Below are 126,879 nucleotides of genomic sequence, written 5' to 3' on the forward strand. Positions count from 1 at the left end.
GGTCTGTGAAATACTTTGCTTGTACTTTTTTAAGTGATCAGAGAAAGCCTGACTGTCAGGAAAATCTGAGAAAAATAATGGAAAGTGTACTTGCTTTGGAAAAATGTACTCCACGTTGTCCTCCGTGACTTCCAGGATTAGTTCTGAACACTACTAATTCAGGATGAGGGTAGCAGATGAATTTCAAATTTCCGTGACACATCATCTGTGCTCCATGCTAGTGCACAAATCTGTTTACAGGGTGGGAAGCACAGGCCTACAATTGAAACATTAACAGCACTAGCCTAATAAAAGTAAATCTAAGTACTTAGGGTTACTGAAGGAAACTGAATCTCAGATTGACCTATGTTTGAACCATGACCAAGAAAAAAATTGTATTAATTATTTTTTTACTCTGTAACCTTTTTCTTTCTCCAGCATAAAAATTAAAGCCAGAAGATATATACCCCTTCCTTCTCAAAATTTATGATAGGAATTAAAAATCTGGCTTACTTTTAAGAGCCAGTGGATGCAGATTCCTACCATGTGACAGAGTTATGGTGTTTATTATTGTTGACCCTTATCCCCTATATAGGCCACAAACACAGTCAAGTTTTTAACTAGCACCTCCGTGTATGAATTTCACACAGGCTCGTTACTGACTGTAGTTTCTTCTGGGCTTCACTGACAAACAGACAGTGCCATCTGATGTCCTCAAAGAGCAATACACTGTTTCTAAAATCTGTTAAATCACATAAAGGCCAAAATCTCAAAATTACAACTTGACCACCACAGAACATTCCTTCACAAGCCTCTCTGGAAAAGAGCCTCTAAATAATTTGCCTCTGTTTTCATCAAAACAATCCTAACCTTGTGTATGAAATGATGGGCTCTGAACTAATCATTACTGCAGCACTGGCTTAGTATCTTACACGTGCTGTATATTAATTCTCTCACACACATGTAAACATACGTATGCGAATTTGCTAAAATTGTATTCATGCTGCATAAGGGCTTTACAATGATTTCTGACAAAGCAAAATCCAGCCCACTGCAGAACCATGAGCAGATGCTGTCAAAATCCATGTGACAAAAATATTTGAAAGAAGCTGAAAGAATAAAGCACCTTCTAGCTTCCAAGACTGTTCCACCAATGTAGACACGTGCATGTGAATATTAGTATCTTCATATGGATAAAATGCATTTGTTCATCTGGGGTGAAATGCATATATTTGCATAGCGCAGATGGCCCAGGGGATGCTGGCAGGAGTAGATGACACTTCTGCATGCGAGGCGGGTGCGGACGGTAGTGAAACACAGCCATCTACCGGCCTCTCGTTCGCTTTGTTTGAGCAGCCTTGTCTTCTCACCTCCAGAAATTCACTTTTGCAGCATGAAATCTTGGCCTGACACATTTCAGCAGGAGTTTTACTTACATTAATGGGTTATAAATGATTATGTTTGTTAGTGATTGGCATTTATTTTGGATATGCTTAAGCACAGAAGTGAGTGAGGACTACAGGACATTGATTTGTGAGTCACAGCCAAGGTAAGTTGCATTTGAATTTCAGCACAGGATTTGAGCCCATTGCAAGACTAGTCGATGTTTCCTGCTACGTTACGGGATGTTGGAATCTTACTGTAATGTATTCCATACTGAAACGCACATGGAAGACACTTTAAAATTTAGCTACAGAAAGCATTTGTCTTTATGCCTATACCAATAGCTGTGTAATTTGCACCAGGCAGTGCTCTTTCTAGTTCTTGCTTCAAAGTTTACTTTAAGGAGCTACAATAAATACATGTTGCTATAGTTAGGACAAAGCTATCTGGAGTCAGCTGTGTATACGTTACACATTTTTTTTTCCCCCACTGTGATTATTTGGATGTTTACTAGTTTATAGGGACCCAAAAACCGCAAGATTTCAACATAATTAAATAACAATCAAAGTTAGGTCCTCTCTATGTGTAGGGAACCAACTTTTCTTTCTCTGTGACCTCCTTGGTTCTGCCTGTTTAATAACTTAGTACAGTAATTGCTTATAATTTCTTAGGCACTTGGAAGGTTAGAAGATGGTGCTTTATGGCCTTTTTGAAATAGGAAAACGCTGCATCTCCCTACGTAAAGAACCAAATTCTAAGATCACGGCATGACTATTTTCTATCTTCTCTCAACTATATCATTTCTAACTGCAATCAGAAATCAGTCTAATTGGACACTTTATTAACAATTTTCAAAAGTACTTTTTAAAATATTTTCAACATGGCTACTTTTTACATCAGTAAAACCACCTCTCATCATCATATACTTAGCATCGTCAGTATCACACATAATGTATTTTTTCAGCGTTCCTGCAAAGACCCCAAATTTTATAAATGTTTCACTCACAAGAGATTATTCAAAACCACCTAGAATCAAAGCATATGTGTAAAGGCAGATCTAGCTGTTATTGCATCGGGTCAGCATGCAATTCTCTGATTCAGTCACAGTCCTTGTCACATCAGATGAATAATGTGGATTTTCTCTAGCTGAGGAGTCACCTCCGAAGTCACCACCTGAAGCACCTCTACACAATCAGCCCTCTGTGGAGACATTCAGTGACAGCCCTCTGGTTCAGACCTCAGGGCTGGGAAATCATTCCTCTGTGCATACCAGGGAATTTGCTGGTTTGGTGACATTCATCTTATGTCCACTGACATTCACTCTGGGACCTGAGAAACCCTTCCTGTCAAAACTGAGACACCTAGTCCCACAAAAAGCCTTATTTTTTAATAAACACATTTTTTATTTAAGGAAGGAGGAAAAGCTTTCTTATAAATTTCATAACCAGACTATCTGACATGCGGAAAAGGACCTCGGGGTGTTGGTTGACAGCCGGCTGAATATGAGCCAGCAGTGTGCCCAGGTGGCCAAGGTGGTCAGTAGCATCCTGGCTTGTATCCGAAATGGTATGGCCAGCAGGACTAGGGCAGTGATCGTCCCCCTGTACTCTGCACTGGTGAGGCCCCACCTTGAGTACTGTGTCCAGTTTTGGGCCCCTCACCACAAAAAAGACATTAAGGTGCTGGAGCGGGTCCTGAGAAGGGCAACGAAGCTGATAAGGGATCTGGAGAACAAGTCTTATGAGGAATAGCTGAGGGAGCTGGCATTGTTTAGCCTGAAGAAAAGTTGGCTGAGGGGAGACCATACTGCTCTCTACAGCTACCTGAAAGGAGGGTGTAGAGAGGTGGGGGCGGTCTCTTCTCCCAAGTAACAGGCGATAGGACAAGAGGAAACAGCCTCAAGTTGTGCCAGGGGTGGTTTACACTGGATATTAGGAAAAAATTCTTCACAGAAAGTTACCAAGCACTGGAACAGGTTGCCCAGGGAAGTGGTTGAGTCACCATCCCTGGGGGTATTCAAAAGACGTATGGTGCTTAGGGACATGGTTTAGCGGTGGAGTTGGCAGTGTTAGGTAGATGGTTGGACTTGATGATCTTAAAGGTCTTTTCTAACCTAAATGATTCTATGATTTCGACACTACCGAAACCCTGAACGGGGTCTCAAGGTTTCAGGTTAACCCCCGACCCCACGCCTGGTGTTTCAGTCCGTGCCCTTGCCACCCCTGCAGCACCGCAGGGGTGCGGCGGCACCTGGCGCCGACCCCTGCCCGGCGTGGGCCAGAACCAAACCAGACGCCCCGCTCAGGCCCGTTCCGGCGCGCAGCCACCACAGCCCTTCAGCCGCCTTCAATGTTGAAAGGAGCGCGCCAGCCGGGCCTCCCGGAGCTCCCGCCATGTCTCCCAGCGAACCCGGGGTTCATACACTCCCCTTCCGCAGGCGCCCAGCAAGCTGTTCGGCCGCTGTCGCGGGGCGGGCCAGGGCGGGCCGCGGGGCGGGCGCGGGCCGGGGCCTCAGCTGGGGGCGTCGCCCAGGAGCCCGCCTGCCGCCACCATGAGCTGCGCCGCGCTGCTGGGGCTCCGGGGACCGCGGCTGCTGGGGGCCGCCGCCTGCCCGCCCCGCTGGAGCAGGCGGCTCAGTGCCGGCTGCGAGCCGCCGGCGGGTGCCGCGGTGCGCATCGGCTGCGCCTCGGGCTTCTGGGGGGACACGGCGGCCGCAGGTAGGCGGCGGCGACTGCCGGCGGGGAGGCTCGGCCGGGCGGCGGGAGTGGTCGCTGGGGCACCGAGGGCTGGCGAGGCCGCCGGGCGGGGGGGCGTCCGGGCGGCGGCTGCAGCGCCGCAAACAGCCCCGTTGCGTAAGCGGCCGGGCCGGGGCTGCTGCCGCCGCACGCCCGGGCGCGGCGGGGCGGGCCGCCCGCAAGGCCGTCAGCGAGGGCAGGGGCGGGACGGCCCGGCGGGCCTCAGCCCGGCACCGCGGGCGGGACAGGACGGGCCGGGGCGGGCGCGGACGGCGGGGTGCTAACGGCGGGTTCTCCCCTGCCCCGCCAGTGCCGCAGCTGCTGTACGGAGGGAAGCTGGATTTCCTCGTCTTCGATTATCTCTCCGAGATCACCATGTCGCTGCTGACGGCCGCCAAAGCCCGGTCTCCCGTGAGTAGCCGCTGCCCGGCCCCGGCGCGGCCGGTTTGGCTGAGGCGAGGGGGCCCGGCTGGGTGGGGTGCAGCCCCGCCGGGAGGCGGGTGGGCTCCGGTCCCTCCCCGGCTCTCGTCGGGCACAAATCACCCTCCCAGTCTGTTTTAAGACATGTCAGGTTATGGGGACACGTTTGCTTTTGTACACTTCTTACTTGCATGTATTTATTTATTTTGACATACTCAGTTTCATCTTATAAAAGCGTTCACATCCTTTTCTGTGTCCAGACATTTTGGGAGCTCGTTGTTCTTCCCTGTTTTTTCCTTTCCCTTAACCAAGAAAAGGGATTGGGTTGACTTGACTGTAACAAACAGCTTACAGCTTTTCATTTTTTCAGGTTTTAGGTTACACTCCAGATTTTGTTTCCGCTGCCATGGCTCCTTATATAAAAGATATTCACAGGAAAGGTATGCCGCTCTTTGTGTGAGTTTGCATCTTAGTTAAGTTCACTTATCTAAGTTTTGTATGGCTTTTGTTGCTATAAACATCTGGTTTTTACCCAAGCATTTTGCTGTCCTCTAGCAATAATATTTTAAACATCAGCAAAAATCACATTGTAATAGATGCAAAGTGCAGGTCTGGTGACATTTAGATTGGGTAACTTGAAATGTTTGCTATAATTACAAATATATACATAGATATCCATGTACATCTTACTGTAGCTTTAATTTGTGAATGGAAGCTTGCTTTACAGACCTTTATTGAAACGTGAGATATAGACGGTTTCAATGCAATCTACAAGTTTTTGAACATTCCCATATAGTTCTAGAGTATCACTTACTTTCTGATCACTTACTTTTTTTCCTGTTTACATTAGTACAGTGTCACAGTTTTCTGAGCTTGAGAGGAGAAGGGGAATTACTTCTAAGTACCCAATACCTTGTTAACACCGTCTGGAATTTATAGACATAGGTGCATGTTTCCGCTAAAATGCAGTTGTTTGGAGAGCGTGGATGCTTGAATGACTGGTGTCAAATACTATTTCTGTAGGAGTTGTTTTAATACTGTCTGCCTGCCTCTTCATGTATGTCTTTTTGGTCACTTTTCTCTTTCCATGCATAAAGGAAAGATAAGAAGTTTCTATAACAATTACTTTTCCATAAATGATTTTGCATTGGCTTATTCTGATCCTTTCACAGATTAAATGGGGTTCATATTTTAACGTGTTTTTAGTAGTTTACTTGATAGGATGTCTGACACCTTGCAAAGATGATACCTTGCTTGCATTTCAGCATGCTTTAAGTTTTTAAAATACAAGTGACTGTTGACACTGTTGAACTTAATTTGTCTTTTTGTTTAGGTGTCCGTGTCATCAGCAATGCTGGTGGAATTAATCCACTTGCTTGTGCAGCTGCCCTTCAGGAGGTGGCAAAGAAAGCAGATGTTGATTTGAAAATAGCTGTTGTTGCTGGGGATGACCTAATGAGTGAGGTATTTTATTTTGTCTTAAGGTTTAGTAACATTGTGGAAATTATTTTAGTCCTATATAGCATGAAGGTGGCATTTACTGTCATATAGGAACTTACTTTGTGTATCTTTATGCACTAGCCTGCTACTGTTAAAAGCACCAAAGAAGTGCTTCATTTTCTTCATTCTTTTTATGCATAAAAACAATTCTTGGCACATCTTTGTTTGGTGTGTGATGGGGGTGAATTTTATAAGACTGTGGATCCGCTGTTTATCTTTTTGAAGCAAACTGTGAATCTGATATAAGGTATGCTTGCTTGTCAGGACAAGCCAGGATGTGCTGTTACTTATTTTTTCTGTCTAAATTAAATAATCTTGAATGTTAAATCTCTTAAATTTAAACGTGGTGTAGTTACCATGTGTTCAAATGTTCATCCCTTCTATCTGTTTTTAGTAGTTTAAAGGCATTTCCTGTTGTTATTTTGTTTACAGGTAGCTGCTGTTCTGTTTTTAAGTGATTAGTTTATAGCCAGTAAGGTAATGTTAAGTGAGAGGATTGAAGTTTTAATGTTTCTGAAAAACCCTTGAAATCTGTAGATTAAATGTATGGCTCTTTTTGATTTAAAGGATGACAGTTTATGTATGAAGTCTGGTTGCACAAAAAGCATTGGCCATACCTGAAAAGATACTGTGAAAACAGTTCATACATTGATAGTGGTTAAAGGTGGATAGGTTTGCACAGTGGTTAAATCTCTGCCTGTAACTTGGAAAATTATTTATCTGAATAGGCTCTGTTATTCCTTGCATGTCATTGAATGTGGAAGATGGTCAAGTAAGATTCTTTATTTCCAAATTACATGCAGTGCTTTGACTTCCTTTCAAGAAACTTCTGCTCTACTGAAATTACTTTATCATCAGTGGTCCAGAATTTCATCACTGGTATGACAGTGAAATGGTCATTATTTGAGTTTGGCATGGATGTTTCTGATCTGAAAAGGATTATTTTCTATGCTAGTGTCGGTACGTAACTTGCAGGAGCGAAAAAGAGAAAGCTTTTATTGCCTACAGACAACTTTTGCTGTAGATACCAAACATCATAAGTAAAGCTAGGAAATGTTGTTTGTGGTTTGGAGGATTTCAGTCCTTAACATGGAATACCAAATTAATCAAAGTGGAAGGTTTTTTTCCACACTATAGATCCCCCCCCCCGTAACTAGCATTAGACATTGAGTCTATGCCCCTGGATCCACTGGTTTCCCAAGCTGCCTACTGCATGGTCAAAAACACCCGTCCTCCTACCTCTCTGGAAACACAATGTATTGTAAATATTACCCGGAGCTGCAGAATTAGCCTTGATTTCTGGCCACACCACAATTGCTGTTATGGCAGACACATTTCTGTTTGCAGGGTTTGATTTATTCAGTCCTACAGCAATTAAATACCGTTTAAAAGCCTAGAAATATACTAGTTCATTGTAGTGGATCATCTGTGAATGAACTAGCATTCTTCAAAGACTGACTTACTCTTCTGTGTGCTGGAAAACTATGGTTAAAAGTGTGTCTAGGGCTTTTAGCCATTCAACTGATTTGTATTGTTGCTAATTTTAATGATTATACTTTGCTTAGAGTTGCTATGAGGTGGATCTGTTGTCTGATACTAATAAAAGGCTTACACTAGATACTAGAAAATACTCAAAGTTTTGATGTTTTGTTTGTTTTCCAACAGAAAGAGAACCTGAAAGGAGCTGGTATCACTGATTTAGAGAGTGGCAAACAATTTCCAGAGAGCATTCATAGCATGAATGTGTATCTTGGGTGAGTTATTTTAATAAGTTGGTTTTGTTATGGAAAAATAACTTGAACACATTGACTACATGAGCTTGTTTTATTTTGCAAGTAGAACCACCCAGTATGTGAGGTTCACCTTTGCATTATTCAGGCAACCAGAAAAAAAAGTTTATAACTTGTAAATAAACTTTTAATTTAGAACCTTGCCAGTTGCAACTCCTTAGCATTACATCTTTTGTGAATCCTCAGGTTTTAGTTCAAGCCAAAATAGTTTTAGTTTAATTATAACAATTGCAAAAATCCTTTTTTATGTGCAGAATATCCCGTCACTGCATGGAGCAGTTGTTTAGGATGGTGTCACTAGAGAAGTGCAACTGAGGAATTAGGGTACTGGGACATGCTCTGAGTACTGTAGGAGGTTCTATTAGGCTGTGCTGAGTTATGTGTCAGGCTTTGTACCTTTGAAATTTTGGAAGCTGTGTTTCCAGTTCGAATCACTACTTTGAAAGATCTCCCTTGCCTCCTTTATGATCCTGAAGGCCTCCCATAAATCTCTAAATGCAGGTGTTCTAGCTCCCTGTTTGTGAACAGTTGCATTTTCATTGTCACCATCAGCCTCTTCAGATGAATCAATATCAGTCAGGTCTATCAAAGGGGAAGGACTGAGACGCGGGACAATGGTCAGATCTTCCCAAAAACCAGCATCTCTTCCAGTTGGTGATCCTGTTTTTGCTTTTCTGTCCTCCATGTTATATATATCATCCCATCCTGAATTTCTGTTCAATGTTCTTCTAAAGTCTGTGCACACAGTCCACCCTCTTTTACATTAAAGTTTATGGGAAAACTGCTTTTATCTCTTTTTTACCATTATCATTGCCCTTTCCAAAAATGCATCACTGGCAGATAGCAGAAAACGGCTGTACCTAACACAGCATGTATTTTTCTCTGTAAAATAAGAACCTTTTAATAGAAGAGTCTTTTTTTTTAATTCATCTTTGGTGTTTTCTGTTGTTGCTGGGTTTTCTGTTTGTTAAACTTTGACTTGCAACATCTGCAGATGTGAATAACTGTAAATGAGATCTACGAAATAACGTTTAAGCTTTGTAATTGTCAGACTGTTCATTCCATTTCTGGTGATTCATGATTTATTCATGAATTCAAAAAGCAATGCAAATCAAAACAGAGAGGACAAAAGCAGGCTAGTATGAGGATGAGGCATTTTAAAAATCTGTTATGTAGAATGGTTTAGGTTGGAAGGGACCTTAAAGACCCTCTAATTCCAACCCCTCTGCCACAGGCAGGGACACCTCCCACTACACTAAGTCGCTCAAAGCCCCATTCAGCCTGGTCTTGAACACTTCCAGGGATGGGGCATCCACGACTTCTCTGTGAAACCTGTTCCAGTGTCTCACCACCCTCATAGTGAAAAATGTCTTCCTGATACCTAATCTAAATCTACTGTCTTCTAGTTTGAAGCCATTACTCCTCATTCTATCACTACATGCTCTTGTACAAAGTACCTTTCCAGCTTTCTTTTATGCCCCTTTCAGATTACCTCTTGTCTCTGCTTCATTAGCAGATGCTATAACAGTGGACTCTTGCTCTTGGTTTTCTAATAAAAGCAGTATTTCTTTATGAGCCCCTTAATCTCAGTTGCGTTGAAATGTAAAACTATTGCCAGCCTCTTAAATTAGTCATTTCATAAGTTACATTTTTCTTTGACAGCATCAGCAGTGGGGGCTTATTTGTAAAGCAGATGATAAATTTATATATGCCTGTAAAACAAGTCAGCATCAGAGTGTGTTGGGTAAAATCTGTAAGTCCTGTAGATAGGTGACTTCTAATTCTCTAAATCTGATGATGTTTACAGTTTGATTCTTGACGCAAGTGTGTAAACTCCATCTGAAAAATTTGCATTGGGATATCAATCCTGAAGTGTTTCTTCTGTCCCTCCTGATTTGGGCCATTAGGAGTTCTGTGGAGCGAGTTCATGTGCGTTTTTAACAATAAGAGCCAAGTGGCTTTATTTGCTGCTTTTGAAAGGTAGTTACACAGTTTTTCTGGCAGTATCCTATATGGATGTATGCAGAACCCCCACTTGTGCTTTTTACCTGTGACTGTTACTTAACGCTACAACTAGAGGTGTAAATTGTTTCTGTATGCTGTATATTTGCTTATTGTTGTAGGTAGTATCATTTGGCTCATGTAGCATTGGGAAACAAAAATACATACTTACGTTTTATGTTTACATCACTAGGAAAACTTCTGTGTCTTCTAACTTATCTCTTGACAAAAAGAGGGCTAAGTCTATAGAAACTGTAGACAAACACTGCTCTTGGTTTTGTTCTTCAAGATTCGCGGTTTATGTGGTTTGTGTTTTCAAGCTGCCTGTTTCATGAAGACTAGAAGGATCCAGCACATAACGCATGTTTAGAAGCCAGGAGTCATGTGCTGTGGTCAAAGCTTGCTTACTAAAGTGTATAAACTCAAGCCGTTCATCTGGGTGAATACTTTCAAGCCTGACTAATTTTGACTGGGACAACTCTTAACTGATCAATCTGGAAAATCTGTTGGCTGAGTTTCTTTGGAAAGAATAACTGCACAATGCTGTTTTTCAATTTAGTTGATATTGCAAGTTCTAAAAACACTTAAGGAAACTGACCTGAAAGGTTTAAAATTGGAAGGCAAAATTACCAAGCTTTCTCTGTGAAGAATATTGGTCTTTATACACTCATCTACCAATGAAATGAGTAATGAATCTCTGAAAAACACTATTTTCTGTTACTGGTAGTAGAGGTGACACTCTGTGCACTATATTCAAGACACTTGTCTTGATGCTTGTAGAAACTGTTTCAATTATGTCATTTAGATATCTGAATTTGATAGGGTGTTCTGAGGATTGCTTTTAAAAATATTGTTGTACATACAAAATGACAAATTGGTTGTTAAAAATGATCTTATTGATTTCCTACAGGATTTTAAAGTGATTTCTATCCTTTGTGTGACAGGGAACTGATTATTTTTTTTTTAATGTAAAAAATGTTACTGTTGTTTTTTGTCATCTTTAGTGCAAGACCAATAAGCAGAGCTCTGGACCTTGGAGCCGATATTGTTGTGACAGGTAGATGCGTTGACAGTGGGATTGTATTAGGACCACTCATTCATTCTGTAAGTACAAGTTAATTCCCATGTGATAATGAACATATGTGAATGAATATTCAGCAGTCATTTTCAGACAATTTTTGTTCCTGATGAAAATATAGATGCCCAATTAAAAATAATGAGCACCTTAATTTTTTTTTTCCTTACATGCCTGGAAAGTTGCTAGCTTTCGTTTCTGCTAAACTTATAGCAGAGTTATTTATGAACATGTGTATCATGAAGTGGAAAGCACTTCGGTGAAGTTAAGGAAGTCTTAGCATGTTTCACCAGTATTTCACTCTTGCTGTCCACACCACTACCCCCCCGCCTTGAAAATTTGGTGTGCAAGGTTAAGAGGTATATTTTTCTTTACCACAAGGTGGCGATCGTAGAGCTCACTTTGGGTTTACGGGGGGACAGGCACATGAGGTGGTCTAAAACACTGGTCTTTTTCAATGGGTAAGCAGTTTTATTTTAAGTAGTTGAGTTTCAACGCAACATTTCTTAAATTCTTCGAATTTCAACAAACTATACAAGCACGATATGTGGTTTTCTGAAGTATTTTGAATAGTTTGTGCATTTTTGTGAATGACCACACAATGTGAAGTACAGAAGCTTTCTTTTGGTGCATATTTACAAAAAAATAAAATATGATGGTATATGTTAGTGTCTAGTTACAAATATCCTTTCTAAAACTTCATACTCTTCTGACTTCATGCATATCAAACATTGCTTGATTAATGACACTGAGAGGAGTGGTGCGGTTGACACACCTGAGGGACAGGATGCCATCCAGAGGGACCTCATGAGGTTCAACAAGGCCAGCTGTGGAGTCCTGCACCTGGGTTGGGGCAACTCCTGGTACCAGTACAGGCTGGGGAATGAAGGGATTGAGAGTAGCCCTGACGAGAAGGACTTGGAGGTACTGGTGCATGAAAAAGCTGGACCTGAGCTGACAGTGTGCACTTACAGCCCAGAAGGCCAACCATATCCTGGACTGCATGAAAAGAAGTGTGGCCAGCAGGTCAAGGGAGGTGATTCTGCCCCTCTGCTCTGCTGTGGTGAGACCCCACCTGCAGTACTGTGTCTGGCTCTGGAACCCTTGTCGCCAGAAAAACACAGACCTCTTGGAGCTGGTCCAGAGGAAGACCACAAAAATGATCAGAGGGCTGGAACACCTCTCCTATGAGGACAGGCTGAGAAGGTTGGGGTTATTTAGCTTGGAGAAAGAGAAGGCTCCGGGGAGATCTTATTGTGGCCCTGCAGTACTTAAAGGGGGCCTATAGAAGACAAACTTTAGCGGGGCCTGTTGTGATAGGACAAGCGGTAATGGTTTGAAACTAAAAGAGGCTAGATCTAGACTAGATATAAGGAAGAAATTCTTTACTGTGAGGGTTGTGAAACACTGGCACAGGTTGGCCAGGGAGGTGGTAGATGGCTCATCCACAGAAGCATTCCAGGTCAGGTTGGATGGGGCTCTGAGCAACCTGATCTAGTTGAAGATGTCCGTGATCATTGCAGAGTGGTTGGACTAGATGACCTTTAAAGGTCCCTTCCAACCCAAACTGTTCTATGATTCTAATCTAGAATTAAACTTTCCCATTTATAATTGTCATTATGACTCATTAGTTTATTTCTAGCTGTTTACATTCTTAAAATAGCTGTCAGTGTGTATTATCTATTCCAGAGAAGCCTCCTTATCTAATTTATTGAAAGGTTTTTAGGGAGAGTTCTAAATAAGAAACAATGAATAAATTGCTTGCACTGTGTTGAACTTGGGAAAAATAATTTCTAGTTAAACGGAAGACATACTTCCAGTTTTTAAGGATGACTGGTAGTACTCCAGGAACTGATGATTTTCAAAGTTGAAAAAACATAGTGGTTCGTTTACATGACATAAAATAGGTGTTAGACTTTTAAACCTCTGTGTTATGCAATTTTTGAATAAGACAAATATTGCACTTCCCTTTTTTTTTTAAAGAGGGTGTGACTTTGAGAATATGTATTTGTTTGGGTCTATTAATACGAAGAAAAAGGAAATGCAGCAGAGTTTTTTTTTTTTTTTTTTACTAATTAACTGTATAGCTGCTCAAGTCCATGTACAACACCTACCTGTTCTTTAGATTGCTGCAGTTAAGTAAAAATATATCCAATGCATTGTTACTCAAAGCAGTGAACATACTATATGCAGTTTTCTGTACTGTATGAAACTTTTATATATGTAACATGTTTGTGTTTTTCTTCTAGTTTGGCTGGAACAGGGATGAATTTGACTTGCTAGCTGCAGGAAGGTAAATGATATGAGAAGAAACTGGTAAATTTCTGCTATCCTGACATTATGATATGAAATATAATTTTGTGATTTTGCGTATTACTATTGAAGTAATTTATTTGAATATTTTTGTTAGCTTTTGAGTTTTTTTAAGGCACATTTAATATTCTCATTTGGAATTGAATTTATAGACAGTTCATTCTGTAATCAACTTAAAATAACAAAATGAGGAAGGGAGTGAAGGCTTTTATTTAGCAGCTTAACTTTCTCTTCTTGTCCATTTTGTGTCTATTTTGTCTCAAGAGATGAAAATTTTATGGCCCAGACCAGTGACTCCCAGCTTTTTCTGTTTGGCCGTCACTGTTGATAGTTGAGATGGTAGCAGGTCTTATTCTCAAAGATGCACAGAAGGAGATTCAATGAGAGGTCAGCATACTTGTATGGTTTTGCAGCAGCTCAGTGTCAATGTTCTCATTTGCAAACCTAGTTGTAAATCCTAAAGTTAGGAATCTGATGCAGAAAGCATGGGGTAAAACTCTGTCACCTAATTTAACATTATGTGTTGCCTGACTGTGCTGAAGTCCATAAAAGTGAGTGACTACTTGGGTAACCCAAGTACACCTAGTAGTAATATGCTTGTACCTTCTGTTGCTTGAGAACAAATGTTTAGAGGAACTCCAGCTCCACTGAACTGGGGATGATAAAGAGACAAAGATTTTTTTCCGTAATTCTCTTGAGTGTTAATGGACTACCACAATCAAGGATTTGAAAATCATAATACATGATCATAATACATTCTGTCCTTCACATAGGAAGTGAGATCCTATAGCTCTTGATTTTAAAAATGGGCTTTGCATATTTAGTTACACACAATGCAAACTGCTAAGTTACTGGATTTAGATCAGGACTTCTTGAAATGACCAATGAAACTCGTTTTTTGGTGTCAAATAATCTTTCGGGTGTTCACTTTTTTCAGGAAATTAATTTGATTCTTGATGTAAAGGTTACTCCTTTCAACTCTTTTTATATTAATCTTTCAGAATCCCTTGTTATGTTTAACGCGTAGTTTATAAATGTATTAGATGCCTATGGAGGAAAAATAACATCTTCTGTTATTTAGCTTTACTTCCATTGTACTATTATATTTTAAAGCTTGATTTGTGAAGCTTGATTTTTACAGAATATTTAGTTATTTGAATGACGTTTTCCCAGCCTTGCAGGTCATCTCATTGAATGTGGTGCTCAATGTACAGGTGGAATATTCACGGATTGGCATGCAGTACCAGACTGGTAGGTAATTGTGACATCAGCATATATGTTTGTTGTGGACCAAATATAAAGTTTCCTACTATATCTGTGTTGTGAAAACTACTTCTACTTTATTCTTTTGGGGGAGGCAGTATGGGCCTTTAGATATTTTCTCACCTTAATGTTATTCTTCTACAAGGTCTCTTCTCCCTGTTGCAGTTTTCCTTTCTGGTCAACTGGGGACTTTCTTCGTTAACTTAAGAAACAGATGATTTGAAAAAAATTTTAGCCCTTTGGTTGTTTTTTTTTTCCTATTAGATTATTTTTTCTGTTTTCTTTTTTTATCATCTGCTTTTGGGAAAGATTTGTTACTGGTTTTCATGTATGATTGTAATGGAGAAGACAGCATGCATATTTTGGATGCTGTTTCATCAGTCTTTACTTAGATCAGAGTTGCCTTCCCTTCAGTCACAAATGTTATATAATTTGCTTTGGGAGGGATGAATGTATGCCACAGTCCTCTCCTGCTGTATGACCGACCTCCACAAACGTGTTGAGCTCTTAGTCTTTTCAGAAAGTTACCTGTGTATCTTGTGTTCAGACCTACTGAATTAGACTTTCATGTAGGTAGGTCCTTCTGTCTGCTGAGGAAGGACTGATGTAGTCTGCTTTTGCCCAACTTGTTTTTAAGAGCAATTTAAAAGTAGTCAGGGAATACATTTTGCATAAGATGAGTGATTCTGGCTGCAGTTTATTCTTGTTTTCCTTAGGATGAGAGGGAGGATGTGCTGTGTCATGAGAAAGGCAGTGCTTCCTTTACGCGATGGAGGAAAGGGATGAAGAGTTGTGGGAGAGATATAGGAGAGAAGGGTGTCTTTATGCTGGGTGTTCCTGCTCCCAAGTTGACCCTGTGAAGGAGGCCAATGGGGGCAGTGTGTAGTCCAGGTGGATGAACCAGCAAGACCCTGTGCCCTGCAATCTGAGAGCCGTTCTCCTGAGTTAGTTCCTGAGGGCTGCCGTGCTTTTTTGTCCTCCTTGTAGTGACTGTTTCTGATTCAGAGCGTGATCCTGAAAGAGGTATTCTGTTTTTCTGAGTTCCTGAACGCTGATGGTTTACAGGTCAAGGCACATATGGCATTGAAAAAAAGAGTGACAGGCATTTCTTTTCACCTATTAGGCAGCTAGTATCCCTGAACAAACTGCACTCGCTCTTCACTGTTGTCTTCAATGGGAAATCAAATGAGGATTTATAGTAATGAGACACTCTGTTCATTTTGGAAATTTATAACTTCTAATCTTATTCCTATTCTCATGTATCTCCTGATGGTTTTATTATGCTGTATCATGAAACTTCTTAAAATCTCCTGTAACTGTGACTCCAAAGGACCTTGCTTTATAAAAGAATGAAAGAAAAAAACAGAATACTGCTTTTCTTATTAAAAAGTTTGGTAGTTCTTTAAGGATTTTTCTGTGCAAAATGTCAGTCTGGCTTAAAATAAAAAGGGAAGTTTGAGTGTATTAAGATAAGAGCTACTGGAGTGGGAGTAGCTTATTTTACAGACATTGGATATGCATAGCTAATAGTCGTGTATGTGTAAAAATCATGTAACTGTGTCTAAAATCGCAGTTGTCTTTTGGCTTAGAGCTAACTCATGCTGACTTGAATTGCTACTAAAGAATATAGAAGAGCAGCATGCAATACTGCTCTGTTACCTTGTCCCCATCGATCTGCATGCATACTTCTGAACCATGTGTGATTGTATTTGTGCTAATGTAACAGTAATTTATTTACCTTCAAGTTAAGTCTACCTTCAAGTTAATCATGGTGCCTTAAAACTAGTGGGTTTGTTTGCAAATTCAGAAAGACTTAGGGATTTAATTGATGAAATTCTTGAAACAAAAGCATGTTACATATCAGCCTGTATGATAAACTCCTAAAACTAGTCAAAACCAAAATAATGTGTGACCTTTAATTTTATATTTGGAGAGGCAGAGTAGAAGACTGACTAAACTTGACTTGTGGTCCAGCACATCCATTTAGGATACCTGAGGAAGGGAAGAGGGGAGGAGATTTCTTGGAGAGCTTTGCTGCCTTCCTGCCCCATCCCCTTCTCCTCCCGATATATAGTTGTTTACTGTATTTAGGCCCAAATGCGTGAAGAGGAAATATTACGGAAGCTTTTGGGCTGCAGAAAAATGCATTTTCCATTTGATAGCTTAGTAGTAACCTGTTGACTCCTTAAGTTAAAGAAACTTGATGGCATGGGGTTTTTGTTATTTAGACAGTCTGAATCCATTTTTGATGCATGCATATAATGCATTGCATAATAAAGCACAATAATAATATGATAATTCATAGTTTCTGTTATGACAAAAACATGCAATACTTGCTGCCACCAACATTACTTATATTGCCAGTAGGTGAACAGAGCTCAGAGTGAGCTTGCAGAAGTTATTTGACTATTAATGATTTCTCTCTTATTTAGGAAAAGCTATGTTTTTAGCAGTCTCTTGAAAGTAACTGTGTCTAAGTTGGATCTCAGTACATCATGGTGTCTTTGATAGATAATGTTAAATCCAAACCAGCCCAACAAAGTCAGTAAATGTGGAGACGAAGAAGCCAAGTCAAATCATAGAATCTCTGTGTTCGTCGTTAAAGTGCCATCACGTAGGAATTTCTCACTGCCATGTGTGTGCTCATACAGCCAAGACCACGTACCATTCAGCTCTGCAAACATTTACTGGACCTTTACGCTAGAGGTTAAGAAAACCTTTCACACCATTTATGCTGTTCTCTGGTGACTAAACGCTAGAGGGCAACCTCCCTTTTCCTCACATGGGATTGCAGAGGGTCAGTTTGGTTATGATTAGACTCAGGTAATTTTTTTACTGTGTTTGGTTTTTTTTTTTTTTTTTTTTTCTCTCCCCAAGAACAGTAGTCTACGTTGCTCTTCTGTCTTTTGTTGCTGAAAAAGGTGTGAGTGTACTGCTAAGAAGAACTGATGGGTATGAGTTTTTCTAACTTAGAAACTAATAAAAGGAAGAATTTATCAAATTCTAGGCTTATAAGTCTTACCTGTCTATGTGCGTAAGCAAAAATAGTAAGTAAGAACATTTTAAACTAAGTAAAGCCAGGCAAGTCAGAGCTCACATTCCATATCCTGTCTCTATGTATTGAGGCATTGGATTGGACCCACTTCATTCATCCAACATAGTTTTTTAGTTTTGTTTTGTGTTGTTTTTTTTTTTTTAAAATTCTTGAAAAGTTCAATGCAGACCACTTCTGGGAATTCAGTTCCACTGCAAAAGGGTCCTTTAAGTCTCAGGAATGTTCATTGGGGTATACTGTGGCCATTGAATGTTAGCTGTTAAAACCTACGCTATTCTTTCTTCTTCTTTGTTGCGTAAGTTTTTATTGTAAAACAAGTAAAATGCATGTTCCAACTCGTGACTCTCCAAGTTACTTTAGTTGATAGAAGCCAGACGTAGCTGATTTCTCTCTGCTGACCTAAGGCGCTGGGATTTCTTTAATTGTGCTGGGTTTCTTTCCTTAATGTATTTGACTTAAAGGCAGGAATCTTGAAGCTGTAAAGTTTTGTCCAGTTTTCATGAAAATGGGTAGGCAGGTAGAGGGGATAGATGCCGTGTACTTTTCCAGTGAGGGGAAGGCTGCTTGACTCGCCTCTTGTATGGATTCTCTGATGTTTGGCAGAGAAAATACAAGAAACCATTAGTTGACAGTTTATAGAAGACTAATGTGCATTCTTAAATGACTGATTTTTAAGTAAATATTATCAAAACAGGCACTTATTCCTTTTCTGTCATTTGTGTAGTAATATATGACAGCAGGTGGTCAGAAGAAGTGATAATACATCACTGCTCCCTGTTTAATGTCCAGTGCAGAGCACTGAATAGAGAATTCATGCAATGTATCAAAATGCACTGTGATGCCAGAACTACATTGGTAATCAACAGCTCTGTATTTAATTTCATTTAACCCCAGACATTGCTATCTCTTACTTTTTTTTTTTTAGTGTCAGTGGGTGATTAGTACATTGTTTTGTTTTGTTTTGAAATGCAGGAGAATAAACTAATGCTGATCAGTAGAGTAATCATTTTGAGGAGGTGATAGACACTGACATTTTGCCCTAAGCCAAGAGTGTGCAATGGTTGAGACTGCATAATCCTCTGGCCTGGGATGACCAAAAGGGTAAGTCAATAGTTGTAGTCTCTTAAGGGCTGGATCCAGATTGCTTAATTTGGCTCTTGAACAGAATCCAGCATGCGAGTCCCGGTCAGCAATGTGGAATGCCATTTTCTCTGTAGCACCATCTATTCCAGGCAGCTGAATACAGCTGATTGGCTTGAAATGGTCTAGGCATGAAAAATGTACATACAATGCGTACTCTGAAATGCCCTAGTCAAAGGAGATAAGTGATGCAATCAATAATTTTTGCCTAAATTAGAATTGCAGCAAAAGTTAGGAATCATGTTGGTACCTACCCGTAAAGAGATGTGTATACCTTACCCATAAGTTTGTGCTGATCTTGCCTGACTGTTAGCAGTTTTGAATTGGTTGTGAAAACGCTGATAGAAGTGGTAGCAGTTTCTACATTTTGCCTAATAGCGTTGCAGTTAAAATACAAGTCCAGGGAGTTGAGAAACTTGGCTTAGAGCTCTCCTTAGGGTGACATTCATTGGGTCACCTCCCAGGAAATTGCATTAGCTGCAAAGTTAAAAGTTCATGCCACAGTCTCTTTGGACCCTGGTTCACTTCTGTGTCACATGCATTGCTGTGGCGTTTTTGTTTTCTTTCTTGCAGCATCTTCCCCTGCAAGTAAATGTACTACACGGACTTTACCATCTTTGTTGCCAGTAATCTCAGCCTACACCAGTAGTGGTCAGAATGAGATACTTGAGAGTATGGCACCTCATGAGGAAAGAAATACCCATTTTTACCTCAGACAGTGTCTTTCTCCCTGAGCCAAACAGGACCCAGTACTGATCATGGATTTTACCTTTTTTTTTTTTTAAATGCAAATGGTGTAAGATACGTGGCAAAACAAGAAGGAAGGCTACCTTCATAGCTACACTGAGGTTGAAAAGTGCATTGTCCTAGAGTAGGCAGGAGATCTCTGCCTAGACAATTACCGTTGTCACCTGTGACCTGTAAACTGTAACATTTTTGAGAGCCAAAACTGAAGAAAAAATGAGTATTTACATGGAAAAAATTAATTCAGGGGTAAGTTGTCAGGCAGAGAACTGACAGGAGACTCAATTTCAGAGCCTGATTCCTATTAGAGTAGGGGACAGCAGTTGTGGGTGGTTAATGAAAGGGGTCTTCAGCAGCAAAACCAGTTTTGGAACTTTGTTACACCTGTGCTATAGTCAGTGAGGACCTGCTTTAACTGTTAACTCCTCACACAGCCCCAACTTGGAGGGGATTTCTGCGGTTTGATCTTAGCTTGGCTTTATTCAGTGCTCAGGTTTACTAATGCATATAACTTATTTAATTGTTAAATACCAAACACACAAAACGAAACGAGCATTTTGGATAAAAGAATGGTAGATGTCATCTCCTTACACAAACTGATGTATATTACCTCTGTATTTTAACTCTGTGTTAAAAGAACTGCTCAAAATGTTTTAAAAGTAGTACTTTCATATTTATCTCTAGTGTTGTATTTTATTAATTACACAATCATATAATTTAATTAGAACTTATTTTAGTAGTTTCCTTTCAGAATTGTTTACATTGGTTGATACTGCCCCATCATACTAGGATATTATATCACTAAACCGATGCAATTCTTCTATTATTGAAGGATGCCACTTGGTCATTGTGCCACTTTGGATGCCCTGACTGTAGTTGCTGTGGAATTCATAGTTCTGTGGTTTAACTCCCGTGCTACACTGTTCAAAATTACAACTTGGCTATGGGTTATGGCCAGCATAAAGTTGGCATGTTACAGAGTGGATGTTGTGTGGTGTGTAGTCATTCAGCAAAACCTACTAGTGAATCAGGCAATGCGTTACTTTTTTCAGTGGAAGCGCTGATGAAGGTGATGGTGTGATCATAGTACCTGCGGTATGTGCTAGAGTACGCGATGCACGTAGCTGTTGCTGGTAGTGAGCTCTAATGCCAGGTTTAAGTATCTGTCGCTTGACTGAATCATGCCATAGAGGTGACTTATCCCAGCAGTATACAAAATATATTTTTCTCTCATGTTAATGTAGGTTCTTATTGGCATCTGCTACGAGGTAATATAGGATGTATGTGTTCTTTCAGCCATCTAGTTACAATACAAATGGAATCCAGGGGCTTCTTGCTCAATTCATTGCATCTCTATGTTTTGAATTGTTAAAAAGTAAGAGAAGCATTCACAGCTGATGTGACCTGGGAGAACGCATATCTTCCGCAACTAAATGAGCGTTCAGGAAAATTCATTGGGTGGTGGTGGACCTTGAGGAGGACACATCCCTCATACTTATCTCAGATGAAGGCAAAAAGTCTTCCTTGATACCATCGCTAACTGTTGAAATAGTCTTGTAACAATGAAAGAGATGACCAAAGACCATAGGTTGCTCATTGTAGTGTTCTTTTCATTGACCTTTGGGGTTGTGGATTTCTGAATGGTTTAAATATAGCTAAAAATTCTTATGCTTGGGCATGCTAGTGTCCTGTGTCAGCATGCCTTTCCTAGGAAGACTTTTGTTTTTCCCCTTTGTTTTGGGGTGTTTTTTTTCTTTTTGGGTGGGGGTGGTGGTAGTGTTAGTGTTTGGTTTTGGTTTGGCTTTTTGTTTCTTTTTTTTTTTTTAATGTGTGTTAGAAAGTCTTCTCTCCTTCATACAGTTTTTTACAAGCTTTGTGTCAACACTTTGCTGCAAGTGGTAAGAGTTGAGTGTATCTTTTTTTGTATAGCAAATATGTCTCAACCTTAGAGGCTAATTAGAAGCTGTTCCAGAAAGTACATTCGTACCTATATGGTCTCCTTCCAGCTACTCTGGCAGCATAAAAAATTCCACCATAAACATCCTCTGACTTTGGCCCTAAGATAACAGGAAAATCAGAGTCTGTCCTTCCTTCTGCATACTAAGGGACCTGAATAATAGTGTTGTTTATATTAATACTCTTTATCTGCTGTCTTCTATGATTGGTCTGTTTTTTATGACTTAGTGTTTGCCAGATTTTAACCGTTTTAGGGGGTGAAATTTCTGTCTTGGCATCACTAAGGCGGGGTTTTTTTTTTAATGGTTCAGGCCTTCTGAGAGTGGAGCTTGGGTAAACTGAAGTCTAATCAGTGTTAGTGGACTCAGTGGTTCAGAGTAGAAAGTTGAGTGTCTACAGTTTACCTTTTCCTCCTTCAAAACAAAGATCACTGGGAAGTAGGTGCGGGAATGTCTCCTAAGAGTTGCATGTGCTGATGACTTGGATCCAGGTGGGTTGCAGCAAGGATATGAGTTGTCTCTGCATTGGAATAGACTGCACTGGGTAATCTGTCTTGATGGAAGTGATTTCACTTTTGGGTGAGTGATTCGAATAAGCTGTGTTGAGCCTGCTAGCAAGGGACCTGGTGGTGTTGCCTTAAGACAAGACAGATAGATGGTAGGGTCAAAGCAAACAAGCGTGGCACCAAGAGGGTAAAAGCTCCTTAATTCTAGCCTTGTTCACTCACTGATACCTCTGTGTAACACTGGGCAAATCATGATGCTTCTTGTATCTGTCTCCTTACCTGTAAAATTGGGATAATTACATATGTTAGTCTGTTACCCTACAATATAATGTTAAAGACCAAGAACTGAGAGGGTTTTCTAGTGTTGCTGGTTTTTTTTTTTCTATGTCACACTTTAAAATGTTGAATGTCACGTGCTTCTTGCTACCATCTTTTCTTCCTCCTCTTCCCCTTAAAAAACTAGATAACTTGTATAAAAAATTGTTGATTCCATTCAATTTTTTGTATTTACCAGGGTGAGTTTTTTGTTTCCTTTTATCTGTTTAGTGGTTTAAATATTTTGAAACACCAGTCGAATGAAGTATAATCTTTATTGATTGATCATGGGCTTTTCTAGGTGTCCTCCAGCTACCATACTTTCAAAGTTTTGTATGCTATCAGTATTAAAGCTGCTGATCTCTGCTAACAGAGCTTGTCTCTTAATCCTGTTTTTTAAATAATGGGGTTATGTTTGAAGCTTCCCAAAGATACGGAATCTGTTCAAACTCCCATGAACTTTTACAAATGTCACTTAAAAATTCACTGGTTTCTTTGCTTACTTCCTTTAAAACTCTGTGGATTTATGTCATACAAACTATGTTCATCTAACCTTTGCTGATAACCAGTTTGCTTGTATGTTCAGCACATTGTTCCCACCAGCACCCAAAAATAATTAATTTCAGGGATGGACTTGATTTTAAGTATGTATGAAGAACCTGAAGGTCATTGACTTTAATGAGAATGGTGATGTTCACCACCTTTCATTATTAGGACCTTTTTAGAAAAGTTTTGCTCTTGAAAGGGGCTGTATCTCCTTAACTCCTTTTTTTGTGTTCTTTTCGTGTGTCTGGGGCACAAATTACCAACCTCTTGTGAGAGAGGAGTGAGCCAGGTAGCCTTTTTAGAAGAATATTTAGTCTCTATTTTAATTTTTAGGTACTTTTTAATTTTGTTTTTTTCAAAGCCATTACTTATTCTCTCTAAATAACATAAAAGCCTTTTAGCTGGGAAAGCAGGTATGTAGACCTCGTCCACATAACCCTGAAAATTCTGCCCTGCTACTGTAATGACCAACATGTGTGTCTTACTACGAGTTGTTTGATCACTTTCTGTATATTACTCTTGTGAGAAGGAAGAACATTTTCATTTAGAAACATGTCTATATTTTTCTATTTTACTGCTTTTCTTTTTGCTGTCCCTCATAATTTTCTGTTTGTTCTGTCTTTTATTATTGTTTTGGCCTGAAGATCTTAGCTTTCATATATCTTTCTGTTTTCTGATTATTAACATGTGAAATTGTCCTTAATAGGTGTGATTGTTCCTGTTTACTGCTTCCCTTCATCTCCAAGGCTTCCAGCGTAGTGTTCTTCCTGCTTTGACTGCCTTTTTACAAATCCAGAGTGCAGGATGCATTTACATGTCTTCACCTTCATGCTGTGTGCTGCTATAGCAAACTAGAATTAGCAATCATGGTTTTACTTCTGAATTTACTTCTTTAATCATAGTCTTCTAATTCTTCCTGCTTCTTTTTACTTTAATCATTTATGTTAGTGTCCTCCTCCAATTCCCTTCCCCACTTCTGTCTGTTTACTGTTGGCATCTTTTGTTACATCCTCACTCCTTTGTCAGGCAATAAAATGCATCCTTTTATTATTTTGGTTAAGCAGTTTGTTCACTGCTTTTTCTTGAGTGTGTTTCTTCAGAAACAACCAGCTATGTTATAACTCTTGATCAGTTTTATTTAATTAGTCATTACCATAAAATTCTGGTATGTTGTTAACTCATTTTTCTTTTCACTTTCCCTTTGTATTTATAGGGTTTTTTTCAATGTTTTTCATATTCTAGGCACAACATAGGTTTTCCCATTGTAGAATGTTCCTCTGAAGGAGAATTTATTCTCTCCAAACCACCAGACACAGGGGGACTAATCTCTTTTGGCACTGTAGCTGAACAGTTGGTGTATGAACTGGGCAATCCGCAGCGCTATCTTTTGCCAGATGTCACATGTGACTTTTCCGAAGTTTCCATCACTGAAATTCCAGGTTAGTCCTCTTACAATGTTAAGAGAGCTGTGTCAGTGAACTGGGTTACCTAACTAAAGCAGTTACTTTAATTTCCATGTTTTCTCTGCATATTTCTTGTTATACCAGTTCCTTAGAGTGTGATACTGTATTAAACTTTTTTTTTTGGGAGGGCTTTTGCTGGAAATTCCTTTAGAAATTTTAACCATAGTCTTTATCTTGCTGGCTGACTGATTTAAATCTTTGATTGCTGCTCCTTTTGCTTTACTTTTTAATGCATGCCTTGCACCTACCAAGTCTTTAAACTATGTATTCTGTGTGAACAACCTTGAGCCAGCTCCACTGTGATTTCAGTGGGGTTTTTTTTGTTTTTTTTTAAAACTGCAGGTCAGTTTTTTTCTCAAAAAAAAAAAAAGTATGTTTTGTACATGTCTTCTCATATGGCATTTGAAATATTAGTAATAATGGAAAGCCGTGTCTTTCAAAGCACTACTTGGTAATAGTGTTTTTCTTGGACATTTAGGTGGATCATCTTAAGTGGTAGAAGCATGCTTACTTAGGTACAGGATTTCTACCAGAGAATCTCTGTTTGAAAAAGTCCATTTGCTGTCCTCGAAACTCAACAGCCAGTAGACTAGAGATGGATATAATGTATGTTCTGGATTTAGCTTTAAAAACAAAACAAACAAAAAATGCCATGTTTAACACATTTGAAGATCTGTGGATTGGATAAGACAGCTTGAAAAAAATGTGCAGCTACAGTAATTTGAAGTTGGCTTTTTTACTGCATCTGTATTGTATATACTTTTTGATTCTAATGGAACTTATCTGTGACAGTATGCTGAATGTCTTTATAAAACTTAGAACAATTGAAATATCAAAAACTTACTGTGATAAAACTCATAACACTGTAGCATCAAAAATATTTTGCTTCAATAATGTAAGTACCATAAGTACTGTACAGTGTATGTGCTCGAGTAACATAACCAAGTGGCACTCTGATAAGGCCAGCTTGCTGCTTTTAGCCACTAGTCTTTTTTTTTAAAAAAAAAAAACAAAAACCCGAACCACCCTAACCTTCGTATGAACTTTTAGCTTGCAAATGACCCGATATGACATGTTTGAACTTAAAATGAACTTTCACATGAACTTTCAGTTAGCATTCTTAGAAATATAACAGATGGAAAATGGGCAGATTTCTTAAGTATTTTTAGTTTGAAGTGCTTTGACACGTACACCAGTAAAAACAGGCAAGCTATCTGTTTTTGCTGTTTACATTGCCAATTTTATTGTCCTGCTGGATTAGTTGGCAGTGTTTGAACTGAGAGGTGGTTCTGTTTTCCTTTTGTCAGTGGATGCTATGCATTTTGGTTTGCCGTGGTTTTTTTTTTCTTTGCATTACTCCTTCACCTGAAACATGAAACTTCCAGATATTCACCCTGACTGTAGGGATATTGCTCTGTATTGAGAGAGTTAAATTAACCTTATGTCAGCCTTGCAGAAAGAGTAATGATGATATTTGAGTGACGTGTAAAATTTCTGCTGGTCACATCCACTTTTTCAGATATGTTCTGATTGGATCTCCTCAGAGTATTTGTGTAAAGCTTTCAACTCCTTCCTGAATATTTGCAAGCACAGGTTAGGTACAGGTGAGCTACAGTATAATTCTGTCTGCCTGACATGAAGTGCTGATCCTGCACTGCTAATTTGCAATGGGTAGCACCTATCGATTTTTCTGCAGTTCAAGCTTGAACCTGATGCCATGGCAGCAGTTTTCTCCAGTTTTTGTCGTTAATATTTCTAATACTGAATGCGGTAGTTGCCCTGGGACATCCATTCAGACTGTTCTGTTTCTGTTCTTGACAAGAGGGATAAAGTTAAGTTATCCCTTCTCTTACTCAGCTATCAGCAAATAAGTTCTCACTGCTTTCTCATCTGTCTTGTCTTGTTTCTTGACCAAGTGAAGGACTGTACTCCATTTCAGCCAACTACAGTAAATTGTATGCTCTGTGTCTGTGTTCAGTAACTGGCTGTTACGTGGAAAATAACTATTGGGTCTGAAGTCCTAAGGCTGATTTGTGTTAAGTATTTTTTAAGTGCAGGAATAAACATTTCAAGCATTCTATTAAAAAGGCTCACTGAAGCCATAAATTTAGTCACCAATTTGTTGTTTGTGTTTCTAAGGCAAGGAAGACTGTGTTGTAAAGAGTTCTCTCTCCTGTGTCAGTACACCTATCAATGATTTTCTTTTTCATTAAGTACATTTGATTAATACGTATCACAAAAGAATGTCTTTGAAGTTATATTGAAGAAGCTTAAATGCTGATTTTTTTTTTTTTATTTTTTTTTAACCGCAATAGGTTTTGATGGTGGGGCAGTGAAAGTTCATGGAGCAAAAGGATCGCCTCCTTCAACGTTTTATAAGGTATTGTCTCTTTCTGTGGAGTGTAAGGTATTCTTGATTTACAAAATTTTATATTTTAGAGAAAATACTAAATATTTTCTGCCACAAACTGCTACCGCTTTAAAATCCTCATCCTCCTTGACCCAAGAATAAAAGAAAGGGGAAAAAGGAAAAAAAAGACAGACCTTATTTGATACATAAAACCGTGTTAATTTGTGTAACAGGCTTATCCACAGACCTCCAGGGAAGGCTGGAATGGTTCTTTTATAGTAATAATAATAATTTTTAAAATATCCTCGCCCTCTGAACATCAGTTTTTCTAAACTTTCACCTAATATAATGAAACCATGATTTTTTTTTTTTGTGATAGGCAACCTAGAATTTCAGTACCATATTTTCGTCATCCTCTTGCATTTCCTCAGAATTTTAATTATTAGTTCAAGTCTTATAGTTACGTAACGCTGGAAGAGCAAATTTCCTTTCTCTGAGTGATCTGTGTCTGTATTTTCTGCATCTGGGAATAACTGTGTCTTTTTAATCTGAAAATACAAAGACGTCTTAAAAGATAAATACAAGCATATTTCTAAAATATGTTTAGTTTTAACAGTCAGACTTACGGTGTTATTGTATAACTGATGGAGAAGTCAGTTTAGAAGTAATTCCTAAAAATGACATAGAATGAAGTGAACAGTTTTGTACAAATTCCATCAATCAAATGATAGCTATACTAATGCTTTTATTATTCTTGTAGTAATTAGTGGAATTTGATGCGGGCAAATACGAAGGCAGTGAATGTATGAAGCAGGAAGTACTTTTTCTTTCTTGGTCTGAGTATGCGATTTGAAGCGAATATGTCTTGCTTCTCAGCAACTTTCAGCAACTATTCTGTTCAGCAGCCTTGTCCTCCTGCAGTTTTTGTTCTTGACACTTCCATACTTCTGAATATCTAAAGGAAATAACTGAGATTTGAGCTTTTCAGTTGATGAACAAAGAAATGGAATAAACCAAACAGAATTACAGTTTGTTTTTTATATAGCAGTAAAATAAAAATAAGTTTTAATTTATTTCTTATTTATTTATTATTATGTCTTAATTAGGGCATTTGAATTGTATGTCTTTAGGAATATTTTTTTAATGTATCTTATGTTTTTTATATTAAATAATGTAATGATATTCTAAAATATGTAGGTTAGACTTCCTGGGAAATATTTCTATTTTTTGAAACTGGCTGTCCGTGATAAATGGATATATGTTTTGTACACCTGTTTTAGAAGTGATTTTTAGGAAATTAACTTAGTATGTTCAACTTGGCTAGGAAGTGACTGAATGGGCATTATAACAAGCTAGAAGTATTTTAAGGATGTGTAACGTCTTTCAGTAATTTTACAGTAAGTGTAGAGGAAAATTATTTAATTGCGGCATTAAAGGTGAAGTGTAGTTAGTAAAACAATGATAAAAGAAAGTGAGATATAAGGTAAACTTCAGGGAAAATAATGAGAAATACATTACCTGTGAAATAGCTTCTCAAAATAAATAGCTAAAACACTGTTTTTTGGGGGGGGCATTTAAAAGTAGATTGGGTAAAGTGTTTGAAAACTTACTGCAGGTAAAATATTTCTGGTTGTAGAGTTACACTGAATGTCTTACCAGGTTCTTCAATTTCTGTTTTTGTTTTTCTGTTAGGTAACAAATGTTGAAAATTATCATCACCCTTAGTTCAGATATATCTATTAAAGCTTTTCTACCACTTATAGCCATGCGTTATGGTCATTATTTTCACTGTATTAGAGCTCTGTTAAACAGCTGTAGCACTGGAAGTCTAGTAAAATGCTTATTAGCTAAATGTTTGCAATGTACAGCATGTTCTTTTGTGTTCATGCGTGCATGTGCAATATTTTTCCACACTTACTGTAACGCTCCTGGGAAACTTAAATGTGGTCTATTTCACTGTGATAGATTATTCAGATTTTCAATGTCAGAATGTGTCCTGTGTGCCAAAATAGATAAGTACAGGGAGAATTTAAGGATGACAGTGAGAAGTGAGTCAGAGTTTCAGTTCTGCAGATTTGAACCTTCCTCCAGTAGAATTTTGAAATTTAAATAGTGGAGTAAATTTTTGTGGTGATCATGATGGTTTCTTGCTATTCTGCTTAATGTATGAATAATGATTGTCAGAGAGCATTTGTAGCATACCAGGACTGAATCCCATGTAATTTCATAATGCCTTTCTCATTAGGTAAATGCTACTTACCTTGATGGCTTCAGAGCTACTGCTGTCTGTCCAGTGGGAGGTCCAAAGGCAGTACAAAAAGGAAAACGTACTGCGGAAAGTATTCTGCAAAGGTTAGTATTTGAGTCTTGGAAGAGGGTTTTGGCTTTTTCTTTTCAGAGGTGATGAAAATAGAACTGTGACACATGATGGCAACCATATAACCTTGTAGGAAACCTAGAAGATTATAATCTTCCAATTGGGAGGACTTTTCAAGATTTAAGTAGCCTGGGTAGGAAACCTGTTTTCAACATCTAACTACACTTCAACTACATTTGACAGAGTGAGAAAGATCTCAAATATTGTTGAAAATAGATGGCTGGATAGCAGAGGGAAACCCAAATCAATGAGGGAAAAGGTGTGATTCAGATTGAAATTTATTAGGTGCCAGAGAGAGACCCATGTGAAGCTAGTTTTCACTGATTTTCACAGAACTTCTTTTTATCAAAAATCTTCGTGCTATGAAATGTAGGTAGTTTACCAAGTTTGTGTTTTAAAGAAAATTATCTTAGTGCCTTGTAAAATGTGACTAATGATTTTGTTTGCTATAACAATTTTACAATTGTAAAACACCTTGATAATCCTTCAGTCATATTGTCATGCCAGTACATTTGGGCGAGGAGGGATTCCTCTTAAATATAATTCCATATCCTCATGTAAATCTCTGAGCATTTATTCCAACAGCCTCAGTCTTTCTGGTTATGAGATCTATCTCTCTGTGCCTTGTTTTATATACAGCTTCCTCCCATCTTATTATAGACCTATGCAGCAAGTACACTAGGATAGGCATCTGTCAGAAATGCAAGGTTTACTGGGGCCTTAGAGTGACTTATTGCCCATGTACTGCACTGTGACGAAGGAGGAGCTGTGTGCCTTCCCTCAAGAGACATAGCAGATGAGAGCAGGCTGATATGGGATGTGTAATTAAGCTATAGAATCCCTTTCTTCAGAGTGGTGTGATTGCTAAAGCATGTGTGTCCAAGAGCTACTGAGAAAACCAATGAAGAAAAAAACCCTTCAAGAGCTGTTTAATACAAAGACTGAGGGACTCAGAAGTCTCCAAAAAGCAATCTTTTTGGAAGCTAGTTGATTATTTTGGAAATAGAGTGGTAGATTTTCTCTTTCATTTTTGCTCTTGAGCATTATTTCAGACAGACTTCGTGAATCTTTTGTCTGATTGAAACAGCTTATGGTGCTGCTGCCTCTGTGACCACTAGAAAATTAATTCAGCCTGCTTACTGTGCTGTCCTGAGTAATCCTCAGAAGAGAGGGGTCATGGGAGATAGGCAGTGGCTGGTTAACTGGCTTGATAAGTGGCCTCTAGCCCATGAGGCATGCCTGGAGCTGCTGTGGCTTGTTCTGTGCATTAAAAATCACAACATACAGTATTGCCCATAAATATATTCTTGATCTCAAACACAATCTTAAACAGATTAATGTGTGGAATTGTTTATTCAGCATGTTTGAAATTCAGATTTGTGTACGTCAACCTAGATATAGGATAAGATTTAAGGTATTCTGATCACTGTCAGAGAACGCTCTACCAGCAACTACATCTCATTAGGAAGTTCTGACTCCAGTCCTTCCTCCAATTCCTGTTGCAAGAGAATGTCATAAGGACATGATCTTTCAGCTAGCCAGCTTCCAGTCTGTTCTAAATTTAATTCTGCGCAGTAGCCTAATGGCGACAAGTACAGAATAAGGTGCACAAATTTAAGGAGCTTCAATTGTACGGGTCAAATTTGTTGGCAGCCTAAGACATTAAGCAGCTTTGGCAGCTTGTAATATGTCTTTCGCTTCTTTCTTGTGTACTTCTCCCTTATTTATTCATTTTTGAAAGCAGGAGAGATTTGGCAGTATGTGTGAGAAGTCTCTTTGGAGCAGTCTTTGGTGTCCTTTTATTTTTGATGGTTCTCTGTTGCGTTACCAAGACACATGAAAGGGCTAAAAAAATTACCAACAGAATCTATTTGGAACTCAAGTATCTCTAACTGTAATGTTTGTAGATAAGTAACTTAAAATAAATTGGAGACACAGTTTGCAAGTTTAGGTACCTTAAATCAAGTATCTGTCTTTGTGTGGTCATGAAAATAAAGATGGCTTTATTTGTGGTACATGGACCACCTTCATCTCTTTACAGTAATTAGAAAATTACGTTTTGTATTTAAGTCCTGTATACTGATTCAATTTTTAGGTACTGATTCATTTTTGGCGTTTGAGAAGCATGTTCATTAATCTCAAATATATGCCTTAAAGGTTTCAGTAAAAGTTCCTTGTTCAGTTTGATTTTTCTTCATTGATGCCTGTGATGTAATGAGGTAGTTTATGTATGTATTGGTAGTTCATAATGCCTTATGGCAGAAACAGAGTTAAGAACTGAATTACCAGTATGAACATCAGGAAGACTGCATATACTGTAATTACGTTTCAAGTTGTCTTTGTTTTAAAGATAACAGCAAGAGCTGATATGCATTTATTTGTCTTGCCTGTCATCTTTCAAATAATTTGAATAAACAAAAGTCTCAATTTGAAACCTGGGAGTAAATTCAGGGTCATAACTTCCTTGTCAGTAATTGCTTAATTTGTAATATTCATAATAATTTGTTTAGTGTAAAGTATTCATAGTCCAGTTTACATGACAGAGCTAACTCCTGTGGACTACACAGGGCTACTTCAGATAATCATTTTGAGGCAGTTCACTAATAAAAAAAATAATCATTTGTTGCAGGACTCGTCTTATTTTCAGTCAGCTTGGGTATGAAGATTACAGTGCAGTTAACATACAGGTTTTAGGGTCTGAAGATACATATGGACCTCATGCTAGAAGGAGTATAGATGGTGTAAGTATTCAGTGGAGCGTTCTTAAACTTTTACTGACCTCTTTTAATCTCTCCATATTGTTATCTTTTCCACAACTTTAAAGGGATTGCTATCATCTTGGGAATTTCATCCCATCATCTTGCAAAGAATTCAGTATCACTACTTAGTGTACAAAATTAACGCTGACAGGGTCTCTGCAGTATTGGGTCTTCCAGAAGCACTGACAGGAAATCTTACAAAAATGTTGTTGTAGTCTGTTCTAATGTTGTTCATCTAAAGAAATATCTTCTTCATAGAAGTTGTTATGATGTAGACTTAAATTGCATTAGATGTAACTCTAAAAGACCACATTATAACGGTCGCAGAGTCAGAAAATGGCAGAATTATTGTTGCCTGTGCAACTTTAAAACTGCCTGTGAGTACTTGTGAGACAATCTTCAGCTATGTAACTCTGCGTTGTATTTTATGACTGAATAAATTCATATGTAAGAATATGAATGATGGCCATAGGCACTGCAGCTGTGATATCTGTGGTCTGTTTTCCCAATCTAGACCATGAAAGTCCTTTTCAAAGGAAAAAGACTGTAAATCTTGTCCTTACTTACATGCACTTTAAATATTTAGACAGTTTAGTTTGTTCCAAAACAGTAGCATCCCATTCTTCTTTGTCAATGGCAATCTTGCAAAACTCTCAAGGTACACGTGGCAAAACTGAGCTCTGAGTTTGATCTTAGGAGAGCCAATACTTAAAATAGCCAAAAATTTGTATGTATAGGAAACAAAAACATGATGTGGAGAATACTACAGATATTAAGTGTTCTTAGAAATTGGGCAAGTTTTATCTGCAGCTGTTCATTTTAGTGCTTGACCTTCAATTTAATTCTGCACAGCAGCAAGAGTTGCTTCCTGATGAACCAGCTTTATAAGGTGGTCTTTTTCCTTTTAGGACCATAAACCCTGCAATGTTAAGTGTGTTACTGAGATTGCAGAATCAAAATTTTGAAACAACAGGAACAGATGTTCCTGATGTAGAACTTGTCCGTGTTCTGTTTGTACCAGCTCCTTATGATTATGCATTGTAATACATTCTTTAATTAAATTGTTACATAGCAAGTTTTCTGTCTCATTGTATGGAGTGAATAATGATTTGGAAAAGAGCAGTTTCTTCTTCCTTATTGTTCTGTTTGCCTTGATTACAGTACATTAAATAAACTTTCCAAATAAAGTTGAGTATTGGTAGTATTTTCTGTATTTCCAGCCTCAACTCCCAGGTCTTACGCTAAAAGTAAATGGAGCGTTATCTCAATTGTATGCGCTTTCCGTGTATGCCTGAAATAAGACGTGAGAGCTGAGGCTGAAATACAGGAAATCACTCTGTGGCCTTCCTCCTTCACCTTGTTCCTCCAGCAGTTCAGAAGAAACTAACAGCAGGAGTTTTCTTCTGGAAAGCAGCAGTAGTAGCTTGAGAAAAAGGGGTAGGGAGTGGGGTTTTCTTTTCCCTTTAAAATACAAAGTCATAGAATCCTAAGGAAAACATCTACCTCCTGGGGCTTCAGGTAGGAATAATGTAGTCTCTTAAACGCTCTTTCCTGCCACGTCTTTCTGTACAGAAAATTAGATATGTTTATTTGGCTTGCAAAGAACAGTGCTCAAAACCAGAGACACGTTATGTTAGGCCGTATATTCACACACAAAGAAAACAGTTCCTGCTTTGAAGATTCTATCATCTAAATTTAAAGAGGAGAAGCAAATATGTATATGAATACCAAGACAGGATAAGTTGAACAATATTTGGAGCTCCCTGTAGATGTCTGGTGTGGCTGGACTAATTCTCACACGGGTCTGTCACCCTGTGTGCGAAGGTTAGTCTTTGCCACTGTGAATTTACTGTATATCCCAGGCTTATGTAGGCCCATATACTGTAGTCTGAGCTGCTGTGTGGAGTGTTGACTGTTCTTGACAACACAAAGTATGCTTGAGAAATCAAGAAATGCTTGACTCCTTTCCATTCTCAGTCTTCCTTGCCGGTTTATGTGGTTGTTGCTTGCCACTCTGGTAGCTTGCTTTGTCAGCAGGAGCCCAGCATGAGTAAGAAGGGGACCTGAATCAGCACTGAGTAACCCTAGTGGTGTTTAATTCATAATATCACCTGCTCTGTGGGTTTCTGTTGGGAAGGAAAAAGGGTTATGACAGTGTCACAGCGTCAGTGAGTTCACGGTTTAGAAATACTGGATGTGCTTCTTGTGAAAGGTATCTATTAATACTACATCAGGTATTAAGAGTTTGCTGTATAAAAACTGTATGTGCTGTGTCTGCTAGTTTTCTACTAACCCTTTGTTAACCAGTTTACACCACCTTGTTGAGACTTGGTGAAGTATAACTTTTGTTTTGCTATTTTTTTTAATTGTGGTACTCTTAAGATAAATGACTTTAAAATAGTCTATATATCCAGTTTTAATACTGGGTTCACCACTCAACAGAATTCAGCTAATTATTTTCATAGACCACTGTATCTTGCATCTGTGGGCAAGGAAGTAAACCTAGAACTTAAATGGAATATTGAAGACATTGTGCACTTTAGAACCAGGAAGCAGATGTGGATGCATAAGTATGTTTTCTTCAAGGGTATTTCCTATTAATTGTTATTTGTAGTAATTTAATGAATCTCTTAGTAGCTTTGAGAACACTGAATGTTTAAAAAAAAAAATGCATTTGTTGTGGCATGGCTGCATATTTTCTGTGTAGCAATTTTTTTACACTAATCTAGTAAAACTTTTTTAAATTGGAAAACTTATTGGTTTCTTATTTATATTACCTTAATCAGGACATCTGTTTCTGTATTCATTGAAGGAAATTTCTACACTTTCAGTGAAACATGATCTGGTGGAATAACATAACGTCTCCTACCTTGGCTCTTAAACTTTTATTTTAGGCTTTGCCTACGTGAGTATTGAGATACACTAATAAAAATGTGAATCAAGTTTGCAGGATTTCCAATGTATGATAATATTGTGGTAGGTATTTTCCAGGCTGGGAGCTTAGACGCTGAGAAATGAACTGTGTGTGTCTCCCTGGGAGTATGTCTACATAGGGGTACTTAAGAAAGATGAAAGCAATTATATTTACCCCTGTGTTATCTCAGAGTACCTCTATGTAGATATGCCACTAGAATAGGAAGTAGAGAAAATTCATCCTTCAACTTCATGAATATTTAGGACTTAGGTTTAAACATACTAAAACAAGATTGGGTTTTAGCTGATCACCAGCTAGGAAGTCAGGAAGTTTTCCTCCCTTGGTGTAAGCTGACGTAAGTGAGCTTGTTTGTGTTGGGGTTTTGTTGTATATTTGAGTTGGAATAGAGGATTTAGTAGTCCGTTAACATAACGGTCTCTTTGGGATACTCTTACAGTAACCAGAATGCTTGGTGCAGCATATTACAATACTTATTATAAACACAATTTCAGCAGCTGCTGCTAGGAAATACATCCATGTTCCTACATTGCTGAAGTTACTTAAATTCCTGAAATTGACTTGAGATTTTCAATTGTTGGTGTGTTCAGCAGTATTGCTTTTGGGAAAAATGTAGTGTATACACACAGGATACTACTATACAATATCAGCATTTCAAAAGTTAATATTCAATTTGGTGGTTTATGTAATGTTTTCAAAGTACGCAGCTTTACAGAAATGTGGGCAACTGAAGTAAGTAATACTAGGAGTTAGAACGTGTTCGAAGACAGGCAGTTTAGGAGTTCAGATACAGCATGTAGCTTCTCAGATTATTTTGAAGAGGAAAAAAATTTTAAGCGTAAAATGTTTAGTGAAGTCTTAAAATTTGGGAGGTTTGGAAAAAACAGTTTGTTTTCTTATGATATTGTTAAGTTTACTAGAATTCTAATGAGTAAATTTTATATTTTGTTAGGCATAGTAGTCTAGCATTTTTCACTGCCAGCTGTGTAAATTAACAATTGCTTCAAGCAATTTTAGAGTTCTTTTTGACATGACTTCTGGTTCTTGAAATCAGGGACACCCATTCAACTCCAGGTAGTGAACAAACATCAAGAAGGATGAGACATGGTTTTGTTTGATCACAGCTTTAATTCAGTTCAGCTAACAACTGCCTGCATATAATAACAACTTCAAGGTGTTCATCTTTTCTCTCCTGTTCTTATCTGTTAGAGGAAAGATGATGTTAGCATGAAGAAAGGTTCTGCTGTTTTTTCACTGTTAAGTCATGAAAAATTTGGTGCTGTGTAGGATCATGCTGTTCTGTGGCCTAGAGGGGGGAGTGGCTCCATTCTTTAGATCTGAACAAAAAACTGTGTCCCCTGTGCTCCGCTCCTCAGCCCCTGTTTTGAAGTTGGGGCTGTTGAATTCTAGCAGCATCTGTATCCTTCCTGTCTGCTGAGTATTTAACCTCTGATGCTTTCAGAAATGTCACTGGTTTCTGTATTTGTAAAGAAATAACCAGATTTTAACAAAAAGCTTAAAAGTGCTCCACTAGGAGGAAAAATGTTATTTTAAAATATTCTTCTAATTTTATGCATAATTGAGAATCTATTAAATGCTTCAGAAATTACTGTATGTAAGGAAAAAAGTTGGAATAAACTAAAAATGGGTTATTTAGTCATGTATATTCATTTCCTGGTATAGCAAACGTCTGGCATAGCTTCAGAAGGGCTTGGATCTTCCAAAATACAGTTGTTCCTTTCTTCCAGGAAAACATCCTCTTCAGTATCCTAGGTAGCTATATGTTCAATTTTCCTTTGCTTTTCTACATTTTTAGTCCAACAGCTACTAAATCTTTAAGAATTCTTTGGGCAGGGCATTTTTAGAGAAGTCCTTTATTATGAAGTCCTCTGAGCTCTGTAGAATAACAAAAAAAACTCCAAAAACCCAAACTTTTTTATATTTTTCATGCTTTCATTAAATTTATCCTTTCCTGTTGATGTAAAAAAGGACATAAACACGGGAAGAAATCCCCTAGTATCTTGTAGTCAAACTCTTCCTTTTTTTAAATTTTACATTGATTAAGTAAGGAAAGAATTTCCTGTAAGGTTACCAAAGAAACTTTCTTTATGTTCATTAACAAAAAAAGCTGACTTCCAGAGAGCTGAGTGCCAGAGGGAAGAAATACCTTGCTGCAGAACTCCATGGGTGGAGTAGTGCTGCGTGAGAAATTCCTGACCAGTAGATTTTGAGACCTTGTGCAGTTCCATTTCATACGTATGATGGAAATGGTTGTGCCTGTGCTTTGAAACAAGTAAGAGATACTTAGGGACAGACTTGTATTTTGAGCAGATTTCACATTTTTAGATATACAATGGTAGACTAAAGGTGGTTCTTACTGGTGGATGCAAATTTTCGAATAAATACAGTCTTTGCCCTCATTGGGACCTAATGTTCCCTCTAAGGCTTTTGCCAGAGTGTATTGATTCCAAAGGTAGATCTTCCAGTGGCAGAAAAGAGATTTTTACAGAAATAAAATCTTAAGTGAGAGAGAGTACTTATCTGCAAGGGCGGGTGTGTTAGTTGACTGTAGAGTAGGGAGCAGAGTATTGACTGGGTTTACCTTTAGAGGAGTGTCCGCTCTTTTCTCTGGAAACACGGTGGCTTTTACAAATTCTATTCTCCCATTTAACTCCCAAGGATTAGGTTTGAATTCTTTTCCCTGAGCAGATCTGATTACCTCTTGATGCGAAGAGAAGTAAACCTGGCTCTCTAACTTGACCCCAAAGTATTCTCAGTGCACTTAAAATAAGAAGAAAGTTTGTTTGCCAGTTCCACTGAGAGTGAAACCAAGTATTTCGTTTCTTATAAAGTATTATTAGTTATAATACTTAATTATTTAAGAATGCTGGAGAAGCAGCACAGTGTCCTACTGCTCCGAAATACCCAATAGTTGATTTCATGGTAGCAGAATAAAAAAAGACAATGAAATGTTAACAGAAAATTACAGTGATGCTGGATGAAGTGTCACGGAATGAAAACTGTAGCAGTGAGCGAGCACTAAATGTTTCCATTAGATTTAACTTGAATGCAGAGCTACAGTTGTTTTTCAATGTGGTAAACTTTAACTGATGTTCCGCATCTAAGCTAGTCTAATTTCTACGTTTTTGAAGCAGGGTCCTCGGGAGGCTGTTATTTGGCTTGCTGTACACCATAAGCAAAAGGAAGCTGTAGAAATCTTCTCCAGAGAGATTGCACCAGCTGGAACTGGCATGGGTAAGTATTCACAGCATCTTCTAAGAATTTTAAAGTTACGTTTATTTTTATTTTTTTTCCTGAGCATGACTGGTCCCTAAAGACTGAGTCGTGTTCAGTTTCATTGCGCTGTGCATAGTGAAATTGTAATTTTTTTAAAAGTATTTATGTTTGGTGTACAAATGGGACCTGCAGACATCAGCAAAATGATAAAATAAAAGTTCTGTTTAACCTCAAATTAATGTGTCTTTATCGCTGGATTTTGTATGAATTTGTGGTGTACTGCAGCTATTGCAAGATTTATTTTTTTAATTGACGTGTGAGGTAAAGTCAAAATACTGGAATTTAATTATACCATCTTAGTTTTGAGCATATATATTAAGTATCTGCATAAGGGTCACCCAGTGGGAAATTATTTATGATTCTATTGTTTACAAAATGTTTGTTCAAAAAAAAACTTCGCATTTGTTCTTTGTAAACGTCACTGGATTATCTTCACTTTCTAGGAGGACTTATTGTTTAATTATTTTGAGCATGCTTTTTTTTTCTTCTGTTCTCCTTCAAGGTCACTTAAGTGTCACCACTGTATTCATCTCAGTTGTAATTAGCACATGCATATATTATGATTTGCTGCTTACATTATGGACACTTGTCCCACTCTTATTATCCATTTAAAACTTGGACAGCTTATTTTGTGGCCTAGACCTGAGATATTTTGCAATGGCTTCTACGTACCTTGTGGAAGACTATATTGAAGACTTAAACAGATCTTCAAAATGAAAATTACATGAGTTTAATCTGAATTTCTCAACTTCCATAGCAAATCTAGAATCCTGATAAATGGAGGGGTGGGTGGGTATTGCCTTGCAGCTAGGGAATTAATAAACGTTTTATCTTCAGTGGGTTCCAAACTATGTGGAAGTGTGCACATTCTGTGCTGTAGTCTTTATATTGGTAGCAGAGATACAGTTAATGCGGGGTCAGTTGGGTTTGTTTGTTTTGTTTTTTTTTTAAATTGTGTTTATAGAGGCAGGGTCAGTGCATGGTCATCTTTCCCCCCCCCCCGAAGATAGAATGTGATCATGTAAAACTCATCAGGACTATTCATTATGATAGTTTTTAAAGATTTTTGCAATTCTCAAGGCTGGTTACTAGGTCAGTATTTACCATAGATGTAAGTTGCATCTAAAGACTGTTTTTTCTAATGAAGGAAAGATGGTATTTTCACAGTTGAACCAAACTATCATTTCTATAGTTAGTTAAGGATTCATAATTGAAGTAGTTTCTCCTTTTTCATTGTTCAAGTAGACTATGTAACATGCGTGAAAGTAAAGATCTATACTTATTCTTTATTTTACATATGTATAGACAGTTTCCTAGCAAATATATTTTTGAACAAAGGAGAGCTGGATGGATTTTAAAACAATTACTTATTTTTAAGATCCGAAGCTAATGAATGTATACTTGTCTCTCCAAATTCTTCATCTGTGCTGCCTCTTTCATAAAGCAGCTGCTGCGTATATAACCTCGTTTGGAGTCTGAAATTGCTAGGTTTATGAAGATTTCAGTTTTTTCCTTTCACCAGGTCTTCACAGAATGAAAAAAAGCTAAAAATCTGTGCCACCTGGGTTGGGTGGAGTATGTCTAGTATTGAAATGGAGTTATCAGAATATGTGTCTTAAGGTGGCTGGCGAGCTTTCAGGTCATGTTATCAGGACTCTCTGTGACGAAACAGATGCATTCCTGTGGAGAATCATGTTGGTCTGTCTGTGTGGAGGATGGTGGGGTTGTTGGTTTTGTTTCCTAAATGAACAGCTTAAACTTTTTAGAACATCCTGTAGCATTTTTTTTTCTCAAAAAAAAAAAAAAAAAAAGTTTAAATTCATAGAGCCACTGCTAATGAGCAGCAACGGGAAAGAGCATATTTCTGGAATCATCTGGGTCATCCGGTGATAAACAGCACTTTTGCTTGCCAGGTACAGGACTGCAATAAGGTTTTTGGCCTCTGTGATGTAAATTACTAGTGTCAGAGGGTATCAGAGCTGTTTACTGACATGCTTCCGAGTGCTTGAACAACCCCATAAATAGTAATTTTTTTAATTTGTTGAAGGCCCATTGAGACTGCATCATACAGACACTGCTTTCAGTTGCTGTTGTGTTGTAGATTTCCATATTACCTACACAGATAAACTCTCTGTACGCAGAGAAGGGTCGGATTTGGGATCTAAATGTTTAGTAGGCTGCATGTTGATGTGGAATACTTTCAAGGCAGTGGTCATGAAGAGTCTTTTTTCTTTTCTTATTTTCTTCAGTGAGACTTAGCCAACAAAACAAAAAAAGAAAAATTGTGCAATAGTGCCAAACAATAACTAGTGGTGTACTAGTAACTGAATCAGCTTGATGATGCTTAGTTTGTGACAGTGGTGTAGGCTGTCAGAACTTGCTGTGAAGAGCAGAACAAGAAATGCCCGCTGCTTAATCATCTTACAACAGAGCTCCATAGATGAGACTTAAAACTCATGTTGGCTAGATGTATAAGTGATCTTGGGAACAGAAGCCAGAACCAAGATTATCGTTCTTGTCCCAGGTGGATTCTCTAGTCACAGCACCTGATGTTCATTTCCCACCCCCTTCTCCCTTGGCTTTTTCCTCCCCCTCTGTTTCACTGGGCCATTTTTACAAATGATTACTATGCTCCGAAGTGTAACAGCTTCAGCGAGAAGCGGAGCATGCCTCATGGGAGTTTAGTCACTCTTACGGAGGACTGGAGTGTCCACAGGCAGAGAGCCACCCCAAACTCGAACCTCTCATACCCTGAGTGAGTGTTCTGGGCAGTGAGCACCTGAGGTCCGTTTTCATACAGTGCTGCACCGCTTTTTCTCACTGGGCGTTGAGCAAAAATAGCTGTGGCTGCTGTCTCTCACGTGGATGGAGCATGCCTATCAGATGCGGTTTTGCACATCCCACATGGGTCTATGTATGTTGTAACCCTGTGTGGCTCTGTTCTGCCAAAATGGTGGCGGCTGTGGGGATGCACACCAAGTGAGGTTTTAAGCATGTGTGGCTTTTCCTGATGACAACACAGGCACCCTTTAAGCAACAAAGTCCTGTGTTTCAAGGTTTGCCAGCTTGGTCATGTTCCCCCCATCTCTCCTGTGTTAGTTCTCTTCCAGGACAAGAGGTAGTGGCTATGACAATGGTTGCAAATAACCTTTCTTATTTTGTATATTCTTTTAATGAAAAACTGAGGAAAAACAGGAGCAAATTATAAATCCTTCATAACCAGCAGCAAGGAGAAAGGAGCTGTCGCTTAGTAGGATGATGTCACCTGAAATGAAACACTTCAGTCCATTAATTTTTTGGACGTCTAGAGAGTGACCTTTGAGAAACAGAGAACAATTATTCCGTCTGTACCAGACAAAAAGGGGAAAAGGGAGGGGGGAAAGGAAAATTTTTGCTCTTCTGCTTGGACTGTGTCTAGTGGTTGTGGAGTATTGTTTTTTAACTGTATTCTTCTTTCACCTCAATAGCAGTTTGATGTTTGTTACTCGATGTGTGGACAGTGGTACAGATAATAATTTCCATGCATAGCACCTTTCATCCAAGAATTGCTAGCAAGCTGTGTAAACACCATCAACTACGCTTTCTAAGGTCTAGTAACATTGGAAAGTAGTCTGTCTGCTTTATAGATGGTTTCCTGAGATAGTGGAAAGAAGCATAACCACAAAAGAATTGGAATCGGAGTCCTTGGTTCTGCTTTCCCTGTAAGACGTGCTGGAGAGGGACTTTACCAATATTTAAGGGGACCAGCCTGGCTAAAATTTAGCAATGGGGAGTGGAGGAGAAGAGGGATAGAGAAAGGAGATTTGATGGTTCAGAATAAGGTTGGGGAGTCCTAAGTACTCGTATATTGGAGAGGGAGGCAGCACCAAGCCTAGGCTTTAAGATATACTTGTGTTTATTGGAGCTCTTAGTGTTTCGTCAGGCTGTTTCAGCCTACTAGTCACTACTTGTAGAGCCCTGAGCTACATTTGGTAGGCAGTATTATTTTAGTTACAGTATCATAATATGAGAATTATAAATTGTAGGTAAAAGAGGTATTAATTTCTTTAATAGCCAGTACTAAAAGCCTAGTTTTGGTGGCTTTCACTTAGGCGAAATTTAAATCACTTAAGTCAAAATTTTTTGAGCTATTTGCCTGATAAACTTCATGAAGGACTCTTCAGTTATGGTTTTTCAGACTTTGTGGGGAACAACAGTGAGACAAAAAGAAATTATTTTTCTTCCTGTGATTAAAAAGCATATTACAACAATTTTGTTGAGGAGTGATCTTCCTAATGCTTCACAGCAGAGACTTAAAACTTAGAATGTTATGCCTTGAGTGTCAGAGACGTGCTTTTTATTTCTTCTAGTGAACTTGAAGTTTTAATGTCAGTATTTCTTAACTTTCGACTCATTTTGCAGCTTGATTATTTCAAAACTTTTTTATATCATACATTTTTTGTGTATTTGTATACGTAAAGGGTAATAAAACTTAGGCCTTGTAGAAGGAGAGCACTGCACAATTTGTGATCATTTTGAGAGTGCTGATTCCCCCCCACCACCTTATTTATGATGGATCTTCTGAAAATCAGTAGAAGTACAACCATCTCAGGGTGTTGTGCTGATTTGAATTTCCATGTTTCTTGTGAAATCTCACCCTCTGTGTCAGAAAGAAAAGATAAAGGAATACTACCTAAATGTTGGAATGGGCGGAAGTATGCATGTGTTTGTGCTCTGCAATATAGACAAGCAGTAAGACCTGCAAAAGAGAAGTTTAGGAAGGTGGAATCTTTTAAAAAGCTTCCATAATCAAGACTGACTGAAAGACTGAGATTTTCATAGCTATTCCCTGACGTTTTTTCTAATGCATTTTTAGTTCCCATTGTTTTTGTTGAGGATCAGTGGAGCACATGAGCGTACTTGCACATAAATTCTCTGAAATATTATTAAAATTGCAGCTGAAATCCTTACGCCCAGAGAATATTTTGAAGTTACTGTATATAGACATGCCATACATGAGAGAGTGATTTGTTGTTTATTTTCTGTTTGGAATGGAAGGCTTTTACTGTAAACTTCTGTTGAGCATGGTATTTAGTTTGCCTGTTCGGACACTTTATCAGTTTTCATTTGGATTATGGTCTTCTGATGGGCTTAAAGGGACACAGCTATTAAAAAAAAAAAAGAAGAAAAAAAAAAAATGAGACAAGCATGCCTAATCTGATCTCTTTATCTTTATTTTACAATTAACACCTGAGTTTGTTAAACTTTCAGTTGGTAAAAGTATGCTTTCTGTTTATTTCTCAATACTTTGAAAGTTGATAATAGACTGGTTTTTTTTAACAGCACCTAGCAAGTTGGTTTGGTTTTATGCATGTATGGTCTCCTGGAAAAAATAAGCTTGTTGTCTTTAATTCAGATACTTTATTCTGAATAAAATGCAGTGTAGAAGAGGCTCAAGAAGAGCCCTGCTGTGGGGAAACTGGCATTTATAGTTTAATAGAGGTTCAGTAGCTAAGAAATGTTTTACTAATAGCTGAAATCATGTACTGACCCTTATTTCACATTAAGATGACCGGAGTTTGACACTAAGATGACAGCTGGTTAATACAACTTGAGATTTTAAAGTGCTTGAGTATATGTAAATATTATGACTGATCTCCTAAGTGTGTTGGAAGATACTTCCAGAAATGTCCTAGTTCTAACAATTTACTGCAGTCCTCATTTTTTAAGAACAATATTGCAGAAGACAGTTTATCTGCTGTATTCAGAGGACATAGATAGAATAATTTAGATCATATAATTGATGCCTGTAAACAAAGATTGTACTTATTTTGTACTTCTACTCAACTGTATTGTAAGAACTGTTGAGTATGAAGCCTTGGATGTCAGATTTGTCTAGTTCCATCATTTAAAAAAAATAATGCTTGAGAAGTACACTTCTCTGACTGTTTTTTATATGTAAATATGATATATTTGTCATTCCATAGAATACGTAGTAAATAGATCAATAACCTTTTGGTTGAGCAAATTCGGTCACTGGAAATATAAGGGACAAACCATTTAGAGTCAAAAACTGTAAGCTGGTGAGCAAGAGAGACTGTATTTTGGATCTCAGTGAAGTTTCAAAGAAAGAAGTGTCACCTGATGGGTTTTAAGTTACTAATGCTTTTTAGATTTCCACTAGTCAGAGGATTGTCATGCTTTTTTACTCCAAAACATTTTCCAAAATGTTTCATGCAGTTGTAACATCTTTCACATATCGCATAGTGTTTTATTCTGTTGAAAAATACACAGATTTGTAGAGAAATATTTATTATTGTTTGGCAGAAGTAGATTAAAGAACAAGAAGTGATAAGCCAAAATTGTGTGTGACCATTAAAATAGGATTTGAATAGGATAGAGGAACTACTAAGGAGGCAAAACATAAGGCTCACCCGGTGGATTTTCTGATGGTGGGAAACTAAGAGAGCTATACGGAACAAAGCTTGTTTTGCTGTGAATTTGCATCTCGTAGGTTGATTACAGGTTCCAGCTGGAGCTTTTCCTGCCATGGGGCATTTTGCAGGCTGTCATATCTATGGCATAGATTATAAAGTAGTAAAACATGGTGGTTCTACATACTGAAATAGGTGCTTGTTTGTGCCGGTCTTAAGCCTTCGTTTTACCAGTGCTGGTTTTCAGTGGATGTACTCCCTGAAACGCTCATGTGAACACCAGAGCTGGTGCAGGGGAGGAGAGGAGAATGACTGACAAGGGATGGGGGGGACGGAGCTGTGACAGCCCTGATTGAGGCAACACTGTTTTCCCCAGTACTCTTGTGTTTGCCTGCTACCACCATTCATGGAATTTATCAGAAACTTGCTGTCTTTTCCATATCATATATGGAAATATATCATATACAATATATAAAAATCATATATGATTTTTAAAAGTATTGGCGTTTGCAAGTCCATCCTTGGATGATTTTTGTAGGATAAGAAAATAAAAAAGAGGGGCAGCTGGAGGGAGAAGGCATACATAGAGGATCAGAAATGGTGGAACGGTTGTATCAAGGAGCATATCTTGAGTGGACTTCACCTTGTATTATCTACATGTGCATCTGTCACTACACCACTGCCAGATCACAGGGTGGTGGTGGTCGTGGGGCGTTAGCGTACTTCGATATTCTTGAGATTCCTCTCCATCCTTCAGATTTGGATGAAATTTGCCATTGGACCCACAATTTGGGATCTTGCAGGTGTGCTGGAAGAATCATGGACAGAAGGAAAAAAACCTGACAAACATAAATACACACACGTATACGCATAGAGGATGATGGTTGTTTTTTCCTAAGGTAGCTGAGCTGACAATGGATAAGATTGGAAGTAGGCTAGAGGGAGGAGTCATTAAATGAAATGACAGGATAAGACTGTATGAAGAATTGTGCAAATTAATCAAAGAGAAGCACTTGCTAAATAATAACTGATTCTTTATCTTGTAGATTCAGGGCAAATTCAAACCTTTAAGTACAGAATCCAAAGGAAGGGTCCCATACCAGCGCTTAGTCACCTAGAAAGAAGTAAATTTAATGCACTTAGTGCCTGACATTTCTCCGATCATGCCTTATATTTGGGAGTTAATTAAATCAGTGGAATTCAAGTGGTGTAATCCCCAGGATTTACTCATTGGTTTTAAATGCCCAGCCACCTTGAAAATTTGTAGTTATCAGGCTGGGCCCTCAGGCACTGTGAGGGAAAATGTTCTCAGAAATGGCAAGCTTTTGAATCATATACAATTGAAGCAAAATAAATACGATATTCAGTTTGATAATTACACCGTACAAATACCGTACCTGCAGATGATCATGAACAGAATATAAATGGATTGGAAGGAAGGTCTCCAACTTAAAGTCCTTCATCTCATTTTGTAATGCATTGGTTTTGTGCCGTTCTGAGGCACGGAAGCTGGCAAATGGTGGTGGTGTTGAGTTGTTTGCCGACTTAGAGAAGTAACTTGTTCAGGAGGGTAACTGGTGGCAAATAGGATGACACTGTGCTTAGTGATGCTTTATCTGCCTTGAACTAATAAATGGAGCTCTGATAGGAAATAGTGGTCATGTAAAGTTTCTGGGAAAGGAGATCAACATCTTCAATTTAGCTGATAATCTTATCGACTTGATACTGCAGCCTGACTGATTCTCTCTCTACAACTATGACAAACTACTCATCTCATTGTAGATAAAGATAAGCCTTCTTCCAGAAAGGAGGGAAGGAGAGCATCTGCACAGATATTTAAGCAAGCAAAGTATAGTAAGCCTAAAGTACAGCACAAGGAGATCTTCTTAAAGAAGGTGTCTTACAACAAAAGTTGATCTAAGGAGTTCACAATTAACTTTGCAGAAGTAGGTGGGGCCATAGTGACAAGCCCACTATTATGTGGTTGTGCTTCACCTTCCGTTGCCTTATTTCAGTTTTACTGGAGAAGCGTAATGGGCATCTGAGGCCTGGTTTGAGGTGAGGAGGTGTGCTCTGGTGCTGTTTGTTTGCACAAATAACAAATCACTGATTGTAAGCCACAATCAATTTAAGATTTGCTTCATCTTCTCTGCCTGAAGTCTAAATAGGAATTGCATATAGATAAAATTAAATTGTATTTAAAACTGCTCCCATCTTTCTAATGTTAACATAAATAATGGCTTGGATAACTGTAAGACAGAAATTAATATTATGTTGCAACTGCGGTATTGGTGTAGCTTTGCTCTGCAATGACATTTGTGTGCCAGGGTAGCTGTAGTATCTCCAGAGGCAGATCTGTTGTTACAGTAGCTTGTGCTGGAGAACTTTGCAACAGCAAGCAGCAGTAGAAGGTTATCATAGCCTCGAGGTGTAAGTGGCAGTTGCTCTCAGATGGATTGTTTTCTTGTCGGTGTTTAGAGAACTGCTTTGTTGTAGAAGCCAAGTTCCATTGTGTGAGAGCAGGCGAGCAAAGAGCTTTCTTCGAGAGCTTCCAGGAAGTTGGAATTGATGTTGGAGCAAAATCTGGTATCCTTAATGAGCAGTTCAGCTGCTTAGCAGGAAGTGAGTCATGTGACAATCCACAGATAATTTAAATTAACTAACTTTATGAACTTAGATTTTCAACATGACCTTACCATATCCAGCCTCCTCCCCCAACAACCCAGATAAACCCACTAGGCACATAATACAGTAAAATAACTGCACTTGGTTGTAATGTTGAATGGCAGTTTTCTGCTTGAACGAGTGCATGGGTAATATGTATAGGGCTGAATCTTCACTGGATCATTTAAAATTGTGTAACACTAATGTAAGGAACGCTTTCGTATTCTGTCCACTACCGCATTCTTTTGAGCAGAACTTACTGGGGAGGGAGGTGGTTATTCATGGCTGCTTTTTTGTTGTTGTTGTTGAAGGTGTTCTTTTTTTTTTTTCCTGTACTAAAAAACACCATGGGCTTTTTTTTGGGGGGAAAGAGGGGGAGTTAATGCTAACACCCCTAATCCCTTCCAATTGTTCTCAACTGTAGCAACTTCTGAAGGTTGCTGTGTCTTGAGGTTGGTTGGTTGGTTTGTTTTTTCAGCCTCTGGCTAAAAACATAAGTCAGTGAAGTCTGTTTATCTTGTGAATTAGTTGTAATGTGCAAGTTCTGTACTAGCACACTGGCCAAGCTGGCAGAGTGATACTGAACTAACCTTAGGCAAAAGATCTCTTCCATAACTTTAGTAGGAAGTAAACCTATAAAGTAGGTTTATTTACTATAATTACCATCTCTGAATCAGTCATTAAAATGTGCACTGAATGTTAGTTTTGTTGATTCCAAATGTGTGTCAAATTAGAGCAGTGTGATCAAGATAAGGACTATGTAACAGCATCCCTCTTCAAAAACTTGATTAAAACACTGTGTTAATGACTCTTTCTGGGAAATCCCTTCCAGCGAACGTGAATATGGTAAGACTCTATAATCTATGCTGTGTTGTACCATCTATGCTGCCACTGGTATGTGTCCACATTACCAAAGCACTAAATCCAAGCTAAACCAAAAAAGCCTGCTGAGAAGCAGAGGTTCTCAGTGTGAGCTTAGTACCACAACAGCACAGCTACATGGCTTTTAGTCTGTTTGGAGCACAAACAGAGAGAATTCACACCTGGAGGAAGCAAGAAGCCCCTTTTAGCCAGGATTAATTTGGGTAAACACACCATGGGGGCAGCTTTCCACAGCATTTATTTTTAAGGGACTATGTAACACACTTGTTAATTCCTAACCTGTTTTAACGTATGCACTTTACTGTTTGTTTCCCCTGTAATGCTATATGGAGCTATGTATCATGGGTGCATGCTATCCATGCCAGAAAGAAGGGTGAGAAGCTATGCTCTGGATGAGGAGACCAGAACTGGAGATGGTTTTAATGGTACTAAAGCCTGGCAACATGATGTTGAGAATAAACATGAGTCTAAACACAATGCTGACTTACTGCAAATCTGGGATCATGCTAGTGACTTTTAAGCCCCTAAATTGCCTATGTATCACAGAGAGAGAATGGGATCTGCAGTACCCAGCACCTTGAAAAAGCGAAGTTAGCCAGTGAAAATGCTAAGAGAAACATACAAGTTAATCTGAAACAGTCTAATAAGCAGTGTCATATCAAACAAGTATTAAAACAAACCATGGTTTAGGTCAGAATTGTTTCGCTGCTCTCTTTAAAAGTAAATAAAACAGCAGCAATGAAAGCTAAGTTCTTTTTCTATCAAATGTATCACCCAACTGTCATCGGTATACAAAATATTCGGAAGAAGAACCTCAAGATTTATTTTATACTTTGCACCTTTTGAAACAAATTCATCTTTTTGTTCAAAGTCACAGTACATTTTACGTGTTTTGCCTTTTTAACTTAGAATTAGAATCATAGAATTGCTGAGGTTGGAAGGGACCTTTAAGATCATCGAGTCCAACCTTTAACCTACCCTGACAAAAGCCACTTTTAAACCATGTCCCTAAGTGCCCCATCTACCCTTTTTTTAAACACCTCCAGGGATGGTGAATCCACCACCTCCCTGGGCAGCCTATTCCAATGTTTAATAACCCTTTCAGTGAAAAAATGTTTCCTAATATCCAATCTAAACCTCCCGACATAACTTGAACCCGTTTCCTCTCGTCCTATCACTTGTTACCGGGGAGAAGAGGTCAGCGCCCATCTCTCTACAACCTCCTTTCAGGTAGTTGTAGAGGGTGATAAGGTCTCCCCTCAGCCTCCTCTTTTCCAGGCTAAACAACCCCAGCTCCCTCAGTCGTTCTTCATAAGGTTTGTCCTCCAGACCCCTCACCAGCTTTGTAGCCCTTCTCTGGACACGCTCCAACACCTCAATGTCCCTCTTGTAGCGAGGGGCCCAAAACTGAACGCAGTACTCGAGGTGGGGCCTCACCAGTGCCGAGTACAGGGGGATGATCACTTCCCTAGTCCGGCTCACCACACTATTCCTGATACAGGCTAGGATGCTATTGGCCTTCTTGGCCACCTGGGCACACTGCTGGCTCATATTCAGCCGGCTGTCCACCAACACCCCCAGGTCCTTTTCTGCCGGGCAGCTTTCAAGCCACTCTGCCCCAATCCTGTAGCACTGCATGGGGTTGTTGTGACCCAAGTGCAGGACCCGGCATTTGGCCTTGTTGAACCTCATACCATTGGTCTCAGCCCATCGGTCCAGCCTGTCCAGATCCCTCTGCAGAGCCAACCTACCCTCAAGCAGATCAACACGCCCGCCCAGCTTAGTGTCATCTGCGAACTTACTGAGGGTGCATTTGATCCCTTCATCCAGATCATTGATAAAGATATTAAAGAGAACCGGCCACAGCACCGAGCCCTGGGGGACACCACTTGTGACCGGACACCAACTGGATTTAACTCCATTTACCACCACTCTCTGGGCACGGCCATCCAGCCAGTTTTTTACCCAGTGAAGAGTACACCTGTCCAGGCCATGAGCAGCCAGTTTCTCCAGGAGAATGCTGTGGGAAACGGTGTCAAAAGCTTTGCAAAAATCCAAGTAGATAACATCCACAGCTTTTCCCTCATCCACTAAGTGGGTCACCTTATCATGGAAGGATATTAGGTTTGATAGGCATGACCTGCCCTTCACAAACCCATGCTGACTGGGCCTGATCACCCTGTTCTCCTGCATGTGCCGTGTAATGGCACTGAGGAGGATCTGTTCCATGACCTTCCCAGGCACTGAGGTCAGACTGACTGGCCTGTAGTTCCCCGGATCCTCCCTCCGGCCCTTCTTGTGGATGGGTGTCACATTTGCTAACCTCCAGTCAGCTGGGACCTCCCCGGTTGTCCAGGACTGCTCATAAATGATGCAAAGTGGCCTGGCGAGCACTTCCCCCAGCTCTTTCAATACCCTTGGGTGGATCCCATCCGGCCCCATAGATTTGTGCACCTCCAGGTGCTGAAGCAGGTCCCTCACTGTTTCCCTTTGGATTACAGGGGCTTCATTCTGCTCCCCATCCCTGTCTTCTAGCTCAGGGGTCTGGGTACTCAGGGAACAACTGGTCCTACTGCTGAAGACTGAGGCAAAGACTTCATTAAGTACCTCAGCCTTTTCCTCATCCTTGGTCACTATGTTGCCGGCCCCATCTACTAGAGGACAGAGATAATCCTTAGTCCTCTTCTTATTGCTAATATATTTATAGAAACTTTTTTTGTTGTCTTTGACAACAGAAGTTAGGTTTAGTTCTAGCTGGGCTTTGGCCCTCCTGATTTTTTCCCTACATAGCTTCACTACCTCTTTGTAGTCCTCTTGAGTGGCCTGCCCTTTCTTCCAGAGGCCATAGATCCTCTTTTTTTCCCTAAGTTGCAACACTAGCTCCCTGTTTAGCCAGGCCGGCCTTTTTCCCCGACGGCTTGTCTTCTGGCACATGGGGACAGCCTGCTCCTGCGCCTTTAAGACTTCCTTCTTGAAAATCATCCAGGCTTCCTGGGCTCCTCTGCCCTGGAGGACTGCCTCCCAGGGGACTTTGTCAACCAGGCTCCTGAAAAGCCCAAAGTCCGCCCTCCGGAAGTCCAAGGTAGCAGTTCTGCTGACCTCTCTCCTTGCTTCTCGCAGAATCGAAAACTCTATCATTTCATGGTCACTGTTCCCAAGACAGCCTCCAACCTTCACATCCCCCACAAGACCTTCCCTATTTACAAACAACAGATCCAGCAGGGCACCTTCCCTAGTTGGCTCTCTCACTAGCTGTGTCAGGAAGTTATCCCCAGTACATTCCAGCAACCTTCTAGACTGTTCCCTCCCTGCTGTATTGTATTCCCAGCAGATGTCCGGCAAATTGAAGTCCCCCACGAGGACAAGAGCTCGCGATCTTGAGACTTCTCCCAGCCGTTTATAGAATATTTCATCTGCCTCCTCATCCTGATTGGGCGGTCTGTAACAGACTCCTACTACGATATCCGCCTTGTTAGCCCTGCCCCTGATTCTTACCCATAAACATTCAGTCTCATTATCACCATCATTAAGTTCAAAGCATTCGTAACACTCCTTAACATACAGGGCCACACCCCCGCCTCTCCTTGCTTGCCTATCCTTCCTGAAGAGCCTATAGGCATCCATGGCAGCACTATAGCTATGTGAGTCATCCCACCACGTTTCTGTGATGGCGACTACATCATAATTATCCTGCTGCACAATGGCTTCCAGCTGCTCCTGTTTGTTGCCCATGCTACGTGCATTAGTGTATAAGCACTTCAGCTGGGCTATTGGTCCTTTCTCCTTTTTACTGTCGGGAGCCGAAATTCTGCCAACCCCAGACTTATTCCTAAGGAGCCTGGTTACGCCCCCTATCTTTTCCAAGTCTAGTGCCAGCATGCCACCTTCAGGCTTTTTGCTAGCAAGCTTGGATCTATCCCCATCCCCCTTCGAATCTAGTTTAAAGCCCTGTCAATGAGCCCCGCCAGCTCCTGCCCTAAAACCCTTTTCCCCCTCTGAGACAGGCTTTTGCCGTCTGTTGCCAGCAGGCCTGGCGTCCTGAAAAGCAGCCCATAATCAAAGAACCCAAAGTCTTGCCGATGACACCAGTCTCTGAGCCAGGCATTGAACAGCTGGCATTTCCTATTAATCTTCTCATCAATCCTCGCAACTGTTGGGATAAAAGCAAACACTACTTGTGCTCCTGATCCCCTAACCATCCGTCCCAGGGCCCTGAAGTCTTTCCTCATTGCCCTCAGGCTTCTTCCTGAAATTTCATCATTGCCTAACTGAAAAATCAATAAAGGGTAGTAGTCAGCAGGCCTAACTAGGGTAGGGAGTTTCTTCCGGACATCCTTAACTTTGGCCCCAGGGAGACAGCAGACTTCCCTACAGATTGGGTCTGGTCTACATATGGGACCTTCCACTCCCTTCAGAATCGAGTCCCCTACTACAAGGACCCGTCTTTCTTTCACAACCGAGGATGTTGTTATACGAGGCATAATCCATCTTGGCCTCGGTGACAACTCCAAGTTCAGCAAGTTGTTGTCCTTCTCATCCTCCGGTTCCCTTTGCAGAACATCATATCCGTTCTGCAAGGGCACCTGGGATGGTGTGGGGGTACCTGGGGGGCACGCCTGTCACGCCGGACGGGGACTTGTTGCCACTGGCCCCTGTCCTCTGAATCTCCACATTCAGCTGTGCTGCTAGAGGGTGGGGAGTGCTCTGTATGTGGAGCTCTGTCTGCCTGAGGTGCTTCTTTCAGGGAAGGCAGGATGTGACTCCAGTTATCTGTCTCCTGTTCACAATCCCTTATACTTCTCAAACGACTTACCTCCTCACGGAGCTCCATCACTAGGTGAAGGAGTTCCTCTGCCTGGGCACACCTCCCACAGGTCTGCTCAACACCGGCTCAAGAGCAGGGCACACCCTGCAGCCTGACACTTGTATAAAATGTTCAGTTTTATTAATTTATGAGAACATAACGTAATTTGCTAGGTATTTCTCAGTGTTTATTAAATGTGCATTATAGGAACGATTCGCGCTATGGTAAGCTATGAGCTCTAGTGTTTTGAAGATGGCTTTAACAGTTCTTTTGTGAATTTTATTTCCATTTCCAGCACCCGGCCTCACTGGAATTGTTGGAGGGCGCCCCAGAGTGTAAGTTAACTCCTGATCATTAACTTGTTGTCATGTTTGATGGTAGCGTTCCTATCACTCACCATCACCACCTTCCCCAACTTCAAACAGCAACCACAGAAGCAACTAAAGTCTCTCCATTGCACACCATGCTTAATAACTGATAACAAGATAATACTGAATGCTGCAAGATATGTATGCAAATAGTAAAATTCTGTATTGAATTATTGAACATGAGTTACGTAAGTCTCTGATCAGATCATAACAATGTCTTTGCTTAATAAGCTGTAGGGAGAACTTTAAATGGGACTTTATGGCAGGGCAGTAGCTCAAGCATGTGCCAATACAGGCAGATTTGTGGACCAGATTTCTCTTGTACCTGTTAGTTTGGAATATGGGCACAGCAAACGTACATCTGTACCAGCCCACTTCACCCAGAAGTGTGAGGTCAAATGTACCAGAAGATCCCACAAAATATTAGCATGAACCCATTGTGTGAGCAACCTGAACAGAATAATTTTGAGCATATACAAAAAATAATTCTGGTTTGGTTCAGTATTTTTCTAGATATGGCTAAAATCTGCTCATGATTTATATGCTCCCCTTTCCATACTTATTCATGAGACCATCTAAAAACTTTCGTGTCCCTAAGCAAATTACTTCAATATGTCTGTCTTGCATATGGAGATGGGGGAAGAAACTGTAGATATATTTCCAGTAGCTCTGTATAACTAGGCTAGGTATCGGTGTGGGGCTAATGACAGTGCAATAGATTTCAATGTCATGAAGTGCATCCTTTGTCAAGAAAATATTTTTGGTATGTTGGCTGATCCGTGTCTCCCCTTACCCCCAGTTTTTTTCTTCTTTTTTATTTTAAATAAAATCTTACTTTCTTAATAACGAAGTGTAACGAATTTCTGTGCTTCTTAGACTTTCCAAAATTGTTTGGAAAACTGTTGCTAATCATGGCTAAATAGTTTTTAATTTCCCAAATGTTTGTCTGGTGTATGAATAGTCTAAATATGTATGATCTGACATTTTCATTAATTTCTGGTTAAAGGCATTTATGCTTGTTGTTTTGTGTGTCTAGGTCTCCAGTTTTGAAGCCATTTTTCTTCTATTATCCCAAAAGCAATGTTCAGGTAAGATGTACTGCTTAAAGCCTGCTCAGTTCTCTTTGAAGTCATTTGAAAAATTCTGCTGACTCTGGCATTTTTCAGTGACTTTGGAGTCCTAAAACTGCAAAGTATTCTGGTAACTTTGATTAAAAAATATTTTCCCAGAGACTAGTGTTATTCACACAGAATGTTTTACAGCAGTTGAACTTGACAACGTTAAATATTAATTGCTTTGAATTTTGAAATATCTTGGATCAAAACTGAGCTTCTCTTTTCAGGTTCCTAGAACTGTAGATTTGAATTACTTTCACTGCACTTGCAAAGAGTGCTTATGAAAATTTTTTATTTTTTATTTTTTTTTAACGTTAATGGTCCCTCTTTAAAAAGAAGGTAATTGGGTGTTCAGAGAGTTGAACAGTGATCTTGTGGACACGTCTTCTGACTTTTTTTTGGGGGGTGGGGTGGGGGGGGTGGGGTGTGGGGGGTGTGTGTCTACAATTTGTATATACTACTGGAAATAAGTATTAAAATCGGTGGATTTCCTCTGATTCACCCAGATTTTACTTTAACAGAGAGTTGGGCCTTTTCCTCCCAAGTATCCTGCCTGTAAAAATAGGAGTAATGATTTCTGCTCTTGCCTATATTGCAAAAACTGTAAAATTATGAAAGCCTGTGCAACTATTGTGATGAGTATCATAGAGGAGTCTGTGAATGAGTTCTCTCTCTGCGGCCCTATTCAGTTTGTAACAGTAGTTTCTTTCAGTCTGAGAAGTGACGGTTCAGATGCCTAGGCAGTCCTAGGTGAGAAGTTACAGCGTAAGATGAAACGTTGAGCTGGAGTCCTACTTCCTTTCTGTTATGCAGGTACCTCTGTGTAGATTGAAGTCTTCAAGAAAAGCTTAAAGAAACTGGTTTTACTGAAAACATAAAATGTTTGGATTTATAAATGTTGTTCTCTGCTTTTTGAATGCTGTCAGATACTTAATTTATTCTTTTGAGACTGCAGACAAAACTGCATATATACCCTTCTTTCTGCAAGGCCTTTAGCTGACTTCTAGCTATTGCGTGCATCTCATGCCAAGGCATCTTAATAATGATGCTTCTCACTCAGTAAGGGCTTTCTCACTCATTCCCCATCAAGAAAATGGCCAAAAGCCAGAACGTTGGTCTGTGTTAGAGCACAGGTATTGTGACGGGCTTCTGCTTAGGGTGGTGAAGGGAAGCCTTAGGAGCACAGACAGCAAGGGAAAGGGGGCGGGAGAGAGAAAAAAACCCAAACAAAACCCAGTTGATCTAAAAAAAAAAAAAAACCCTGTAAAGTGATTATCAATAATCAATTTAAGTGTTTCGAGCATTTCAGAAAAGGACTGTTTCTCCTTCTTTAACAAGTATACAGTGCTTAGCTCAAATAAGCCCAAATGTCTCATTTTTCTTGTAGTAGGCAATAATTTAAGATTAATTTTACAGAGGTGATGCTATTTAGTTATTAAGACTAAGTCTATAAACTGTGCATAGTGGAAAAACATTTAAAAAACCCCACCTTTCTTGTCATTTAAAGAAGTTTGAGGATTTTATTTTTATTGTCACTTATATTTTGCTTCATACAAATGGCTTGTCTTTGCTAAATTTAATATGAAATTACTATCTTTATGGAAGTTTAACCAACTGCTGTTTAGTTCATCAGATTCAATGTAAACTTATTAATTAGCACTGTGTTCCAGACTTGTTAAAGTGCTGTTGAGATTAAATAGTAGTCTAATTTAGCAGGGAAAGAAAATCAAAATCCTTGCTCTAGGTAGCTAATCTGACAAATGAACTGTTACGCTATTAACAAAATGCCATGTGACCTATCGCTGTTGTACAGCAGTAATATTGAAGGTTACGTAAAAGCATGATGTAAGCGATTCAAGTCCTTGATTCAAAGTTTTAGCCGTGTATTAACAACAATGGTTGGATCGAGAGATTACAGAGTAAGTAAGGTATGAATTAACTGCTTTTCTAGATTGGAAGTTCGGTTACAAAGAGTCTAGTTGCTCTAGTTCAGCATTTGACCTAAAACAAAAAAAAAACTCCATAAGGAGATTTTTCAGATATGTTTTGCCACAGTGGATTCTTTTGTTTTGTGTTTGATAACACCTTTCTTCTGGCTGTCAGTTTGCATTCAATGTCTCATTTGTTGTTTCCACTGCTCTTATGCAATTGTCCCGACTTCATCACAGATCGCCACTGGTTTTACAGTGCAAACAGTAGTTATTTTCCGTGTGTGCTTTTTCATGTTTAAAAAGTAACGTAAAACTTTCTTTAGGGAGAAAAATTCTAGCAAACCTACTGAAGGCAAGAACAGCTTTTCTGAAATATATATATATTTTTTAAATCTTCCTCTTGCATAAGCATTGGAGGTCACTATTAGCTACAGAAAGAGGGCTAAATGCGATTATTTTGCATTTGCTGACAACTGAGCACCGCTAACTGCTGCAGCTAAGTTGCTGTATGTTGTTTTGTTGTGGCAGTGTAACCTGGTTGTATGTCTGAGTCTTTAGTACCAGGAGTCCTCCAGTGCAGATGAAATGGATGCATTTAATTTTTCTACATGATTGTTCTATATGATTTAACCAGAGAAACCTTGGCTTATATCTTAAGTGAATAGCCCAGTCAGCTAATGAAATAGCAGACTTGACTATGTATATTTTTGGGATTTTTTAGGGGTGGGGGTAGTGATAGTTCATCATGCAAGATGAACAGCATGGCATTTTTTTATTTCATATTCTCATCTCAACATAAACCCCCAATATTCAGTACTAATTTCTTCTTTTTGTAAGTTGCTTTCACAAAATTTATTTGTACATGAATTTAAGATCCAAAGAGAAGTTTGTCATTAATACGGACAGTGACATTATGAAGAAAAGGGGGTTGTACCATGGAACAGCTGGAAGCTTTCAAGTTTTGGGATCCAAGTGTCAAGAGCTGTGACACGAAATTCCATGTAATACTGCTGTATATAGGGGGAGATGGAAAGAGAGAAATTTGTCTTCCTTTAAAACGTACCTGACCGGATAGAGCATTTCTTTGATTTTTATGCTTTTTTTCCCGTACACAGAGATTTCTTTTAGGTGTATAATGAATCATTATTGTTATTGTCACTTTTCCAAAGGGAGGGACAGAAGCTTATCCATAAAGCTGTTACTGAAAATGGGCCAGATCAATACCTAATTAGAAATATGATTTACTTATTCACATGTCACACTGGACTTCTAATTTGATGGTTTGAAAATGGGTGTTTCTTTCCAGATAAACCTATTTTTAAATGGGCAGCATGTTGAGACATTTGAGGAGGATCTCACGTTTACATCAGATGAGGTTGTTCCGTCTGATCCACCTAAGATCAGCAGTGAATTGAAAGGTATGCCTATCCTTTTACTTGGGAATGTATCATTTGCTGTCTTTGTCCTGGAAAATCTTGCTAGATTTTGTCTGTGAAATGTATTTTACCTGTTTATACTATATATTTTTGAGCCTGTTGCAAAATAGTGAAGCTACTTTTCTTATAAGGAAGCAGGTTGGCATCACACAGTGTAAAAAAAAAAAAAAAAAAAAAAAAAAAAGTATTTGAAACTATAACAAGTATGTAAGTAAATTGTTATTCAGAAAACCTAAGTCTTAGTGTTCAACTGTCTTCAGTTGTGTCTGGCTTGAAATTGAAACATGGCTTCAAAGTATACTGCAGTCTTACTTTGTTAATCCTGGAAATGGTTGGGTTTACCTTACATCAAAATAGTTATGTTCTGAATGGAGGACAGACCTACAGAATCCTTAGCGTTTAGATAATTGAAATCTGGCCCTATTGCATACGGCACCTTTCACAAAATGAACACGAATGGGATCGACCTGGAAGTGGTGGCTTTTAAAGAAAACGCACTAGGCTAATGATTCAGCATGATAATTCCTGTGTTGCTGTTAGACTTGTGTCACCGAATTCTGTGAAGAAAGAAAAGAAGACACTTGAGAAGGGAAAACCAGTGACCTGAATTGTGCGGGTCAGGATGAAAAGGAAATGTTCAGAGTTGCTCACACAAGCTAGGTACTAGGTTACAGATTACTGAAAGTGCTAGACATTTGAAGATTTTAATATTCTTTCTAATGGCAGAACTATATATGGTATTTCTTAACATATAGCATGCTTCATAATTACCTTTTGATCCAAACAGAATCTTTATTACCTTCTTCCTTCTCACCAGAGAAATGAGAGAATTAATTTAAAGCTGTGGATGGATATTTTCAAATCTAAATCAGGTGGCTGTACCTGAAGATTACTCATTAGAAATACTTCTAAAAAAATAATATTAATGCTGAAAGAGTAATTCAGGCATTTAAGTCTGTGTATACTCCAAAAAATTAATGCTGTGAAGGCACCAATACGTTAAGATTTATTCTGGATTCTAGATATAGGTGAGTAGTATTTCTCAAAATAGGTAATAGAATAGTGTAATGACTATTTACAAGTTAGTAGGGAATGTTCTGTATCTTATAGAGAAATTTTGAAATACACGTATGACAATGTGTTTGTTGCTGTTTGAAAGTCACTGCTACTGGAGATGCCTGGTGGCCATGCCTGAGTTCATTTTCCCCGTCTATTCAAACATCTCTTCAACGTGATGATTTATGTGTTGCACAGAAACAAGTTAAGCTCTTAAATATTTTTCAGCTCTTATGTCCGTCTCAAATCTAACGTCACACCAGCATCTCTCTGATACCTGGGAGTTCCCGGGAGGGCAGGGGGGGATTCACACCATCCAACTGGGCGAGTTAAGGAATAGGAAGTCATTATTCTGTTTACTAAAGGGGTTAGCAAAGGTTGTGGTGTTTTATTTTTTTCAAGGTGACTACAATGATAAATATTGGAGAAAGAAAAGCTATTAGACTCCCCGTTGCCTTCTTATCATTTGAAAAAACTTTCTGAGGTGCCTGACATCAGCGTTTATGTACTGAATTCTTCAGGCTTTATTCAGGCAAAACACCACTTTTGAGGGACAGCAGAGCTCCTCTGGTTGTTTCCCCTGAGAAGGATCTCTAAACTTTTGCCCTTAGTTGTAAATAGAAATGTTTTCTGTATGTGACTAAATACTTACCTACTTCTGTGGCTTAACACATGGACAGCATGGATGAGAAATAGACAAATGGGTTAGACTGTAAAAGGAGTAACTTCTGCTAAAACATTTTCTGTCAGCATTTATTAAGGAGGGAAGTATTTTTCCTAGTTTTATGGTTATCTCAAGTGTAAGGGACTGTTAGTTGTCTTTGAATAGATAAGAGAAATATGTGAAAATGGATTTCAAAAATGCTGCTAGATGTGGTTCTGGGAGGGTGGAATTTGAATTCACCATTTGCCCTAGCTTTGAAGGGAATTCTTTAGTAGATTTGTTTAAGCTGTTTATTAAATGAAAACAACTTCCTGATAAACAGATCATGAAAGATAAATCAATTAGGGTAATAATAAATGAGGACACCAGAACACTGTCTTGAACTGGTTTTGTTTAAAGGGAGACTGTCAAAGACTGTCTGTGTGAAATGTCTGATGGAGAAAAGACTTGTACAGCTTATACAGTTTAAACATTGTCATACTTCAGCCTTTGAAGAAGCACTACTTTTTTTTTTTTTAATCATGTATTGAATGAAATTATTAAAAATAAGGTCTTTGCTGTGGTGTATGGAGTATGGTAGTCTAGTCCAAAATGAACAAGCAGCTTTAGCTGGACTCTTTCAGATTCTCTTTAAACAGAGTTGTTTAATCAAAAATAATATTCCCCAGTTAAATAAGTAGACCCTTTAATATTTTCTGCCAAGTTTCATGGCACACTTCTGCTTGCACTTTTCACGGAAGTGAATATGGAAAAGCCTGTGAGCATCAAGCTCAAAACAAACCTCGTGCGTCAACTCTTTCATGGTAGGCTTTCACCATTTCAAATTTCATGCTACCGTGGCTTACTGCCAATGAAGAACCATTGTGCCAAACTAAACTGTAATCACTCTTTCACCTCATCTTTGACAGAGACACAATATACGTTACAAAAGTTTAGGTCTCAGTTAAAGCAGTTTAACACTGATAGGTTGTTGTTTGGGGTGTGGGTAGATGTTCTCTTTCTGATCCAGCTGTAGCCGTAGAAGAGGTTGCTGTGGTGTGAGCCCCCAGTTGATCGTTATTGTTTTCCCTGTTAACTGCCACTCCAGTGTGCCAGCAGAGCTGCTCTTGGAAGTGTTGCCTGATCTGTTTCAACCAAATAAGTACCATGAACTATGATACAGTGTACAAACTATGTGTCATGTTGTAGTGAGGCATTTTTATCATCCACAAGATCTCCCAGCCCGTACCCAATGAACTTTTGGGATCTGTCCAGCTGCCACTGCCATAGACTTGCAGCCTCCCTTTCTGAACGGGACAGTGAAAACTGCAGCCAGTAGGATTTGGACATAGTTTCTTCCTTACCCAGCTTTGGTAAAGCTCTTTATGTCAGCTTGGCTCATGTCTGAGGAGTCATCAGTTCTCTGTGGGCAGGAAGGAGTTGAAGGTAATGATGATTTGGCTAGGGCTGGGGCTGGCTTTACCTCATCACTTGACGCAGTTCACGGTGTGCGTATCTACCCATGTCTTAATAGTAGGTGCACTGTATTTTAAATCATACTTGAACTTACCACAGTGTTAATTTTGTTTTTAAGTATAATTTAGACATTCATTTGTATCTTGGGTGAATTTAAATCAATATAGTTACACTTCTGAATACAGCGTGCCTTTGGTCAGCATTTAGAGCATAAAGTCTTTAGTATTAAGTCTCTTACTCCCTGAAATTAACAACAAAACCACAAAGCCAGGACAATAGCTTGATATTGTCATCAGAAGCAATAATAATACAGAAAAGATACTGATGGATTTCCAAACTGCTTTGTGTCTTGCAACGTGAAGTTTGTCTGATATAATTGATTTACAAGACCCTCTCTTCAATTTCTTAAATTTGACAGTTTTTAATACATTAGACTGAAATTTTCTGTGACAAGCATATGCCCAAGGCTGAATTGTTTGGTGTTTTTTTTTTAAAAAAAAAAAAAACAACAACAAACAAACAAAAACAAAAAAACCCCAAACCATTTGGACATTTTTAGTTGTGTCCTGTGGCTGCAACCAGCAGCTGTAGCACCAGCAGTTGTGCCAGAAAACAGGGAAGCTGTCGCTTCCCTGCTCGGAATGTTCCCCCTACTGCTGTCCAAGGAGCAGAGAGGGGGAGAGCTGCAACTTGTGTGCAGAAGGATGAGAAAACAACAGGAAGGGGACAGAGGAGAGGGCAACTGAGGGGTGAGAGGTCTGCATGTGAGTCAGGAGCTTAGATGAGTCTGTTGGTGATGCTGCGACTGAAAAGCCAGGGATACTGTGAGAGCAGATGCGGCTGTAGGGAAGTTGGATCAGAAGCAAAACTGGCTGGAAATTGCTAGATGCTCACTGCCTAAAAATTGGGATATAACTTGTGCTTCAAGTTTCACTATTATGCTGCTGTTGGCAAATAACTGAAACTCAGTGACTAAGTGACTGCCTGATCTCTTGCTTTGAGGAACAGAAACTTAGATGGTGACGGCCAACTACTCTTAGCAGTCAGTGATTGCAAGAGGTCTGTGCCATGTAAGTTAACCATCAAACCTCACGTATAAACTGTGTGGATCCCACAAGACTGAATTTCTGGATTTGGGTTTGCTTTTTTTTGATACATAGGTGGATGAAAAGAATACTTAATATGAACTTTGTTCAATGAAGTGCAACAGTCCTCATGTCCCTAAAGGCCTGAAAGTCCAATACTAAGACATTGACAAGTTTAAAAAATTAAGATTGGCTTCCTATAGAGCATGCATTTATGACCATTTATAACCTTTTCTTATATAATACTAAGATATTTACAAAATCGGTAATTGGAAAAAGAAATCTTGGGTTTCTTCTATGCAGATGAATCAGTAACTGTTACAGCAGTGCGTATGGAAGTGAGACACATGTTGTCTTGAAGAGGAATTCTAAATTGTGACTGTATTCTATAGACATTATCATACTATAATAGACATCACAGAATTATCAGGACAGTAGGAACTACATGTATTTTCCATCTGCACTGGAAGCAGAGAGGCCTGTATGTCAAGGGGACAAAAGTTGTCAGCTCGTCAAGAAATAACAAATAGCTGCTATGCCTCCTACAGAAATACTACATTGCTGAGACCAAGATGAATTTTCATGTTCAGGGGTGGTGGAATAGGGGATGCTTGGCACAGCATTCAGCTGTAAAAAGGTAAAAGGAATTCGGGAGATGGAGCAGGAGGGATTGATTTCGTAATTTTGGCCCCCAGCCTCACCTCTTGTTCCTTAGGTGTTCCTGTGGGAACAAAAGCTTTGGAAATGTTTTCACGAGACTACAAGCATGGCAAAAAGTATACAGTTAAAATGACAGCTATGTCTTCAAAATGTACTGTCATTTGTAGCTACCATTAATGTATTCATTTTTATATTGTATAGATCTGCCAAGTGGTCCACATACTTATCGCTTAGAAGATCTTGCCTATACTAGAAGTGGAGACAAAGGCAACTCTGCAAACATAGGTATTTTTCATTTTCTTGCTTTCTGAAGAAGTGATGCAAGATTTTCAAATAAGAGTAATGTATCAAGTGCTCTTTTTTTTTTTAATCCCTCACATTGCTTCATTGTTGGTTTTTCTTTATTGTCTCTGTACTGAAACAAAAAATAATCCATATAAAAAGGATTTTACTAATGAAATATCTGTAGTTTTCTGTTTAGCAGCTGTTGAAATCTGAGGCACTAACAAAAAATACTTGCACGTCGTACTACAAAAATCTTTGTTTAGGGTTGCAAAGTCAAGCTCCCCAAAGTTAAGAAATGCCTTTTTAAGGTTTCCTTTACACAGTAGTTGCTATTCCTTCGTGTGTGTTTTATGTAATATAATCTCTTTGTTGTCCTATTCTGTATAGTATTTCCATATATGAATTTTATAACATATATATGGCCGAAACATTGACAACGTTAGGAAGTACTCAAGTTGTTCTTGCATGTAAGAGGATGTGTTTATTATATTATTAATCCAAATGGTGTGTTTCAGTGTGCAGTCTCTTTACATTGATTGTGCTGCTTCTTGCATTGTTTAATAATTCCTTCTATTCCTTACTTCTGCATGCAACAATTGGCTCTCTTATTGTTGGAAGATGAGAGCGTGTGGTGTTCAAAGCTCAGTATGAATTAAAGGTGCGTTTGGGATTTGATTTGCTACTAGCTATCATGCTAAAACTGATGAATTTATATTTAGGAATATAGTTTTCTTGTCCTTGCTTGTGAAACTTTTTGGGGTTGAAGAATGAAGGAATGTTGATTTTCTTTTTCCTTTTTTCTTTTTTTTTTCTTGTTGCAAAGTAGCATTGCCAAATCATGAATGATGCCTAGCTAATAGAGTTCTTCAGATATAAAGACACTATTGCTTTATTAGGGAACAAAAGTAATAACAACAAACTTGACCTCTAAGATTACATTAGCTTTGAAGTTTACAGATAAGATCCCTGTGACACAAATCTGCTTTCCTGATCCTGCTGTGGAAAGTCAGCTTCAGCATGAAGTTATCTGAAGCTTATGAAAGGATATTTACAGCAATAAAAATGCAATTTTCACTTCTCACACGTCAGGATCTCATGCAGGGTGTGGGGCAAGGACCAAACCTTCAGCCACTGATCATGCCTTGTTACGGTTAATTATGATTACTTATCTAAGTCATGCAAGCCACTTAGGGAAAGAGAACTGCATGTGGGTTGTTTATTCCAATGATGTTGTTCTTTAGGTGTCTTTCAGTGACAGGGACTGTTTGCAGCCAGAAAAAGTCCAATAATCACTTAGTCTGGGAGCACTCTTTCATGTCATGCTCCATACTACCTCGCTACTGACAGAGGGAAAGCTGTCATACTACTGTTGCCTGTTCAGGAGCTCATTAAAGAGGATCAATATGTACAGTTTGAGTTAAGAGGAGGATCTCAAATCAGTTTTGAAAGGATAAAGGCAAATTGGTTTTAATAGCTCCTAATCCAGCTAACAACAGTTCTGCCTAACAGGTGTGATAGCACGACATCCCCTTTACTATCCGTACCTAAAGAAAACTTTAACTGCTCAAGCCTTGGAGAATTACTTCCAACACCTTTTAGAACGAGAAAAACCTGAAGAGCAACTAGTAACAAGGTGAGTAGCTTGCTGCTCAGTCCACAGTGGTACGGTAGATACATGACGGTATTCAGAATTTACCTTAAGGTATGTTAACATAAATATTGCAAACCTGTGTGTATCGTCTTTGATATTTTTTATGTATCTTTCTTTGTTTTTTAAAATAACACCTTGAGCAATAGTCACTGAAAAAGAACGTGAACTTGGACCTCTCCTGAAGCTGGACAAAGGTAGTGAATCTGTTTAGTGAAGGTATTTGAGCTCTCAGAATTAGCGTATTAATGCTGGGGCTATTTCTTTGTTTTGGTCCAGTACAGAATGTCTCTAGAAAATGGAAGTAACTTCTAATGTCCTTTAAGAAATGTATCTTTCCAGTGTTTTTAAACCATTTGGACTGCAGGTGCCCTAGTAACTGAAGTTTCCCAAGCCTCAGAGCTTCAGAACTGGGAGTTTGAAATCCCTAAAACACTACCTGAAAGACATGCACACAGCCAGTATAGACTGGAGCCCAAATCTACCTGTTCTTCCATCAAAAACATGCCTCATCCTGCCACTATGTGGGCAAAACATTTTAATTTTTATTAAGTGCACTCACCTTAGAGAAAGTATTCCTTTGATTATTCTGCTTTCACCCACTTTTTTGTCACATACACCAAGCCAGAATTTAAAGGGAAAAAAAACCAACCAAACAAACCAAAAAACCCCCAAAACCACAGATAGCTTCCCTTTTTAAAATACGGATAAACTGTTGTCTTTCTGCTCGTTCAAAGCGCTTGAGTCAGAAGGGTGCAGCTGAAAGCTCAGAGCGAGTTTGGAGTTATTTTAACTACGGCTCTTTGAGTTGTACGTGCTGTTCTTTGTCTTCATAAGCGGCTCAGCGCAGATCTCACCCACTGTTTCATAAGTGCTAACAAATCTGTGTATCTAATAAATTCTGATAACAAGAAATGTAATTGAATTTCCTTTGAAACAGAGCAGGGAAGGGAAGAAATAAAAAATGTCATGCTCCCTAATGATACTTCTAGAAGTTGATTCATTGTGGCTCCTTAACGCTGTTTATGTTCATAAATAAAAGTTGAAATTTGCTATGTCTGGATGAAGCCAATTTATTTTGATTAATTAGATTATCTGTTCCTGGGTTTGGCTTCCTTTAATGATGTGATAATGGAGCTCTGTGAGTGAATTGAAAAACTGCTAGGGGAAAAGAATAAATCCTTTTGTGGAAATATTTAGGATTATAAGGATTATGCTCATGTGCTTCAGATTGTATAGTTTCTTTTTAAATTACTTGTTTATTTTTAGTTCTGTCTGTCATAAAAAGAACTGTCTTATGCTTTAATTCTCTCTCATTTCCTTTATTTAAAATGTTAGTGGTTAAAAAATACATATTAGTTTTGCTACTAAAAACATACCAGCCATGGCTCTGCCTTACTTTAGAACAGAGATTGCCTTTCATTCTTTTTCACTGAAGTTATTAAATAGGTGTATTAAACAGAGAAAAAGTGGGATTATTTTTGATAGAGAACACCGAAAGCTCATAAAATTCCACATTTTCAGGTAACATAGTAACAAAAGACGGTCTTTCAACCCATCTCCCCCATACCCCAAAATTCCAAACCTATATGATTGCTTCCCCACCATGTAGAGTACATTCTTAACAGTTAATCACAGTTTTTCTTGGGCATAGGAGTGATGTACAAACTCAGCATGAAAAGTCAGACCAATCTGAGTGAGGGTAAGGAAGAGATACCAGTATTCAGACAAATTTGATCAAAGTTTAGAAAAGGATGTCAGTCTCATGAATTATGACTGGTACCACCATTAAAAATAGCATCAATGCTGTAGTGAGATGAGTAGCTAGACCATACTGCTGCATGTGGAAGACTTCTTTCTTTTTTTTTTTTTTTTTTTTTTTTTTAATTTTCCCCTTAGCCATTTTGGCCTCTGTGGTGGTAATACTTGGTTATCTGTGTGGTGTGGCCAGCCCAGCCTAACCCATGACAATACAAGACTTTAGAAATAGAGACCTGATAATCTTAAGAGATGGAATAAGAAACTTTTCATTTAGTAGGTCAGTCATTTAAGAAGGATAGTAAAATTACCCTGTGAGAATTTGTTGGTTTCATCTTCTGAAATACAGTTATCTTCTTTATGTTTTATGAACGTTCCAATGCTCAGAAATAAAAAAATAACAGCTGATTTCTTCTTGTGGGATATTTTTACGAAGAACTGAAGAACAAGAAATGTGGATACTGATGCTTCTGGATTGCTTTTTTGTATGTATATTTATTATGAGGGGAAAAATACTTCTCTACAGTATATCCCATCCACAAACACCTCTTTTAGCCTATGGGACTTAGTTCCTGCTTTCCTCCGATGGGGGAATCTTATCTTTTTCTTGATTTAAATGCGTTTAAACAATTTGTGTACCAATATTATTTCCATGCATTTTAACCGGAAATTCACAGGGAAACCTGACTTTGAATATGTACCGACAGCACTTTAAAGGAAGTAGTTAAGCAGGCACCCCATTGTGCATAAGCATAGGAGTTCAGCTAGAACAGTGAATTTTCCATGTTTTATTGGTTTCTGTCACAGCCTTAGTATTCTTTGAAGGGTTTATTTGTTTTCTGTGCTTTTTAAAAGCAGCTCTTAAAACTTTTGATTGGATTGTACAATTAGATAATATTTTCTTCTTTAGATCTCAGTTAATTAAACTTAAATTGTTTAATTATGCCGGGTAAATGCTTGCCAACAGTTTGGTTAATGTATTGTTGCTGCTTTAAGACTTTTAAGATGGTTACAGTGGTTTTTCTTTTTTTATTGTAGGAGTGTATTTTTGGTACAGAAATATTTTGGATGCTCAGATGCTGACCTTTGTATATTACTTTGTAATTCTAGTTTTAGCTAGAGTATCTCAACTGTGATTATTTCCGCAAAGTACTTGAAATGAACGTGCCATTCTGTGATGTTCCAAATTAAGATCTGTTGCTTGTATTACGTACTCCTTCTGCCAGAATCACTGCAGAAAGTGAAAGGAAATTCTTCCACTCTTTTTGTCATTTGCTTCTGCTTTTGTACGCCCTTCAGTTTCTCTCCTGATTTGTTTAAGTGATTGGTTTTCATGAAACTTCTTTTGAGAGCGGAGGTATTAGCTTCTGGAATACATATTCCATTAGTCTAGTTCTCATGGAGAGATCTGCCAGTCCAGTCCAGATCCAGGCTTGCTGCCTGGAAGTCTTCGCCAGTTTTTCAGAGTATAATGTACAGTGTAGTGTTTTGGTAGGCCTCTAGCTCTCATGGTATACAGTTATTGGTAATTTGTATTAAGCTTTTTAGTTGAAAATTTGGCGGGGTCCTCTGATCCTGCTAGGTAGTTGATTATGCTATTAAATTTAGTAAATAACATAGATGGCTTATTTTGGAAATTGCTTTATTTTTCATATTCCTGTTGTTTAGTAGAGCACTGTTGGATTAATCGGAATTTTCCTGCCTCCCCAATGGATTTGCCTTTAACTGTGATCATGTTGCCTGGCAACTAGCTTTCGAGGAAGTCAACTGAATGCTGACACCAGTTTTCTTCTTAATAACAATTAATAGTGTTAATACTAAAGCAATGTGGTAATGAAAGAGTAGAAGGAACAGTGAAAACTCCTTGCCTGGGAGACAGGCGCAGACCTCCATGTGTACTGCTTGCAAGAGCATAATGAGAACTGAAGGTGTTTGCCAGGCCGCTCAGCAGAATCATAGGCTGACACATCTCCTTCCATGAAAGGTTTGGGTCATCTGCTCAAGATACAAGGGCGTACAAAGCTGTGCGTATCAGCAACAGCCGTAATTTTCGCAATGCTGAAAAGGAACTGAATAAGATAAACCTTGGAGTCACACAATCAGCAGTGCAAGAGCACTGCAAGAAATTCCAGCTATTTTGGAGGACAGATTTGAAGAATCTGTCCCAAACATGAAGATCAGGTAGATGACTAAAGAAAAATAGGTGGTGTTGAAGGAAGCTTGATTGAAATTGCAGCAGTCAAACATCTGGAGACAGAGCAAGAATTGGGTATCACCTTTCTCCGTTATTCCTCATGTCTTGCTGATGTTCTGATTAAATTCTTTCCTGTGGAAAAAAGGAAAGCTATAGAGTCTTTAGACAAATAAAATATTGAAGGAAAGGAAAAACAAGAAGACTACAAGCAAGATGACAAAATACTGAAAAACTGTGCAAGGAGAAGCAAATGGAAATACAGTATAGACCTATTTATGGAATTTGAAACAGCTTTGTTTGGCAAATGGCTCTGTAGTTTCCTAACTTCTACAAAAGTTTCCAAATTGGAACTGTACCAGTGAAAAGCAAGGATGGAAAAATCCTTACAGTGGCAATGGAACAGAAAAATAGGTCTGTCACGCTAAAAGAAAATTTTATCTGAACAAAGTATGTGGCTCCCAAGAAGGCGTTGAAATGTAGTTCTACCTTTGATTTGTTATAAAATTATCTGTAGTTGCCATAAGAATTTGATTTAGTGACTCATAGTTATTTCTCAGTAATAAAAAGGATGCCTTCCCAATTAGTTGATGGCCTTCATTACCAAAAGTGAATTCCAGGATTTAAGCAGTTGTATTTTTCAGTGTCAGAATTAGGAGATACTAAAAATACTTCCCTTGGCCCACCATGTTCTCTGAGTTCATATTGGATGTTGAACCTCTTGCCTGTGGAGATTTCTGTATGGGCTTTAACTCTTAGAAAAAAAGAATGTAGAAAACAACCTCATTAGACATGAATGAGTTTTGAAGTTGAATAAGAGGAGAATGATTACTTTATGGTCCTATTTTAAAGCTATTAAGGACTGTTGATTTGGAGTAAGGGAAGGATCAGAAGGCAGGGAAGGCCATAGGTTAATCTTCAATTAGCTTTTAAGCTTGACTCAGCAGTGGAGTTGCCATCACGAGCATGGTGTTTTTGCACACTGTCTTTTGCTTGACGTTCTCCACAAGTGTTTCTTTCAAAATCTTGTCAGAAACAACGTGTAGATTTTATTTTACAGATATGAGTTGCCAGGAATCCATGGATTAAATTTTGTTCTGAAGAATTCCCTTGGTGGTGGTGGCATTGCATCCCTAAGAAGTGACCCACAGGCATGTATCAAAGCGTTGATTTTAATGTAGTTAAATACCTTTTAAATAATTAAATAAACCCCCAAATTTTAAAAATTAAAATACTTCTTAAATTAAATACCTTAATATCCTTTATAAGTATGTACACAGTCTCTTTATAACCAACTTTTGGGCTGGAACTTTTGGGCTTTTAGGTTTGGCTCTTTAGTTCCTTTTATTAGCCTGTTAATGTACTATATCTACTTAATTGTTTTAAAGTTTGAAAACAACACAGGGAAGTAGAAAGTATAGAAAGAATATTTGGTGAAAAGACGCGTACAAGAAACTATTAAGAGAGTCGTCAAATCAGTTGTGTTCTTTATGATGTGCTACCTGTGTTTTTAGATGCACCAGCAAAATTAGCTTCTCAAAAATGCTGGCATGTTTTGGAGAATGCAGATTTACTAGACAGTTCTGATTGCTTCCTAGGACATACAGCAACCATTAACTGTACAACAGCTCCTCTAACTTAGCCTATGATTCCTGTAGTTAAAAATATGTAGATAATGAATGTAAATCTGAAAAACAGATGCATAGGATGTATTTTGTGTTGACCACGTTACGTGAATCTGAAACTAAATTTTTTTTGTAAGTGTACAACTTGCATGTTAAATATTTGAAACATCTAAACCTGAAGATGAGATCCCTTGATGAGATCCCTTAATGTGGCAATCCTATGGCTACAGCAGAGCACAGTTTGCCGCTATAGCCTGAGAAATGCTTAAGTGTACAAAGAATCTCGGCATAGTCAGGAAGAGTATTCACAAAATAAAATGATGCTATGTATAGAAGAACTGAACCTAAAATAAATTGACTTTAGCACTAAGTACCAAATAAATTATTTTTAGCACTAGGTACCAAAGAAACTATTCAATCTGTTCAGGTTTAGAAGCTGGAAAACTGAACTGTATAGTTTTTCTTCCTTAATTATATTGATTCACAAGTGAGAGAGCCAAATAAATGGAAAAGGTACATATAACTTTGGATAACCGACAATCCAAGGCTTGATAAAACTCACCCAAAACTTATATATAATCATATGTAGAGATAAACTTATAAAACATCCTGAATTCTTACAGTGATTATGGGAAAAATACCCTCTTAAACCATTTTTCAAAACTTAATGTACAAAGGTGGTATATTTAGATAGTAAAATGAAATGTTGGGTTTTTTTCTCTTGCAGGGCAAAGCACTTGGACAGATGCTGTTGGATTTCCAGATTAAAAATGTTCCTGATTTAAAATCACTGATAGAGTAACAAGTGTTTGATACATATGCTTTTAAAAGAGTGGTATAAAAACATGTTACAAACAAGAACTGGCTTCTTGAGTGAGGTTGTTGTTTTTTGTTTTTTTTTTTTAAAGTCAAAGAATAGAAATTAGTGACAGTTATCTCTCAGAGGCTTAGCTATATGGCACAGATTAGCAAATGTTTTGAGTAATACCAGACTAATAGCTTTGTCTGTGACTGATAACACTTCCTCTCTAGTTAATACATTGGATGAAGAATTAATTTATTTCCTGTAAAATAGAATTAATCAAATTGCAACATAACGTTTAATTATGAGACAAGATAATTTTTGTTCCAAGATGGAAATTGCCTCCTGTTCCGTCCGTCTCTCTCTTCCTTCTCTCAGTCTTTATTTGAAAATTTAATGGGCTGATACATTTGAGCTCCTGTCAGCTGGGTTTGTCCTGTGCACGGAGTGAGGCAGGGTGACCTGCCGTGCATCGTTATGAAATCAGCGCTGTCTGAACTGTATGAACAGCTTTCCCCCTCGGGCAATAAAGAAAGGTAATAATTGTTACTGTCGTAGAGTGACTGGTAGTAAATGCCGACCTTTGGTCGCGATCCACTAAACTTCCATCACTTTGTCCAATTAATGACAGACTTTATTACAGTTTCCAGTATCTCTTACTAATTAATCCATCGGTTGAAAGTACTGACTAGTAGGAAATGGCAGATCAAAGATGAGAAAAGGAGAGCGCTGTGAGCTTGTCCGACGGCTCGCTCTCTCTTGTGACGGTGCAATCCTGGTAGGGAGGCAGGGTGGCCGGGTGGTGGAGCGTTACCTCGTTTTGTTTCAGGACTGTTAAGTCCTCCTTTTGTGCAGCAGAATCCTGCCCGGATTAAGTTCATTTGACTGTCATTTGCGTTGCCCTTCCCACAGAAGGGTCTGTCTCCTGCTGTGAAGGAATACCATCTTGAATGCAGTGTGCTCCGTGTCTCTTCTGACTCCCATTTATCACCTCCCCATCTCCCTTCCCGCACAATATGACTAGCAGGTTCAAATCGGGATACTCTTAAACTTCTTCACCTGATTTAAGCAGAGACTTAAAAGTCCGTATCATACTTCCTGGGACAATATCAAGGTGGAAATTCTGGCCCAGTAACTTTCTGTATTTCCTCTGCAGAAGCCATATAAATATTACTCCGCGTGTTCGGGCATTTTATATTCAGAAATGAATCTTTTCCTTTATTTTGGGGAGACTGTATTAACTGTTTAATGCTGACAAAATGAGACCCTTAATATCAGATAAAATGATGAAAATAAGTATTTTGTAACTGTCACCAAAACTATTTGTTTGTTGTTCCTAAATCTCAACCTGTGCTAGCACTGTTATTAATTTCCTAGATTCTTGCTTGCTAATGAGGACTATACAATGAATTGTTTCCACCTTTTCTGTGGTTTTGTTCGTTTGAGTTGAAGGTGTCGTAAGTGAACGCTTTATCCATCTCAACATATTATTCTTTTAGCGAGTCATAAGTACTGTGTGTATACAGCATGATTCAGTCTAGCTGTAAAAAATGAGTCATTACTTCATTGCAGAAAACTGTCCAACTTAATAATTTCAAAGGGAAAGCAGCATGCTGGTTCTATTATGTTTACAGTCATTGTTTGTTAGAAGACTCTTGTTAATAATTTGGAAGCCTATTAGTTTAGTAAAACAGACAAAGGTATTGGGAGGAAATAAAAAAAGGTGACAGACCTCAGTAGCAAACCTACAAGGATAAAAAAGCTACGGTAAATATTTGCAGTTCACTCTATATGCTGCTTAAGTGATTCTGTAAATGTGTATGCGGTAATTTTTGAATAAAAGTCAACGTTTATAAAGTATACATTTGTTTTAGTCATTTATGTTATTTCTTCTGCTGGAGGAGAGTGATACTTAGTTCAAAAGTTCTTTGTTTTGAGGTTGTTTCACTCGCCTGCGATTTCATGCACTGTCTTGCTGGTTCCCTTCTTCCTTCAGAATTTGTCTGTTTTGTCCCTCCTCTTTGTTAAATACAAAAATTGATAAAGTAAATGATACTATTTTCTAGAGAGCCGGTTATTTACAGCTCTACAATGGAAGCTGTAATTTTCTGAAAAGAATAGTACAGTGTTCAAATGGATTGGATATGGGAATACAAAGGCGTTATTTTTTTATTACTGGAACTGCCCTTTTGGATGCTGTGAAACCATCCTTCACAAACATGTTTTCTGTCTGTTATTTCTTTCAGTGCACCAGCTTAAACCAAGTGGCGTTGTTTTTCAGATACTTTTCTCGCAAATTATAGCCTCCAAAAATCCCTACCCGAAGATTTTATCCTCCTTGACCTCCTTAAGGTGTTTTGAATTCGTGAACCTGTACTTGTTCCAGCAGTCCCAGCTGACCTGAAAGCTTGTTAAAGCTGCATTTGTTTCTTAATCTACACTAGAGATTGAGTAATTGAGAAGCGTTTGGTAAGACGCAAGTTGTACTCGAAGGTGAGCGTGTGCGTGTCGGCTTAACTTCAGTCAGAAGTGCATTTTGCCGCCTTGTTAGAGCAGGGCTGTTCCTCAGACAGGCAAAAGCTTACCCTTCCGATTGCCTTCCCTGCTTTTCCCCTGTTGTGTTAGCTGTGAGGCGGGATGGAAATAGTAATGCCTAGCATAGAAAATAAGTTTCGATATAATATACGAGTTTCAGTGCAATGGAAACTGGCTCACACCTCTTACCTGGGAAGTTTTTGTGCCGTGGCTCATCTGCACTACAAAACAAAGGCTGCATTATTATTTTTTTTTTACTGCATCTCTACATAACTTTCCAAAATAAATCAAGGGGTTTATCATGAAGTTACTCTATAAGAGCTAACAGTCCAAACAAAAGTCTGTCAGTGTTTGATGTGTTACGTTAAATATTTCAAAGTGATTTTCCCACTGCAATTTGTGTAATAAAGGTACAAAAGCTATTACACAAAAGCAACCCAAGATAAAGGCTGTGCCAGAGTCTTAGTCTGAGGCCCAAAGTAACTTTTCAGTTTAGCCACCTTTGATGAAGCCATTTTTCCACTAAAGTGGGGGGGGGGCATTCCCCTTTCATAGCAGAGGAAAAATAATTGTAAGTACACCTTTTAAACTTTTTGTTTTGCATTGTGGCAGTTTGAAAGTAATAGGAGTGCAAGCCTTAAGGTCTGAAAGCAGAAAATGCCGGGTTGCAGACTGCCTTTCAGGAAGCCGAATGGCCTTATTCAGCAGCCACTCAGGTAGTATGGAAGCGCTTTGCAGACAGTGATGCTCACAGCAGTTGCACGGTGGTGGCGAAGCCTTCCCGGGGTGGATTTCCCTTGCTGCAGCTGGGTACGTGCGTTGGCTGGAGGAGCGAGGCTATTTCACATACGTCTCTGCTGTCTTATGCCTTTTGTGATCCTTCCGTAGGGGTTTCCAGGCCTGAGAGAGGGATCGAGTGGTTCGGGGCATGGGGGAAGGGAGAGAGAAGTTAGTGTTAGGAGTTAGTCAGCTCGTTGGTGCCTGAGGTACGAGGAAATTACACTGCAGAAATGTCACGCCTCTCACCTTATTTCTTTGAAACCCTCCCATGCAGTTAAGGTTCTGAGACAGTCTCTTCCTCGTGGCGATTCCTCTTCTTTGGTTTCATCTTGATTTACTTGAAATGGACCCTGGTGATTTGGGGATTAAAGCTAATTGGCATTAGGAAAGCAAACGAAGGATGCCTCCAAGTAAAAGATGCCATTTGGGAAATGCTTGTTTCTGCCAGGGAGTTCAGTGGAATTCCTCTACCTTCCTTTGGGCAGGGGAGAGATGTGCGAACTGTGGGACTGAAGCATCTCTGACATATTTCAACAAAGACCATCCGGACACTCCCTAGACAGCTTTGGGAAAGGGGAGGGGGGTGTCTGCAGATGGCGGCTCAGAGCAGGACCAGTGCTTATCCTCGCAGGGGGAGATGGGAACCTTTCTGTGCCAGGAGTCGGTGGAGTCTTTGATAACCTTCTGGCTGTGGCACAGTGCTCCAGCTCTGGACCAGCTGCTGTGACCGTCACCAAACAGGTGAGAGACCCTTTATCTTGACGAGGGGCTTTAATCTTTTCTCTTTCCTCAGTCACTTAAAAACAATGCACTAGTTGAGAAAAGTTCTCCTTCCCTCCCCTAATAGTATTTACTAGTAGCAAAACCTTTGAGATGCTGTTGTAATTATATTATTATGTGTGGCTGGTGGCTAATCCACACGATTCCTACCAGCATCGTGAGCCACATCTGTAAGGTATTTTTTCTAAGTAACGCGATTTGAAGCAGGGGGCTTGAGGAGGGCTAAGCCTCTGTTATGTAAGAATTTGGCTGAGGCTCTCCAGAGAAAATCCCAAATGCCTGATCCCTCTGGTGAGAAGTGCTGGGGCTCTGGCCTGTAATCAGGGACCAAACAGGTTACGGTGGTGGGCCTGTCTTTTTGCAGGTGGAGCAAGGTGAGGATAATTTTCAGCTCCCCAGGAAGCTGCTCTGCTCCAGGCAGGAAGAAACCGGAGGGCAACACCAGCCCTCATTTTGTGTTGGAGAGCGGTGAAGCAACCTGTTCCCCTGAAATATTTTCTTCACTGAGGAGTGGGAAAACTTGCCTTGGCTCATTGATAAGCCTCATCTTTCCCATGCACAAGATCCTGCCTGAGCCTTGGTTCAGCATCCATGGTGGTAGGAGGCTCTCACCTGCTGGGTCCTTCATGTCCCCTCTACCTTTCCGTTCGTACCACAGCTGTTCCCTGATGGAAAGAAAAGGGATGGTGAACGTTTTCTCTGTTTTTGCTGGTGTGACCAAAGGGGTCTTACAGCTCGAGGGTGGTCTAGGGATCTCATCCTTAATCCACAGGCTCTCACATTTGAAGTGGCTGAGGAGGGAAAAATAACTTGCTCTGTCAACACGCGTGTTTGCCTGTGGAGAGATGCAAAGCTCTTCCATGCTACTGCTCCTCTTGCTTCCCTTTTTTTGTACTTGGCACGGCGCATGTTGCCGTGTTTGCCTGAGTGTCCATAACCTGCGGGAGGACAGATCAGGCAAATTGGCAGCTTTAGAGCCTGGGTTTGGGGGAAGATGCTCTGATAAATGACTTCTCCAGCATTGCTTCCCATCGCCCCCTCCGCCTCCGAATTTCTCACAGAAGGGAAAGCTGCAGGAGCGGCTGTGGCACCGACAAAAGGCAACGGCAGCCGCGGCGGGTGAGGGGTCCCCTCCGTCCCCTCCCCTGCCACTCTCCGGGCCCTGTCAACTTCCAGGTAAGATGAATGTCTGTCCCATCCATCATCCCGCAGCCCCCGGGGGGGCGGGAATTTGCTCGGCTACGGAAACTTATTAGCCTCAGACGGGGCGGCTTTGTTGACCTGACAGGGCTGCTCTTTTGTGGGCTCTGTTGCCGGGATTTATCCATTTGCATAATGGATTAGCATGAAACAAAACGCACGGGAACGCTTCTCCGCCTTTCCCCACTCTTTTTTAGCTGAGGGACCTTTCGGGCGAGTTAATTTATAAATGTGACTTCCCTTTTCTTCCTCGGGGACCTGTTTTCTTCCGAGGAAGAAAGGCGCGCCCAGGAGCCTCCTCTCCCCTCCCCTCTCCCGCCGCCGAGCGACCATCGCCGCAGCCTCCCGCCTGCGAGCCGGGCGCCGCTCGCCCCCTCGCTAGCCCCGCGGCGGCGTGGGCCGGGGGGAAGGTGAACCTTGCGGCTGCGACCCCATCAGCGCTCCGCTGTGCTCCTAGCGCTTTTTCTCGCTGCGGGTGGCGCCGGTGCCGGGGCTGCGGTGCGCTCCCCAATAAACCCCGGCCGCTCCTCGGGGCGGCCGCTCGGCCGGTGGGCTGGCCCGGGTGCCCGCCCCGCCCCGCCCGGTAGCCTAGAAAAGCGGGGCCGGGCGGCGGCGGCTGCTCGGTGGCATCAGGGCTCTGTACCCCTACCCGCTCCCCCCGCCGACCATGAAGAACTCGGTGCCGCAGGCGGCCTCGCTGCTGCTGGAGAAGCTGCTGCTCCTCGTCCACGTCCGGCCCCTGCCCGCGGGCTCCGGCGGGGAAACGCCGCCGCCGGCGGCCCCCGGCTACTACGACACCAGCTGCTTCAAGCGGGGCGACCTGCTGGAGGTGCCCCGCACCCTCTTCATCCACTTCGGCATCTACCTGGGCGAGAACCGCGTCGCCCACCTGATGCCCGACATCCTGCCCGCCTTCACCGGCGACCGCCGGCAGATCCAGCAAGTGGTGACCAACAAGCGGCTCATCCTGGGCGTCATCACCAAAACGGCCAGCATCCGGGTGGACACGGTGGAGGACTTCGCCTACGGCGGCAGCATCCTGGTCAACCACATGGACCGGCTCTTCGAGGACCAGGTGCTGGGCAGCGAGGAGGCGGCCCGCCGGGCGGAGAAGCTGGTGGGCGCCACGGCCTACAGCCTGCTCTGGAACAACTGCGAGCACTTCGTCACCTACTGCCGGTACGGAGCCCCCGTCAGCTTCCAGACCGACAAGGTACGGGCACCCCCGCGGGCAGCCGCCCCGCAGCCGCCGGGAGAGGCCGCGGCACCGGCGGCGGCTCTGCCCTTCCCGGGCGCTCCGCCGCTCCCCGAAACTAGGTCAGCCGCCGCCGACCGCCGCGGGCCCCCGGAGCCGCTGCCCGGTCGGTACGGCCCGCCGGGCACGGCCGGAGGTGGCGGGCACGGCCGCCGGTGCGGGGCCGCCGGGGAGGGCGGGCAGCCCGGCCTCTGCCGGCTTCCAGCGGCGAGGCGGAATTCCGACGGCAATTCATTAAGACGCTCTTAAAACGCTCTGAAGCTGCTCGTTCCCGCCGGAGCCGCGGGGCTGAAGCTGGGCCGGGGGGTCGGTGCCCGGCTCGCTTTTCGCCCTGTGCCGCGCTCCGGGGAGCCCTGCAGAGAGCCGGGCCGCCACCGCTGGTCTGTCGCGGAGGCAGCGGGCATCTAAAGCTTTCCTCTTTAACCCTGATCCCTTCTCTTTTTGTTATTATTTTTTCTTTTTTTCCCCAGTTCTGTGAGACTGTGAAGATGATCATTCGGGACCAGAGGAGTGTTCTCGCTTCAGTGCTCGTGGGATTAGCATCAATAGTCTGCCTAGGTTTGGCACCCTCCACCACCCTCCCGACTATCTTTATTCCCTTCTTTCTGTGGATGGCTGGCTAACAGCCTCCCCGGAGGCTGGCGGCTAGCATGTGTATATAGGATGTATACTACTGTATTTATGAAAGCACAGATTATTCATTGGCGTCTCGTAAAGTTTCTTAACCTTGTGTGCTATTTTTTTTGAATGCAACTTTGTCTAGAACACAGTGCACAAGGCATAGCTTACTGTGTAAGCCAAATAATAGATTTCCTGAAAATCTCAGTTGGTACAATTTAACACACCTTTAAATCATGAAAAAAGTAGGGTTGCGATGCAGTTCTGCTCCTTGCCTTTAGCCATAAGTGATTCTGGTAATACCCTTCATGTTCTTCGATTTCGTAGCTGCATACGTGTGTGCCGTAACTATTAATAAAAATGGATGATGGGGTTCCACAAAGCGATGGATATTGAGAACAAACTACTTACCTCTCACTTTGATAGATATAGCGTATATTCAGAAGTTACTGTCTCCATTCCTAAAATATTCTTTAGTGGAAATGTAAGTAAGTAATCTGACTCTATTTGACAGCAAAAAGAAAAACCAGCCCTAGGCTGGGTGCCGTGTGCTGCAGGAGCACATCTGGCTGCATTGGCTACAGTCATTTCCCTGCTGGGAAATGTTCGCAAATCTCTCATTTGTATTAATTGTGTCAACGCTATCGTATTGAACAACTTTTTAATTGGGTTAGTGGTAAGGAAAGACGGCAATTCCTCAGCATTTTCCTTGCTACTGATAGTGGTTAGTATGGCTAAGATAAATGGCTACAGAGGGGTTTAGGAGATACGGGGAGAAACTAGCTTGCTTTGTGACAACTAGCGACATACAAACGTCGGAAATTTCCAGCGTTGCAGGGCACATAGTGGGGAGGAGTAGGACAGACGCCAATTTAGTTCCTACCTTCCCTCAACGATGGGACCCGTGTGGGTGCCATGAAGCTTCAGGGATCATTGGAGCAGTTTCTGCAGTGGCTCTACTGCCATTTTGGATATTGCCTTAAAACAAGATGCCTCTCGGTGAAAGACGACATGTCTTTCTATACTCGTCTCTTGCAAATAAGTACTCACTTGCAAGCCAGCAGCTGGTGCTAAAAATGTTTCGTCTTCGATGTTGAGGCCTTTATGTTTATCAAGAATGTGTAAAGTTGGATTTGAAATCAAGAAAACATCTACCCAATTGTTTGAGTGCTAAAAACCTTTGCTATTTTTTTTTTCTTACCAATGTCTTGATGTATGCAGAGAAATTGCTCGGCTCCTGGAATGCCTTGCATGCGATACATGCACTTACACGTTCACGCGCTACGCTTGCCTTCCTTTCTAGTCAAAGGCGAATATGACGGTGTCTTCACCAAGGACTGAAACTCAGATTTGCTTCTTTCTGTGAGTGGTGTTCAGTAGCCTGTCATCAGCTCTGCTGCCGAAGCGGCCGCTTCCCCCATTTTTAGGGAGACTCATTTTATGTGTGCCATGAACCCCCTTCTCCTTCCCGTAGACCTTACAGCTGCGTGAAGATCGGATTCTTGAACTGTGAGTCTACTCGGCTGCTCTCTAATCATCTTTCTTCTTCTGGCTGCTCCACTATAACCGACGAAGAATGTAAAGGCTGGGGTGAAATTCCAGGCTCGTAGGAAACGGCAGCGCGGCTGCTGCTGCCATCAACCGAGAGTGGATTTCAGCCCAGCCTTCGGCACGCGCTCAGTCTGCAGCCCAGCTCCAAGCAGCTGGAGATCAGTTCCCCTTGGGTCCTTGTAAACAACTTCTGTTCTGCTTTCAAAGATTGCAACGCTCGGTGTAACTGTTCCTGGTAAACTTTTAAAACTAAGGTGTTTTTTTAATTAACATGAATTGCTTTTTCATAGTGTATGCGTTAATAATATTTACATAAATTCCAGTGTGGTTTTTTTTACTTGCTGTGCATAAAGTATGAACTGTAGTCATTACTGTAATTATATAAAGAGAATTTATTCATTTAAAAATGTCTACCGGCCTCTTGAAATTGAGTATAATGCTATAGCATTTCTCTAACGTATCCCAGTAGGGCACTGAACAGTCCATTAACATGCAGTTACACGGTGTCTGATTACAGGTGGGCTTTTCTTTTCCCCTTTATTTACTTGGGATTTATAAGAATTCCAGTAATTCTTATGATTCACTTATACAATAAACAACGGGGTCATGACCAGTAACCAAATCATAAGTGGGACTGTTGGAAGGCAGAGAAATGTTCCTGCTCTGACTTCAGTATCAAAGGACCAATGCTCCCGCTTTGCTAATGCTGTCGAGCAAGAAGCCTCCAGATGAGACTGGGGGACTAAACTGGGATTTTCATAGGTGTCTATGAAAGAAGCGAAAGCAGTTCCTTGCAGACGTCCAGCTGTATTAGTAAAGAATTTTCCTTCAACATGTGAAGTTTTAAGCTTATGCAATACTATGAAATGGTCTTAGAATGTCTTGCTCTATCCTTCCATCAAAGGCAAGCCATAATGTGGGCACAAGAGCAGAAATGCAGCTGCATGTTTAGGAGTTTTTCCTACCAACTATAATTCTAGCAGAGATCTGGAAATTTTGTTAAGAGTCAGGCATGAGTCAAATCAGTCACACTCTGAGGGGGAAAAACAAGACTAGAGGCATGAATTCTCATGTTCAGCTCTGCGTGTGGTGTTTGTGCTCTGAAATATTTTGGTAAATGTCAGTGTCAACTTTTTTGTGTAATTACTCGAGCAAAAATAAGCACTTGCCCTAGGTGGAGCATTGCGTTTCAGACTTGAGCTCAACTGTGATGCCATTGAAAGGAAGGAGCTAGTTATAATAAGAAAAACACAGAAAACTGTGGAGCACTTCAGCTGTTCGGAAACGTGCGTGCTCAGAAGTGAAATTGTTCATCGGGAACCGTAAGTGATGGTGATGGGGAGTGTAAATCTAGAGCTGCAGCTCATTTTAGTGGTGGGGCTGTTTTAAAAAGCTGTGTGGTTAAACCAGAATATGTAATGGAGGAGTGTAACCATCACCCCTGGGCCACTGGGAAAGGCAAGGAGCGAAGACATCAAGTTAAGAGGATAGATGTTTCACTTCAGGCGTTCCAAAGAAAACAAAAATAAAATGAGCATTCACAAGGCTCGAAATGTTTTTACAAAACCCACGTTTAAAAGCGAAAAAAAAAAAAAAGTTAGTTGCTAATGAAGACATTAGAACAGTGAGCTTTCTGTTTGTATTTATTTTAGCTTGGAACATAAATGATTACTCATTTTGTGGTGAACAGTCATCTGCTGCTTGATTTCACCTTTGGGTCCTCCTGCGCAGAAGGAGAATGCTACACATAAATACCACTGAGGCTTTTAATGAAAACAAAATCATAGCAACACTGGTTAAAGTCTGAGGGGGTGGGGAAGAGGGAATTAAACTTGTGTGTGACTTGACATCGTCCAGACAGGTTTTAGAAAGCAAGCTGCAGCAACGAGAAACATTAGAACTGTGATCTCTAGAAATAATACGGTGCTGTATTATTTATTGCATGTTCTCACATTAAATAAAGTGTCACACGCCACTGAAAGATACAGAACTGTGTCAGGCAGTCAGTGACTTAGCATCTCCTTTATCCACTGAAATTTAAAGAAAAAAAAAAGTTCTCAGGTGACTCTAGGAGCCATTTGCTCTTTATGCTTTGTCATAGCTTAGGACCTGATTCCTCTGAGCACTTTTAGTGTTGTGAATGGGCCTTCTGATGGGAAATGGAGATTCGAAAGCTTCTTAGTAGTTTTGAGGCTCTTTGCTGTAGTGCATTGCACTCTCCTGTAAGCCTTACCGAAATCTTTCAGAACACTGTGCTGGTAAAATAAATGGTCTCCTCTGCTGTGCGGACAGATCACTCAAAGTATTTGACAGCTATTTTTGGCATGATTCCTTAAAAATTGATTCTGTGCTATGTTTTGTGGTTTAGCTTCGCTTCTGAAGTCAAGGGAACGTTTAGGGTATGGTCCTGAGTGCTCAGAGACTCAGGGAGAAGTGGGGGAAGTGGGGTGATCTTTAGGAGACTTAAATCAAAATTACACTGATTGCAGTACCGCAGTTCTGTCTGTGACAAAACCGGTGATTTATGTTTACTGTTTCTGTGCCTTGTAGGGTAGAAAACTTTCTGTAAGATGTTCTGTAGCTTTTTAATGTTCCCCCTGTTTATCAGGGAACTTTATTTAGCCCTGTGACCTTGTTTCTGTAGTTGCCTCTTCTCTATGGTGTATCTGTGAATTGGAAAACAGTCGGTGGCTGCTCTGTGATAGTGAGATTTGCAGCAAATCAGCTGCACAGCGCCCTACAAGTACATCACAACACCGACACCTAGGTGCTTGGGCTGAAGGAGGCAGTGCAAGTGCGGGAGGCAGATAACGTAGGTTCATTTTACTTGCAAGGGCAGGGTACTTCAGGTGGGCTGAAGGACCAGTCGGTGAACGCAGTCTTCTCTGCGTGAGGGACCAGTCTTCGCTCCTCTGTGGAGACTCAGATGCTGCTTAGCTGGGCACAGTGGGCACAGTGATGTGTCTGCTCTCCTGTCCCCAGCTGGAGTTTAGGGAGCTTGAGACGGGGTTGTATGTTAGGCTGAGACGAAATGGATTAACTTGCCTTCCCTTAAATTAAGAGGTATGCCATTAATGCCACAGGCTGTTATCTAACCTAGTAAATAAAACGGGCTGGGGTCCATCTTCTTTGGCCTCAAGTTGCGCCAGGTTTAGGTTGGATATTAAGAAAAATGTCTTCACTGAAAGGGTTGTCAAGCATTGGAACAGGCTGCCCAGGGAAGCGGTTGAATCACCATCCCTGGAGGTATTGAAAAGACGGGTGGACGTGGTGCTGAGGGACAGGGTTTAGTGCTGTTTTTGTCAGTGTTAAGCTGATGGTTGGACTCAAGTGATCTTAAAGGTCCCTTCCAACCTAGGCAATTCTATGATTCTTCTGACTGTGTGGTGGTACACTGTGACTCGTGTCCATATAGCTAAACTCTCTCACCGCTACAGCGTACCTTCACCTCTGGTGGTTCCTGGCCTGCCTTGTCTGAAGGCACACTCCAAGAGAGCATCCATTACCAGGGGCTGCAACTGGCATCATGCAAGCAGCATGCATGCAAACATGGATGACCATGTGCAAATGCACAAACCTCTTCTGTGACCTTGTTTAGCTGATTAACCTGGCCAGAATTTTAAGGTAGACATCCCCATTTGTTACCCAAAACCTTGAGTCCTTTCCTGATTGAGCAGGACTTTGAATGGAAACAAACAGCGATACCATCTTATAAAGAGTGCAAAAATGTGATGGTTACAGCGTTTCTGGGGATTTGGGAGACCTGCTCCTAGGACCTTCTCAGTCCATCCTGCAGGAGACTCACCAGACTTTGGATAAGGCTATGAGGTGGCTACCTACCCCTTTAATCAAGCTGGGCAACACCTGTGGCTTTGAGTTAGAAGCAGAAAATGGCGGTCTGGCCCCTCTGCACTGGAACAGGCTCTGTTTGGACTTGTATTTGCCCCCCTCCAAGGGCAGTGTCACTTCTTGAGGTCTATGGACCCCAGTGAGGTTCTGAGTGGGAAACAGATCCCTAGATGCAGCCAGGAACTAGAAATGCTGAGGTTGGGACATTTCTGACTTTGACACAACACAAAGTGCAGCCATTCAGAAAACTTTCAGATGTAAGTAAGGGAGAGACTATCAGGTTACCTCAAAGGTTTGCTGCTTTGCTGCAGTATTGTTTTAGTTAAAGCAAATGCTTTTAATTAAAGCAGATATCCGCTGTACCTCTCTAACTATTGCCTACAGTTTCTCTTTTTCAATTCTTTCCCATTTCTGTAACTGGGACAATAATCATCTCTGTTTTCTGGCCAGCTGCAAGACTTGATTAATATTTGCATAAGGTTGTGGGTTCCTTGCATTGGACATACCAAATAAATAAAATGCGTGGTTCCTTACCACAAGGCAACTTCCCTGCCTGCGAAACCAGAGTTTTCTGTGAGGGAGGCTAAGGAGGTATACTATTTTATATAATTAAGAATACACGCAAATGAAGGGTTATGCTCTGCTAAACTTGCCAAGCCACCTTATCTTCTGCTTCTGCATAGTCTTAGACGCAGCTCAGATTTGCACCTGTGTGCCGTGCAATTTTGCAAAAAATACCTGCACATTTCCATTTAGTATTGCACAGAAACATAGGAAGGGGTGGGTCTGCTACTGCCACACAGTAGGTAAAAGGTTAGTAATTAATCCTGATCAAAAGTGAAGAAATGCAGGTGTGAAGATAATGAGAGCTCTCCTGCACCTCTGGTGGAAAGATGAGAGTTAGATATTAAACAGAATAACTTGTGCTATTTCTGTTTGCAGACAAGATGGTACGTAGCTCCAAGGGAATGCCCAGGAGGAGGGAGGCACCTGGTTTCAACCACATTCATTTAGAGTCTGCCTGAATGACGTGGTAGAGCACTGTGTAAGTAAGCCTGGAGCCAGCGATGACTTGGTTGCCTCCAGAACCAGAAAAAGTTCTGTGAAAAGCGTGGAACTGCATTTAGCCCTAGGGGAAGAAGGCTCTTTGGTTTGGCATCATGCTATCACAGCTCTGTCGCTTTTGGAGCCTGAACAGATAGCACCACATGATCCTGTCCTGTTTTGCAGTCCTACCAGCTCACCCGAAGCAAGAACTTTGCATCAGGCAGATATGCTCCAGACTGCTTAAATTCCATCCCAAGCCGATTTATTCACAGGTTACTTTACAGAGGTTCCAGCTCTGTCAGTTCCTGAGAAGTCCCTCCTGAAGTGTCTAACTCTTCCTAAGAGTATCTTCCTCTCCCTTTGGAAGTGGAGACTGAAGGCCTCACTCAGGGCTGAGAATCACCTCAGATTGGCAAGTGTGTAAGGCTGCAAAGCCTAAAGTATACATGAAGATGTAGTTCATGACACCCACAGTCACTTTGCCACATCCCATTCCTTAGTCTTTCATCGAGCTCAGTACACTCACAAAACTCAGCTCCTCTGGAAATCCAAACATGTAATAAACTAGGACGTGGCCTTGACAAATAGAGGCAGAAGTAACATCTCTTCATCCAGCACATCCGCCATTTAGCACCAACGATCGTGTGGTAAAGACAGCTTTTTATTTTCCTTTAGTTATTACTCCCAATTTCTGACAGCAAGTAGGTTTGGTCACACTGTATGTAAGAAAGAACCCTTCTGTTGTTCTAGTCACTATTTTAGTACGACAATTCGATCATGTATTCACAGGGAGGGTGTAGACTGGGAATAATGTCCTTGCAAAAACTTGCCTGGAGAAAGCAGTAATTCTGCTTGGCCAGTGAACTGAAATTCCAGTGCGGAACGGAGCGTTTCTATTTCTGATGTCTTTGAGCAATTCCAGTAACTCTAATACTGTTAAAGCATTGAGAATTGCACAGGCAGTAGATCCGATGCATAGTCATGAAATGCGTTTCAAAATTATAATGAGGTTTTTATGACTTGCAAAGAGGTTTTTTACAAGCAAACTGAAAATATCCACCCAAACCAGTTATAGAAATTACTTTCCCTCGGTAACTTTCTGGTTTGCATTTTTCAGTTTGGGGAATGTTTCTGTTAACAGCTCTCTTACAGACAGTACTCAATCCTGCAATTAAATACAAATTTGTGGTTGCAACAACAGTCTGTTCTTATGGGAAAGGCACTCTGGATTTGTGACATAAAGTGTGAGCTCACTGTATCACTGAACAGGAAAGGAATATAGGATGTGAGCAAGACACCTGTTTATACAAAAACCATTTGATCCTAATGAAAAAAGTTACTTAAAAAAAACAATCACTTTACTAGCACTGAATATTTAAAAATTATGCCACTAGGACAGGTTCTCAGTAATTGAGAAGTACTCCAAGCTTCTTTATTGCAACAGCATCGCTGAGTTATGTTTCTTGCAGATAAAAAAAGTTTCTTGCAGAGCTTTGCCACTGACTTTATAGAGAGCAAGATCAAGTATTCCCACCCATTCCCTGACCTCCCCACAATCTCCTACCTGTGGAAATTTAATAACGATATTCAGAAATGAACCCCTGATCATTATGAACTTTACACTGAATTATGATTTGAAGAATCTCACAGGTCATGAACTGTGCAGCTTTTTTATTTTCTTGTAGTTCTTTAAGTCTCTTGAGACAGCTGCCTACAGACAAGTTGCTTCTGCACTGACACCGGTGTTTCTACCTAGTTATTTTTTGCTGGTCTTGGCAATGCACTCTTCAGCTGGCTTCCGAGATCTTTTTCTGTGAACACAACTACTCCCATTAATCTTTAGGAAAATGGGACTCTCAATCCAGAGCTGCAGCAAGACAACCAGACACTGTTAACAACTTAACTACCTTTGAGAGCCTTGAGCTTATAGACAAGGGCCAAACTTTTCAACATTGTAAGAACCGAGGAATGAACTTGGCAATATCCAAAGGTTAGTTTAGCCCCGTATCATTCCTCACCAATAAGCACCGGTGAGCACTTGGGGAGAGGGTATGTACAGGCTGAGGCTTGATACGTTCTCAAAAATTTCTGTAAGCAACAATTCCCCAACTTCCAGCTTTAAAGCTTGCATTCATTTTATCATGTTTAATACTCTTACCCTAAGTGAGCCTGTTTTACTCTGTTTTTAGCTTATCTGGCTGGCCTCTGAAAGGTTCTATGGCAAGATTAATTATGACACATGAAAAAGCACTTTATTTTAAATTGGCTGCCTGATGACTACATTAGCTGTCCCTCCCCTTCTTGTACTACAGGGAAAAATGAATAATCATTTTGCGTTCATTTTTTCCACTTACAGTCTTACAACTCTCAGATATTCCTGATGCGGAAGTCAGATTTTTTTTTGTAGTTTCCACAAATTTACCCTGAACTACTTCTGAAAGGGGCTCATTTGGCACCATCCTTGCTCTCAGAAATTTATTACACATTACACCTCTCAGTCCAACAATATCATCCTGGAGTTTCTTTAGACTTGACTACACCCAGCTTCATCAGTTTGTTACTTTGAGTTTACTCATCAGTCATAAAATGCCTTTTATTGACCCCTCGGTTTAGGACTAATGTGAGGACATCTTTCCTGTAGAAAAGAATGGGCTTACTTTGAAAACTTCTCTATCACGTTTGTACTGAACATTAGTGCAAAAAAAAAATTTTTTTTTGGTTTTGCTATGGTCTAATCTTCCTCGAAAGGCCCTTTCATGTCAGTTCCCTCTCTGGCAAATGGCTGGCTTTCGATATGTTTTAACAATGCTTTTTTAAAATTATCAGCTTGTATATTAGTAAAACGATCCTTTAAATCTTTTTTAGCCTGGGTCCTTGGGGCTTTCTACATAGCTAGCTTATGCAGAGTGTTTGTGGACCTTGTTTAGATACAAGATCTGCTTTTTGGATGGTGTAACTTCTAGTAAACCCTTGCCTCTGCTTTGCTCCAGGTCGAGTCCTCCTGGACTGGAGGAGCAGCAAGGCAGGCAGTGTCTCCCCAGCCTCCAGTGTGCACACGAGCGCGGAAAAATCTCAACTCGATCACTAATTCAACACGGTGTGGATGGTGCTGCAGCATCTCCTGGATGCTGGGGAAAGGGAGCTTCAAAATAAAACCAGCTGGGGCTGACAAACCGTCTTTGAAGATAACATACTCCCACCTAGTGGCTCCCTTACAATCAGGAAAATGCACTGTGCAGATCTCCAGCAAATCGGTAACGGCTAACTACGAAACTCGCATTTAAAAAACGAGTAAATCACATGTTTACTAAGTTGATGTAACTGCTCAGTAGGTTTAGAAATATTGATGTTGATTTCCTGTTTCACTATTGCAACATCTAACCAGAAAGCAGGAAGGAACAGTCAAACTGCATAGCACTGATTTTGTTTATAGTTGCCCACAATGTAGTGGCTCTTGTTTTAGTTTTTCATTGCCATTTTGGTTGTTCACTAGGCTTCGTAGAGAAGAAAACAGCTAAATACAGAAAAGCATTTAAAAATCATTCTGTTAGCCCTACTTAATGAATATTATAAAAAACTCCACAGAAAAGTCATGGGATTCTATGTGTGTATAATACACAATTATGTGTGTGTATATAAATGAAAGACACACACAAAACCACAGGTTACATTGCTTGAGACCTTCTCAATTGTGTCTCCAAGCACAGCATTATATCCTTAAAGCCTCAGGAAAAATATAAAGAAAATTACACAGAAGCACTGTAAGCTGTTTAACTATAATTGGCATTGACAGTCCAGAGTTTCCTGACTTAAAAGCTAGTTAGCAGCTCCCAGCAGATGGATTATAAATTAAAAGGATGTGAGCTTGATAAATTGATGCTTTTTAGGATTCTCAGAATAAGCTGGAATTCAAAGCCAAGTATGAAGAGCTTAAAGAAAGAGTGGACTCTTTTCCACTTCTCAAACTACAATAAAGGTATTTTAAATATTTAAATCTAGGAAAAGTAAAAATTAAATCTTTTTTCTCCCTTGTTGCACTCAATGTAATTTATTTCCCAGAATTATTAAGTATTCAAAAGGTAATGTGATATAAAAATCTTCAGCTTCCCTGGTAAAGTACCCGTTCCATGTCTGGGACAGATCAGGTATGACTAAAGACTTTAGAGTTTGATGCCTGATGCCTCTTTGGTTCCAATGCTGAAACACACTCTAAGGCTTCTGCAGAAGCTACCATAAATTCAAGTATTTTCTGACAGTATTTGCAGAGAAATAAAAAACTGAGCAGTGACTGAGAGGGGACTGTCTCTGATCTTTCCAGGCCCTCTGGTGAGGACTGAGACACCAGCGGTGTGATGAAAGGAAGCCCGCTCCATAGATCTTTGTGCTTCACATCCTTGTGAAAGAAAACTTTGGTTTCCAGCTTGTTGGGGCCGTAGACACTTTCATAAGCACTAAACCCACCAAACCTCTTCAATTGCTGCTGTACAGATGTGCGGAGGATATACTGCCATTTCAGCATTCATTTAAGACGTCTGCCTAAAAAGCAGACAGGAAAGCATTCTGTAATGGTGGAGCATCAAAAGACAGCAGTACAGCAGGACAGAATTCTCCATCTCCCTTGACCCTTCCCTCCTTCCCATCCTTTCTTCCCTTCTGTTCCTTGTCATTCACCTCTTCTTCCACCAAGCCTTTGCTGTGTAACTTTTTTTTCAGGAATTCGCATCTGCTCCTTCCCTCTGGGGCTTAGCTGTGTTGCCAGAAAACAGCCGTTTCGCTCTGTGAAAGGTTACACCATTAAAGGTATGGCTTTGTCGCACAGGGTCCAGGTTTTTAGAGTGAGATACAGAGGCAGCAGAGAACAATAGTTCTGGAGGTAATGAGGGAAAAAACAAGCAGACGGATTTTATACACTTTGTTATGCACATTTTACACCACTCCGCAATCAGCAATATTGGCTTAAAGTTGATTTAGTTCCATTTACATCAGTTAAACTGTTGATATTCATAATCATCTAAGTGAAGACAGAATGTGCTTCGGGATCCATTTTTTTCATATTCATTGCATATCTGCATGTTAAAATCCTGTGGCATGTGTGTCTCAATGTGGTTTACAAAAAAAAAAAAAAAAGAAAAAGAAAGCAATTCCATATGGTATGTATGGCAATTTCTCTAAAATTAATATTCAGTTCCCTGAAATGCTGATTCCAGCAATACCAGATTTTGTAATTTTATAATTAAAAAAGATACCAACTGTTTTAAGGCAGAAAGCTGAATGAGAGCAAACAGCACCTTTCAAGAAATAAGACCCTTCAGGCACTGGGATGCCTCGTTAGGAGGATCCTACTAAACACACATTGCAGCTACTTGATAAACTGAAAACCCAAACTAAAATGGACTGATTGACTGAAATTAAGTCTTTCTAGACAGCTTACTATAATTAGATTTACAATCATATTATGTCTAGGCTTTCTACAGAGACCTTTGTCTAAACTTCAAAGGATGTCTGCTTCCTTTTAAAGTATTTCCACTACCTACATATCAAACCTGTCAGAGTGCAGAAATACTACATACCCTCTTTTCCTGCTTGAGGCCATAGTAAAATCTACACTGACAAAAAAAAAAAAGCTTATGCTTCTATTAAGGCATATTACAACTGCAGTAATAGCCCACTCCAGGAATATATATGCTGGGGCTTGCTAGCATTCCAATGAAACAGAAGTTAAAAAACATCAAGGACTTCTGTGTTACAGCTACCTTAAATAACTTACAAGGAAAAGAAAAGCAACTGTCTGGTGCACTGCTATAAAATAAAACCTGTAAGAAAAACATCTCTTTCACATTTTCAAATTTAGCCAAAGGAATAAATGTCATAATCTTGGCAGGACTTTGCCCTCATTCCTCATCCATCAGATTCACAACAGTTTCAAAAAGACATTCATGAGGAAACTTAACTCAGTGTTAATAGGAACTGTATAAAGCTTTAGGGCAAATAGCATGTTATTTGCAATTTCATGTAATTTTCTAACTAGAATTTATGCCAAATGCTTTCTGCAAATTATACTGTAACTCTCGTAAAATAATCCTAAAATAGGTTTCTATTTATCAGGTTTAAAAGTTAAAACAGTTATGTACTAAGGTAGCAATTCAATAAAGCAGTAAAATAAATTATCTGATAAATAACAAACATCTTTCTGAGCCTGGTCTTCTTTCCCATCCTTTAGTTAAACTCCATTAAAAATACGTGAGTTAAAATACAGCATTAATTTGGAGGAGTAGTATTTATATATGTATAGGGAGAGAGAAGGAAATTACAACTGAGAAACTGTCCCTTTGCTGTGAAGTTGTCACTCCTAGAAATGGGAATTAAACTGTTAATTGCCCTAGTCCTTCCACCATGCTTATCCAAACGACGGCTACTGAAAAATGGGTGAGATATGTCTTTTGAATGCAGAATGCAATCAAGTACAAGGGGAAGAAATTAAAACAAGGCAGAATTCACCAGGGGAAGTGCCTACCTGGAGGAGGAGAGAGGTGGCTTCTCCCCTACAACTGCACCCAACTTGATAGAATTACACATGGTGTTAAAGGTTAAAATAACTAAACCTAACTTTTTAAAATGGGAGATTGACTGAAAGATTTGCTTGGTGAGGATTCTGCTCGTTGTAGTACAAGGAAAGCAACATTTCAGAGAGCGCTGAGGTGAATAAATAGTTTTGATTTGGCCATGAGAAGTTTTCAGGTGTGCAAAATCTTTTTTGAAGACCTGAAGTTATCAGATATACTGCTTGATTGAATAAAAATATTGTATTTCCCTGTAAATCTGGTCTTATTAGAAAAGAAAAGTTCAGCTCAGACTTTATCACGAGTCACAGCAAAATCCAAGACAAATGCAGGTTAGAAATAGTTGTTCTTAGTAAAACCTAATTATACTGAGCAATTAGACTGTCAGAAAAAAAAGCAGCTAGCACCTGTGGGCAAAGAGGCAGTGAGAACTCTGATACCCAATTAGCATGTGAGGAACAAAGGAAGAAAAAAATCATTAATTTCTTTTAGAGAGGCAGGGGTCAGCAAGAAAACCAAATGAGTCTGTAGTTCTTATGTCTGAGTTTTTTGCTTAATAAGAGATAATAATGTAGACACTGAATGCTTTTTGGTTATTTTGATTTTCTCTTTTATTCATGTCACATCATGAAGAGAAAAACCTGCTGTCAAATTTGCATATATAGTTTCTCTTGAGACTTTCTGTTGTTAAGTGCTGGAACGGGTTAATATTCCCAGCTGAGCAGCTGTTTAGCTCTATCCCCCAGCAGCAGTCATTTGTACTCCAGAAACGGCTGTACACAGTAACCTACCCAGTAAGATGTCACTTACACGAAATACAAAGAAAATGCTGGAGTTTGTTTTTTTTTCCTTTTTTTCACTTAGATGAGAATTTTTCTTTCAGTTCTTTCAGTACTTTCCACCAGCAATAACAACTGAGACACATGGAGTTTTCTGCCAGGAAGTGAGCAGTCTCCAAGGAAACGGGGACACCGAGCTGCAGTCAAAATACCCCAAACTTTATTTAGCTTAATATATCCCATATTCATTCCTATTAGAGGCTTTGTAGCTGATTTAGATGTGGTCAAAAAAAAGAGGACATCTGAAATCAAAAGGTGCTGAAGTTTAATCTTGAAGGCAACAGCTTCACTATGTTGGCTATTCAGAATTTTTAAATGGAGACACATTATTTGTAAAATGCATGATTAGTGTATCATGCCATTATTAATAAAAGGATAAAAAGCTTTCTCTTTGAAAAATAAGTGAATTTGAATAGGTAAACGTCTAATAGGATGCTGTGACAATTTTATGGCAGTACATAATTAAAACTAGATTAAAATTTCTGGGATTCTCTGCCTTATTAAAAAGCATGGTTGAGCGCGTACATCTTAGGAAAAGGGAAGAGAAGTCATCTTTGGTGAAAGTATTTTGGCTTCTAACTTTCATTTGCTAGATGGGGAAAGTGGGCCACGTTTGTTAACAACAAATTGAAGAACTGGCAAACTAATCCCACACACTTTATTGATGGCAATGAGCTTGATACGTGCCCATCAAAGCAGTTTTCTAAGAGCAGTGCTAAAACCGCAAGGCCTCCAGCCTCACTGGCTTAGGCAGTGCCTGTAGCTGTTGTTAAACTGACATAGCTCATTTCTAAGACATGGAAATATGAACTGAAACAGCAGGGATTGAGAACAGACCTATTTCACTTGGGTATTACTGGTCAACACAGACCTGCATGTAAATGCTCCCTGAAGAAGCACACAACAGAGCACACCGAGATACACCTTTTAAGAGTGGATATAAGCCCAAAAACACCCCACCCCCCCCCCAGCTGCGTTCTGAAAAGCTAACGGTGAGATAAATAAGCGCTCCGGGTGGGGAAGAGAGAGAGGGCGGGCGGGCCGGCCTCCCTCCGGGGTGTCTTTGAGGCGGCGGCTCTCCCGCCCTCAGGGCGGCCACGCGGCGCCACCCGCACACGACGTCCCAACTGCTCGCGACCCCCATCCGCGCGCAGCAGCAACAGCACGGCTCTGGCCAACGGTCGCCTGTTTTAATAGCGCTCCCGTGCCGAGCCCCCGCCCCTGGCTTTGCCATGATTGGCTGGCACCGCCTGTCAATTACGCCTATGCTCATCGTGTCCGGCTGGTGATTGGCTAGGCGGGGGCAGAGCGGGGGAAAGCCGTGGCGGCGGAGCCGGGTGAGCGAGGCGGATCGCGGAGGCGTCGGGTAGGAATCGGACGTTTCTTCTGTGCCGCTCTTCCGCTGTGGCGTAGGGCTTTTAACGGGAGAGCGGGGAGTCCTGTCGCGGCCTCGCCCGCCTGGGGACAGCGGCGGCTCCGTGCCCTTGCAGTGGTGTGGGGAAAGGCGGAGGCGGCGTGAGGGACGAGGCCGTGGCTGCTGTCCTCAACGAGCAATTCGGCGAGAGTAGCGCAGGGTATTTCCGAGGCTCTTGTTTTTCTCTCTTTTCTCTCTCTGTCCCACATGCTCATCTTGTTGCTTCAGGTAGTGTTTTCACCCGGGGGCCGGTCCGTAGTTGCTTCCTTCACTGGGCTCTTGGCCTAACTCCTCACTGCCTCTTCACCTCTGTGGGAGCGGTGTGGGCGCCCTCGTCAATCCCACGATTTTAGTCTGCTGTCCCCTTGCTGCTCTTACACTTCTTGGCTGGATGTTTGAACTCACTGAGACAAACAGAAAACTAATTTATCCCTCTTTTGCTCCAACTTTTTGCTGTCTATGTCCTAGTTAGGCCTCAAACTGCTGAGAGATTTGCTGATTACGGCATTTCTGTGCAGCTTGCAGGCCATGAAACACAGCAAATATAATTCAGTTGCTGAAAAGAGATGGGACAGCATTTGTAGCAGACAGGAGTCATGTTGTTACTGCCCTTGTCTGTCGGGGATTTTTTTGTGCTCTCCACTTTCTGGAATCTCGATGAATCCAGGAGTTGTTTGGGGATTGACTTCTTTAATGACCAGCAATGGGTATCATATAAACTTACCTTCTCCACAGTGGTTGGTTGCATGGATTCCTGCCTCAATATGAATTCCAGCTTGATGGAAATATATTTATCTTCATCAAAAGTTGTCTTTTTCTAGGATGGAAAATATCGCAGTTGTGTGTACTCTATCTCCGTTCTAATTAAGGGAGGTGTGGAGTCTCTTATGTTGTATGAAGGCTGTTGTGAAAAGAATGCACTGAAGAATAGCTTCATTATTACTTTGATTCAAAGCACATTTGAAATGACTAAGCTGTTGGGGAGGGGAGAGAAGTCCATTTCTGGACAGTAATAGCATTGCATAATATGCATAAATGTGGCAGTGGAAGGAGCTTAATCACTCCATAAATGTAGCGTATAATCTTTTGAAAAACTTCAATGTATGCAAAATCATTTTAATTTGAGGTACTGTGTTAGTTTCAGTGGAATGTGTAAGTGAGGAATAAAAGGAGGAATAATAGCAACCATTGGGTTAGTTAATGTTTTCAGTATGGAGGCAAAAGCTTGCTTAGTGTGACCAGCAATCAGCTGAAAAACTTTACGTATGAAGACGAGTGGGATAACATTTGCTACATTAGCTACTGTGTGTGGCTTTATTTTTACTAATTCTTGTTTTTACTAGTGGTAGGGAGTTACATAGTCATCTGTCAGGTAAAATAAATAATCTGTATATATAATGGTGTTCATTTGAATAATCAAGCTCAAAGTAATAGTTTAGTTAGTACAAAAGCACCAGAAGCAACAAGCTGAAGAGGAGAAGGCTTCATCTTCAGACTGCGGAAAAAGGATGTAATTTTAACCGGTTTTGAACTCTTTTGAACACACCCTTTTGGTAGTGTTCAGTTCAGTGTGACAAGTTTGAGTTGAGTTTACTGCAGTGTTTGAGATAATTGGTTTCTTGGGACCTTGAGTAGCATATAGGTCTCTACACACTGTGATAACATGATTTATGAAATACTTCATTTTTCTTCTTGAATACTTAAAAAACAGTTGTGATACAACTAATGAAAGTTTTAATATAGAATATATAGTTGCTGATTGAAGTTCAAGTTTATGAAATGTTTTGAAAGCAAATATACAGATGATAGTAATTTGATGTAGGATTGAAGTCTTATGTTAAACAAAGTCACAGTAAATAGGCAAGTATATATAAGTTGTTTTTCTGTGCTTTGGTAGCTTCTGTATACATATAACAATTTAGAATTATCCGAACTGAAATATTTGCAATATTCTGTTGAAGCTATTACAGATATGCATGAGGAAAATAAAGCAGCACCAAATGGATGTGGCAAAATCCGAGGTGGCACTCAGAATGAGGCTGCTTTACTGGCCCTGATGGAGAAGACTGGATATAGCATGGTTCAAGAAAACGGGCAAAGAAAATTTGGTGGTCCTCCACCAGGTAAGCATTTCTTTTGAGATTAGGAATTTGGAGTTTATTTTCTGTAAGGACAGCTATGCTGAATCAGACTGAAAATTTGTGTAGCCTTATGTATTGTATCTTGACAGTGACCAGTAGTAGATGCTTAGGGAAAGACTGTAGGAAACACAACACATACAGGATCCTGGTATGCTTTACAGCTTCCGGCAGTTAAAGATCTCGTGTGCTAGACTGTTGAACATTTGCTCTTGGTGGATTTAAGAAGTCACAGCTTTAAAAGCAACTAAAGTTGACAGGTAGCAAAACAAATGTGGAGTTGAAAATACTGAGTGGGTTCCATATGACTGAGAACATGCTTGAAAACGTTTAGTGGCACAGAAGGGACAAACAAGTTGATGATAGCAGGCATGACCTACTTTATTTCTTGTTTATATCTTTATAAGTCGTGCTCGTAAGCATGATCTGTACAGCTCATTGCTATATGTAGTTTAAGATACAGCTGCATCAAAAATTATTTCTCTTTGGAAGTTTTTCCGGTATAAAATTACATACATACTTTTATTAGCCTATATAAAATAGGCAAATGGAGCCCTGTGAATTATTTTGAAAATGCTACTGGAAAAAGAACTGCAGGGCATCACTGACTACTTTCTGAGGGCTCAGCCTGTTCTTAAATTATTTAATACAATTATTACATTATAATTATGATTTTTAATTAGAACATTAGACAGTATTAAGTGTATTTGTTTGGCAGAGTTACTTTTATTAATGAAATTTGTTAATCTTTTCTGAAACTAGATGTGTTTGACAAGGTGTATCTTCCATAAATCTGTTCATTGATATTAATTATATACCTCTTCTTTAAATCTTCATCTATTTTCATACTTCCTTAGGCTGGGAATTACCCTAAGTTACTATAAATGGTTTTCTAGGCCAGATGAGACTTGAATGTTTGAGATGGCTTGTAAGAAATTACAATTACTGTTTGTAAATGAAGAGTTTCACTGGGAATTTTGCTTGTTTAAGATGTGGTTTCTCTAAGCTTGTGTTACTGCCAGGGGAGATAGTCTCACTGTCATCTCTGTTTTCTTGCTGCCATCTTGTTTATCTGATTGTCATGTTATCCAGCTCAAGCAGCTGATCTGGCTCAAAATTACCCTATTGTATTTTTTAAAACGTATCTATAGAGTGTGTCTGTAAAAAGAAAAAAAAAGTTAGTTTGGGTCCTCTGCTTTGATTGGTGGAGACATGATATAATTAGACATGTAAGTCATTAGAATTAAATGGAAGAAAATTTGAGATGGCATGGATCTCACTAACAGACTATCAGTGGCAGGATTATAACTATAATCAGAATGGCACAGAATCACAGAATGGTAGGGGTTGGAAGGGATCCTTGGAGATCATCTAGTCCAACCTCTCTGCCAAAGCAGGTTCACCTAGAGAAGGTTACACAGGAATGCATCCAGGTGGGTTTTGAATATTTCCAGAGAAGGAGACCCCGCAACCTTTCTAGGCAGCCTGATGTTGATTGAAGTTTGATTACTTGAACTGCTGCAAAAAAGGGAATCCCATAATCTATCGTCCAGTGATAAATCCAGTACCCAGTCAAGAAAACGCTCTGGTCAGTTGGTAACTACTTGAGGAGTGGTGCCTCTCGTTGACTGTTTCCGCATTTGCTCTGTTAAATACATGCTGTTCATTGGCAAATGTGTCACAGACCAGCTTTTCTTTAAGTCAGGAGTTGTAATTTACTCTGAGTTGGCTGTAATGTGCTGTAACGCTAGGTTAGTATGCAGCTTTAATATTAGAAGGTGGGCTTTTTGAATTGTAGATGGCTTTTACTTACTGAGAATCACTGTTTAATCAGTTACCAGGCTGAGGATGTTGGTAAAAGTTTGTCTAGTTAATAAACGAACATTGGTATTTAATTTCATGACTTTCCTACACGGTCAAGCATAGCCTCCTCCCTTTTTTCCCAATCAAGGTGTGCAGTTGCTTTTGTCTTTGGAGCTCTTAAATGCTGTACTGTTGGTTTATGCTTTTTTATGTAGGCAAATGACTGCCACGATGTGAGTGATGGCAGTACTAGCTCGCAAACTGTGTTACTTGCCACGTGCTGTCAGACCTCAGTTGAAGTGGTCATAAATGTGTATAAAGCTGAAAATGGTAAAGGTGTTGAGTGTTGTGTGGAAGAGAGCCAGACTTTTTCCTAGATAAGCCATGGCAATGTGGCTCCAAATGGATGTCAATTCTGATGCCTTGATAACTTCCCTGTGTACCGTGTAGTTCTTAGTGTACAGCTTATACATGAAAATTACTTCTCTGAGAAGGCAGAAATTTCCCAATTCTGTTAACATTTTTTTCACGAGTTAATTGCATGCTCTTTGGTGATACTTACATGAAAGAAAAAGTTTTAAGTTAATTACAAAATCACCTAAATATAATTTATTCTGAACTTTAAACAAAAGTAAAATATTTAATTATAGTCTTGTTTTAACTTGTCAACAGTAATTAAAAGAAATCAAAAGAATTAAAAGAAATACAAATTGTGGTCTTATGGCATTTTTTATTTAAGCATAACAAAAATAAGAAATAATAGATGGGAATATGCCAATTTTAAATTGAGACTAAAAATAAATAACTCCCACCTCCGAATTGGTCGTGGGGGGGAAGTGTGCCTATCTGGCATGTGTACTAAGATTGTTGTTGGACAATTTATTTTAAGGTTGGGAAGGTCCTCCACCACCTCGTGGATGTGAAGTTTTTGTGGGTAAGATTCCTCGTGATATGTATGAAGATGAATTAGTTCCTGTTTTCGAGAGAGCTGGGAAGATCTATGAGTTCCGACTGATGATGGAATTCAGTGGTGAGAATCGAGGCTATGCTTTTGTGATGTACACTACTAAAGAGGAAGCCCAGCTAGCCATCAAGATTCTTAATAATTACGAAATTCGTCCTGGGAAATTTATTGGCGTCTGCGTAAGCTTGGACAACTGCAGACTATTTATTGGAGCAATTCCAAAAGAAAAGAAGAAAGAAGAAATACTGAATGAAATGAAAAAAGTTACAGAAGGAGTGGTGGATGTCATCGTTTATCCAAATGCCACTGACAAAACTAAAAATCGTGGCTTTGCTTTTGTGGAATATGAATCTCACAGAGCAGCTGCAATGGCTAGAAGGCGGCTAATCCCAGGTAAACCTGTTTGTAATTGAGTTTTTGAGGGAATATCTGTCTCCGTTTTGCGAGGGGTGGTGTGGTGGATCATCCCTGTTTTCCTTCAACGTATTTTGAGAGTTACAAAACTGCAGTAGTGCCTTTCAGCTCAAGAGGAATTTATTTTTTTTTGTTCATTAATCAGGTTTTTTTCTTTAGGTTCTCTTTTGTGTGTTTTGTTTTGTTTTTTAAAGAAGCTGAAATCTAAACAGTTCTGAAAATGAAAGAGAGACAACTGTTTCATAAACACAAGTTGGTTTAATTTACACCAAGATATGTATTTGCTTGGACACACATCCCATTTTCATTTGCATGCACTAGTCCCTGCACATGAATTGTCTTAAGGCGGAGCTTAAAAAATATAATGCTTGGAACGCGTCCCTTATTTTCTTTGAGTGTCATAAGTGATGTTATTGACGTTTTGTATTTTAAAAATGTTTGAAAGTAGGCCTTTAATCCTCTACTAGAAAATATTTTTAGGAGTTTAACAAGTAGAAGGTGACTTTTACTTTGCACTTCTTTTAATACCTTTTGAGGGAGGGAAAGTCGAAGGGATTAAGTATACTGAAAGAGGAGGGAATAGGTAAAGGTACAGTTAAAGGGAAATTCTGGAAAAGAAATTAAATAGGGAGGAAATGAAACAATATAGTTGGAGAATCAAAGTCATTAAAACAGATAATACAGCACTGGCTTTGCTGAAACGAGTAGCAAAAATCCCTGTATTTATTAAGGCTAAGATTTAGGCAAGTCTTGCATTAATCACTGACAGAGTGTTAAGAAGGAGTGTTAGCTAAGACTTAATATAGGCCTTGCAAAGTAATGGGAGGAATATGGCCAGATCACTGAATGCAGAATAAACTAGTTGACTTGAAATGAGTAACAAAGTGGGGTTTGTTTTGGTTTTATTATTTTTTTTTTTTTAGTTTATGGGTTTGGCGTCTGCTGCAATGTAGAGTAAGGCTTGTGCTAGTGCATATACATTTAGATGCTTTTTCCAGGTGTTGACTTTATTTTTTTAAGGTGGTAATATTACTGAAGAGGCTGTGTTTACTAGCTAATAAAATAATATGTTGCTTATGGTGTATGTGCATCTCACAAAATCACAAAGGCTGTGTTTTGACAGCTTATGGTGCTTAAATAACCCAAAGGCTACAGATAGAACATTTTGAATTTTTGCAGAGTCTTATTTTCTTTAATAATTTCAAGTAGTAATGTTTTACATATTTTGCTTAAGTAGATGCAGGCAACGAAAAACACTGTTTTATGTGGCATACTTCCATGTTTGCTTTTTCTAGAGGTAGTTGATAAGAATGATTTTGTTTTCCTTTGCACATTTCTTATTGATGTAATACTTCTTTGCTGTAGGAACATTCCAGCTCTGGGGTCATACTATTCAAGTAGACTGGGCAGACCCAGAGAAAGAAGTTGATGAAGAAACAATGCAGAGAGTTAAAGTATTATATGTAAGAAATTTGATGATATCTACTACAGAGGACACGATTAAAGCTGAATTCAACAAGTTCAAGCCAGGAGTAGTTGAACGTGTAAAGAAGCTGAGAGACTATGCTTTTGTTCATTTTTTCCACCGAGATGATGCAATTGCAGCTATGTCTGTAATGAATGGAAAGTGCATTGATGGAGCTAGTATTGAGGTAACACTAGCAAAGCCAGTTAACAAAGAAGGCACTTGGAAGCAACATTTTAATGGTCAGATAAGTCCTGGTTCTGAAAATCTTTTAGGGTTTCCTAACAAAGAAGATGGTCATCAAAAATCCTTAGGGAAGCCAGCAAGTCTTCCAGTTCGTCTTAATGGTCAGCACAGTCCTGGCCCTCCTGAAGTTGAAAGGTGTACATACTCTTTTTTTCCAGGAATAAAGCTTACTCCAATTAGCATGTATTCTTTAAAACCCAGTCACTTCAGTTCTGCAGCAATGCATCTGGATTATTTTTGCAATAAAAATAACTGGGCACCACCAGAATACTACTTGTATTCAACCACAAGTCAGGATGGGAAAATACTCTTGGTGTACAAGGTGCTTATTCCTAGTATTGCAGATGGTTCCCAGAGTTATTTCATGCCAGACAAACTCTGTACAACAGTAGAAGGTGCAAAGGAATTGGCAGCACAGTTCACACTTCTGCATCTAGGTAAGCATAAACGCTTTCAATTAGTTCTTAAGAACTGGGGCTAGAAAAGTTACTTTAAAATGGTTCTTTGTGTACATATTTGGCTTGAGCGTGTATCTTTTTACATAAAGTATAAGTTAGTCTACAGAAGAATTGTTTCTTGTATAGTCAGCTGATTCTGAACCATCGGGTGAGAGCGCTGAAGAAACCCTGTATAACCATCTGTACAGTGCAGTGCTAGGGTCGTTTTTGCTTACATTTGTCTACCGTAATGATTTATGAGGAAGAACTAGATGACATGTTAAGTGGCGTAGATATAAGGTCATCTGTGTGATGATTGTGGTGCTGAAAATTTATTTGAAAGGCTGTCTGTGTTCTTGATTTATTATGAATAGGGAAAACAGAAGTGGTAGATCCATATTCAGGTAAATAAATAGTTTTGGGAAGCTTTTTTTGATTCCTTCCTTTATGGACATTCTTAAGGCTATAGCAGAGTATCATTACATGGCTCTACATGTATTATCTTTAGGTAAAGAGTGTTGTCATTTAGTGTTCCTTTTTTTTTTAACCATAAAATTGGATAAAATAGGGATACGGTTATTCTTAATTACCTTCTAAGTCTAGCATCTTCATTTATATATATCCCATTTATTAAAATTAGAATGCAACTACGAGAAAAGGAAGGTTTTTATATTATAAAAAGCTATGGTAAAATCCGTTCTTTTCATAACTAAGAAGACAGATCACTGCAGTTCTGACAGTGTTATCCCTGTTGCTCTGTGAAGTGAAGTAGGTAAATAGTATAAAACATAACACTTCTGCCATCCAGTTCCTGCCCAGCATTTTTCAGAACATTCATCACATAGCATTCAGAACACAGAACTGCTTCCTAGTGCCAGGTTGTTTCATTAGTAGTTGTAGTCGTCATGTGCTCAAACTTCATCCTCAAAGAAATGAGAATTATGATGCTTCGGTACTCAGATTTGAAGGCTGTTATAGAGCCGTACCACAGTGGTTTGAAAATTCATACTTCAGGCAAAGCTGTGTTTAATTTTTTCCACTTGTTTTTCTGTAGTTTCTCTTCTGCTTAGTTAGCTCTGCCTCTTTCTGGCCTGGTATATTTGAAGATGAGATAGGACTGATCTTTATAATTTTGCAAGTATTATGAACCATCACTTAATTTCTCTGATCTGCAGAGTAGATCAGGTTGTGCTTCAATTACTGTTACTTCAGTTTATTAATAGACCGCTGTGTTTTTTCACATTCTGGTTTAGAATATTGGCCGCCTTAAGCCATGGACTTCCAGGTTTGAAATCAGGAGTGGCATTCTCTGTCGATACTGCCCACTGTATGGGGGCCGTACAGCATCGGAGCCATCAGACGTAGTGATCTTGTGTAGTGCAGCTCTGGATAGAAACACAGTGAGATCATACAATACAGTAAATAACCCTTTTCTGATTAGCTGTGCATGCATACAGGGCCCAGGACTGCATCCACAAGATTTAAAGCTTGATTTTGCTTTAGGAATGGAAGGAGGAGAAAAGAGAACAGATAAAGAAGTGTTTCTTAAAATGTTTTTACTTGATAATTTTGGACCACTGAAAGTAAATTTTCAGGGAAATGGAAACAGAAATAGTAACTGACTTAACAACTTAAGTGGACTCCTGTGTTAGTGATGACTGCTTCTGTTCCTCTTTCCTTAAAGGAAGACATTTTTCTTCTCCTCTGTTCTCTCCCCCCTGCCCCCCTTTTGTTTTTCTTCTTTTTTTTTTATCACCTCTTCCAATTTTGGTGGATTGGAAAAGCTACTGCTGATAGCAGACTGTTAAAATAGTGTTGCCATCCTTCACTTCTTAATATAACTATTTAGAACTTGCTCTGGAAGTCTCTTGTTACTTAGGCTGTGGTGAGATTTTTCTTTTAGGTGCAGTTTGTAGCAGACTTATTTCAGGCTTCACTGTGATGCCTTTTTTTGCAATACGTGACTGAAATGTAATCAAGTTTTTTTTCTTCTTCCTCAGAATCTTGCTTCCCCTTGGTTTTGTTTTTGCACGCCCGAAAGGTCTTAGAGGAAGAGAATATCCAAATGCAAAAAGCCTTATACATTGTCTCCACTTTAGCAGTGATATGTTTGTTTGCATTAGTAGGTCACCTCTGGAAGGTGATACTTTCAGGTGGTGAAAGTGATGAGATTTATTTATTTTTAATAATAAAACAGCTAAGTATCTGTGCCTGGATTTGTACCCATTGTGGTGAGGCATTTTACAGTTGAGTCTGTTTCCATTTTTTTCTAGCTATGAAGATTAGGGCCATACCTTTATAACGCATGTAATCCTGAAGACAAAAGATAAAAAGGATGATAAACTCGAAATACTGGTGCGAGACTCTCTTTCTTTAAAGAAGAATGAAAACAGCTTCAGGTTTTATGCTTGACCATGCATACCTGTCCATTTTTGGCTTACAGATAGCATTATCTAAAGAGAATATTTTGTCTCCTGTACTTCTCTGGGAAAGAATGACCAGAACAATTGAAAAAAAATAGACTAGGAGCGATTATTCACAGCTGTGGTCAAATCCAGAATGCAGACAAGTTTAAAAAAAAAATGAAGAAAGTATGTCTTGAGATTTTTATCTCTTCAGTTATAGTTATAAGTGCTATAGGGAAAAAAATTTAAGGTGAATTTAAATTGGCAGTATTTTAAAGCTGTTTTGCAATTCAGCGTGCCATATTATCACAATTAATGTGAATTCTTACTTACCAGAATGCCCAAATCCCAGGTTTGGTTTTTAAAAGCTGTCCACCTAATGGCCTTGTGCTGCTAATGCTGTCTTGTTATCTTTGAACTGTAAAACTATTTTCTTTTGATGGTCTCTGCATTCTTGTTTCTGAGGTTTTGGGCCCACACAGAGCATGCAGAGCCCTCTTTCAAAGGAAACATACATGGCTGACTTTTGAAAGATACACCTCTTTCATGTTGATAAAACCTCTTTTTGATGTTGGCATTGTCGTGGTACTGAAATATAGCCCTAAGGATTCTATAAATAGAATTTATTTTCCCTATCTAATCTACAGAAGTTGGTTTTGTTCCAACTTAATACGTATAGTATGTTGAAAGAAACATCTGAAGCTAAGGAAGAATTGCTAGAAGATCCACCCTTCTCACTAAAGTGTCTTGTATGGTTTGGTATTCTGAATAATGTTGCATAGATGCATATATTGTGGGGTTTTTTTTTTGATTTGTTGTTTTTTGGGTTTTTTTATAAGTAGCAGTGATTTTGAGAAAAGTCTGTGTGTTTCTTCTTGGAAGCAACTTACTGTAAGCTTAAATGTACAAAGATGACACAGGGAATTGTTCCTTCTGGTAAGTAACTTCTTTTACAGGAACTTAATTTTTTTGCCCACTTAATTTTTGATCCATGTGTACAGTTCTTTTTTCCTTTTATAGCATATAAGCAAACTAAGGTAAGTGAATGAGAAAGAGCTGCTTGGACAGAATTTTAGAACTGGACTGTTAAGATTAATAATCTCAAAGCACTCTGGCTTTTTTTGATGATAAATATTTCTGTATTTACTTTCACGTAACAAAATACTTGGTTGTTACTGCATACAGTAGTCCTGAACAGACAGCAGTACAACAATTTACCACTTGGTGTCACCTGAATATTTTGAAAACGATGCTTGGAGAAAATACAGAAAGCTGTAATTTCACTGAAAGATGAATAAGCTACATATTAATGTTACCAGATAAATCATGAACAGATCAAGGAAGTGAAAAAACTCAGGCTTGTTTAAATATATGGAAATTACATGTCTGGATGTCCATTTGTGAGAAGGGGAGCAGAGCTACACGTTTAAGTTCCAGAAGAAGGTGAATGTTTAATGGGGGGAGGGAGGAATGGAGGGGGGCAAACAGAATATGATAAAACCTGAATACTCCATAGAAGAAATTATTACCTTTTCAATTAATTTGAATCTAATTTAGTAGTTTGTATTGTTTGTAAAATGGTGCTTGGCTGTTAAATGTGTTATCCAGTTAGAAAACCATGTAAAACTTCCTACTCTTGCCTGTGCTGGAGGCTCACTAGATGTGAGGCAACTCCAATTTGGAGATTGTGTAGTTGTGCTAATTAACACAGATTGTATATTCCACCTCTGGTCCAGAAGCAGTGCTAGTGCAGAGTCAATTCCAAAGTAGAAAGCCTACTGAGAGGGGTTATTATCATTCAGACAGTTTGCATCAGTAATGTACCTTTGTAACTTCTGGAATCAAGCTGATTCATCTAGATGCCTTCGAAGTACAAGCAGAAGAGAACTTGAGGTTGCATAGATGTGCTCTGAACTGTAGGAGCAATTTCTACCTCCCTTTCTTTAGTGAGAGTAAACATCTGCAGCCTGGAAAAGCAAAACATTCTTAGAATGGTTGTTGTTTTGGTTGGTTGTTGTTGGTGGTGGTTTTTTTGCTCTTTTTAAAAAAAATTTATTTTATTTTCTTGGGGTTTTTTATTTTGTGTGCGGTGGTTTTTTGGGTTGGTTGTTTTTTTAATTTTGTTTTCACTTACCACTAAATTCCACAAAACCAGTGTAATTCCTCTGGTTTAAGGAAACGCCAGAAGATGTCAGAACCTCTTTCTAGTCCTTAAGATAATACCCTCTATAGCAAAGGCTGAGTTCTAGGGAGTTTTCTCCCTACTAAGTCTGACTTGAGGGTGATGGAGAAGAAGGGAAGAAGTTTTGGTAAAGTTTCCTCTGTTTTGGGGATCTGCCAGGTTTTACCTGTGTATTCCACAATAAGATATTCTTTGCTCATTCGCATGCTATTCCATGTGGTGTCTCACTGAGACACAATTTAAGAAATTAATTTTTAGGTAGAAGAGAGTATTTAAAAGTATTTAACAAAGTATTTAAAGGAAAAATATACTGATAAATCTCTGAGGAGAAGCATTTTAATAACTGTCTATAGCATGTAAATAACAGTTGAATTGCAGTTAATCACATAGAACCTATGTAGTAAACTGTACTGAAACAGGTGGAAGAAGAATTATATCTTACTACTGTGAATTCACTTGTTTAAGCTTCTTAAATACTGCATGCAGTAGCAATTTACAAGTCAAGGATAAAACTTGCATAAACTAGTTCAAGAGTCTGTACCCAGCATCTAGGTACACAACAAATGTATCAGTAGACTGCTGTCCTAGATTTTGGACATTAACTTGAAGATGTCACAGTTGAAGTGAAATATTTTTATTTTACTATTTTGTTGTAGGGATTTTCTTTACTTCAATATTGCCTTGGTTTGCCTTATCAAAATTAACTATAATGCTGCTGAAACAAGCAACAGCCCGGTACAAAATGTAAGGTTTTTTAAAAAATTACAGAAGTTGCTGGCTTTGTTTAGCAAATACAGATGATAAGTGGTGGTTGGTGGGGTTTTTTTAAGTGATTTTTTTTTTTAGAAAAGCTCAGAATGTAGTATGTTTGTTAACAGTATAAATTTGGAAGTCTTAAATATTTATCAGATGACTTACACATAATGGTTTTTATCACAGCCCCTGAGCAAGCATATATAACTTTGCTGTCCCTGAATGCAGCCTAGTGGGATAGTAGAGGTGAGTGAACCTCCGAGGATTGTGTTTGGTGCAGGTTTTTTCATCCCGAAAGACATTGTGTTAGGTGCACTGTTTGGACTGTTTGTGAGAGAACTTGTTCTCAAGGTTATTTCCCCACATATACACGTCTGAGAAGGCTTGTAGAAATACTCTGTCCATTTTTTTCTTCAAAGGAGACCATAGCTCTACTGCTGTAGACCTGCTGATGGATCACCCAGTCTAATGTTCACATGGATTGTGCAGCACAAAGGGAGGTTATGATTTTTACTCCTAAAACGACTGGGTAATTTTTCAGTCATTTCTCAATTATTTGCATTTCCAACTTGGGTTTAAATTTACGTTCAGGAGTGGAGTTGTTACTGCACTGGTGACTTGGACTGTTTCTTTGGACAGTCAGTTTCATGTAAAAGAAGGAGACTCATGTCTCCTCCTCTGATTTGCAAAAAGTGTAATTTTTAACTTTTTGCATTTTATGCTATAAGGGTAAATGTTCTCTTTTTTCAAATATGCTGTTGTGGATGAATTTAAGTGTGGATGTCTGTCACTTCTGAGGCCTCTTTAATTTTTTAAAATGAGGATTACCATCTTCTCAGGGTGTTGTGAGGTTGGTTTTTAAAAGCTTATAAGGCAGTTTGAAAATAGCGTTAAATCCATGCTTGGTGTTAACTTTACCGCTTGAAGCTTCTAATCTGAGTCAGCCAGGATTTGTCCTGAAGATTCAGTTATTTTTCTGTTGCTGCTGCTTACGGACAGGGAACATAAGTTTGTAAATCTGGGCCTGTGTAGGGGAACTTGGCAAAAAAAAAAGTAAGAAGGATACTACAATGATGGACTATGTTTATCTATGAAATAACTTGACTGACTGCAGGTAGAATCAGTCGCTTCAAAACAGGACTGAATTTAGTGAATTTAGTGCCCTTTTCTAGTCTACTGATGACCACAATGAAGTTGGGTTTTGTTTATGCAGTATCTGTCAGAACATGGTACTTAGTTAATAATACACCCCAATCTAAAGTGTTAAATATATAATAGGAAAGACTGCTGCTATGATACATATGAATATATAAAAAATTAATGCAACTCAGAACAGTGATCTAATAATATAAACATTAAAGTTGTCTTCATTAATACTTTGTATTCAGTGGAGGTGAAACAAAGGGTCATTATTGTAAAGTTTGGTAAAAAATACATACATAGGCTGATAAAATACATTCAGCACTGAAGAAGGATTTTTTAAAAAATTATAAGGCTCTTAGGAAAAAAATCAGATTAATAAGTTCTCATTCTTTATTTCTCGTTTTTACAAGGTCCTTTCTGATGTTGCTTGAACTGTTGACTAAATAATTTCTTAATGATTTGAGTTAGTATCATAGAATCTTCATGGTTGGAAAGGACCTTTGGGATCATCGAGTCCAAATTAGGGGTATTAGGGGTGCAGAGGAAAAGAAAGAACGCAACATTGGCATAAGACTGTGGCTGCTTTCATTACACCATTATCTTAAGTTCCTTAATAGTTCAGTCCATCTTGGAACAGGTAATGCAATATGCTTGCTGAAATCATAAGTAATTTTCTTTCCCCCTTCCCCCTCTTTTTCTGCAGCCAACTGTACACCTTATTTGGCTTGAATTGCCCTGAAGAAGAAAAGTTTGGAATTCATTGCTTTGGATCTTGCCACAAAAGAAAAAAGAACACCACACTGATACATAATTACTAGAAATTCACATTGCATGTTTATTGATGAATAAGTCTTCAAAGCACATGTGTATATTAAACATTTCACTTTAAAGATTAGTGAAATTGAATGTTAAAACGTTTTGGTTAGCTTGATTAAATTCGTTTTGAAAAGATAATTTGTTTAAAGGACTTTTAGTACCTGTAATAGTTTATACAACAATAGCTTATTTTTAGTGTTAAAATAATTTACTACAATTCGTACTCTGTATTGTGAGTTTCATGCAGAATTTTTACAGCTTCTGTTGTAAGTAATAAATCTTAAGCAAACATTTAAAAAAAACAACCACCAAACAAAAAAAAAACCCCACAAAAAATCAAAACTACACCACTCTGGCAACCCTGCCTTTTCATACATAAACATTCGTTATATGAAACTTAAATGCCAGACTCAGATTTGTTTCTGTAACTTGATGCAAAATTTTATAGGAAGAACATGTCCGATAAAATCTTTGCTTCTGGTATAGGCAATACATCAATGAAGGAATGGTATTTTGAAAGGGCTTTATGTCCACATACCATCAGGCTAAATGAGATGTATTTCTGTAGTCATAACATTGAGGTTCAATACCTTAGATAATTCTTTGAGACAAAAATGGGCAAAAAAAGAATCTTGACTCTTAAAAATTACATGTACTTTTGTGTACAGCTCACTAAGTTGCATTTCCTGTTGTTAGCACCTCCCTGCTGGGACACATGCGTGCTTCCATGTTGACAGAGGCCTTACTCTTATCCAGGTTATACCTTGTACCCAGCACTTCTATTTGCCTGTGGTATCCATGTTGAACAGCAGCTTACTCACTTTCTAATCAGGCCATGTTCTTCTTAAAAAAACATAGTTTAGCATTAAACTGAAAATAGTTTTCAAGTTTTTAAATCGGGTATATGTAATTAATTTTGAGTGAGACGTCTTTATTTTTATTGTGACTATTTAGCATTTCTCAGTAAAGTGATTTATTTATTGAATGACAAAAAAATAAAAGCCTTTTTTTTCCCTTTTTTTAAAATCTGAAACTACTACAGCAGATCATCCTTCTTTTTTAATTTGGTATATAGTTTCAGTTTCTGGTCAAGGAATAGGCCAAGTGGCATACATTAAGAGTCTAAGGGCCTGAACTATGTAAGTATTGGTTGTAATGTGTTTTATCTGAAAACTGTTTGTCAAAAAGAAATATTATGTAGACAGAAAATGATGCAGTGGAAAGATTTAAAGTTGAATAATTTTTCTTAAAAGCAGTCAACTATTGTGGTCCATTATATATTTTAGTTAAACGTGTTTCATCAGCATATTAAATTAATTTAGTTGCAGTTATAGCAGTTTAATTTTATTTGCATTTGACTTTAGCTACGTAGTAGTTTTAAGTGTTGTAATTTTTAACGTTAAAATCATGTGTTTGCCTTCTGTACTTGAATTAACATTTATATTAAATTTATGCTGTTAGTATTTTTTGTGTGTAAAAAAAAAATAATACTTATTTTACACGATACCTTCACAAATTGACTTTGCAGGATTCACTTTGCTTTCTGTATTAGCAAGCTTTGGCCAGAGGCTCCAGTGTAGGTGCTTTGCTGGGCAGGAGGGAGGGTAATTAAGTGAAGGGCTTGGTGAAACCTTGAAAAAAGAAAAGTCATTTTTAAAAAGCAAGTTTGCCTAGTAGTGTCTGTCACATTTGAAAGTTGTTAAACTGTCATGATTTCCTAAGGAACTCTTTGGGGAGAAAAGAAGAGGGGGCTTGCTTTACTTCATGTTTAAACTGAGTGGTCCCTGAGGCCAGACAGAAATCAGTGTTTGAGGTAGAATAATACAATATGATGCTGATAGGATGTGGGGGAACTAATTTAAAAGTATTTGTGCCTGGCAGCCTGGGAATTCCAGTCTACAGACTGCTGAAATGAGACTTATTTTTATTTTTCAGGTGTCTTAATTAAGACTCACTTTTTTAATGCAAGTTTTTTATATAGGCATCTCTAGTGACACCTTGAAAATATAGTAGACTTTTGCATGTGCAAGAAAGATTTGATAAAACAATATTCTGTAATACTTTGAATGGAAATCTGGGCCAGCCAAACCTGGGTAGCATTGGTATTGTTAGAAACTTAAGGGAACTGTGTGACGAGCTGCACAAAGATTGCAGCGCATTAAAATGAATACCTGTAGGAGAGCTGACTTACCCAGTGAACAAAAGGAGGTACTGACCAGTACTGTAAAAAGCCATGGGATTGTATTTTTCAGGTGTGTAACATCCTTCCTGTTCAAATTTCTAACCAGGCTCCCGTATTTGAAGCAGTCTTGTGCAAAAAGCAGTTTTGCTACAAACTAGCAACTCCCATCATTATTAACACGAGCATGTACCTTGCCAATTATTTTCAATATTCCCAACAAGTGTGACTGTACAAAACCATGATCAAACATTTGAATGTAATGAGTACTGGGTGGATGTAAGCCAAATGCAGCCCTCTGACAGAATTTGGTCTTTGTTTTGCAGATAAGAACAAAGGTGTAAGGAATAAGCAGCTGAAGTGGCAGTAGCACTCAGTAGTTGTAATTCAGGGTTTTTGAAGTTTATTTAGAGCACATCATTAAAAATCTCTAATCAGTGTGCAAAATTGCAAGCATATTTTTCATATTTATAAAAGTCTCACTGGAGCTTATTAACCTTTGGAAAAAACCAAATGAAACCATGTATTTCTTCTGAAAATGTTGTGACAAAGGGAAAAAAGCATGGTGTTGCAGATTTTTTTTTTACAGTACTGTTGTATAACTGATACAAGTGAATCCATATACCATCCTGTTGTATAATTGGTGTAGAAACTAGAAGTCCCTCTGAAAGCAGAGGTCACTGACTTTAGTGAAACGAGGTTTTGTTCCTTTGCGCTAAACGCGCTGCATAAAAAAAACCCTTGCCCTAGATAAGAAAAGGTGGTCCTTATTCTTACAGTTACCTTTTTCATCAGCTTGCTTGCCTTTTTTGTGTGTTGTTAAATATTGTTATTACTACCTTACAGTTGGTGACAGATGATAAAGTCAATGTTATGGAGCAAGCATGTTGTGGGTAGCAGCCTCTATCTTCCACCCGTGTTTTTTCCTGGGAAAAAAACAGCAGTTGGGGTGGGGGGAACTAAGACAGTTTGTCCCCAAGACCTAGCGTCTTACTTAATAACACGAACAAGAGTTATTAAATTAATGGGAATTTCTTTTAAGTAGGAAACAGTATTAAAGTGGAAGTCAGCTGCGAATTACTAGGTTAATACACTCTTGAGGCAAAAGCAGCCCCCTAGAAGTCAGTTGTTACAAGTCTTCTGTTGCAGTGAATTTCTTAGCACGGCTGTTGTGCATAATGAAGAATGACCAGTTTAGCATCTCTTCAAGCTACTTGGTGTTCAGCTTAATGGACAACCAGAGGAAGGAAAACAGGTGATGATCCATCAGTCTTCAATAAAGCTTTCCTGCCATTAGAAAGAGCCTACTAGGCCCCAGAACAACCAAGAAAAGGGGAGGTTTAGAGCAGTCACTCCTTCTATAGCCCTTGAAGTTTTTCACCATGCTAACAAGGCTGGTATGAGCCTCCATGACTCAAAATCGTTGTTCCAAGTTGTCTGTGGCTGAACTACTGCCTGGTGTCTGCTACAGGCCACCTAATCAAGGGGAGCCTATTGCCCTTCTTACTCCAGCTACAGGAGACCTTGCACTTGCAGGCTCTCATCCTGCAGGGGGACTTCAACCAGCCTGACAGCTGCTGGAAAAGTAGCATGGCAAGCTGTAGGTGATTCAGGAGACCCCTGGAGTGCATCGAAGAGAACTTCTGAAGCCAGGTAATGGACAGCCCCACCAGACGGGATGTGATACCGGACCTGATGGTCATCAACGCAAGTGAGCTAGTGGGTGCTGTCAAGATCAGAGGCAGCCTAGGCTGCCGTGTTCATGCACCGATGGAGTTCACAGTCCTGAGGGGTGTGTGTGTCAGGGGGAAGGGTAAAGTCAGGTCCCTGAATTTTAGGAGAGCAAACATCGAGCTCTTCAAACAGTTAGTCCAATAGCAGCTTGTGGGACACTGATAAAAATCTAGTTCATGTGAAACTGCTAGCAATGGCACTTGCAGATTTTGATGGGTGACGTGTAAGTACAGGGAATTGGAACTACAAATTCATACCGTTACGAAGATATGAGTTCAAAAGTTTTAAGCAAAGTCTTTAACTGTAAAAACGCTGCGTTTATTTAAAGAAAAAAAATCCCTTCTGTCCAATCCTCCAGCCTTCCTTGCCCAGCAAGACTACTATGTGCTGCCTCCTTGTCTGCAGGTCATGAGCAACCCATTTGAGAAGGGCATTGAACACGACCTCTTCTGTCACAGGGAGCTCCTCCTTCTCCAGGATGCGCTCCAGGTCATCGATGGAAAGCTCCAGGAACTCGGTGGACACCTTGGTCACCTGCTCGAAATGATGTAGGATGAACTGATGGGCTTCTTCTCGCAGGTCAGGGCAGTAATAGTAGCCTGTGAATTTCCAGATGCCGATGCAATTTTCCAAGCAGAGATGGGCTTTTAAGAACTCACAGCACACTCTGAGGGTGCCCAGGACATTGAACTGGTCTGCCTCGATTAGCAGGCTTACGACGTTGTCAGCTGTGACCGGCACTGTCCCGCTGTAGGCATACTCGATAAGGAGCCTCATCATTTCAGGGGAAGTGCCGGGGATTTTATAGACGCTCTTCTCGGCACTGCTCCAGCTGCTGGAAAACAAGGCCCTGAAAAAAACAAAGCAGCGCTGGGGAAGAAAGCGGCCTTGCTGTGTTAAACCCTGACCCCGTTATCCCCTGTGCCTCCTTTGCCAGCCACCAGTTTGGGCACCAGCAGTAGCCGTGCTGGGAGGCCGTGGAGTTCTATTAAGGAAGGGTTTACTAGCCAGGTGTTTTAAAAAGGAGTGCCAGCCTCCGGCTGTGGCCAGAGGGCCACAGGGCGAGTGGGCACCTTGCTTCAACAAGAACAGCAGAGAGTAACAGTGCGTGGGGAAGGAAAACTTCCCGCCCGACAGCAGAGCAGCCGGGCTGGCCACGTTCCCAGCCCTGCACCGTATTGGGGTCTTCGTCAGACCCCACTTCCAGTGCTGCTCTTAGATCTGAGCTTGTGGATGCATTTTGGTGTCCGGGGAGGTACCAGGACGAGGGGGGACTGCTGGAGGAGAGCTTGAGTGCCGAGGGAAGCGCTGGAGATACGCGAGGGCAGTGTGGCACAGACCAGGAAATACTGTTTGGCCCCATCCCCTCCTGTTTCAAGCGCTCACCTGAAGTATGGACTGCAGTTGCAGAGGATGGTCTTGTGAGCAGGAAATTCAATACCATCCACACTGATGACGGCGTCGGGCAGTTTCCCTTCCAGGCAAAGCCCATGGAAGGCAGTACAAGCCCCAGCACTCATTTTCCTCTCCCTGTGCAAGGATGAGGATGCAGTACAAGCCAAGCTGTTGCCCACGTTGAAGCCTGAGGCAGTGGGAGATGCTTCTCTCTGGGGTGCTCAGAGCACTGTGTCCTTGCGGTCCCTCCAACCCCCTATTAGAACCCCTGTCTGGTGGCTCTGGAACGTGCCCCATCATGACATCACAGATGGGGCTGGCGGGGGGGGCAGGGACCAGGACTGGCCGTGAGCCCCCCTGCAGCCCCTGTGTGGGGCCAAGGTGTGGGTCCCCATGGTCCATGTTGCCGTCCAAGGGCCATGCAAAGAGACTTCAGGGCCTCGGGGTGGTTGATAAGGGAATCTGGACCACAGGTGCTGCATCAGTAATAAAATAACTAACACCCTTAGCTTCATCAGGAAGGCACAGCCTTTGTTGCCTCGTGAAAGCAGCACTGAAGCCACCAGGATGGCACCAGCTATTGGGAATGGTGTCAGGCATATGGGAATGTGATGAGGGTAGGCCTTTTCCAAAAGTACAGGCACTGCAAAAAAACAAGACTCTGCCAGTCTTATGTTTTGAGAATGCAGTGATTATTTTAACTAAGCCAACAGATAAAGTTTTAGACTTGAAAGAGGTGAAGAATTCAGGGTAATAACCACTGAGTGTAGTGCTGTAGATCAAACAGTAGCGACCATACTCTGCATTTTAAAACCTGTTGCTTCAGAAAGAAGGCATAATACTGTGCTTTTTAGTTGGGGAGGGGAAAGCATTGAGGTACAGGAGTTTATGACTGACAGAAAATAATTGACAGAATCAGAAATGGAAATGAAGCAGTGCAGGAACCAGACGCATCTACAGAGGCAGACTGGAGCTCACAGAGGCTGGTCTGTTTGCTACAGTTCAGTTTAGGTAGGAAGTCAGGTTCCTTTAGAAAGCCATGGCAGAGTACGTTTGATGTGAAAGACAACCTTATCTCCTCTGACAATCCGAGGAGGATAATATTTGGAAGCACCAGTGTCAGAATATTCTGCGTGGATAATGGCATCTGGCATTATGTGCTGTCAAATTCCACTGGAAAAAAAAAATTAATAAAAAATAAATTATGCAAAAGTCAATGGAAATACCTTGATGGAAAACTTAACATAAAACTTGACCATACCACTAGGGCGGCTTGCCAAGAAACAAGTACCCATTTCTGTAAATTTAACTATATGAGTTACCACTTCAGGCCTCAAACATTTTTTCTACACTGCCAGAGGCTACAGCTGCTATTGACTCACAGTTTCCTGCAGAGGGAAGTATTCGCTAGTGTATGAAAACCAAATATTGACAAAGATCATTTGACTCAAAGCTGGAAATGTCTCTGTGTGTAAGCAGAGAGCAAAAAACTAGACTGTCAAGAATGGTATTCACTGAGTTACACAGGTTTTTTAGGAGAAGTCAAAACATTTCAAGTGATAAAATAGCTCTTTGAGCAAAGGCAGTTTATCAAATCAATGGGAAATACAAAACAGGCATCTTAAATCTTACCTCTTTATGATTTAGGAACCTACCTTTGGGTTGCCATACTGATGTTGTTACTCTGATGAAGAAGAAAAAAAATTACTGTCATAAAAAGAGTGGCCCTGGATGTGTGCTTCCATCTCAGCTCTGTAGTCCTTTCTGCCATACAGTTTTCATCTACCATGAAATCATATTTATTTTGTCCATTCATCCTAGTCAAGGATTTAAGCTATGAAAGTGTTAGATTAAAACCAGAGGAAACAGTTATGTCACCCAGTTTGTCCAGCAGTCCAAACACATCACTGAATATCATTACGTGCCCCTGGAGCAAGCCCAGTAACAGCTGATGAAACCACATCTTCCAGAAAGGCATCAAAGTCCACAAGGTGCCGAATCTTACAACATCAATTGGATCAGGGTTTCCTAACTTTAAACAGGCCCAGTAATTTATTGCAAAAATACTTGATTTCTCTCATATACAGAAGGTATTTCCTAGGCTCTTGATATCTCCCTCTTGCTTTGAGCTCAGGAAATTTTTCAAAGCTACCTACCAGCTCTACATACTGGTAACAGCTTGTCGCTATTAGTAGCTGTCAGCTGTATTTTCCTGCTTCTCTTTCACAACCTCACATGAAGTTTGTCTAACGTTTCAGTAACTACTGAAATAACTGTGTGACTAGCACTATAGGAGGACTCCAGCAAGCTATGAAAGCACGTGGAATTCAACTCTATGTAGCTCTGGTCAACCTGCACAGCAGAGCTCACGAGCTGGTTCTGTTCCACATCTGAACTGGTGAGTGCAGCCAGTTGATGATTTTGGTTTATGTGACCCAGAGGAGGGACACGGCCTCCAATTCATGGGGGTCCCTGGAGCTGAGCTGCTGGTGAACCACATGTCTTGAGTTTCTAAGAGGAGCTGGAGGTAGGTGCTCTCACCGGAGAGTTGGGGAGCAAACACAAGTATTCACAGAAGGACAGTATGTCCGTCTGTCAGAGAAAGTCTTTCAGGGATCGTCTGGACAAATATGTGGGTTTAGAAATCTAACAATGTGAAATATTTTCAGCCTCAAGTAGAACAGGAATTCTTTAAGAGCAACAGATCTTGTAATTTTTGTAAACAATTCTGCTGATGTTTATTTAGGCTCTTCTAATGCTGGTATAGCAGTGTGCTAGTACAGTATGGTACGTACTGTACCAGTTAGGGTAGGCATTTAGTGAACTCTCAAATGCTGCTGTACAAATCTAGCTAATGGATTAACGCTACGGTCTTTTGGAAGCTCAGCTTCCTGTTTTCCTCCCCCATATTTCAAACCCCAATAAAACCAAGCAGACATAGCTGCTGTAAGGGCTGGTGAAAGGCTGGCATGAGAATCCTGCTGTAGTAGAATATCTGCCAAACTTATGCTGTCCTGTCCTAGAATTATTATTATCCTCAAAGGAACTTCTTTACTTTGAGGGTGGCAGAGCACTGGCACAGGCTGCCCAGAGAGGTGGTGGAGTCTCCGTCTCTGGAGACATTCAAAACCTGCCTGGACGCGTTCTTGTGTAACCTGCTCTAGGTGACCCTGCTGTGGCAGGGGGGTTGGACTAGATGATCTCCATGGGTCCCTTCCAACCCTATGATTCTATGATTCTATTTGCCAGAAAAGCCAGTTTTTCCATTTCATACTGGATTTGTGCTTGTTAAATCCATTTCGATTACATGATATCCCTGGAAGTGTTCAAGGCCAGGCTGGATGGGGCTTTGAGCAGCCTGGTCTAGTGGGAGGTGTCCCTGCCCATGGCAGGGGGGGTTGGAACTAGATGATCTTTAAGGTTCCTTCCAACCTAAGCCATTCTGTGATTCTATGATATATCTGTATTTCATAATGGAAGTTGCTCTCCTGTGTGGGTATGACTTGACTTTTTCTAAACTATTCTTCCTTAAATTTTCAGCAGTCCCTTGGGATAGGGAGAATACTGTATTACGGGAAGAAAACTGAAAAAAATCATTTTGCATATTTTGAGGGTTCTTACTGTGGTGCTAAACCTTCCACATGCCTTCCTTGCCCTATACTAGTTCTGCAGCTTTTCTGCTTCAGGAAGAAGTGGATACACGTTGAACTTCCAAGGTGTTAGAGAATTCTGGATAGTGATAGCTTTCAGTGCAGAGGGCAACCTGATCAGACACTCCCCCAGCTTTTTAACAGCCTCATTATTACAAGCTAGCCAGCAGTAATTTAAAAGCCTCTTTTTTTTTTTTTTTTTTTTTTTTTGCCAGACAGAGTAGAGAGATTCCTATTTTATGTGCTCACATCCCAGTGCACTGTTTGTCAAGCAGGAGCCAGCAGAGATAGGAGAGGCATCTAACCAAGGAAGAACGTACTGGCAGCCTGAAGAAGAGAACCAACATAAATCAAGGAAGCTTCGTGTCAGTATCTTGTTTGAAAGTTTATGAAAGAGTTTATGAAGGATTTTGGGGAAACATTTTTAAAATTCCACTTCAAATGAAATTTACTCGTAGTCTCGACAGTTTAACAGTTCATTAAAAAAAAAACCCACCAATTTAATTACTGTTGTATGGGAGGGAGTTGTGGAGGAGATGAGAAAAGTAGGGATAAAGATCTAAGTACCAGTTTTTAATTGCTTTACATGGATAGCTGTTTCATAACTTTTAAAAAACTTGTAATATTAGCATTCATAATGCTAGGATAAGGCAGATGTTTGACTACACATGAGAATATCCTACCCAAACAATCTTAGTCAGCGTAGGTAAGACTGACAAGCATTACAGGTTGTGAAAGCAGACTATGATCAACTTTTTCACTGGATTGCACGTTTGCTCTTTTTGGCCTGCCTTCCAAGACAGTTCAGCAAGCTGTACCTCAAACTGTACTGCCTTTCTCATCAGCGCTCTTTAGATTCTCCTCGCTTCATTGCTACTTCATCTTTTTGTGAACCTTGCTTGGCATTTTTCCCACCTCAAATATTGTTCTATGTCATCGATTATTCTTCCACAATAGGCTTCTGTCTACTGCTGTGTTTAGTGAAAACCGTTTGCTGCTTTTTCCATGTCAGCTCGCATGCCTCAAGCCTGTCTGCTCTTATTCTTTTACAGTGCTGACTGTAAAGCACATGAAGCAGTGCTGACGGCTCTTGATTACGCTGTTAGGTATCAAAATATTCTCCTCATGTGTTTCCAGACTACTTCCAAATGGACTATGTCCATCTTTAGGGGTGTTTTTGAGATAAGGTACCGGTGTATCACTTTGAGTATAGATTCAGTATCGCTACCACACTGGCTCCTGCCAGCTCAGCTGTGTCTGTCACTGGTTATGTTTTCTCATATCCTTGACAGAGCCTGCAACAGAGTGCTGTTGGAAGCTTACATTGCAGACTTCTGCTAAGTATTGAATATAATCTCAGTTCTTTTCATGATGAGTAATCTTTTACAGATGTTGCGTTACAAACGGGGAGTTTGATGCATCTACCACATCTCTAATTCTTTGGCAAGAGGATACCTTCTCAGTGGAAAAACGGTCCCACATGATCATTGCATATATTTTATATTATATCTAATATTGCATATATTATATCTAATAAACTGTGGTACTGTGGTAGTACAGTATCCTTGTAGAATCATTTTAAGTGTGCAAATGTAATTCACTAAGCACCTGACAAACTTTTGGTGTTCATTATCTGGTCAGTTCTGGGAGATACAGGGAGCGGAGGATGTATAAAACAAACTCAGACCACGGCAGCCAAAATCTCTACTGAAAATTAACTAGGGCGTTGCAAGAGGAAGTTAGAAGTGAAGTACACATGAAGGATATGAAAGTTCATAGTTAAGTGGGTCCCCAGCTGGCAGAGGTGTATGGGGTAAAAATCCCTAAAGCAAAGAACAGCTTTCTGAAACGAGATTTCGAGCTCGGGATGCAGAAAGACGCAGACTGCACAAGCCCAGTTCACTGCCAACGCTCCCAGGCAGCATTCCCCAACCCAGGACGTGCACAGATTTCCACAACTTCCATGTGAGCTGCTCTCATCAAAAAGCTCTTGCAGCACATTGGGAATCCCTTCTGCAGAGAGCTATTTGTATGAAGGACCATCCATAGTAACAGAATTTGTAACAGAAAGAAACGGCTATTTAGTTTTGGTATTGTAAACTTAGTTCCTGTATCGTCAGTGGCTAAGTGATACTCAATCGACGCTTTTCAAACGCAGGCACAGGGTTATGACAGTAGGGCAGGATCTTTCTTGCTTACGGAAGAGGGAAAGCTTGGCGGGGATTTCCCTTCCTTCCCTGCAGATTTCCCTTCCATCCTGCAGAGTTTCACCTACCTGAGCTGACCCCACCGCATCCTAAACGCCTCTGCTGGTCTCTTGCTTACCCTGGGCAAGAGCAGCAGCGCTCTCTATCTCCAGACTATTTCATGTACATTCCTGCATGATGTCCAATTATTTTCGATTTATATCCAAATGGATTTTTATTTTTAATGTACAAATTAACAAGTCAATACATATTAAGACCTGCATTTGTTTGCTGCTACGTTTTCATTCATTTTTAGCTTCCCGTCTCTTTGGACTTGCCTGATGCTCCCCAATGCCCAGAGGCGTTAGGTTAGGCTACCTGGACCTGGTCAGACACAGTCCCTGATGCATGAAGTTCAAAGAAGGGAAGAGAGAGGTTCCAAACATCTGACTGCAGGAAAGGCAGGGTGCTGAGGAGCTGGGATAATCCCAGATCCCCTGCTGAAGGAGATAACAGAGGGCCTGCAAAGCCCCCACCAGCCCTTAAGGTAGATCAGCCTCTGTAATTGTTCTGCTGTGTTAGGAGTGGAGAACCCAGAGGGCTGTAAACAAGTAACATTTAAAGCAAAACACCAACCCAAACCAGAAAAAAAAATATTTGGTGCATGTATTTACCAACACACGTGTCTTAAGTCCTGACCTGTATGAGAAAATAAATACATTATTAGAGTTACAAAGCGTCCTTAACCTGGAAAAGTTCCAGTCATTGATGAGAAAAACGTACAGCTCCAGGACAGAAAGTAACATGATTTTTTGGCTTGAAAATGTGAAAACTATCACCTCTGGGGAAAAATATTCCAAAACAAAGACATTCGCATGGAGCTCAGAGAAAAGCATCAAAGGGACTGTGGTTCTGGAGGGACAAATTTTTGAGGAAAGATTATGAAAGCTAAATATGAATATTTCGCTAAGCCCCAATTTAATAAGGGATCAAGAGATAAATCTACAAATATTTAATTCACAGAATGTTAATGTTATTGGTGATACACATGTGTTTGTTTTTTTTTTAAAAACACCAAGAATTTGATTTTCCAGTAGATAGACACCAAAATTTTGGACAGCAACATGAAGACGCTGATTTCTTCAACATCCCATAGAAACATTAAAGCTAGTTCTTAATGTTACCCTATCTGAATCAGTTCTTGAAATCTTGAGCAATTAAACTACAGCATAGGGGTGGTGGGGGGGGATGAAAGTGGAGCCTTGCTTGTGATTTCTGTGTTAGATTCTTATAGAAATTTCTATTCCTGGTTGGGTTTTTGTTTTTGTACTAGAACATTCGCACCACATGCTGACTTGCACTGGAAAGACATGTTACACCTCGGCTGAGAAGAACATGAGCGCAAGCCTGACAAGGAAAAAACCCACCTTCTTCTTTTCAACCAACTCTCCTTTAAAACACTGTTATCATTAAACTGAATTTCTGATACTACTGCACTATCCCTATTGGACTAAATCCTGGTGGAGATCAGAGGAATAGAGTCAGTAGCTCAAGTTAGGCTTTGAAGGCAGCCGAGCTCAGTAATAGCACTAATAGCAGCAGTTACGTGAAAGATGAAACGCGGTCTCATGATGAATCCTTGTACATGCAAGGTGCCAGGCTGAGCAATATGTAACAGTCATTATTCACATCAGCCTGTGATGACAAGACAACTAATACAAATTTAAATTACTGAGACAATGAAGGCTCTGATTATTAAATTAACTTACAACTTTATGAAATGGAAGATAGTCTAATTTTTTCAATGTTGGTTACTTTTATCTCCAACTTTGCAATACCTGATAATAAGCGAAGACTTGTAGAGGCTTTCAAGAAACAGATCTCGTGTGAATACGAGCTTCTTATTTAATATTCCTTTTTTTTTTTTTCCCCAAAGCACTTATTCATGTTATCATAATCAAAGACACTTACTGCGATAACAACTTTTCAGAATATATTTTCACCGAACAAAGCCTCTGTACTGCAACTAATTCCTCGTTTTTTACAAGTGAATGAGTATCAGGGAAGGACGACAAGATTAGTCCTGAGTCTGCCTTGGCTTTGTTCAGCTGTGATGGACCAGAGCCTGCATTCAGTGTAACACCTCCACAGCCAAAACTCAGCGCTAAGTTCTTCAGCATCAAATGTTTAAAATAACGGCTGGTTTTGAAAGGTGTGCACACCTAAAAAACCTCAGACATATGCTTATATTTTCATATCCGTAAATTTCCAGGCAGGCTAGAGAACAGACGGGGAAAAGAAGCAAGGCTTGGCTTGAAGGATTTTTTTTTTGTTACGGCTGCTGCTGAAGACAAGTTTAACAAAGAAAGCTGAGGGAGCAGGCAATGCCAGCTATATCCTAACCTACGCAGGTGAAAGCTGGGGCACAGAGAAGGGGCTCCTGAGCAGGGACCTGGGGGTCCCCGAGGCAGCCAAGGGCAGCTCTGCGGGAACGCCTGCCTTAGTGGGAACCCCAGGGGCAACACAGGGCCATAAATGTGCAAAACCTCCCCTTCCAGCCATACAATAAATTTCAGCACGCTCAGAAGGTAAGGATTTGGCTAACTTCCAGTTTAAAAAAGAAATTAAGACTGCCTTTCAAGGCGCTAAGGCAGCCAGATCCTATCAGTTCTCACTACATTTTGAGTAACTCCCGTGGCTTCTCTCCGGCAGGAGCAGCTCGGCTTTCTTTGTTACACTGCTGTTATTTTGAACCGGGGCTCAACACACAGGCACAGAAAATGAGTTTTTAAAAGATGAATAAAAAAAGTCATAATTCTAACACTATGGCTAAGAGATTAAACTGACAGAGGAAAAAAAGCCATTTTAATTATCTGACATAATTGTCCCAGACAGACGAACTGTAATTCTGCAGTAGCCTGTGATGTGAAAAACAAGGCACATGTGGGTGCCGTGGGGCACCCTTGGGCTCAGAGTGCCAGCTTGTGCCAGGCAAGGAGAAGGAAGAGGCTTGCAAGGGGCAGCCCTACGGCATTGGCACCACCTCCCACTTCTCTTGCCCCCCAGATTTCATCAGGAATACTTAACACAAGCCAAAAAGATTTGATCAATAGGTTTTAGCACAGATACTGCAAATTCAGCCTTTTCATGCAAGTAATCTTGGTGAGTCCTAGCTCTCTGCCTCCCCTCCTACGTGTTTAGTCTGCCATAAATGGATTACTGGAGACCTATCCAAGCTGTTGTACCCAGAGGGGTAAAGCCTATCCCGGCTTCTTTTCCTTTCCCCGCTCTCAGTCCACGCTCCCCAGGCTTGAAGTGCCTCCAGCTATGGAAGTGGACAGCTGCTGCTGCAGCATGGAGGAGTTGACTCCTGAGGTGCAAGCTGCAAGGAAGGGGGGTCCACAGGATGGACCCTGCTTTCTGTGGCACTTCCCACCCCCCACTAACTTGTTACGGAAGTTGGAAACGGTTTTCCCAGCCTGATGGCTGCATCCCAGTGGCGACAAGCACATTTACTGGTCGAAGCATCTCATAGTCTAAGTAATATTGCACTCCTCTATCACACCTGCACAACTTCCATCTATTTATGCAATTAAAATAGGCTAAAAATAGGGTTCAAAACAGGAGGCAAGACAGACAGAGACTTGTTCTGGCTCAGGGAAGAATTTCACTGAATTATAACAAACTGAATTCCCCACAGGCAATGCGCTTGCCTTTCTGACTGATTCAACCTTCTTCCCTCAGCAGAAAAAGGGTGTAAAGGAAACTCAGCAACGAAATTGCTGGCAGAAATCCCATTGACTTCAGTGAGCTGATATTTCAATGTTGAAATTTTATTATGCAATATTTTTTTAAAGAGACATTGGATTAGAAAGATGCTCTCTGGTGAGTTTTTTCCCACAAAAGGGAAAGGAACAACTGTTTTAAACTTTTCCCCTCCTTACTTCATGAGAAAAAATAATCAAAGTAAAGCATTAGGAGAGACCTACCGGAGAGTATTTAAAAATACTTGATAGTTGTACAGTATCATTTTTATTGTTAGTCACCATGAATTCAGAACTAAATAGTAAAACAACCTATAAATAGCACTTAGATTCAGCAATAACTTGTCAAATATTCACTACATTAAGAAAAGGATTAAGTCACAGCTTTTTTGATCTACTGAGGGAACGTTATCAAACCACTGTATACAAGAATACTATGTCATAGTATTATTTACACATAGCATGCCAGCAAGAGGATGGAGGAGCTCAGTCATCCCAAATCACCCAGTATCACTCCAGCGTACTTTGCTGTCAAGTGTCGTTCTTAGCAAGAGGTAGGCATGAATCTTATCTTCACGGCGATGTAGTACGCGACTGATGAAAATGGTTCATGCTGAATGGGATTCAGCATGTGAGGAAAAGGATTACATGGTAAACTGGAAGGCAAACTCTGTCCTGCTGGGTAGCTGCAGCACGCTGGCTGTGCATGCAGCGCAGGATTTGCTGGGGACCAGCTCTGCAGAGCAGCGCGGGCAGGCAGACAGGTCAGCAGTACATCCTTGTGGTGATGAAGGCTAGCCACGTGTGAGAATTAGCCAACAGGTCAAGGGAAGTATTTTTCCCTGCTACCCACCACTCAAAGCCACACCTGGAGCAGTACCTGGCTGTGTTTTTTCCCTGAGCACAGGAGAGAGGGAAGTCAGTGGGTACCGTGATGGTCGAGAGCTGGAGCACACGGTGCGCGAGGAGCCCCAGAGGGAGCTGAGCATTCTCAGCCGGCAAAAGTGCGGGCTGAGGGGGGTGGATCCGATGGCTGTCTGCCACTGCCGCTAGGGCGGGGAGGGCTGGACAGAAGGCAGACAGATCCTTCTCAGAAGAGCATGGTGAGAGTATACAAGAAGCAATGGTCATAAGCAGGAGCAAGGGAAATTCCAACCCAATGAAGGTGGTCAAGCACTGCAAAAGGATGCCTGGAGAGGGTGTCGAATCTCTGTCCTTGCAGATGCTCAAAACTCCCCTGGACAGAACCCCCAGTGCCTGATCCGATTCAGATGTTGGTCTTGCTGGAACAAGGATTTGACTAGAGACCTCCAGAGGTCCCATCTGACTTGAATGAGGCCATGAAACTAGGAAGGACATGGGGTAAGCCAAACAAAATTTGTTAGTTGTCTGGATGGGAGATGGTAAAGGCTGGCCATGCCCAGTGTCACCAGCGTTTCCAGAGGGTGACTAAGCTAGGAAATATGCTGTTAGGGAGAGCAGGAAGGCCTGAGATTGAAGGACACCCTTGCACCCCTCTCTCACTTCAACACACGAACCAAAAGGAAGGGAAAGTATCAGGCCTCCCCATGCCCCCATCCGAGCACATCTTCCATGGCTGCTGCCCGAGGGCAGAGTGTTCAACACAGCGGGAGACCTGGCAATGCGTGTCAGGTAAGTTTGCTTCTCACTGGGATGTGGGAAGAGAAGACTTTAAAGATTCCATCGTGTAACATCTTGACTGCATGCGGTTTCCTTTCCTTTCTGTCCTGCGTCTTCAAAACCCTCTGTAAGCTCTGCTTGAATTCTATAAATAAAATATTTTCGTCTGCTTTAACCTTAGCCTGGCTTGGATTAAAGCGAGTCTCACAACTTTAAAAATCAAGACAGCATGTAAAATCACAGCTGCATGCTCCTCCTAATGTATCCAAAAAGTTAAAACTGCATCCCTACCTAACCGCTCGGGGGGCGAGGCGTTGGAAATGTGGCGGTGGTGTCTGTGTGGAAGAGACTAGTTGCCAGCAAAGGACGTGATGCAGAAAGGTGCGAGGGTGTCTTTGCGGTCGGCTGACATGCCAGCAAGCAGTGCACCTTAACCCAAAAGTTCTGAGGACCTGCACCAGTTTTTGTAATAATTTGTGATAGTTCAGTGAGAACTGGAAGGTGGTGGGGTAAATCAGCTCGTATTTTTCATTTTAGTACAGCCAGCACACACATCAGCTTTTCAGAGCAGTACATTTGAGAGAGCAAGCTTGCTGTTAGAGACTGGGAAAGGTCATTTTTGAGTCACATCGAAATATTAATTGCATTTTACTACACTGTAATTTGTAGGAAACTGTTGTACAAGTCCTCATTTAAAGGGCACGGTTCAAATCCTGTTTCTTCTCTCACAAGTTACATCAAAGAAAATTTGTTTGAGATGACCGGAAAAGAAAAAAAAAAAAAACCAGACTGTGAATTGTTTAATGTTTTTAACACAGAACAATAACAAAACCACAAGCTAGAATTAAACAAGTTCAAATTACTTTTCTTTGGTCCTTTTTAAGTCTCCTGAAATCATGCCTGGCCAGGCATCTCAACGTGATCTGGGAGACACTAACAAAAGACTCAATCTAACATATACAATTAGGTCTTTTATTGGTTACACATTAAGTATTGTATAGATCATTATTGGTTTACATCTCAAAGAAAATTTCACATTCTCTTACTGTGGAGTTAAAATGAGATAATTAAAGTTAAAACATTTTGGTCTTGCTTTAGAAACGCTTTGCCGTTTTCAAATAAGCAGCACTGGGGAGTTGCCACAGTAGAGGTTTCTCCTTTCAGGAAGGCCAGGAACCCTCTTAAGATGTTCACGGAGGAAGCAGAGCACGCAACTCGGTTTCCTCCATGAGCCAAGTCACCTTCCTCTTAGAAGATGACCGCTGCTGCTCCCGTTACTATGACAAGGGCTTGTCCCAGAGCTTTGCTCTTCTGAGTTAGGACTTTCTCACATTTTCCAACCAAGGTTTACTCGTGGCCATTATTACTCCTGTGTTTTTCCTGACACCATTCTCCGAGTTACATAGCTGTTTACTCACTGAAGTTCACAGGCAATAATCTTGCCGCCCCCACCCCTTACTTTACTAAAAGAAAGAACTAACCTTTGCATTTTTCTAATGCATTCATCACTGTCTCAAAACCAAACACCACTAGCTTTCATCAATTTGTTGAAACTTTTTATCATGGGGTTTACTTTGAGCTCTAGCTGCTGGACTGAAAAATAAAGTCTAAGCAATTAAGCGATGTTTTCCTACTGAAGCTAGTTACAAAGAAAAACTTGTAAGTATGGCTCAGGGGAACTCTGGCATCTCAAAAATCAGAAGACAAATAATAAATTTTTAACAAGACCTACAAAGCATGCTGTATATTATTCTAGTCCTATTTGAGGGGTCTGTCTCAAGAGTTTGGTAATATTACAGTAAGTGCATGATTTTGAGGGTTATTGGGAATTTCAGTGCTTTCTTTTGGGTGGTTATTAAAAGTTAAAAATGGCATGGTTTGATGAACACAGGACTCGCTGGGTGTTTTTCATCCATTTACTTTTCCTCCCACCTTCCCAAGACCACCTCTATTTGTCTTTATGAGTTGTCTGAGCAGAGCCACCTGTCAAACATAGCAGCAGAGACACAGAGAAGATCCCTGTCCCATCTTGCTTGACCTGCCTTGGTCAGCAAGGGCACTGCTTCAGACTTACCAAGCCTATGACCACCTCCAATTTGTTCCCAAGAAAGAGCAGTCGGCCACCACCAGAACTTCTCGTGCCGTGCTGTCCATCCCATCTCAAGCAACAGCTCCCACTTTCTTAGGGACAACTCGAGAGCAGACTGGGGATAACAGTATATCGGGTGAACTGTTCTTCAGTGCAAACAGCTTCCAGCCATCCTCTTCCTCCATGACTTCCTCAAACTTCCCCACTCTATGACTGGATGCACTCCTGTCTTTGTACAGTCAGAAGCCCCCAGGGCGTGGAATATGCTGCTGCTACCAAAGAACTTACATCTGGCTCGTACCATGCT

The 126,879-nt window shown here is 40.1% G+C and overlaps 4 protein-coding genes across 9 annotated transcripts; 3 read left to right on the plus strand and 1 right to left on the minus strand.

Moving 5' to 3' along the window:
- The first annotated feature begins 3,860 nt into the window (after positions 1 to 3,860).
- LOC134516007 (uncharacterized) lies at positions 3,861 to 72,594 on the plus strand. Of its 3 annotated transcripts, none has more exons than XM_063335778.1 (20): positions 3,861 to 4,079; positions 4,408 to 4,508; positions 4,888 to 4,957; positions 5,851 to 5,981; positions 7,683 to 7,771; positions 10,813 to 10,912; positions 13,133 to 13,176; positions 14,370 to 14,447; positions 23,963 to 24,159; positions 26,499 to 26,563; positions 28,779 to 28,885; positions 31,540 to 31,651; positions 37,754 to 37,856; positions 52,957 to 52,996; positions 54,066 to 54,117; positions 57,382 to 57,493; positions 62,633 to 62,716; positions 64,226 to 64,349; positions 69,374 to 69,464; positions 70,666 to 72,594. In XM_063335778.1, exons 1-20 carry the CDS (start codon positions 3,914 to 3,916, stop codon positions 70,738 to 70,740), a joined length of 1,941 nt encoding a protein of 646 aa, XP_063191848.1. In that variant the 5' UTR covers positions 3,861 to 3,913; the 3' UTR covers positions 70,741 to 72,594. The 3 variants fall into 3 exon arrangements, with proteins under 3 accessions (XP_063191848.1, XP_063191849.1, XP_063191850.1); XM_063335779.1 differs by having other exon boundaries at positions 37,757 to 37,856; XM_063335780.1 differs by lacking the exons at positions 69,374 to 69,464; positions 70,666 to 72,594 and adding an exon at positions 63,335 to 63,374.
- A 4,045-nt stretch (positions 72,595 to 76,639) lies between these two features.
- On the plus strand, positions 76,640 to 79,825 carry LRAT (lecithin retinol acyltransferase). Of its 2 annotated transcripts, XM_063335886.1 has the most exons (3): positions 76,640 to 77,248; positions 77,761 to 77,848; positions 79,130 to 79,825. In XM_063335886.1, the coding sequence occupies exons 1-3, from the start codon at positions 76,703 to 76,705 to the stop codon at positions 79,225 to 79,227; spliced, it is 732 nt and encodes a 243-aa protein (XP_063191956.1). In that variant the 5' UTR covers positions 76,640 to 76,702; the 3' UTR covers positions 79,228 to 79,825. The 2 variants fall into 2 exon arrangements, with proteins under 2 accessions (XP_063191956.1, XP_063191957.1); XM_063335887.1 differs by having other exon boundaries at positions 77,761 to 79,825.
- Positions 79,826 to 93,053: 13,228 nt separating this feature from the next.
- Positions 93,054 to 106,208, plus strand: RBM46 (RNA binding motif protein 46). 3 transcript variants are annotated; one of them, XM_063335913.1, is made up of 5 exons: positions 93,054 to 93,091; positions 95,130 to 95,291; positions 97,999 to 98,466; positions 99,853 to 100,635; positions 106,162 to 106,208. In XM_063335913.1, exons 2-5 carry the CDS (start codon positions 95,141 to 95,143, stop codon positions 106,206 to 106,208), a joined length of 1,449 nt encoding a protein of 482 aa, XP_063191983.1. In that variant the 5' UTR covers positions 93,054 to 93,091; positions 95,130 to 95,140. The 3 variants fall into 3 exon arrangements, with proteins under 3 accessions (XP_063191983.1, XP_063191982.1, XP_063191981.1); XM_063335912.1 differs by having other exon boundaries at positions 93,063 to 93,120; XM_063335911.1 differs by lacking the exon at positions 93,054 to 93,091 and adding an exon at positions 93,128 to 93,328.
- A 4,522-nt stretch (positions 106,209 to 110,730) lies between these two features.
- Positions 110,731 to 114,396, minus strand: LOC134516279 (kelch-like protein 10). The gene is made up of 3 exons (XM_063336264.1): positions 114,313 to 114,396; positions 113,234 to 113,454; positions 110,731 to 112,697 (listed from the first exon to the last, which is right to left on the minus strand). Exons 1-3 carry the CDS (start codon positions 114,394 to 114,396, stop codon positions 112,166 to 112,168), a joined length of 837 nt encoding a protein of 278 aa, XP_063192334.1. The 3' UTR covers positions 110,731 to 112,165.
- Positions 114,397 to 126,879: the final 12,483 nt, after the last annotated feature.

This window comes from Chroicocephalus ridibundus, chromosome 5 (genome assembly GCF_963924245.1).
Source record: "Chroicocephalus ridibundus chromosome 5, bChrRid1.1, whole genome shotgun sequence".
NCBI classification, from domain to species: Eukaryota; Metazoa; Chordata; class Aves; order Charadriiformes; family Laridae; genus Chroicocephalus; species Chroicocephalus ridibundus.

What these genes read in the sequence shown, in the direction of transcription:
- LRAT (XM_063335886.1), top strand. Translation starts at nt 76,703, where the DNA reads ATGAAGAACTCGGTGCCGCAGGCGGCCTCGCTGCTGCTGGAGAAGCTG. An exon ending in TCAGCTTCCAGACCGACAAG is followed by an intron (nt 77,249 to 77,760) that starts GTACGGGCACCC and finishes TTTTTTCCCCAG; the next exon opens with TTCTGTGAGACTGTGAAGAT. An exon ending in AGCATCAATAGTCTGCCTAG is followed by an intron (nt 77,849 to 79,129) that starts GTTTGGCACCCT and finishes TGATGTATGCAG; the next exon opens with AGAAATTGCTCGGCTCCTGG.
- LOC134516279 (XM_063336264.1), bottom strand. Translation starts at nt 114,396, where the DNA reads ATGCCAGATGCCATTATCCACGCAGAATATTCTGACACTGGTGCTTCC. An exon ending in GGATTGTCAGAGGAGATAAG is followed by an intron (nt 113,455 to 114,312) that starts GTTGTCTTTCAC and finishes TGAGCACCCCAG; the next exon opens with AGAGAAGCATCTCCCACTGC. An exon ending in AACTGCAGTCCATACTTCAG is followed by an intron (nt 112,698 to 113,233) that starts GTGAGCGCTTGA and finishes TGTTTTTTTCAG; the next exon opens with GGCCTTGTTTTCCAGCAGCT.
- LOC134516007 (XM_063335778.1), top strand. Translation starts at nt 3,914, where the DNA reads ATGAGCTGCGCCGCGCTGCTGGGGCTCCGGGGACCGCGGCTGCTGGGG. An exon ending in GGGATGACCTAATGAGTGAG is followed by an intron (nt 5,982 to 7,682) that starts GTATTTTATTTT and finishes GTTTTCCAACAG; the next exon opens with AAAGAGAACCTGAAAGGAGC. An exon ending in CTAGAAGGAGTATAGATGGT is followed by an intron (nt 31,652 to 37,753) that starts GTAAGTATTCAG and finishes ACGTTTTTGAAG; the next exon opens with CAGGGTCCTCGGGAGGCTGT.
- RBM46 (XM_063335913.1), top strand. Translation starts at nt 95,141, where the DNA reads ATGCATGAGGAAAATAAAGCAGCACCAAATGGATGTGGCAAAATCCGA. An exon ending in TAGAAGGCGGCTAATCCCAG is followed by an intron (nt 98,467 to 99,852) that starts GTAAACCTGTTT and finishes TCTTTGCTGTAG; the next exon opens with GAACATTCCAGCTCTGGGGT. An exon ending in GTTCACACTTCTGCATCTAG is followed by an intron (nt 100,636 to 106,161) that starts GTAAGCATAAAC and finishes TTTTTATCACAG; the next exon opens with CCCCTGAGCAAGCATATATA.